The 144,179-nt window shown below is 40.4% G+C and overlaps 7 protein-coding genes and 2 long non-coding RNA genes across 11 annotated transcripts; 4 read left to right on the forward strand and 5 right to left on the reverse strand.

Annotated features, from left to right (window-relative positions):
* The first annotated feature begins 1,179 nt into the window (after positions 1-1,179).
* On the forward strand, positions 1,180-14,720 carry dap (death-associated protein). Its single transcript, XM_018702025.2, has 4 exons — positions 1,180-1,392; positions 2,436-2,532; positions 8,717-8,759; positions 12,669-14,720. The coding sequence occupies exons 1-4, from the start codon at positions 1,338-1,340 to the stop codon at positions 12,786-12,788; spliced, it is 315 nt and encodes a 104-aa protein (XP_018557541.1). The 5' UTR covers positions 1,180-1,337; the 3' UTR covers positions 12,789-14,720.
* A 4,127-nt stretch (positions 14,721-18,847) lies between these two features.
* Positions 18,848-32,678, reverse strand: ankrd33ba (ankyrin repeat domain 33ba). The gene is made up of 6 exons (XM_018701969.2): positions 31,831-32,678; positions 23,398-23,527; positions 22,921-23,061; positions 22,111-22,252; positions 21,215-21,413; positions 18,848-20,405 (listed from the first exon to the last, which is right to left on the reverse strand). Exons 1-6 carry the CDS (start codon positions 32,278-32,280, stop codon positions 19,860-19,862), a joined length of 1,608 nt encoding a protein of 535 aa, XP_018557485.1. The 5' UTR covers positions 32,281-32,678; the 3' UTR covers positions 18,848-19,859.
* Positions 32,679-35,766: 3,088 nt separating this feature from the next.
* Positions 35,767-38,072, forward strand: LOC108900779 (uncharacterized). The gene is made up of 3 exons (XR_001963793.2): positions 35,767-35,840; positions 37,421-37,538; positions 37,714-38,072. It is a non-coding gene; the product is annotated as an uncharacterized LOC108900779 (long non-coding RNA).
* LOC127139231 (uncharacterized) lies at positions 37,863-41,482 on the reverse strand. Its single transcript, XR_007809256.1, has 5 exons — positions 41,312-41,482; positions 39,914-40,220; positions 39,626-39,664; positions 38,081-38,214; positions 37,863-37,972 (listed from the first exon to the last, which is right to left on the reverse strand). It is a non-coding gene; the product is annotated as an uncharacterized LOC127139231 (long non-coding RNA).
* A 1,753-nt stretch (positions 41,483-43,235) lies between these two features.
* ropn1l (rhophilin associated tail protein 1-like) lies at positions 43,236-51,763 on the reverse strand. 2 transcript variants are annotated; one of them, XM_018702004.2, is made up of 6 exons: positions 51,504-51,763; positions 50,538-50,670; positions 49,697-49,820; positions 48,701-48,862; positions 47,883-48,058; positions 43,236-44,340 (listed from the first exon to the last, which is right to left on the reverse strand). In XM_018702004.2, exons 2-6 carry the CDS (start codon positions 50,666-50,668, stop codon positions 44,229-44,231), a joined length of 705 nt encoding a protein of 234 aa, XP_018557520.1. In that variant the 5' UTR covers positions 50,669-50,670; positions 51,504-51,763; the 3' UTR covers positions 43,236-44,228. The 2 variants fall into 2 exon arrangements, with proteins under 2 accessions (XP_018557520.1, XP_018557521.1); XM_018702005.2 differs by lacking the exon at positions 43,236-44,340 and adding an exon at positions 46,907-47,092 and having other exon boundaries at positions 51,504-51,758.
* Positions 51,764-58,680: 6,917 nt separating this feature from the next.
* nup58 (nucleoporin 58) lies at positions 58,681-72,585 on the reverse strand. Of its 2 annotated transcripts, XM_018702000.2 has the most exons (14): positions 72,162-72,585; positions 71,435-71,583; positions 71,309-71,341; positions 70,944-71,222; positions 70,465-70,630; positions 70,223-70,288; positions 69,614-69,788; positions 69,116-69,195; positions 68,721-68,839; positions 68,087-68,169; positions 67,646-67,847; positions 61,775-61,858; positions 60,920-61,018; positions 58,681-60,397 (listed from the first exon to the last, which is right to left on the reverse strand). In XM_018702000.2, exons 1-14 carry the CDS (start codon positions 72,239-72,241, stop codon positions 60,228-60,230), a joined length of 1,785 nt encoding a protein of 594 aa, XP_018557516.1. In that variant the 5' UTR covers positions 72,242-72,585; the 3' UTR covers positions 58,681-60,227. The 2 variants fall into 2 exon arrangements, with proteins under 2 accessions (XP_018557516.1, XP_018557518.1); XM_018702002.2 differs by lacking the exon at positions 60,920-61,018.
* Positions 72,586-73,268: 683 nt separating this feature from the next.
* mtmr6 (myotubularin related protein 6) lies at positions 73,269-87,509 on the forward strand. Its single transcript, XM_018702030.2, has 15 exons — positions 73,269-73,486; positions 76,139-76,270; positions 78,611-78,773; positions 78,984-79,141; positions 80,338-80,466; positions 81,775-81,909; positions 82,075-82,207; positions 82,345-82,454; positions 82,597-82,722; positions 82,886-82,935; positions 83,847-83,940; positions 84,051-84,157; positions 84,547-84,681; positions 84,791-84,917; positions 85,315-87,509. The coding sequence occupies exons 1-15, from the start codon at positions 73,463-73,465 to the stop codon at positions 85,669-85,671; spliced, it is 1,980 nt and encodes a 659-aa protein (XP_018557546.1). The 5' UTR covers positions 73,269-73,462; the 3' UTR covers positions 85,672-87,509.
* Positions 87,510-93,719: 6,210 nt separating this feature from the next.
* amer2 (APC membrane recruitment protein 2) lies at positions 93,720-98,910 on the forward strand. Its single transcript, XM_018702029.2, has one exon. It carries the CDS (start codon positions 93,912-93,914, stop codon positions 95,976-95,978), a length of 2,067 nt encoding a protein of 688 aa, XP_018557545.1. The 5' UTR covers positions 93,720-93,911; the 3' UTR covers positions 95,979-98,910.
* Positions 98,911-102,668: 3,758 nt separating this feature from the next.
* LOC108900792 (beta-1,4-galactosyltransferase 1) lies at positions 102,669-108,121 on the reverse strand. Its single transcript, XM_018702028.2, has 2 exons — positions 106,808-108,121; positions 102,669-105,502 (listed from the first exon to the last, which is right to left on the reverse strand). The coding sequence occupies exons 1-2, from the start codon at positions 107,201-107,203 to the stop codon at positions 104,834-104,836; spliced, it is 1,065 nt and encodes a 354-aa protein (XP_018557544.1). The 5' UTR covers positions 107,204-108,121; the 3' UTR covers positions 102,669-104,833.
* Between the last annotated feature and the right edge of the window lie 36,058 nt (positions 108,122-144,179).

Here is a 144,179-nt window from a genome sequence, read left to right on the forward strand (position 1 = left end):
TCCACCTGTGCTCTCACTTATAACACCTCTAGGCTTTCCCTGAATTTCTCAGCTCTGCCCAAGGACACTGTCATGTCAACCAATTAATGAACCACTGTGGATTTATGGTGCAAAAAGAGAAAGTAGGTGGTCACTGAGGTCACAGTCACACACACAAAGCTAGTGCAGCTTTCTCTTTCTCTCAGTTGGAATGTCTCTTGCCTTTTGTTGCTCATCATGCTTCTGCTGTTGCTGTTGCTATTTTGGCACCACAGTGGTCTTAGAAACAAGCTCCTTCATTAGAAGAGGTCTCGGCTTAATAAATGCTTCAGATTTAGAAGCTGTGTAGGTGGACAGCCACTAGGTACTTAAAAGTGTGTCTCTCAGCTGTTGTAGTCTATGCTCTTAGTAATAATTAAATGGCTTATGAGACTGATAACAACAGTATTTATTCCCACAATTAACATTTACATAATATTTCAGTCAGACGTTAGCGTGAGCCCAATTAGATCTTTAGATTTTTCATTTTCTGTCTTAAAGCACTTAACTTCCCCATACACTGTTGACAGCTCCTTGAGAATAATCACATTTCTTGTGTCACTGTTGTACATGGAAGTGATTTCTTGCCCACGCATGCATTCACGATTTGTTTTCAAGTAATTTCAAGTGGTGATTGTAAGTGTTCATATACTTACGTACTCTACATCAAAAATAAATAAATAAATACATGAATAAAGTACAAGGGATAAACTTGGATAATTCAGATGGATATAAAATCAGACAAGAGATAACTAAATAAACAACACAATAAAGTGACAAACATACTAAAAACACACATAATAATAATAATAATGCATACATAATAGATAATAAAAACACAATTAATAATAATGCATTCGATAATCATATTTTTAATCAACTGCTTACATTATTTTTTATCCATATTATGTATAATATACTGTGTATAAAATATATTATTTTATATAGACTGTAAATTAAATACGGCTGTATTTTGCAACACGCTTTTGTACACAATTGCCTTTTTATTAACAGTATGAATTTTGAAAAAAAAATTAAAAATATTTCAACCATAGCAATTCCCATTTTCAGATTTCAGTCCATGACACAAATATCTTATTCCCTGGCTACGACAGACGTCAGCGCGCTCCTTACGTCCCCCAGCTCCTGACGGGCAGCATGTGACGTCACCACGCACCGTTTCCAAACAATACTCAGGAAAAAGCCACGTTGACGATCCAGACTGAAGTGTTGTCCACAACTGCAGGCAGAATAAAGCAGGAATTTATTTGTCAGACTCTCTGGTTTCCTCCCGCTTCAGACTCCAGATCGGAGCCGAGATGTCATCACCGCCGAAGGAGAAAGTCGAAACCAAAGGAGGACATGCCCCTGCAGGTAAAGCTCCCTTGGCTGGTGTGTTGTTTTTGAAAGCTCTCTATAAACCCGAAGGCCTTTGTTTCTGCAGTGTGTCAAAGCAAAAAAAAAAAAAAAAAAAATCACATGATGGTGATTAATACTTATGCAGTCATTGAACTGGCAGATGCAGCGACTGGCAACGTGTCTTAGCGTTTGAGACTGCGTACAGCGCCATATTTGTCAATTTCGCACATTTCCTTACTTCCTGATTGGCGTGAGATGTTGCAACATGACTAAAACACGATGATATCGTAGTGATTGATAATCATCGATGTCTTAGTGTAAACGTTTTAGTTGCAATGTTGCAGCTAATGTTTGCTGGATGGCGGTGACGTGGAGGTCATAGGTTCCAGTCCTGTGGATGTAGGCTGGAGGGAAAAAAAAAAAAAAAAAAGATAAGGTGTACGTGGACATGAGACGTGTGGAAGGGCATTGGGCCACAGCAGCTGCAGGACTGATAGCACAGTAAGATAACAAATGCCCCTCGCACCCAACCTGTGATTAGTGGGAGGCCCAAAGCACAAACAGGCTGCAGTGTGTCAGTCTTTAACAAATATGCAGGTGTCACTGTAGATATATGAGCACTGGAGACCACTGACATTATGGTTTCTATGGAGACCCCCACCAACACCACTGCGGTGAGGTCAGAGGTCAAGGTCAGCGACCAAGCAGCTGCAGCTGTTAAGAATCCAGCATCTTACTCAAGGACACTTTCAGCAGGATGTCGTTTTAACATTCAACCTTGGTTTCTTCACTTGAGGGACAGACTCACTCTGCCAACCTGCTGTGCCACTTAAAAACATGTTAATCACAAAGTTGTAGTCCCTAAATGTTACATTGGCAGGAGATTATAAAGAGTTATTTTCTATTTTTCTATCTAAACATAATATGGCTGGTGTAATCATTACACTGGTCATTTGTGAGCGTCTTAGTTCATCTAGTAATCAGTGTGTGTATTTCTGTGTGTGTGTGTGTGTGTTGTGTGTGTGTGTGTGTGTGTGTGTCCCGTCTATGTGTTTCAGTGAAAGCAGGGGGTATGAGGATAGTGCAGAAGCACCAGTCAGCTGCTGTCCCAGAACCGCCACAGAAAGATGACAACGAGGAGTATGTCAGCAGCAGGTAACGCACCCACTTGGTCACGCACAGATGACTGAATGGGCCTACTGGACACAGGCCCAGGGCCCCAGAGCCTGTGTTTGAAATGACTGTTAACATTCTTTTTGTTGGAAGGCCATTCAAATGACTACAAAGAGACACAAATAGACACTAAGAGATGCAAAATGACCAGAAACTGACATAAAATGACTACAAACACGGTCAGACACACATATTGACCACAAATGACTCAAAACGACTGCAGATAGATGCAAAATGATTGCAGAGAGAGAAAAAAGATCACAGACAGACTCAGAATGACTATAAAGAGATGTAAATTTACTGCAAATAGACACACAACAACTGCAAAAAGATGCAAAATAACCACAAAGAAAAGTAAAACAACCACCAATGACACGACCACATTATTTGCATCTCTTTGCGCCTCACGCAGAAGAGGTGGCGGGCGTCTCAGGTCTGTGTCCATGGACCCATTGTCTGACAACCTGTGTGTCAAAAGACCCACATACAAGCACCTACATACATTCAGATTAAAATTACACACAGCAGTTAGATTGAGAGACCGTCTGGGCAATGTACGACTCTGTGGTTGTTTGTCAGTTAGTAATCACACCCCACACACAAACCCCGCAAATTGCCAGCTAAGCAACTGAGCAGCTTTCACTTTTCTATAAGGCTATACTGTAGGCAATTTCACCGCAGACGTGTTGTGTACTGTTGCCAGCTAATTCAGTAAACAACATAATTACTGCATAATTACAGCATTAACTTCAACAGCCCATTCAGCAGTCGCTATTGTTTGCTATAAGCAGCCTTGGTTTTGCATGTTTTCATGACGCTGGATATATTTCTGAGCAACACTAACTGTTCTGTTTCCATATTAACACATTTGGCTTTCGCTGCTTCAATGCATTGTTTGTACTGAGGTCAGAGGCTGTTCTTATTTTCTTAGTTTATTTAAACGTGTGTGTGTGTGTGTGTGTGTGTGTGTGTGTGTGCGCATGCTGGTACGCCCACATATGTCTGCTCAATATTCATGAGGACCCATCAGCTATGTGCATATCGGTACAGGTGGCATATTCACACCGCATATCAGTTTGTGTGTGTGTTAATGAGAGGTGATAAATGAGAACTGACAGGCTGTGCAGAGCAGTGAGTGGGGTTCAAGAACATTGCCAACTGTCAAGAAATTTTCTGTGCATGTACTTAATACACACAGCCTCACACACACATTGCGTGTTTATCATCCAAAGTGCTCGTTGCTTGAGTATTTTCGTGTAATGTGAAGAAGGAATAGTATCAAGCCTGTGAGTGGCAATAAGTCATTTCCCTCTCTTCCTATTTTCCTTTGTGCCAAGATGAGTGGCAGCGGTAGACAGAGCATTTAAGTGAGGTCAAGTAGATAACAGAAGTACATAAACAACATGCAAGCTTGCCTTGTACTTTTCAAGGGTAAAGCCCTGCTTTAGAAGGAGAGAACACTCCAGAATGTAAGAAAAACACTTCAGACTGCCGTTCATCTCAGTTCAAGCAGACACTGGTCAGGGTGTGACCGTCATTCCAGCCGGTTGAATATGCACTTCCCCATTTTATCGCATCACAGGATGTGGAGTCATGCTGTTTATTATGAGAATGCCCTTTACAAGTTGCTAGAGTCCAGCGTCTGGTTTTGACCAACAGCCCCGCCAAAAAAACGACTCACATTTAAGAAGCTGGAACCAGAGAATGTCTGGTATTTTTGCTTGAAAAATGATCAAATCAGTAATAAAAGACGCTGCCAATTGATTTTGAAATAAATACTTAATTATTTGCAAAAGCAAAAGCTTCACAAATCTGCATTCAGATTTTGAAGAAACAACTCCTTACTGTTTTTATGATTGTATTATCCTCTTCTTTATTGCTTGCGTTGCTGTCTTACCTAAAGATGTGATGAATGTGTTATGATAGGTTGGTAGAGAAGGGAGGCAAATGTCAGATTTATAAATTTAATATAGAATTTTGTGGGTCGAAAATATCTCTTTTTGCTCATGTGTAAGCTGGCTGCTTGTCTCACCAGAGACGTATAGGGCTTAATAGTTGCAAGAGTTTTTACACTTGCTTTTCAGAGGTTACAGTCTTAGAAGAGGAATCATTACATGGGCTGTGAAAATAAATTAGGCAAATAGAGCACTTTAATCATTGAGGAAACCCGTTTTAAATCAGCCTTTAGCTTGATGAACTCCTCTTGGCCTTGCTGTGTAAATGTGCGTTTAACTTCCTCCTGTGAAATGTTTATCTTTAACTAAAAATTATGTGTCAGTGCATCCAAAAAAAGACACAGTAACTGCACTCCATCAATAAATACAGTCCGTGAAACTTGCTCACTCACACACACTCCGTCTGTCCCTCTCTGTGTCACACTGATGGACATCTAGCAGGTGGCTACTGAGTAAATTTCACATTAGTAGCAGCCAGTGAAGCGTTGTAGTCAGGGGAACACCTGCCGTACCCAATCTAGCTGAGATGGACAGATGGGGCAAAGAGGGAGAGATAGGTGGCCAGGATTATGGCAAGGAGGAGCAGGAAGGATTGTTATGGTGTGGGGTGAGCGAGGGATGCCATGGCAATATGAAGACACGAAAGAGGAGAGGCATTACTCAGCAACAGATGGAGCAATGGATGGGTGAGATACAGGCAAGAAAGGGAAGCATAAGCTGGAGCAAACTGGTGACCCAGCAGAGGCTCCCTGCCCACTAGCTGTCAGGCGAATGTGTTACTGAAATGCATCAGGAGCAAATCTGCTGAACATTCAGGTAAAGTGTCTCTTCTTTTGTGTAAAAGTGTGATGTTGCAGTGAGAGTTAGAGAAGCAGGGGTAGGAAGAAAGAAGAGATAGCAAAGGAACTAAATAGATGAACATACGGTTGTTTCATCACTCACATGTTGCTTCTGATGAAAGTAAATGCATGTTGATGATTTGCTCACACAGCGTCTGAATGAGCATATTAGCTAAAGAATAACATGTGAAAACTACATGCGAGGTGATCATAGGCCTCATGTTGGTTGCACTGTCGCCTCTCCAACGTATTTTGGTGAGAGGTGGATATGTTCCAGAGACTCTGAAAAAGAGCGGGCGGTGCTGTGTGCACACTTGACTAAATCACTGCACACATACGCTGTACAGGAGGAACTGTGGTGAAATGTGCAGTAAGCTGACAGCTCGTGGTGAAAAGTTGAGAGGAGAGCGAGGGGCGGGGTGGGGGAAGAGGAGGAGAAGGAGGAGAAGGAGGAGAAGGAGGAGGAGGAGGAGGGAAGACAGGCAACAGGCATCAGTTTCTATGGCAACCACCACCTCGCCCACGGCAACAAACTTCCTGCTCTGCTGAAGCAGAGAGAGATGGGTGGGGTTGTGGTAGTAGTGGTTTTAAAGCTAAATACAGAGAAGGAAAAACCATACAAATGCATTAATGTACATTTCACTCTTTGAGTTATTAGCTCAGATTTGCATTCTGCACCTCCCTGTCTCTTTTTCTCCCTTTTCCTCTCCTCCTTCTCCTCTCCTTTAACTCTCCTCCTCTCCTGGCACAAAGCAAACTCCTCTCCAGGGTTCCTTACAGCTCTCTACTGCCCCCTGCAGGCTCCCTCTGTCCACATACGCAGCCACCCTCCTCCCAATTACACCAAACTACAGCTCTGTGTCTCCTGTCACTTTTAGTTTGTCTGCATGCATTTTTTGAGGGATCTCGCTCCATTTCACCACAGAGGTAGAAAAGATGGAAAAAAGGTGTCAGTAGCATAATCTCATTGTGAATGCTGGTGTCTTATGTCTAGATTAAGCTATCAGAGCCTGTAGTAGTGCAGTTTAGTTAATCTGTGATTAAAAAGTCTTAAACTGAGTGTCTGTCGTCTATTTATTAAGCATGACTAAAACCTGTTATGTGTCTGTCTGTATGGTATCTATGTATTTAACTGCCAGACAGGTGCAAAGCTTACATTTCTGTCTGACTTTAAAAAAAGGGTTTTTATACTTTTGAAGGAGTCAGATGCTTGTTAGCTGTCTGTCTCTCTGACAGGCTTACACCCCTCACTCACGTCTGTCTGTCTAGACAATTTCTTATCTGTCTGCCCTCTGGTCTCCCTAGCCTTAAAGCCCAGTCCCAATAACAACAGGCAAAAGTCTGATACTAACATGCTTCAAATGCACTAGTGGCTTTTTCCCCCCCCTTTATCTGTGGCTTTGTTTTATTCCTCCCATTCCTTTGCAGTCAATATTCCAGCATTTATCTTCAGATTGCTCAATGGGGCTAGACATTCAACAGAATAGAGACATGTCACAGCTCAGTGTGGGGTGGATACCAGTCCACCTACTGTCTCAGTGTGTGAATACTTATCCAACTGGGTGTACCTATTCACCCAAACCCTGCATCATGCCTCAGTTTAGCTTCAGTTGAAAGTTGAAACTGAATCAGCTGCTGTACATGTTGTGTGTTGTATGTCTCTGCAACATGGTTTAAAAGACAAGTATAGATAAAACAAAGTTTCTACATTTGTAGAAAAACAGCTTGACCGGGCTGTTTTCATTCAACCCGGTAGCAGCTGAACATTAACAAGCTAGTTTACATCTAGAAGAGCCTGTTAGAATAAATGAGGAAATCTGGGATCCTGTAATGCCAGCATTTTTCATTAACTATCATGTAATGAAAGCGGATACCTCTGCTACGCAGCATGGAACTACTCTAGACGAGTGAAAGATGAAAGTTTGTCCAACACGCACATAATGAATCACCTGTTACTATTTTTCACAGTTCTCTTCATCTGCCAGTTGCCATATGCAGATTTATTCTCCATTTGTTCATATGTGGTTGCACTACTTAAAACTCCACCTTCAAGCCAAATGTTAGCTGAAAGCTAGCAAGACCACCACACAGCTAGCAGAGCATTATTTGAATGAGGAACACTTGTGGCGCTAATATGCTATAGTTTAGTTAATTGAATTGCTAATAGAAAACCTCTCAACCCCACATTTTGATAAGTGGCCAGTGAGGGAATAATCAGTGAAATTCAACATATCCAAGCATTAATTTAATAGCAAGGTAAATATTCTCATTGAGATAAGTAGCAGAAGGCTATTTAGTGCCAAGATGTTGATTGCAGAGATGGAGGTTAGTCAGATGTGTAATTGACAGTAATTAAAAAGTTGAGCATGAATCCTAACAATTTGAAAAGTAAGTAGCAGATGTTATGAAATCCAAAGTGCCCAGATTCTGACTGCTGAGGTTGCAGTTTGTCGTCTGGGTGAGAAACTTTTCATCTTTTTAACATATTTAGGTTGCTAATGAGGTAAGCTATAAGTCGGACTTGCTCGCTGCCATAGCTAATGTCTTTGAGTGGAGTTTTGAAGGTGGCTACCACAACTGTACTCTTTTGCCGGGGGGGTCGACGACGCCATAAAATTAGACGGCGCTCGTTCGTCATGTCAAGGTCGATACTTACCTCAGGTTCTGCATTCCTCCGCCTCCACCCCCTTCCTCTATGTCTGAATGCTCCCCTCCCTCTCTCCCCCATCCTTCTCTACTATCCTCTAGCATCCTATTATTACACAGGTATTTTGCGCCCATGTCCTCCCTGCCCTCTCGCCTTCCCTTGCCTTGTCCCCCCTCCTCTGCCTGCCCTGACCTGCCTTTGCCCCTTGTCTCCCTTCTCTCCTCCATGTCTTTTTTTCCTCCTCTCTTCTCCTCCTTCCCAAATCCTCTCTTTGTCATCATCTTCCTCTATTACTCTCTTTTCCAGCTTCCTCCCCCCTCCCCCCGCTCTCCTCATCTCATGCTCTCCACCCAGAAGCTGTGAGCCTCAGTGTTTGGCCAGGATGAATGGGAGCTATTTAAGCTGCTGGCAGGTCCATCCGATGTGTGTGTGTGTGTGTGTGTGTTGCCAGAGAGAGTAAGACTGTGGGTGTTATGTGTTGTGACAACTTAGGATATTCGTGTTTTGGCTTTGTGTTACTTTAGGGGGGTTTGATATAGCCAGATGGGTAAACTTTTGTAAATGTTGCCATACTGTGTGTACTGTATACTGTATATTTATGCACACAATCACCACAAACTAAAGCCCAAGGTTCACACACTGCTTCCTGTCTTCTATATTTTTATGAAATCTACAGATAATTTGTATTTTTATTCTTTCTTTTTATCTCTCTTCCTTCTTTTTAGTCCACCAAAGGCCCCTGTGATTGTGTCTGGAGTGGTTACAAAGGTAAGGTACACACACACACACACACACACACACACACACACACACACATACCACCAGTAGTGTTGAAATAAGCATTATAAGATGGTTTATATCTGGGACTTGAGCTCTACAGGGAGAGGTAAAGCTTCAGTCCTGAGATAAAACAAGAGCTAACAACAAAAAAAAATAGAGGGATTGCCAGTGGAGTGCTTAATGGAGGAAAAAAATAAATTGAAGAAGATTTAGGATCACTAATCAGATGCATGTCATTTAAAATATTGCTGTGAGTTTTGTTTTAAATTAATCATTTTTGTTTAATCTCTGAATCAGTGTTATACACACCAGATATGTAACCATAGACCACATAAGGACTGGTTTGAAACAGAAAAAATAATGAAACTATATATCCCATGTACACTTACAGTTCAGTTTATCCTTATATTTTGATATTTTTAATAATCCCAGCCCAAACTTTAAATAAAGAAGCAAGAACACCTCTTGACTTGACACTTCTTGACTGAAAAATTGTCTTATTATATACAGTAAATGTCCACACTCCAAGAAATGTGTTTGATTGATTGCTATGTTGAATTATGTACAATGTATTGTGGATTTTTTTATTACCTTTTTGACACAGTCTCAACAAAAATTCATCACACGCTTTATTGCAAAATACTGAATTGCATTATATCGAACAGTCATTGCTTTAAACGCGTCACCCACTGTGTTTGTGTGTACTTTACATCAGCCTTGACCGGCTTTGAGCAGTGGGTCAAAGTCTGTGAATAGCCACATTTGTTTAATTCTTTTTGACTGTATAGATTTAGTGTGTGTGTGTGTGTGTGGGTGTGTAGTGAGAAAGTGTCCTTGACTCCCTGGATGGTTCCATTCCCTGCCTTGTGTGTCTATGTGTGTGTCTGTGTGTGTGCGTGTCAGACCAGGCAGATTGTTTGCGGAAGATTGCAGTGATATCAGCAAGGTGGCAGGCATCCCATTTATCCCCCGATCCTCCTCTCGCCTCCCCACTCGCCCCCTATCACTGCCATCAAACCCAGAGGCGAGCACTGCACAAAGCCTCAGAAAAGCCTTTTAGGACCTAAGTCAAACACTTGTGTGTGTATGTCTGTGTGTGAAGTTTGTGGTCCACTCGGATTTCTTAAAATGAAAAAATAAGACATTTCCTGGCAATGCATTTTCTGTTTTCCCATTCTCTTTGAATGGTAGAATGGGATTCTAAAATGCTTTCACCAGATAAACTAAGGTAGCAAAGGTGGGCATCCAAGGCCAGACTTACTGAGCCGAGAAGCTATTATGGAAAAGAATTACTGGTAGGTCAAGTTATAAACGTGTTCTTCCCTCATGTCCGGGGATGCTTTTTTGGTTCAGGCCTCATTCCCTGGGATCAGATGTCAGCAGAAACTCCCATTTGTGCTTCCCAAAAAATCTATGCAATTATCCTCATGTCATAGCAAGACATGATCGCTCAACAAAAAGAGTCCTTGACAGGATATCAAAGGAAAAAAAAAAACTATGTTTTCATGTTTTTTGTATTGTACATGCACTGTTACTCATAAATACATTGCTGAAAAGGCTGGCCTTCAAATTTTCGAAAAGAATTTCAAATAAAAGAGAAAATGTACATATTACAAAATGTGGATTTTCATTCCTCTTCTCTCTTAGACTTCTTCCATTTTAACATTTTTTCATTTCAACATTATAAAAACGACAGATTTTTAAGAAGTAGCAAATATCACACATAGCAAATATCCAGATATTTAAGCTGTGTGCTGAAAAAGTTAAAATGAAGTATAAAGCACTCCTAGCAAATCGATATGACTCTGTTCACAGTGTGCCACAGAAATAGTGTTAATTTGTTGCATTCCCTCCCATACCTCTGCGTTAGTGGGATGGAGATAGAGAGAAGCTTTGAGCTTCAAAAGAGAGAAGAAGGGCAATTGGAGGTCAGATCCATCCACATCCCATGCAGTTAGCTGTGGAATTGGCTTTAAATGAAAGAAACACACACACACACACACACACACACACACACACACACACACAAACTGTAAATGTTTTGTGCCTGCCTACGCACATATACAGGCATGCAGAAAACCTAGTGCACAGCTGCACATACAGAACAAAACCAACACACACATACAGAGAGGATTAGGGTCAAGCAAGAATGAGGTGGGTGAGTAAAGTTCAGCGAAAGGCTCAGACAAACATGCAATGTGGAAATGCATGTTGCTACATAAATGCAAATACACGTGTGTGTGTGTGTGTGTGTGTGTGTGTGTTTGTTTGTTTGTTGAGCATTGATTAAATTGGTTATATAACTTTATCCATGTGGACATCCTGAGAAATCAGAATATGCAGGAACCATGTGTTTGATTATTATATGTATGCTGAAGTAGCAACATTCACATATGGCAACATCTGGACAGATGAGACAGAATCAGAGAAACACCAACTTCAGTAAATACTAAGATCCAGTGTTGTAAATGACAGAATTAAAAGCTTCAATAATCATCCACTTAATCATGCCCGCAGAAAAGTAATGTGTGTTCCATTTGTGCTTTTCATAAATACTGTCTTTAAGCAGGTGGTTTCCTGGCTTTATCTAAGCTCACCACCCACTGTGTTGTATGGAAAACCTACTCTTTATATCCAAAGATATTTGAGTATGCAGTGCTACAGCTATAAATTTCAGTCATCCTCTCGAACTAATGTTCCTCTCATACATGGGGTTGATATGAAGAAAGCAAGAGAGAAACGTGTAGCATGAAAAAACAGGTAAATTGAGGTGAGGACCAAAAAACAGTCTGCCACAAACCAGTGGATGAGAGGTATAAGAAAGGGAAGAAACTGAGACATTAAAGAAGAAAGAAAAGAAAGCTGGCAGGTGGAGATAAAAAAGAAAGACGAGAGGATAAACACGAAAGAAGGAAGGAATTGAGTCATAATTGCAGAAAGTCGCTGATTAAAATTCCACATTGCTCTGTGAATGATCAAATTCCTGCTTTGATCCGATTTAGAAGCGAGGCTGTTTATGGGCATTTTTCTTGGAATAAGAGATTGAGGTTGCAGAGCAGATGAGCAGAGACAGATAAGAGCTCCATACTGTACCCTTCACGTACTTTGGGGATTTCCTCATTGTTATTGTGATTATCAGAGGCAGGAGGAGGATTTAAATATGAGGCATAAAGTGCACAACATTATATCACAAACACTTTCAAACTTAAAATTTCACAGACCAACTTTAGGGTAGTTCTAAAAAAAATGCTGTGTCCAGTTAAATCCTTTGCATTGATGTTTTCCCCCCTAATTGTAAATTCTACTTGCAGTAGTTGCATTACTCTACCAGATGGATATTTACTGTATGTTGTTAAAATGGCAGCAGCAAAGCTTGAGGGTGGTATCGTCTGAAAGTTGAGCTTCAATCATGATTTTCTCAGCTGACAAATATAAGATTGAAGGGATTTAAGACAAATGTCTTCCCTTATAGTTTGAGCACCCAGTTGGGCCACAGTGAACAGAATCTAAAATATTAAACACATCTACCTAGGAGGTTGACCATGCTTCAAATGCAGTTAGGCCTGCAGGAAGACTAGCTGTTCTGTCTGTGCTTTTTGTGATAGTAAAATGCTTATAAAGTCACAAAATGATTTGGTCTTGTGTGACATTTCTGCATTTAACTCTAGCCATCAAGACTAAAGAGCTCCATCAGAACTGTGCAGTTATATGGAAATGTACATATTGTTTCAAGTTCCAAAAATACGAAGTCATTTTGGCAGCAGTTCCATCTTGTTTAGCAGGCACGCTATGCATGAACTCATTTCAAGGCCAGGGCTGTAAGCTTTAGTTTCCACAAACTGAGTGCAGTTCATTCCTGTGTTCTAATGTCCTGTCGACTGACTCTGTTCTGTTCAGGGTGATAAGGACTTCACCCCGGCAGCTGCCCAGGTGGCCCACCAGAAGCCCCAGCCTTGTGTCCCCAAGCTGCCCTCTGCCCATCACATCAACCAGCACATCCACCAGCCTCGCAAGTGAGCCAGGCAGCAGGCTACGACGGCTACGCTAACTCCAACAGCCGGCCTTCCCAAAGGAACACATAGGATGAAGGTGTTTCCCCACTAGACACAGATCTCCTCTAAATAATCAGAGTAATTTCTGTTAGCCTGTTGTGTTACATGTGCAAAGGAATTTGTCAGCAACAGGCACCTAATGTCAGCCATTGTAGAAGTCCCATTCTTTATACCCTTGCTGCACTGGTGCTGCACTATTAGTTCTGCAACTTTGGGTTCTGTCCTCAAAAGGGACTGCTCTGACAGTTGTATAGTCTTAAGATGGTATAAATGGGCAGAGGGTCTTCTAAAATGGCTATCTTTATTGGATTAAATTGATTAGAAATTGATCTTAGATCTGAGTCTGTGGGTGACACTCTCACTCCACCGATGTGCTGACCAGTACCACAACACCGCAACCAGCCAATCGCAGCAATTTGTCACTCGGGCCACCTGACCAACCAATCACCTCACAGTGATGAGCCGAGGCCCAGCCTTCTACCTATGATCTTCACAGACCAAAAGAACCAATCAACAAATCATGAGGCGGACACCAATTTTACATTATCACCACAAACCAAAAAGAAGCATCTACTAAATTTCTAGAATCAGTTTACTTTGAGTGTATCACTGAGACTGCTGCCAAAATGCTTGTGTACAGCATGGGCCAGAGAAAGTAAAACTAGCCATTTATATGAGAGCATTAACTAATTGTGTAATACCAACAAATTCATCAAGGATTCAATATGACCCTTTCTCCCATATCCCCTAGACATGTAGAGATTGATTGGCCTGCAGTTGAAATTTGTAAATATACTCACTCTAGAGAAGTAACTGGACAGGAGAAAATATGATGCAAAACATGACCATTTTCTCTCTAATAATGGCTGTTATTGCCTAAGTAGTTACTTGATGCATGACATTGATGTCATGTTGGATTGACATCAATGTCATGCATCAAGATAGCCACCTACGGTTACAGCAGAAGTTAATATTGCTTTTTGGCCACAGCAAAACCTACTTAGCTTTTGCTACTACTTCCTCCTATGTTACTGTTCCTATCTTTATTTGAAAGCCTTACTCTTCTCTGATGCTGCTCTCCTGGCAATGTTAACTCATTTTAATGAAAACTGAACCTGCGTCATTGTAAAAATTTCCCAGCAGTGTCTCATTACTTAGATTTCAAGATGTTTTGCCTCATTTGACTGACGTGGATTTCCATTTTATTTGCTACACGCCAGAGCCAGCTGGAATGAAAACGTAATGAAATCTAAAGGAAGCTAATTACTGTGACGCAGCTGCAGGACGCTTTGTGTTTACATTAATATTAACCTTAACATCACAGGGGAGTAGTGTGCTTCATTACCAGCTGAACAAATCAGAGGAGCTCAGGATAGTGAGGCTCTGAACTGTAAGATGAAGGTAAAAACATTAACATATTAGGAGAACAGTGATTTCTACATTCCATAGATAAGTGTTTGAACAAATATGTCAACCACGGTTTTATCAGTGTATAGAAAATGTAACACATTTAATTCCTACAAGCCAGGGTAATCTGCAGATATACTGCTCTCGGCATATCAGAGATCTGAAATCCACATCAGCGTTTCCCCAGAAATGATACATATCAGCACACACAAACACACAGCACCCTTTTCCTTAATCACCCGTCCCCTTACACTCAAGTGTCATTTGTTGCAACACTAATGTTCAGGTTTCCAGGAAAGAAAGAAAGAAATTTACCTTGCCAAGAATGAATGATCACCTATGTTAATTTAATAAAGTTTAAAAGAGTTTTATTTTTGTTCTTTTTCATGAGTAAATTGTTCAAACTGTACAAATCTTTAGTCATTGAGTGGACTTAGGTATTAGGTTTGGTTGTCATAGTAAATAAAGGTATAGACTATCTTGAAAAATGCCCCTTTTCAGCTTGTCTTTATTTGAGTGAAATGAGGGATGACTGGCTAAAAATATTTTTGTTTTAAGGCCCAGTTGAAAAATTTGTAACTCACAAAAAAAAAAATATCATGCAAATGATACAGCTGTAATATTTTGTACTCTTTAACGAAAGAAAATGCTTTTAAAAAGTTCTAACTAGTCCTGCTCACCTGGAGTATTTGAGAATCCCATGGTGAATTAGCACCCTGCACTGAGGGATTGGGGCTCAGCTGGTGTTTTGAAATGAAACAGAAGCATCTCTCCAAGAACTGTCTACTGTTTTTCCCTTAAGCACACACACGTACACACACACACACTGTGCACCAGGTGTTAGTGCATGTAATCCATCTTTACACAAGCATCTGCAACCAGGTGTTCTGTCAGCTTATGTTAGCCCAATAAACCAGCCAGTGCTGGCTTAGTTTGTACGAGTCTCTGTCAGCAAGCTGAAACACCCCATTAAGGCAGATGCAATCTCCTTGACTCTCCGTGTTTGTGTAAAGTTCGCTCAGTGTGGCAGACCTCTCATCCCCTGCCATGCCTTATTAGACTGACTGGAGGAACAGAATGAGAGTAGGACACCATATCATACTGCTTTGCTCAGGAATCTCTGGTTGTATGGGTGTGAATTCCACAATGAAGAAATATTTTTAAATATTCTGATTTTTGGCTAGGATTACATTTCATTACTCAGTCTAGCTAGTAAATATTATGGCAGTGTTTAGCACATTATACTGGCACTGCAGAGATTAGTTTACCATGATCACTCATTCAGAAGAAGCTGCCAGACATGGTGCTGCAAAAGTGCTAATGTTAGTACATCATTTATGAAGTCTGTATTTGTTTCAGGTGGTAGATCCACTGATTGACCGGCTCATTGGTTGGTCAGCAGTGGTGCCCAGTAACAAACATCGGACCATGAGCAAGCCTGTATGTGGGTACGTTTAGGAGGGATGCTCAAAAAGGCCAGCTTCTAGTAACCATGCGTCAGCAGGCAAAAGAGGTTATCTGTCTATGTCAGTCTGACTCCAAACATTTTAGCTTGTGTCCCAACACCATAAAAACAGTTAAGGTTATGGCACTTTACCCTCAGCACCAAGTCATTTTCATTTAGAGGCACTTTATTACATTAGCCTTGAGTATACACCACTAGCTGGACCTCAGGTACATTAAAACTGGCTTCGACTAGTTCCACCAATGCCTTGGTTTACTCAGTCAACAGGCGACAGCGGGAGGAAAAGGCAATTCAGTCAGGTCAGGACCAGTCTGGATGGGCTCATGGTCATGTTGATAAGCAGGGCAGCAGGGCTAAAATGACAAAGTTGCAATGACATTTTACCAGTTTTACAAAAACCAAACCACTTTCACCTCCGACTTCTGTTTTTTCCCCATTTTCTTTTTAATTAGTTTAATATTCCACACACACATTGGCAGAATTTTATGTAAAACTGACCTATTTTCTATAATATTGCTGCTGAAAATGTCTACCAGAAGGTATAGTGCAGCACTTTTTGCCAAGTGTGGTGTTATCAAAACTCCTGGGAGAAGGTTTTTTTTTTGTGTGTGCAAGAGAGCTGTTCTCTGCCAAGTTTCCCTCACTTTTTATCAGTGAGGGCACCACCACTTGAGGTTCATTTTTAGTTCGCACGTTGTAGATAATTTTGATGCTAATTTAATGGACATGATCATTTATTCATACTTTTCAGCCTTTCAGAAATGGAATTCATTAAGAGGGACCTACTTTATCCTTGATTGCATCAGAATATCATTTCAAAGAATTCTAAAAAAAGAAATGAAAATTATATAGCTCTCATACCTTGAAGAATGGGACAGAGAAAATATAGGGAAATTCATTGTGACCATAAGGATAATATTTTTGAGCAGGTGCTGTTTATAAATCAGCCACAGCTCTGATTCATTATTATTACATTTAAAAGACAACCACCGAGCCGTGGATCATTTGGTAACAGACCGCACAGAGAGCATAAATAATGTGTAGTATTTCACGCTACTGGAGCCTGCGGGGTGTTTTATTTTGAAAAATGACCGGAATCTCTGCCCGTCACATCCGTCTGTGCCTCCTGATAGCGCTTGACACACACCTGCCTCTGTCATGGCCGGCAAATTAAGCTAGCTAGTTAACAAGCTAACATGAGTAAAAAACAAATATCTGTGGAGAGCTTCGTTGAAAAGGGAAAAAGACCCAGTGATGAAACAACAGAAAAGCCTAAGACTGTCAACAAAAACAAAGCTGCATTTGATGGGAAATACCAGGAGTCCAATTTAAAACACGGTTTTACCGACACAGGTGATTCACGTGCTCCAGGCCTCCTTTATACAATATGTGGCAACAGGCTATAAAATGAGACAATGGAGCCTTAAAAACTGCTTCGATACACAGAGACAAAACACCCTCCATTAAAAGACAAGCCTGAGCTCAAGTTCTTTGAAGAAAGAAGAAGGACAGAAGCAAGTCTTCAGGGCCACCACAGCAACAAATGTAGCTGCGCCGTTGATCACCGTTGTTGAAGAGCTGATGCTTCCTGCTGCTGCGTTATGGTGAGTTGTATTTATTATGCACTTTACGTTTGTTTGTGCCCCCCGTGAAAATATATTGCATGAAACCGGGTGGGGACCGCTGCACTTTAATATGCAGGAATTCTTTAAGTGTTGTACCACAACCAACCAGCGGAGGGCCCCAGCTAAGGATCCCCCCCAAATGAAAGCTTGACAGAGGCATTCATTGCTGATCTAGAATCAGGACATCCTGTCTAAATCCCACGCCGTAGCATCACAGCATGACATAATAGCTGTCATACTATCCGTGGATAGTGCCCGCTATTTGGTCCTTTCTGAATTTCTGTGAGAGGGATTGGGGTCGGGGTTGCGGAGGAGGGTGGGAGGGGAATCGTTGACCAAGTCTGTAGCGCTTCATAATCTCAGGTTACAATCTAAGCCAACAGCTGTGTAAGCTACAACGATGACCTAAATATTATCTGATGCATTCAGGGCTAATAGGTTTTGTCTCACTCTCCATACACACATACACAAACACACACACACACACACACACACACACACACACACACACACACTTATGGAGTTCATTCCTCCACTTTCTCAGTGAACTTGGGATAGATGAACAAACTATTAAATCACAAACACATTGTGCACGACTAACTTGATGCTGATTAGAATTTAATAACCTGTCAGAAATATAAGCATGTGATCTGCCTGAAGGTATTTGAAAATAGTTAAGAAACCTTAAGAAAATGATCTGTACTCACTAACAGAGAAATCCATTGCAAATTAATAGTTTTTATTCATGGTCAGCAAACCTAGGATGTTTAATAACAAGCTGTGATTAGTAGCTGTGATACTGCATTGTCAGCAAAATGCCATTTTCATAAAACATTTTCTTATGTTAGTGTTAAATATGTTAATCCTGCCAGAATTTAAGACTTAAGTGTAGAGTTCAGTAAATACGCAGTTTGCTCATCTTTTGTCGTGTTCAAATGACTTCCTCTGGGGAGCATCTGAGCAGATTGCCACTCTGAAGTCAATGAAGTTTATTTGAAGAAACGATTTGGCTACACAGTGCCCTTGCAACCCCTTAGCAACTCATCACCATGTATATTAGGCGCACAGTCTTGGATGGCACTTAAACTGCAATCACCACGAGGAGTTAGGACCGTGAAATTGTGCTCTCAAAAATCCCGACAATGTCATATCACTGTTCTCCCCGTGGTTCTGTGTGTTTAAACTCGCAGCTATTTTTTGCCCCATTATTTTCACTGTAATGTTAAAACAGGGAGCTGACCTCTTGCGCTATAATGGGTTGGCTGTTTTTATCAGAGGGTCCATATGTTAGGGATTATTGCTTCAGTTCTGCTTGTACTGTGCCATTCGCTGAGGCTCACCCCAGTCTCTCAAAACTTAATTAATATTGCATTAATTTTTTTTGTCATTGTTAGTGGATGGAAATCAAGAGGAAGCATAAAAAATATATATTTTTAATTATTAATTTCACAATCTAAGATGGCGAAGGCATTTGAAACCATATTAACAACAGACCATCAACTGGCTCAATCACAACCACATGCAAAATTACTGTTAACTGAAGTGTTTATTTCAGTCACATCACCCACATCTTGTATACTCGTATAACTCTCCCATCTTAGAGTCTTCACTGCATGATACTTGCTACTGTAACAGGAGTTAATGGGATTTTGCATTGTAAACATTCAGGAAAGAAGTTGACTTTTCTTCCCACCTGGTAAGATTTAACTGTTATATCAGAATAGTGCTCTACATTTCAGTCTTGGTCTCAAACATTAAGACTAGAAAACGCAACTCTTTACACGACAGTGTGAAAAAGTCCATATTGAATAAAAAATTAAATGTTTGTCATCAAAAAGCATTAAAATCTCTAATATAAAATATATATAAGCAAAATACATTCATGGGTTTGTCATCATAAAGCAAAACAAAAAGCATCTAAAAATATTGCTGTCAAATGACATTAGATTCTATACAAACCTTATGTTTAGCTTTTTTAGCCAATATGACACACCCATTAGTATTCTCCACTGAATATTTTAAAGACATTATTTCATAAAGTCTTTAGTTAATTGTTTACATTTTTTAGGCAGGACAATTAACACGTTTCTGCTGTGGTTATAGTGTGAAAGAGTGTGTTTTAATAGGTGTCTTCTGCTCCAATACAGTGTAACACAAAAAAAACATTGCTGTATTGAGCACCCAAAGAGTAACAAAATAAAGAGTTGACCATCCATTAAAAAGCAATAAATATGAAAATAAGTTATCTAAAAACATTTCAAGTATCAAATCCCCTGGGTATCACTTGTTTGACATCATAAAGGACACTGAGCATTGTAAACCTCTAAAGCAATTTTTAAGAGGCCGACCTGCATCTTCTAAGATTGAATGGAATTCAGTTGAGGATGCAAAACAGACAAACACAGCCTTCAGTCCTCTGTCCTCTTTTATGAACACTGCTGGCAATTCTAGGCTCACCCTGAGCTAGATAGATGGTAGAAAAACTTCTCAGTTACTAAGGTTAGGGTTAATATACATCACATCCTTTGAGGCAATGATATTATTTCCTTTTCCCAGCAGATAGGTGTCTCTTGGTTACAGCCTCCAGCCTCCTCCTCTCGGCCTCCTCAGCTTTCCTCCTTTCTTCTTTTAGCTCCTTGTACCGCCACTTTGGTATCTGCAGCAGGTGCCCGCCTCCATCTTTGGCGCTACTCTTCCTCCGGATCTTTTCCGGTTCGTAAGTTGGCGTGGGGGCCTTGGACACCCTCACTTTGGGGATGCTGAAGCCTGGCCTGACGCTGCTCCTCCTCAGCACCGTGTGCATGGGGAGGAGGCTGGTTCTTCGCAGCTCCATGGCTTCGTTATAAGCGACGATGCCGAGGCTGGAGCTCCTGTGCCGAGACCCCAGGCTCTGGGCCTGGAGGCTGGCCCGGCGGTCTGCTGAGTTCTTGGCAACTAGTGTGACCCGGGAGTTCTGGAATAGTTTGAGGTGGCTGTCCACCCTGTCAGGGTCGATGGAGCGAAGCTCTTTAGCGCGCTGCTCGCGGATGATCTCAGGAACAGCATAGCGCCGTTTGCCAACACTTGGGGGACTGTCAGGACACACCTGAAACAAAAACAGTCTGTGAGTGGCTTTACTCATTATGATATCAGCTATATATCAGGAGCACTGTAGAAACAGTCGCGGTGATAATGTTTCATTAATTAAAAGCAGTGCTCTGTCTTTCTTTTGTTTTATTATTCTATTATACTGGTAATTTGGCATAAATAACCTGCTTGTTGGATAAGGCTGGCGTTAATTATATCCTTTAATTATCATGAACTGATCCCTTGAAAAAAACTGAAAAAACAAATTCTTTGATTTAAAAAAAAAGAAGAAGATAGATTTGTGCCTTTTATAACAGCACTATTACCACAATATTAACATTAATTTATTTGCACATCACGTCTATGAAACAGCAGAGACAGAACTACTTTATCCCACTGTTTGATAAACAGAAACAAGTAGTTTGCTCACTAATGCAAACACACACAAATATCACCGGTTCAGTCAAATTTCAAGTCTGTGGAAGGTGATTTACAAGAATGTTTGGCTCCACTGGAAGATAGGTAAATGAGCTGATAACTCCAGCAATGCTGAGTATGTGCAGATACCACCAGGAATAATGCAGAGGACAGCAGCGTTTAAGACTGACTTGACCTTTAAAAGTGCTTCCTTATCACAAAGAGTAGTGATACTCATTGCTTCACCTTATCTCAGCTTATGTTTGAAAAATGCTTGTTGTTGTGAGGGACTTAGTGAAGAACACGTGAGTTGGAGTAGATGTGTTTTTGGATCTCGTGGGATGCTATTTCATGCTGATTAATGAAGAACTGGATAATGACCAGTAAATGATGTAGAGCTTCATTACTCACTGTATGGCATGCCACAGCAATGAAAGGGCTCCTCATGGCCGTCGTAACAGAGACCATGTGGTCAATAACACCTTGATCTTCAGGGTTGGTGACATTCGCGATGTTGAAGATGTTCCGTACAGTATCGGACAGGCGCTTCAGACAGCCGCGGGGCTCCTGGGCTTTGGCCACCAGTGAAGCCAGCGGGGGCCACTCTAGACTAGGAGAGTATTTGACATAAATCCACTGCATAGATGCACTGAATAGATCATAATCATAAAGTAAGATGTATACTCTCACATGCTTCTTTTATGCTATGCTTTTATGCTTTAATGTGTTTGTCTTCAACTCGGTATTTCTCATCTATTTCTTTTCTAATGACACAACGGCCACTTGCATTAACCCTCCGTAATCTGCAGTGAACAACTTTTTGACAGTCAAATTAGTAAGAAACGCTTGTTGTCACATTTAAAATGTAATAGTCTTATTGCTATTACTGTTGTTACTATGATAATTCCCATTATTATTATTAATATTACTTCTCTTCTAGTATCTCTATATGAAATCTGCATTATGCTACGTTGTCTTTCCCCTGCCCCCTTCCCCCTGGGTTGTGGATATCAAGGTAAATTCATAGCAGTGAAAGTGATGACAGCAAATAGTCAGAAAAGCAAAGTGCAATGTATCTACACATGCCCAGAAACACTTATGAGGGTGTGACTAGTACGTAACTTATTCATTTGCTACATAGCCAGCTCAAGAAGCTGGCTTGTGGAGCTGCCCAAAAGAAGAATCAGAGAAAAGGGGCGCTTGGTACTACAATGCAGTGATGAATTAATGATTCTTAAGGGTTATGAGCTATTGCGCGTGGTATACAGACGTACAGAGAAACAATGTGATCCAGGTATTAGTTTTACCTGAACGTATCAGAGTACTGGCGGGGACAGGGCCGTTCCATCAGACGTGTCATCAACCAGGCAGTTTCATAACGGCCCGTAAATAAAGCCCACTCCCTGGCAGTCAAGTGGCGGCCAAAGTCTCTGGCATTCAGGGAGGCTCCTGGTAAACACAAGAAATAAAGTTGAAAATGTCACCAAAAGGGCATAGCAGAAGGTGGATATACAAAGATATAGGTTAAAAGATGAGAAGAAGTTGGAGATACAAAGAGTTAAATGTGCTCAGAAGTGAAGAGGAGGGCAAAGAAATGTTTGAAGATTCCAAAATGTAGGTCTAAAGGCTGCTTTCCGTCTCAGTGATGCCTATACAAATCTCATAGGGCCAGTTAATAGATGCAAAAAATGCTAAAATAAACATGTTGATAAATAAATCAAAACGTGTTACTCCCATCATTAAAATTAAACTAAAATTGTGTCAATTAAACCCCCTGCCTCTTTGATTTGGTATATAATTTCTCCATTAGTTCCGCACTTAGGGCTAAAAAGAGAATACTCATCTAATAACAAATCTGAATCACTGCCAAAACGTATTCAAATTGTCCATCTGCCCACCAAATTTATGAAAATCTGTTCAGAGTTTTCTGAGCTGCTCTGACGGTGGAGTGATGGTAGAATAAACAACACTTTGTGGTAGTAATGAGTAAAATCTGCCCAAAATCCAGGTAATTTGTAAAACCCAGACTCTGGCAGTACTAGCAACAAGTTTCTGTGTTATGAAATCTCAGATATAGAGTTTTGTGTATTCAGTGTAATTACACACATTTGCCTCACCTGCCATCATGAGTGAGCGCACACATTCCACCCGGCCCTGCATGGCGGCTTTCATCAGAGCGGTGAAGCCATGGCAGTTTCTCCTCTCTATGTCCAATCCAGAGTAGTAGTTCAGCAAATAGTTGGTTATTGTTATGTGGCCTTGAAGAACAGAGGAACGGACAGTGTCATTTTGGCTAGAAAAAGTTCTGATAAATGCTCATTCGCACTTCAACCATATTTTAGACAGACAAGATCCATATCAACATGGCTGCTCCTTATCTGCTTTCATACAACACACTCGTCACTTCTGTTTCAGAAAGCCTGGGTACAGCTAGTGCAGACTGCGTTCGTCTCCGCCAGCATGAATGCCATACTGTGTGTGCATGTGTTCAACAGTGCAGTGTACCAGCCTGTAAGTGCCTGTGTGCGTGTGTGTCTAAGCCTGTGTCTTATGTATTACTGTGTCCATTTGGATACGTGTGCGCAGGAAATTACCTGCTTGAGCAGCAGTGATGAGAGCCGTGTTTCCCTCACTGTCCTGCCAGTTGACGTCCAGATACGGACACTGAGACAGCGCTATGACGACGTCCACGTAACCTTGGTAACATGCGACCAACAGCCCCATCTGAGATTGAAAGTGACAGGACAGAAAGAGATGAGGAGTTAAAAGAGAGGCTTAAGTTTAGAATCAGCAAAACTGTTCAGGTGTAAAAAAAAAAAAAAAAAAAGAACTTGTCAAGGAAGATAAAGCCAAACTGCAGAGTAAAGTGCTGACATATAGGAAGTAGTTTGAAGAAAAACATGATTATAGCAATGTCAGTAGGAATCAATAAGACCAGGGGACCTTTGTGCATCTTTCAAAACTAATATCCGTGAATAAATATGACATCTGTTGTGTTTTCACTGAGACCTGAACCGCCTTGAACTCAGTGGAAAAATAAGCTGTCTCACCGTCTGATGTTGTTGTGTACTTTTTGTGTGTACGTGTTTATGGGCCCGCGTGTGTGTTGATGCCAGAATAGGTACCCTTTTATGTGAGCGTGGACGAATGTGTAAATGTGAGTCTGTGAGTGTGAGTCTGCGTGAATTCAGGAGTATGTGAGTACTGGAAAACTTGTGTAAAAGTTGAGTACTTTCCAGACGGTGCATACCTCATCAGCCAAGACAAACAAGTTTACCACCAGAGAGAGAGAGAGAGAGAGAGAGAGATGCAAGTAGAATTTAGGAACACTGAGCAATTGACATATCATATACAGCATATTCATACATTTTTACATTAAGTATTTGTTTAAAAAAAAATGTTTTTCACAAGATGAATACACATTTTCCTGCAGGAAGTCAAAAGGAATAATGTAATAAGAATGGATGTGATTAATGTGATGACATAGATGTGTTATTTTATTGGAACTGACCTAAATCTGACAAGAAAATTTCTTACTTGAAAACTCTAATTCAAAACCTGTAGGAGACAACAGATTGTGTACTGGTCAGTTGATAGTTGATGTTAGCAACCTCTCACATCCATACCTTCAGTTTCTAGATGACCTGGCATAAGGAAATACTGGTACAACCTTCTATTTCTCAGATAAATAATAGTCTGTTTTTGTTTGTCACAGGTGTAAATGACACATTTCAGTGCAAAGGAGCAAGAGACCAGTAGACAGAGTGTTAAATAATGTTGAAGGCTCTGCTAATTTTCAGTCAGTCAAGTCAAGAGTACAAATGTTCAAAAGTAACTCCTGCAAAGCCGGAGCTATCGGAAAACTTGAAGTTGTAACAGCGTCAAACAACGTGTTGTTCGCCTATTAATTGCCAAGCCAGCAGCCCGCACTGGGACTCCTAATTAGCACTGTATTAAAGCCAGGTGTGGTGGAAATGTCAACCAGTAAGACGTACTCCATGTCAAAACACACAGACAGTGCACGCATTTCGTTTTGGCCTTGTATTTTCAATAACAGGATTTCTCACTGTGCTTATATTTTCAAATCTCAAGGTGTTTCCGTTCTGTAAGAATGAATGCTAAAATAGACAACCAACAAGTTAAACTGAACTTGACAACAAACAAGGCAATGTAGTGCCTTAACTCCACGACATCAGGATGTTTCAAACTGTAAAAGACATGGTGCTTGAAACAGACTCAATATGAACTATCACCTCCCCAGCTGCTGCAAAAATCCAATTGACCTGACTGCAGGACCTGTCAATGTATAAAAATACCATGGGGTATGGCACTTTCGTGCAAATTAAACACCATGTGAATATGAGAGTCTTGCCGACTTTAAAAGTTTTTGCTGGCAAGAAGAAAGTATTCAGTAGTATTTAGGTAAGTTATTACAATTTGTTTCACATCTAATATTCCTTGAGCAGACATGATTTGTGAACCTGCTTCTGTAGCATAAAATGAAAAGAGAAAGTTCTGCAACTCTTGATGCGGTGCGTTTTTAGTCTTGGTTGCCAAGCACACTGTGTTACTCCAGTAAATTATTCTTTCAAACCCTGGTATGAATGTGATCAAAAGCTCTGTCTCACTGAAACGAATACATTTAATAAGCACAGAGAGGACCTGTTTGTTCCGACCCCCCCCCCCCCACCACCACCATCACATTTTTTTAAGACAATGAAATATTCCCAAAATCTCTGATGATCTGATAAATCCAAGTATAGAAAAGATAATCTCAGAAGTGAAGACAAGTCAAGAAATGTTTTTTCGCCTGTAAGACAAATTGAACTTAAACGTTTGGCTACAACAAACCGGCTGACAGCCAGCTGAAGATGTAGTCACAGTAGTGTAGACAGCCCTGAGAGTTTTAAGGGGAAAAGGTGCAGAGAGGTCCTGTGGAGTAACCGGTGGATTGTCTGGAAGACGCTCTCACTGGCTCGGCTCCAGATAGCTCTATTTGGTCTGACACACACACACACACACACGTAGACCTTGTCTGTCTCTCTCTCTCGCCGTCTTGCATGCACACGCACACATTCTTGGCAACCCTCCAGCCTTGCTGTGATGTACTTTGCAAGCATGCCCTGCAGCATGTCTGGAGCAATTTCATCAGACAACGTCCTATTTTCTCTGTGAAACTTCCTCTCTCTCCTCCTCTTTCTCTTTCTCTCATGCACAAGCATATAACATCTTTTTTTTTTCACCTTTTTCTCCAAGACTCAAGTTTTCTACTTACATCCCTGTTATTCACACGTGAAAATTTGTTACATCCAGCTTTTGATGCACTTTGACGGGCATCAGTGAAAAGCGCACACAGCAGTCGTAGAAACACACATAAATCAAAAAAAGGCAATCATGCTACATAAAATTACCCACTCAACAGTGAACTCAGGGGCTAAGGGGATAAAAATAACAACACTATCTGGCACTTGAACAACCCTGAAACAATCAAGAGAGGTACTACCAGCAATGGATGAATGTGTGTGCAGAACATGTCGGTGTTTATGAAAAACGATAGAGATACAGTAAAAATGTAGACTTTGAGCATGACATTCAAATCCTTGCCAGTATTTTCGGGGGAGAATATGTATTTTTTATGTAGACCAAATGAAGATCCAGATCAGTCTAAAACGTAACACAGCAATTTATTTTTGTGTGCACTCGTATGGCCTATAAATGTGAAAACGAGGCACGTATTTCTTGTCATATTGCTATGTGACATTAGCCATTTAATCTGCTGTCCATTGCTTTACAACAGTAAAGATTTTCAAGCAGCTATCTCTGTTGGCAAATCTGTATTCAAATCCAAAAGTGGAAGGTAGTTATTAGCTTATCATTTTGTGATTTCAAAACCTGATGAGTGTCACTAGCAAGCTCCAGCGCAATCAGTTGTTTTTGTCCTGCACTGTCGTAATGGTATTAATGGAAACTGTAATGTCTTCGGAACTACCCTGTGCAGTTTTTGACCTCTGGCTGTGCCATAGTTATTTACTGAAGTGTGGGTCTCATTTTGTTTCTCACGTGCATGTGCATGAAGACACACATGCACTGGCAATAGCTAGCTAGCTTGTAAATATTGGATGTGAACAGTGCGTGATTAAAAATACTTTTTAAAAATTGGCTTTGCAAATGTTTTATAAAGACAGGAAATGCATTTGACACATTTCTTAGACTAATGTGTTCTGGTGAGCAACATGGAATGCAAACACAACTTCTGTTTGCACATGAAACTTCAAAGCACCTTGAATATTATTCCCTGATAATAATAGGACCAGTTGCCTCTGATCTTTCTGTAATACTGTTGAAAGTGACATAGTGGATATATTATTATATATTTTTTACAGAAATTAAAGATATTTTGATAACTAAATTACTGTACTAAAGATTTTGACCAGATAAATCCACACGCCCTAATAAACCTGTATGATATGCAGTATACAGATTCCTTATTCAAAAGTAGTTCTAATTTCAAACTAAAACTTAAACTAAAACTTGCATGTGCAATCAAGGTCAGTGGGTAGACACAGACGCATACACGCAAGAATTCTGGTCAACTTATTATTAGCCCATATGGACACATAAACACAGACAAAGACACCAACACACACATATGCACACTTACTAAGTAATCTGGGGAATATCCTGAGCTAGGAATAGAAAGGCTTAGCCTTATCACTGAGAGAGACAACACAGGGGAGGGGGGAGGGGTGGGGGGACATAACTGTGTATTTACAGTTGGTGTGAGAATGTTGTAATAATTGGCTCCAGCAAGAATGACACAACACCTACTGTAACCCTTACAATTCCTTACAGACACACAATAAAGACCAATTTCCCAGCCAATGTTCAACTACATTATCAGCTGTATCTTACTCATATTGTAATACCAAAACAAACTAAAGTACATGTTTGTACTTCTAATTATCGTAACATTTTTAAGTACCATAACACATTCCAAGAAGCACAGATGAATTGATTTACTTTAGCTAGTACTGAAATGAAAGATGATCCATAATAATCAAGTTAACAGATTCTGTAAGTAGTTTATCACCAATAATCAATTTACAGTTTTCTTTCAGTATGGGTTTTTAAAATGAATGGAACTAATCAGATACTAGCTCTTTCCCAGGAAGAGTAGCTCTCTTAGTCCAGTGAACTGCCTGCTTATGTCATGTGATGTTGCTCATTCTTCTACAGCTAGAAAATGGCAATTACCTAACAAATAGTAGTATTAGAAGATGCACCAAAAACAACTGGGATAGCATCCCAAACACAGAGAGACCTATTTAATCTCCCTGTGATGTCTAATGTTGGCCTTTCACCAAGTAACCAAGGGGCCTCCCTTGTGGGTTTCCTAAACCAATGTGACTGCCTCAATAAACCAAATCTAACTTCCTTCTTGTTTCCTAAATAAGGACTTACCCACACCTCATTTTTTATTTCCAAATAAGTACTGGTCTAAGCTAAATCCTGCAAGTCATCCGAGCGACTAACTGTACCTCTGCAGCTTGCATAACCCAAATATAAAACTGCATTTGTTTCGCATTTTACAGTACAGCATTGTGTTCAAGGACATGTACACACACACAGGCAAACACACTCTAGACTGCCCTTAATCACATACACTAGAAGCATCACTGACACAGATATACTAGACCATGTTTCTGTCAATAGCCTCCCTGTTAACTCTGTCTCTGTCTGCAACTGAGCGTTCACATGGCTGTATCAAATCAGATGTGTATGACTGTCGCTTTGATTTTTCCACTTATCTATATTTGCTAGCAGCATCATGCTTGCTACCATCTGTAGTGCCAAATTTCTGTCTCTCCCCGCGTGTTCCTCATTTAGTCTGCTCGCCTGTTAACGTGACGGTCGATCTGTGTGTTGGACAGCTGTCCTTTCTGTTTGTCAGACACTCTGTGGGTGACTTTGTCACATGTTGTCTTGGCGGGCACGGCTGCAGCATACATACTGTATGAGCCGTGGTTTATCACCTAACCTCAATAAGTTTTTTTTTGTTGTTTTTTGCTTTTTTACAGGAGTGTGTGTGTGTGAGAGAGAGAGGGAGAGTCAGTCAGAGAGGTAAGAGTCATGCAGGGTGGCCTCATTTAAGTTGATTGGATTGTGTGTGTGTGTGTGTGTGTGTGTGTGTGTGTGTGTGTGTGTGTGTATGTGTGTGTGTGTGTGTGTGTGTCTGTCTGTGCGCGTATGTATTGAATTTTCATGTGAGCATGACAGCTTATCCACTCTAAGAGGGACACACATTGTCCTAAACAGGGGAAGAGGTGCCAGAGGACACCAGTATTAATTTGACATGAACACACACACACGTCTCCTAACCATTAACAGTCAGAAGTGAAGTGTGTTACTTTTGTCATGAAACTTATGTCTGAACCATATTGATGAGATAAGATTGGGTGTTGACTATAAGCCACAGAACCACAAAGATTTATAATGATACTTTAGTGCAAAAAGCTGCTACCTCTGTGTATTCTGCAGTGCGTGACACCACACAAACAAACATCCCTTAAAACTTAATTGTTTTTCTGTGCAGCAGCTAGCGAATATACCACTCTGACCACCAACAACCCCAGATTCAGGATCAATTAAACTCACTGCTGAAGTGCCCTTAAGCACACAGAATCCCTACAAATTTCTGGGCTGCAGCCTTGTAGCTGAGCCTAACCTTTGACCTCCCTGCTGAAGAAGACAACAGCAAACAGAGCCAACACATTATTGGAATAATATGGATGAACTAAGCAAAAGTACACTAATTTCTGCATCTTTACAGTATCTTTATTTTTCCAATATAGCCTACAAAATATCAATAGTCTACTCTTCTACGTGCTAACATTCAATTTTTTTCTTGATTCCACTTGTTTAAGCTGCATGAACTGCAAAAAGGATATGCAGTTAAACTACTTTCGCACAGCCAGACAGTTGCAACTGTGTTGTATATCACTCCTACTATACAATACCTTCATAGACTGTAAATATAATTTGACAAAACCTCCACAGTTGCTCCTTTGTCTTCTAAGATTAACAACCTCCCTATAAAAACTGCTCATGAGAGAGGGGAAATAGTGTACATGCTGTACTTGGTCAATTCCAAGCCTGAGATATCATCCCCCCTTTGTCTTACACATCACTTTGTCAAGCTTTGTGCTATATTAGGAACTCTCTCAGGATGTTGAACACACATACACACGCATTAATGAGCTTTACAGATTCATATCAGCATGTGTTTCCAATGTGTTGCTTAACATGTATTGTGTCTGAGGTTATGTGCACATCCCAGAGGTCAGAGGGCATGGCGTAAATAGCGAATGCACTAGCACACTTCCTGGTTATCTAGGCAAACACATAACCGTCTTGCTCTGCATCTCTCACTGCTACTTTTTGGGGTGCTTACCAAACAAATACCAGCACCTGTAGGACCCTTGAGCTGTCTCTGTTGGGTTTTATGCAGGATTTGTGTATTTGTGTGTGTCCATCTTTCTCTATTCATGTCATATTCTCACACAGTCTACGCTACAGACAATCTCTACTTATAAACGCTAAAGAACCTTGAGGATTTCAATAGAAGAGGGATAGAAAAGAGATTTCTTGGTATTCCAATGATGCCATTCTGCTCTTCTTCCTATGAGCTCATCTGTGATTACATACATGAAGAGAAATAAGGAGAGATGGTGAGAGATGCATGTACAGAAAAGAGGAGATTAAATGGAATGTGATGTAAGGTTAGCAGTATGAAAACACAAACCTTCAAAAAAAATTAAAGTAACTTTTATATATGTGAAGATATGGAACTTTGTACTTGGTAATGGGTAAACATGCTTTCTCAACTTTCCCCAGAAAAAGGGTAACCAACAATGCATAATAAGAGCAATGTGACTCAGCATAGAGCTCATTGCCAACTAATTCAATTACAATTAGCAAAACATCAAGATGAATAAAAACCAGTCTAGCGTTCCAAAATTATGGATTTATCTCCTTCCCCTGGGCTAGAGTTCTTTGGCAGGCTATACACGACGTGTAAGGGGATATGTACTTTGATTGCACTGCGGATAAAATTTCCAATATTTTGGGGGGAAAGTGGTAATTGCTTTGATAAATTACCGTCAGTGGAAAATATTTAATTTTTGTTATTCAGTCACCGAAACAAAATAACTGAGAGATACAGTGTTTTATCATGAAAATGACAGGATCATCCCCTTTCCTGACAAATACCTGCATCTGATATTGATAAAATTCCTCTTTGCTATGTAGCTTGATATGAGCGTAACTGAAACTCCTACATCCATGCAGTAGAAAGGAATTTCAGAATAAAAGCATGTCCAAATTTTAAAATGTTTTATTTTCAAGTCAACTAGCAACATGGTAGGAGTTTGTCTATTGAACCCAATCTCCTTTTAAGTACATGTCAGATAAATATTTGATTGTTAATTGATTGATTATTACTCTGATTATTATAGTAGACCAATTGAGATTTTGGTGTAATAACTGAAGTTTTCAGTGTCATAACACTATTAAACATATACATTAAAAGCATTAAATAGAGGTCAGACCAGTTACTTTCCCAGGCCTGGAAATAGTTAAGTAAGCCACTGCAGTGAGCTCAGGCTTAATTATTTCAACACCCACTAAATCTGAGACTCCTCATCTGAACTTGTGGCACTGACTGACAGGAAGGTGATGGAGGCCGTCTATAGGTGAAGTTGTGCTTCACTTTGGAAGCAGTACACAAAAAGATTTAGTGAGCAAGAACACTTGCCCCGTAACTTGCCCATCAATTATGAGACCAAAACTGGAGCCAGTTCAGCTACTGAAATAAAAGCGTGCCTTGTTCCCCACACTGTCAGTTCTGACAAGCCAAGGCTTCATGTGGTTAACACTTGTGGTGTGCGTGTGTGGTGTCAAGTAGTGACAACTCAAAGTATTTGACTTGTGTGAAGTTACTCAAAGTGGTCCTATCATGTGCTTCATACCCTGTTGTTTCTGTCCGTCTCCTTGACCTCCTCCTCCCTCACCCCATGCCGTATCATTATCCGGACGATAGCCGCGTTGTTGGTGCAGCACGCCTGGAAAAAAGATAACGGCTCCGGGCTCTCCGGGGACGGGGTGCGCTCCGAGTCCGCGAACACATCATCTGGCGGGTAGAAGGAGTCGTCCGACGCGATGCTCCGACAGTCATCCAAGTCCTCAAAGTCAACTTCTTCGAATTCATCGTCGTCTTCCTCCTCCCTGTCGTCGTCTTCTTCGTCCTCTTCGCACGAACCCAGGTAGTCCTCGTCGTCAGAGTTGGTCAGCAGCTCCTCGGCTATGGTCGGGTGGACTTGGGCGACGTTTCCCCCGACTTTTTGCTGCTGCTGCTGGAGCTGTTTAACCCGGACCGACGAGGCGCCTCCTCCATCCCTGTCGTCCGTAATCAGCACCATCTAACCCCCGAGCCTATGGCACTGTCGTCGGGGTAGAGTGCAGCCTGGCACGCGGCGCGCAGGCATGAGACTGGCTGTCTCTTCAAGACCAGACTCTCGTCCCCCCCCCAAAAAAAGTCAGTTACATCGCTTACAGGAGCCTTAATCACGCAAACCCCTTAATCTGTGGTATCATATATACTAATTCAGCACGTTGCGCGTGCAATTATCAGTCATCTTCGTAGAGTTGTTGACATTATGCCCCCATCCAAGCTGTAAACGTCCCACGAAGTGAGATCCTCGCGCGCCCCTCAAAACGAAACCAAGCTGACTTATCCGGTTAGAGAACACATGACGATTCAGGCTCTTCAAAAGTGGGGCTGCGGCAGAAAGTAAGTGCTGGGCACACGGCCGTCCCATGTAGGGCGGAGAGAGACAGCAGTCTGTTAACATATAGTCGCCTAATCCGATTAGATGGGACTGGGACTTCTCTCTCTCTCTCTCCCTCCCTCTGTCTCTCTCTCTCTCTTTCTCTCTCAACACTGATGAGGGATTAATTCTCCTCTCGCTCCTAGACGCTGGACGCAGCCCTATAGGAAAACATTAATATTCCTAGAGTATTAGTATGGGGATTTAGAGTATGTTTGTGGTTTACTAAGTTTTACGTGTGTACCTATCACTATGTCAACGTGATCCTTTTTTCTGACAAAGGCTCTTCTGCAAATACCAGTGTCTGATATTGGTAAAATTCTATAATTGACAACTACAACTTCCCCGTGTAGCCTGATATTAGCATATCTAATTTAACTGCTGTTGTGGAATTTATAGTTTTCATAAAGTCAGTCTGTCACACATGGATACACACAAAGAGATGGAAGTTTTTTACTACACCATTAGAAATTAAAGCAAATATCATGTATGTACTCTTACTTTACTTTTCATACCTTCCTCCCCATTCCTGTCAGTTAGTCTTTAAGCACCTGCTTTAATACAGCAAATACGGCACAGGGTTTCTTTTGATTACTCAGTACTACAGTAAAATGATTTAAAAGGTGGTTTCATCACTGCTTCTTTGTGCCAAGCGTTTGTGGTTTCCAGCAGTATTGAAAACAAAACAGAAACCATATTGTCTCCCTTTAGAAGAAAAATCTCCTTTGTGTATGAGTTTATGGTACTCTCTATCTGACTCATGAAAACTCACAGGGAATTTCAGAATTTACACCACAACCTATGATGTATCATTTAAATTGAACATCTACAAGGCCTCATTTCACTGAAAACCAATAGGGGCATGCCAAATTTCAGGCTAAAAAGGAAGACTGTGTTCAAATTAAGTGATTTGCATAATTAAAATGACACATGTGGCACATTGGTTATATTTTCCATGATAATTTGTAGTATAATTCTGAGGTCATTTATTCTACACACACCCTCTGTGAATTCTGTTCAGTCACATCTCGCTCTCTCTTCCTCTCTCTCTCAATTTTTCGCCACTGGCCAGTTGAGACATAGGCTGGGCTTCATTTCTTGGCCTAGAGAGTTTTTAGTTTTTAAACTAGCTTTGTCCCATGAAAAATCAATACTAAGACCTTTTTTTATACAGAGGAGAGCAAAACCAGGGGCAAAACCTACGCTAAAAATAATTTTGCCTAAAAGTAGAAACTAAAGGTGTAATCGGTGTGGTGTTGCCTTTGTACTTGAAATGATCATTTCAAAGTGATGTCATGAAAAATAGATCCACTAAGCAGACCATTTGTGTCATTGAGATTTGATATCTTGCTAATACTAATCTCACTGGCAGCATTAGATTATTAAACGGATGTGCTGGGCTGATTCTGTGGCTCATCTGGGCTATTGCAATAGATATTCTACATGTGATAAGTCCTTAAGCTAAGTTTATACTAGCAGGGTACAGATGACCTCTGCTTTGAACTCTTCATCTTATTTGATGTTACCAATAATATCTTTTACATATCTAGTTGTTTTCACTATCCACAGAAAGGTAAAAGCAAACTGAGAAAAGATTTCATAGTTTGCTGTTACTGGATGGTCTATGTATCTATCTTCATAGAGAATGTATGGCTTTGAGTTTTGTGTAAAGCCTGCAGTTCCCAAAATGCTACAATATTATGTTATTTACAGCCGGATTTGCAGAGATGATCTTTCTCTCAGTAATTAATAACATCAGTTTGCTGACATCACCTGCTGTGGAAAAAAATGAGTGCCTAACAACCACAGTGTGTACACATTATTATACCCTCATCTACCCCCAGCTGAGAGCTCTACTCTCCTGTGGCTCTTACATCTCTATGGTATCGTTCTGCTGCTGTGTGTATGACAGTCAGTGTTAGCGATATTCTTATCTGTGAAAACTTTGCCTGTCTGGTCAAGCCACAGACACAATCACCAGAGAAATGGATGATAAATTTGAATTCCTCATCTCCACTATTAGAATTAAGTAAAAGACTGCAAAGTTAGAGGTCAAGTAAAAGCTGTAATCCTTTCTTTTTTGATATAAACACTTCATGGACCTGGCTTCAATTCATCAATTCACTTAAGTAAGCAGTCACTCATGTATATCTATGTAAGGGTGGGACCTAAAAGCTACTTTGTAATACTGTAATTGCAAACAGGATATGTGCTCATGCAGTGAAGTACAAAATATTAAGAGAGATCTCAGGCTCAGAAAAATACAGGGGTCAAACTCGTATTTCTCTAAAATAACGAGAACTTAACAGCCAATGTTAGCTGACGTATGTCGTCATTGGTCACAACGTGTCTCATCATTGGCTATTGCTATTGGAGGTGAACTACTCTTTATTAATGAGGTTATTTGTTGTACTTGTGTTTTCCAGGTTTATTCGCTGAGCTGCTGCAGCCTGGACAGAAACACCGGCTCTCACCTGACAAACCGAAACAGGTATGTGTCCTAAATATTTACTCAGTCTGAAAAAATGTGTTGATGAGCTGAATTACTAATATTAGTAACAGTGTTTTTGTTTATCCTTGGTATTTAATGAGTTTAGAGTTGAATTTAATAACAACTGATTAATCATGTCTATGAATTATCAGAAAATAGTACTAGTTATAATAATTTAAAAAAGCAAAAAAGTCGTCAGATAATTTTCTGCCTGTATACTAATTAAAAATACCACAAATTAAAACCCTGCTTTCAAAAACGCACTTAAGTGAAAGTTTTTATTAGGCAGTTCTAGGGCTGAATAATTTTGGGGAAAAAATCAAATTGTGATTTTTCTGACAGATATTGCAATTGCGATTTGATCTACAATAATCTACAATACAGCAATACAATAATATAAAATAAAAATATATTCTATATAAAAATACTCCATTGGCTACATTAGTCTTGCATAGATCATTTATTTGAACATTTACTGAAATTAAGCTCTTAATGTAGCTCTCAACAACTGTCAGACTTTTTAATTCAGACTGTGTGATGACTGCATGAGCGTCGATTGTTTACATGATCTGTTCTCTGTGAATTTTAGTGCCCACACCACAAAGCAAGATGATCTGTACCTGGCTAATCACCGGGGATTACACCGGACGGAAGACAGGAGGTATGTTTACAACAGTAGGTTTCACTAGTATAGTAGAAGTCTAATATAGTAGTCTGGTTGAGTATTTGCAGTGGTGTGCGTGACCTCAAAATTTACTGCCAGAGGCAAGATTTGATCCCGCATCCACCGTTGGACTTAGAAAATGTATTGCCGTATGTGGCAAGATAGCAACCACAAATGTTTTAGAGCCTTTGAGTGTTTGTTGGGTGTCGGGCGTACCCTGCCTCTCACCCAATGACAGCTGGGACAGGCTTCGGCCCCCCCGCGTCCCTTAACAGATGTAAACATCGAGCTTGGGCCCGCAGTTACCAATTAGGCTTCTTTATTGTCTGCGCCATTTGATCTGATGCTGAACGCTTATTTCCTAGAGCCTTTGGATATTTGTATTGGGTCTTAGACTTCAAAATTCGAGTCCAATTCTTACAAGAGAAAAATAATCTTTTCTCTTGTGTCCTTTTCCAGCCCCATAGTAAGGCACCACATTTGAAAGCATCAATCGTTATTGTCAGATCCTGTTGTAATTTATTGTTAGAAATAATCCTTTATTATGTATTTACCTCTCACCCCTTGTTCAGGTAGACTGAAAGAAACCCATTGAGTCATTTAAGGAACTGAATGTCAATTTTATTTTTCAGCAAAAGGATAAAAACATAATTTGCACAATTCTGCCTTTTCAAAATAAATAATACATATCGGTTGTACAGATCTAATCAGCTGGACATTTTACAATTTAGTTTTTGAGTCTTTCAGGGTTTGCATCTGGTATTGGACTTAGAAAATGCATTATCATACATGAGAATTGAACTGCTGATCTTTTATTTACTGAGCTGACGGCCATCGGCTTGAGCTAAACAATGACTGGGGAGGCTGTGCTTTTTCTAGCCTTTGAGTGTTTGTACTTGGTGTTCGAATTTGTTATCTTTGGTCCACCAAGCCACCGCCTACCAATTTTGAGCTAATCAACTAACTATGGCGGTGCTTTTTTAACCTTTGAGTATTAGCATTTGGTGTTGGACTCCCGAGGTAAAATTCAACTTACACTCCTCGATTTACTAAGCCAATCACCATCTATTTGAGCTAATTGGCTGACTGGAGAAAATCTTTTTCCAGCATTTGAGTGTTGGCACTTTGTGCTGGACTCCATAACTTACTGTTTAAGGTAAGACTCAAACTACCGGGCTTCGATGTACTAAGCCGATGTCCGTCAGCTTTAAGCTAATTAACCAGATAACTAAGCCTCAACTTTTTCCCAGTCTTTGACTGTTTGCATTTGGTGTTGGACTAAAAAAATCAGTGTGCTAGGTAAGTATCAAATCTGTGACCTCTCAATTACCAAGTAGGACTTAAACATTCTGAAAAATTCTCACTTTAATGAAACTGAATCCAGTTTATAGCCACAGGCTGTGCATTTAAGTAAATAAAACACAAATACATTTATTGTATTACTTAACCTTCATAATAAATATCAAATTACTACTAAATAACTACTAAATTTACTACTAAATATGACACATTCAAGTTAGCGGTTTTCATCTGCAAAATATGTCTTTTACTGTCTTGTATATGCATATCTCTGCTAGTGTTTCCAGATGCTTTACACAGCTTACCATGCTTTCCTGAGGTTCATTACCAACTGTAAAGCTCTGACTCACCATTGTGCACTATACTGCTGGATAGGATGGCCTGCTCTGCACACCTGTAAGCTCTATAGCTGGTACACCTTTATATATAAGCCACACTACCTTATCACACAGAAAAGTACTTGCCAATACTGTATTCTCATAATTCTGATTCTCATAATGCTTTCTTCTTTTACTTGCATTTTCTGTCTGCAACTTTGTGTTTTACTTGTGCTACTGCCTGTCTTGGCTAGGTCTCCCTTGAAAAAGAAATTCCTATTCCAATGAAACTTACTCCTGGTTAAATGAAGGTGAAATAAATAAATAAATATGGCTGAATCTACTGCTACTACTGGATCTACTTTACACCTCAAAGTTGCAACACTGGCCTGGAAGTGGAAATATAAACATGGCTCCTGTCCGGTGGAACATCATCTCCGTCGTTGATAAGGCAGAATCTCCTCTCCAGCACACAGGCGCAGATGAACCTCATCTTGCTTTGCAGTGGAGGCACTGAAATTCACAGAAAGAGATGCTGACATCAGACTAAAGATGATAATTTTGTCTGATTTTCTACTTAATTAACCATTCTTATATAAATAAAATAAAGGTGTTTTTTACCTGACGTCTTTGACTGCCAAGTCTTCATCAGAGAAAACTGTATCAAACTGTATGTTGATATGAAGCTTGTTGTTTTATTCCATTCACTTCAGGTGCAGAAGAGTCACCTGCACCTGCTGCTGCCCCTCCTCCTCCTGCAGAGACAGAATCACTTCTGTTATTAAATCAATTAGTCATTAATTAATAAAAATATATGGGTTTTGCTAATGGTCCTGAAACAACTGGTTTATGAAAATCTGTTAGATTTTACAGAGATGAACAAAACCTGTGCTGTGCCAGTGCTGTGGTATATTTGCTTATCAATTTAATAAAAAACTAATTCCGACTTTATATGTAAAACACTTAAATACACAATTTCATTGCACAGTAATTATAAAGGTAAATGAAAATGAATGGAGTAAGAGTAAAAGCATCAACACAGTCAAGAATTCTGCCAGGATTAAAGAATCTCTGTTCAAATAAAATGAAGCTAAAATAGTTATATATTTTCTGGGATAAACATTAATTTAACATGCAGCCACCAATTACCACCAGCTCATTAAGTAATTCGGAATGCGCTAATGTGCCTACTTGCTATTTAAACATGAGGTAGACACACACAGAACAACATTAGGATTCACTTGGAATTGTGTTTCTAGTTACCCGAGTGACTTAAGTGCAACATATTTGGGGCTTTAGCTCACAGGTGTTCACCACTAATACAGTATCTTTGACAAATACACTAAAGGTGGTTACACAACAGTCTAACCAAGACTCCACCTACTGAAATGAACACTATAAAGCCACTGCATGTAACAGGAAGCTGACCCATGGTCAAGATGAGAGGGCTTACACTACTCTGTTTGGGGGAATTAATTCTCACGGTATCAACTGATAATACGGTAAGACTGGCAATTTTCCTCAGATTTACTGTTCTCAGGACAATGAAAAACGTCTAACTACTAAGATTAATTCTATAGTTCACTCTACTTTGCAATAACTTGCAGCATCAGATTTATTTCAGTTTGATACAGCTAAAGAAGAGCAAGAAATACATTTTATTTACAAGAACTGATTAACATGCTATTTCTAAGACAGCGGATAATTTATTGGTTATGTAACTGGTGTGTTTGAAATCCAATGTCAGTGTCGTTACTATCCAAACACTATTATTAACACTATCACTTGGATTACTCTTATTAATTCCCATTTCAGCGGGGAGGAAAAGCCGCACATTGCAGCAAAAACAACCAAAACCTACAGTGTGTAAACTTATGGGGGATATCTGATCTAATTCCAAAATTTGGGTTCCGTCATGCTGCAGTCGTATCAAAACCACATAGGTGTGAAGTAAAAATATCACAAACTATACTATGACATTTTTGACAGTTTTTGACACTTTCACATGTTTTTTGTTTAGCTGTGTGACATCTGAGAGACAGTTCAAGTGTCTCTTTCTTTCCTTCCTAATTATATTTTAATAACTGAACAAATTGTATGTTGATATGAAGTTTCAGAAATATTTTACTGTTCTGTATCTTTATAGAAATAAAAATATTTTCTTACCTTCACCTTTGGCAGATCCTGTTGTTTCTTTGAATTCAGCTGAAACACACAAATAATTTGTTAAAAACCAGGTTTTTCCAAACACAACATTAATCAAAAAAATAAAAATAAATAAATAAATACTACTAACACGGCTTAACTGGTCATGATCTTTCCAGTACTACTTCACAGTAACAGTCATTTTATCCTTAAATTCTTCCTTTTCTTTGAACTGAACTGTATTTTTTCTGATTTAATAGGCATGATTAATCGGTTCTTATTATATTCAGTACTAAATTCATTAAATACCATGGTTTGGATGATGTCTCTCTGAACGTGGATGATGACTCTCTGCGATCATGGACGATGTCTCTGTGATCATCCACAATGTCTCTCTAAACACGGGCGCTGCCGTCGAGTCGGGGACCCCAGTCATCTGCGATTCTTGCACATTTCTCTGCGAATCATGGACAGTGTCTCTGATCACGGACAACGTCTTGCTCATCTTTGACAAGGTCTAGGATCGTGAACAATGTCTCCCTCATCCTCAACAATGCCTCTCCAACCATGGACCACGTGTCTGCGATCGTGGACGATGTCGTGGACAAAGTGACACCTGGAGGAAATCAAAGAGAAACATACAAAGGAAAATGATCAATACACTACTACCTTTAACCATGAAAACACAGATAAATATTCAACATTACAGCTAAGCCAGAACATTTCACAAAATGTTTTTATGCCTTAGTATACCATGGCATTTTTGACCACATACTATACTATGACATTTTTTATGTCTTACTATAGCGTGACATTTTCCCTACTACTACTTCTGCGTTACTTTTATATTATACCTTACTTTTACTGTTTACTCTAATATTAGATTACCTTTAACATTACCTATAACTTTTCTTATTAGGGCCCGAGCACGAAAGAGTCCCTATTGGACCTGCGCCGACTCTCACTGCTATCATACCGAAATGAATAGCCTTTTTGAGGGACTACAATTGCTCAAAATTCACAAAACTTTGCACATTCGTCAACCCTGGTGAGAATGTATGTATCTTAGAGAGGGTATGGGCGGTGCAAAATGTTTCTATAGCGCCCCCGGAAACATTCAAATATATATATATATATATATGCCCAGATACACAAAATGTTTTCGATGCCATTTCGCCATTAGGGGACATTGTACTTGAACAAACTCCTACAAATTTTATCTAGTAGACTTCAATCTCAGTATACTGTTAACGCCTTAGAGATTAAAAGTTTGACAAAAGCCTGAGTTTTCGTCAAAGGCTGCTGTTGCTAACGTTGGCATCCAGGTGTAAAGCAGCCAGGTGAAGACGCAATATAACACAAAATGACCACAAATAGGCACAAAACGATTACAACGACTTGGTAGACCGCTGAACACGTAGTTAAAATGATCAGGATGGAACACAAAGCTACAAAGAGGTGCAAACTGTCGGTAAAGTGACTGGAAACAATTACAACAGGGATTTAACCTTATGCTTTCACCCGTCCACGTTGAGGGTCCACAACTCATGTCAGGGACGCCTCAGTCACAGACACACAAACACACTCTTACTCACGCGACATAAACGACTGAAGATGGCATTAAACGATATCATTGCAAGGTAATGCTAGCGCTAACGCTCTCCGATAATGCTAATGCTAACGCTAGCCGCTAAATATTTCCCTTACTTTCGCGCCGCAGGTGTGTTCAACGCTCCTGTTCGACAGAAAGGCTGACTTCAGAACTTGTTTTTAGCATCAAGGCTTCTTCAGTAACTAAGTTTTCTCACAGAACTGACAAACCGAAGAAACGGTTTACACGTTGGTTTTAACCTGTTTTCCGACTTCCTTTCTCCGCCTCTCTGCACTCCTCCAGGGTCATGACCGATGACGACACACGCAAGCCAAGAAGGGAGAAACAACTGATGGGAAATTTGTAGTTTATTCAAGCACTCTCAGGAGGATAGATGCATAGATTGTATAGATGCCTGCTGACGTGAAGACTTTTGTTTTATGTTCTAAGTAAAATATCCTACACTGTACATACTGCTGTCACAAAATACGGTCTTGTGTATCGGACTACTGCAGTATGGCCACTTGAAAAACTAATTTATTAATTCACTTTGATGTGGATGCATTTATATTCTCTGATGTGCACATGTAGTTATGTGTGAGACACACTGTAAATAGCACAACATGAGAAACACCATGTCTTGCAGAACCAATTGCATTAACTCAACCTGGGCTCAAAAGAAAAATCTAAATCTCCCGGCCTGGACAGATAATCATAGTGAGCTGACTGGAGCCCTTCTGTGAACATGTGTCATGTAAATGGGGAGACTTATGCTGCGTCCCAGATCCATTACATATTCAAGGCTCTTTCAAACAACTATACTTAGCAAGAGTGTGGCACTCCAAAGCTGTTAGATATTAAATGTTTGTAACCCAAAACCTAAGAGCAGTTTTGTGGCAGATTCAATAGGAAAGCAAAATCGGTGTAATTTGTATGATTGCTGTTGTTTTGCCTGTGTCTTTGTTACATGCCATCTAGTTTTCATTTTGGAAGATGCCATTTTCTAGAACAATTGCTAAAAAATCATCACAGGCTGGATAACATGAAAAATAGTTTAAAGTTTGAAAAGACCATCAAAGCTGCAGTTGCACCTTATCATGAAGGAAAAAGTTGTCTTTGTCACAACAGTCTCATAGCTGCAGTCTGCTCTAACAACTTCAGTACACATACTTCAAAAGGGAGGGTCCAGCTATTGCTCACTTTCTCTGCATCTGTGCAGTGTTCAACCTTAACCCTGTATGCTACACAGGCAGTCAATGCTGCATCAGGTAAGCATATCTTAAACTTAAATCTATGTTTGTAGCCTATATAAGCAGTCATAAGAGTTGGCAAGCAAAGGCAGCAGAAACGCTCGTTGGACAAAAATAATGACCATACACTAACAACCATGTTAAGTAGACCTCAGGGTCTACTATTGAGAAGCTCTCTAGCACACTTTATTCATACATTTTAAATAGGTTTTTGACCATAAGCACTGTGAAGTTCTTTTAAATTGCCAGATTGTGGAGGTCCCTTCATTTAAAAGGCCATTTCTCTAATATGAGCTTTCTCAGTAGATCTCATATATGCCTGCATGTACATCATGAACACAACATGACCTTGCTGCTGGTAGGTTTAGACAGGCTCCTGTATGCCTTCCCTCATTCAGTCATTCATTTATTCCCCCCGAAAACCACAAACATCCATAACACTCCAACACACCATGGTTTCTTCTATGGCATACCTGGAGCAGGACTGCTGTACAAAGATCGCCTATGAGTCTCCTCTTGACACAAGCACTGGACTGTTAGGTTTGTGTATGTGTGTGCTGATAAACTGAATGCGTGACTAAAATCAAGTGTTTACGCCTGAATTTTAAGGGATCTGCTTGTTTCTAAGACGGTTTGCCTTGAAATGTTTTTCCTCTTCATAGCGAAGGCCCAATGTACTGATTATTAATAGCTTGATTGGAAAGTCTCCACATATTTGCTTAATCAGTTAATGAGGCCCAGACAGACAATACTGTCCATTCAGAAGCTAAGAACAACACTTAAATCCAGGGACAGAGAAAGCTTTTATTGACAGTTGAATATGAGAAATTCAATGGTCCACAAGTGTTAATTAACTAATTTTAATCAGCCTGCAATGGCCATTAATTAAGTTCTTTTTGTGATGCGTGTTCAAGTGTGTAAAGGCAACACCTAGACAAATCAACTCCATTTACTGTTAGCATATTCTGCAAATGCTTTTAGACCACAGACAAAATCAGAATTAACTAGAGACACAAAAACCATTACATAGAATTAAATTATCTACACTTTTAAGCAAATGAGGTCCCTTTCCTGAGAATGAGGCAAAACAATTAGGTGTGACAGCACAGAGTAGCACTACATGATTAAAGTCCAAGTCATCTTGCAGATGAACTGTAGCTTGTCCTCTTACACACAAGCACACAAGTAATCTCACTGTAATGGTGAGGCTGAGTGGTAAAGCCACTTTGTGGAGGTGTCTTAAAATGTTGTTCCTCTAATGGTTGCAGAGCACTGTCTCCAAGGAAAAACCTCAGTGTGTTGAAATCAGTGGAAAATTCCACCAGCTTCTCTTGGAATGCAAAGTAATTCTATATTTTTTTTTTCACAAGGAGTTCAGGTCTCAATAATTAATTTCACGTCTGCTCATGTGTGTCACAGTGGGGATTATGAGATCATTGGTCCATTAAGAAGATAATGAGGCTTAAGAGAAAAATGCTTTGGAGGCATTTGCTTGATTGACAAGTGCCTGTCATAGGCAGCAAAGGTGGTCTTTGCTTGCTCATCCCACTTCATCTTTAAGATGGTGGTGAGTGTTAAACATGAATCATTGGTTTAAAATGTCTCTTAAGTATGGGTGGTGTCAGTGACATTACATCCATGTTGCTAGCACATGTGTTACATCAGATACAGTGTAGTGGTAGGTATTTTCCTCTTTCCTAGATACACATGCTGCACCAGCAGATCTTTCAGAACTTGGCTCAAGACACAGCTTCAGTTCTGAAATGTCTGTTTTTTATAGTTCTTATTCAGCTCTTGATGTTGTTCTGGTAAAGTTTGATGAATGAGTAGGTTTTGAGTCCATATCATCCCGATAAATGAAGTCCAGAGGTTTTATCATCCCATGTTGGAGCTCCCTGGAACGTATAGTACATTGTTAGACATCTAGGATGTTTGCACAGTAAATCTGTAAGCCATACATATAGAACTGAGCAACTAAAGCAAAGTCTCATGCATTATATATCACTGTTAACCTTCAAAATTAGGGAAAAAAATGCTAATAAGGTCACTATTAAGACAACTAATTGATCACTAATATAAACAGTCAAGTCTAACAATGAATTCTATACCAGTAAAAAACAATGTTTAAACAATTTCATAACAAATGCTGTCAACAAAATAGGGTACAGCTGTAGAGGATAGAGTAACTGACTGTTAAAATCCATGTTCTGTAACTTCACAATACAGCATGAATCATGTTTTCCCTTATCCTTACCCTGAAATCTGTTACACAACAGCTAGAGATCGCTAAAAGGGAGCCTTTGTGTCCACTCTCTCTTCTCCTGTCTCTTTCACACTGCTCTGCTACATTCATCGTGTCCCTAGAGATGTGATGTTATGAGCAAAGCTTGAAGAAACAGTAAAGGTTGTGCAACAAGGTCCACCCTGGAGCTGAGATTCAAAACTACTAACATCTTTGTAATGACATCATATTTCTTCCAAGTCCCAACATCATACAACAATGGAGCATACAGCTGTACAGTATGACCATTGTACTGAAAGATAACACCTAAAAATAAGTGTTAGTTACATAGAAATTTGAGGATAGGCCTACAAACGTTTTGTGAATAATGTTGCTGTTCCTCACTGTACAGTGAAAAGTGGAAACAGTACGAAACAGCTCGGTACATGTGGGACTAGTTCTCTGTTTCAACCTCATCTTCTTGTCTTTAACAGCAGGTGTATTGATCAATACAGGATAACAAGGTCCATAATTCTCTTGGCAAAATATACATGAATAAAAAGTAGAATTGTCAACCACAGCAGATGTGACACGACAGGATGATAACAGAAAGTGTTGTTCTTTGTAGATATTGTGAGACTGTGAATTTTAAATCTATGCTCAAAGAAAGACATGCAGAGGTGGAAAGGGATATTAAAGGCACAAGTGAGCATCTACAGTATTTTTTCTCTGTTAATACATAGACTTTTTTTGCCTCTCTTTCCCACTGTCTATGACTCAGGCAACAACAAAACATAATTCAAAACAGAACTAAAACGTAATAAAATCCCCACCAAAACTCTTAATATCAATAATAGCAACAATCAGTGTCTGCTTAGAGTTTGAATGAATACTATATACAAACTGTTACAGTCTTCAGACTTGTATTCCACAAGTCAGAAAAGGAGAGGGACCTTTTGGCTACAAGAAACTATAACCCTAGAGCCAAAGCTGAAAGTTCCTGATTTCCTAAGAAAAAAAACTGTCAGACTTTCTGGAAAAAGGACAGAAAAGTTTCAGTCTAAATCAACTTATGGTTGTGTAGTGTCAAATTAACAATGCAATTAGTAAATTATGTAATGCACACAAGTCTTGATGGCTATGATGCCAAATCTTTGATACAGAATATCTTAGTTTCAGATGCCACCTCAATACAAACTGTTGTAATCAAAATATTCAGAGTAGAAAAATAGTCTGAACAGATTTAAATGAATGCTGAGTTATTTTTAACATACAATTAAATTCTACTGTTCTACTGTGGGGTTCCCAGAAAGATCTGTTTAAGCCCTGACAAATTTATTCTTTGCTGTGTCATATGGGTGGAGAGCCTGAAGTCATCAGGTTATCAGGGATTCTATCTGTCCTCCAGTCCCCTTTCACTCGGCCACAGCTGCAGTGCTGCGAGGGGTAAGCTTCAACGTGTGTGTGTGTGTGTGTGTGTGTGTGTGTGTGTGTGTGTGTGTATCTGTGTGTGTGTGTGTGTGTGTGTGTGTGTGTCCTCCACCCCTAAAACCTACTGCCAAATGTAAATTCCCACTGATCCTGTTTCCTGTCCTGCCAGATGAAATACTCAAAAAAATGACACAACTACAAGCCTGTGTGTGTGTGTGTGTGTGTGTTAGAGAAAAACATGGTCTACAGAAAATATGAACATCATATTGTGCCTCATAAAAATGTGTGCAGATCAAGATAAGATGAGTAGCTGTGTGTGTGTGTGTCTCTGAGATTTCTTGGCCCTGCATGTGATTTTGTGCATTCTGACTATTGTAATAATCCTGTCTCAGTGTGCATATGTACTTTACAATAATGCATGGGGGAGTGAACAAAATACTGGAGGTTTTGGGCCTTTTCACATGAGCCAAAAATCATGCTCTTGTGCCCCAAGAGCTTATCTCTTTACCTCTCCTCTTTCTCGTCTGGTGGGTGAAATGAATACACCAGCAGAGAGGCCAAATGCGGTGAGGCTGCAAGCTGATAGGTTGTGTGTATGATAAATGAACTTTGGCTAACCCAGACATAAGGGAACAGGCAATAAAAAGCATACACACACTCTACCTGACAGTCTGTGTAAGGCAGCTTTGTGCCTCTCCTGCTGCTCATTAAAAGATTCTAACCTGACTCAAAATAGCAGCCTCGTTCAGCTGGGCAGTGATGAATAATAACCCACTGTGCCTGATGCTAACAATTAATAGAACCAATTTCTAGGTAATGAAACAACAGCTGTGCTTGAAGGAGCATTAGTGGGCCAATTTATTAATTGAACTCTGTCACATTTTTACTTCTTTTTCCTTCCTTCCTTCCTGTCTTCCATTGCTTTCCATCTCTCCTTCCCTCACTTCCTGCTGATGTAGAAGTTGGAAACCTGAATCATGCCGTTCTGCTTGTTGCTGTCAGGCAGAGACACCAGTGCATTAGTGCAACAGCTCTACTCAGCAGCGTAAGGATTTTCACTACAGTAAATATCACTATCTCACAACATCATCTAGTCCAGAGGACCTGGCTTAACTCTTAAAACTGTCTGTGCTTTTTAGCTACTACTACTACTGACATTGACTGGCAGCAATGTTGGGCCAAACAGAGCTAAAGCGGTGTTCATCGCAGAAAACATTTTGGCAGCATACCTTCGGCTTGAAGTAGCTCGAAATGTACTCCCTTATTATTATACTTATTTATGAGATGTATCCCTTGCCAAATACAAGGCGTAGTTTTGAAATGTTGTAATGCTGTAATGTCTAATGTTCAGCATTACAATCTATGCTGGATATAGTCTAATGTGCTCAAATGTTGACCTAATCAAACCCTAGGTTATATGTTTGCTACCTCAAATGACAGGAAAATTTAAGAAATTAAAGGATAAAATAGTACTAAAATAAACAACAGTATACTTTAAAAAAAATGAGATCATATGAGTCCAAACAACTCAAGTTGTCTGAGTTAATGCTTGTAGATATCATATGACCTTGATGACTGACAATCTTGATAGACAAAAGAGGAAAATAAGGACCTATTATGAGATTTGACAGCAGCTTAATCCAAGGGCAACTGAATCAAATGAGAAAAATAATTAGGCTATTTGAAACAAGAGAACTGGGAGGCACAACTATTGGTGATGCAAATTAAATATATTGATTTGCCACCGCCTACATTCACACACACGCACACACAAATGAGACCTACACTTGCGGCTGCAGGCTGCTGAGGAAGTTGTCAATGTGGTCCTGTGGCATGTCCCCATCCAGGAGAGCCAGGTAAGTGTAAAGTTTGACAAAGGTGCCGAATGGGATCCTCGCAGCACCGCCCTCCTCATCCTCTGTCAGGATCTCACAGGCATACTTCAGAGATCTCATGAGGGTCTGTGTGTTTACAGAGACACAGAGAATCAACAGTGGGACTTCTAAAACAAACATTTAAAAACAAAGGTTGATCACATCCCATTCGGGCATCTCAAGCACACACTGCAAATACACATGCATGCACACACACTAGCTCACAGATGGCTAAATAAAAAAAAAATCTAATCAATATAGAACATGACTGCCCTCATGTGGTTAAAGTGTTCAAAGACCCCATTCACAGCAGCATAATTTCCAAACTACTGACACTGAGCGCATAATGTTGTTAATGCTGAGCTGCATTTGCTTTTGCAGAGTCTAAGTCATCATCCTCAAAGTTCTCCATGCTTAAAGATATTCTCTTTGATATGTCTTTGCTGCTCAAAATCCTTGGCTTAATAGTGCTGCAAAGGTTCACAGTAGTCAGAAAAGGATTTACATATCCAGTCATTCTTAATGGAGTCTGGGGACCCTGATGGAGAAGTCTGGATCATAGACGTCTGGACCTAGTCTAAACACTAGAAGACAAGATCGTGAGATGAACAAGAATTGATCTGCTTGTGAATCTCCAGCTGTGCTTGGCCTCACATTAGGTTTTAAAGCTCAAAGGAAGCGGTATAAAGTGGTATTAGCATTTATATCTGGCATTACATAACATCTCACCCCTCCAAGAGCACTGCAGGCCAGGGCGAAAAACTCCATCCAGTCAATTTCTGAGCTGAAGCTGCCCAGTGACAGCAGGGTCTCTAGCTGATCCACTGGGAGACACAGACCCTTCCATTTCTTCTGCAGTTCCTCCTGGCTGCATGTTTGCCTGAGGGACAGCTACGATTGGGTGTGGTAAGTAGGGGGTTAAGAGAGTTAAGGGGAAAAAAATCAGCTTATCTAGTTTACCAGATGACAGTAAAAAAATTCTTGAGTAATTGTTCAGTATTATTGGTTCTTGGGAATCTGGCAGCTGTGCATACTTATGATCTGTTTATCAGCAAGATTTGCTTAACTTATGGTAGACTTTTACATATGGGATTCTATGTAATTAAGACACACCAAAGATAGATAAACTCCAAACTGGTAGATCTAATGTTGAGAGTGTCAATGTCTCAAATTATATTATATTATTATTATATTAGCGGTGGATTTGTTATCTATTGAGTTAGCAGACTTCTCTTTATTTGTTCTTTTCTTTAATTTTCTTAGGTAAACACAGTTTAAAATGTTACAAAGTGGTTAACTCTGTAATATTAACATTGCTGGCATGAAGACAGAGAGAGAGCTGCATCCTCATAAAGTTAATACTGTTTCTTAAGTGTTGGCCTTTAAGTAAATATTAATTATTCAGTTCTTTTAATGGATCCACCACACCAAGATGCCAGCAGACGCCCCAGGTGAGATAAAATAGGTTTACAATAATATGAAATTTTAATGATCCACATGGGGAAACAGCATTATTGCAATATGCAGATACAGAAAAAAATAATATAGATGTAAACAAATGTGGATACTAAATGTAATGCTAATATATAGAAACATATATGGTAATTAATTACAAACTGTAGAAATTCAAAGCAGTAAAACACACAATATACAATACATGAAACAAACTACCTTTCTTCTTCATCATGTGATCGGTTCTAAGAGGTGTGGTCCTGCTGTAAATACCTGTTTGTGGAGAGTCTTAAGTAAACCTGGAGAAAGCCCGGTGTCTGTCTTCTGGGTGGCAACATTCATCTCCAACCTGTCCTTGACAGGTAAACACTCTCCTTTAGACAGTGCACTGAAGTATCTGGGAGAAGATATGCACACATTATTAACACACATGTATTATTAAACACTAACCTTAGCTTCACCCTGTTTGTCAGTCATCCTGCCTGCTTCCTAAGGATGCCAATCAGATGTAATCATTGTGTGTTGTAGTATTCTTTGTCTGAAGTTTGCCAGTATTCTCTAAAATACAAAAGAGCATATTGTGGCTTATAATACTTCACAGTGTAAATAATGTTTTAAGTCAATTTAGAGGCAGCATGATATTCAGTATTTCTGAGCAGCAACAGAGACTGCTGTTACTTTAATAGCATAAACATCTTGTAGCCCTAGAGACATATGAATTGTTTTTGTTTTACCATATGGCTCTCTTTATTGTCTTTTGCTGTAAACTCTTCCAAGCTACGATGGCCAATAACATAGCAGAGAATATGACATTCCTTAGGGGTACAAAAAATAAATTCTTGATATATTAAAATTTCATTCACTATTTCCAAAGTGCTTTTTTTCTTTGTTGGAAAAAGTCAGACAGTTTAACTGCTGCAGTAACATGGAAGCCCATGGGATCCAATTACAGCCAGTCAATGCAAAGATGAGAGATGCACAGGTGAAAAGGGCCTGCCATTTTGCAAAGGGATGCTGCCTAGAGACACTGTTTATGGTATATTTTGAGAGATCAAGATTGGACTAAAACATGTCTCTTCTATCCGAACCACAGTTGACAGATATTAAGACTTACGCTGCAGACCACAGCAGCAAATCCTTGGGCTGTGTTCGGATGGCTGCCTTAGTGAAGTTTTTGAGGATGTCGGGCAGCTCAGGAGGGATGTTGATTTGCTGAGCACAGTACATTGTGTCCGGAAGAGGCATGGCTGCAATATAAAACATTGCAATGTAGTCCATTTAGAACTAGATCCAGGTGAGATCTAGCTGAGATCAGGTCTAAGAGAGAAATTTAAAAAAACTGGTAGCTCCCTCTTCACGCTGACAATAACACACCATTAACATAAAAATTCAATTATGGTTCTTTAGACTTAGCTACCAGTGTTGCTGTTGTATTGGGGAAGTTTGAGAAGAATACTGAGGTAAACACCATGAAAGCATGTTTCAAAGAGATACAAGCTCAAAAAGTTACAGATATATATACTCCCTGGTAGTGAGCTGTCTCTGCAAGATAAAAGCAGTCATGCTAGAAAAGATCTCATTTATAAGGCAAAGGGATACAGTTATTATCATCAATTTTACATATTTCCTTGAATGAGAAATACAGCAAGAAAGGAAAACAATATTATAATGTCTCTGACTGGCATTAACCACCCAAAAGGTGGTGTGTTTGTTGCAATAATTGCAAATTTTGCTCTATAAAAAGAGAATAAACTCAGTGACACCATGTTAGATGAAAGTAGCTAGCTTAGTTCCCTAGCTAAGTTGAAGAATAGAGATGTTGTAAAGCGAATCGCCTCAAGAATGTAATTCTGTGCTGACATTATATTTCTATTTGTAACTTCCCTACCATTCTGGTGAAGAGCACAATAGCCAGTTTTACCAGAATTTCTGCTTTCATAACCTTAACGTTCCTTAACGTTAGCTGAACTGTTTGTGGTCATTCTACCAGCCTTGAACTAAATTGGCATGGAGCCAAAAGGCATTTTTTCTGACTAACAAACTGTTAGTATACCCTGCGCATTAAACACTGTAACGTTACCTGCACTGTTGAATAAGGAATGTGGCCGAGAAATCGCTGAAAGGTGGGCTGAAATGCGGTGGCTAGCTCAAATACAGAAAACTCATGCCTAGCACTTGATCTGTGTAGTCCAGCGTCGTCGCATAGCAACAGCGTTCTTCTTCTGTTGTGTTTAAGGGGGTGTCTGGGACACTGAGTAAAGTGCATTGCCGCCCCCCTCGAATTAGGAAATTGGCATTGGCATTGATAAATGGCATTTAACTTACTAATAACAACACAAATTGAAATAAATCAATTCATTTTCAATTCACTTTACTCATCTGATTTCAGATACAAAATACTCCGTATCAAATGCTATAATATAATCATCGAGTGTGCGAGTTTCTTTAACCCACACACTGCGAGTACTGACAAGGGTTCGAGTAGTACAGAGAAGCAAACTGGCGGCCGCTAGAGACCAATCAGAAGACAGAGCCATCGAGGCGAAACTGCTCACTTCAAATCACGATTGAGTGCTTTTATAGTACTGATGTCAGACGCCGGGCCAATCAGGAGCAGAGGTGGTCCAGCGGGTGGCGAAGCAGACGGACGGACTAACAAAGGGTCTCACCAATCCTGGGCAAGAGCTCACATAGCATAATTTGCATAAAGTAGAAATAAAGACGATTAGCCCCAGATGGAGAAAGTACAGCGATAACAAGGGCCGCAATCTCAAGACGCGAGATGTTAATTTTGGAATAGTTAATGTAATCAAGTCACACACTAAATTTGGTCACCCAATGTCATATTTACATTCTGGACAGTATTTGAGTTGGTGCTTTCGGGATTCTGCTTAATGGTCCTAACTCATCCTTACAGCAACTATCAATTTGCTCCAGTAAAGGCTTGGCTACAGACCTCTCCAAACTAAATGTTGCCATATGCCTGCAGTCTATCAATCATTAAACAGCTAATAATTTTGAAGATCCCGGCCGAGCCATCCATTATGTTAAAACCCCGGCTAGCTGGGGGTTTTAACATAATGGAACCAGGTGGTCAATGGTTTGTAGAAATCATAAACTTTTTAATGAACCAAGGGAGACTGCCCACACAAACCAAAATGCAACACTAAACGACAAAAGACAACAAATGCCCAACGGATGCACCTTAACTCAAAGAAATAAATGAAACGTGTGTACGCAAAGACGCCGGGCCAATCCGGGGCAGAGGCGGTCCAGCGGGCTCATCAGAGGGAGGGGTCGAAAAAGGATTTCACCAATCCTAGGCAAGAGCTCAAAAAGCACAATTTGCATAAAATAGAAATATAACCACTTAGCCAAAGAGAGATAAGAATTGGACTTAGCAGACACTTTCTTATGACAAGCACTTTAAAATGATGTAAACGCAAAATTATTTTTAAAAAATGATTAAAAACGGATATAAATTATATATAATATTTATTGAAAATATAATAATTATTATTATTTATATTAAAAGGAAAAATCAACAAATCGTCACTTATGAAAAGTTGCAACCATAATTGAAAAAAAAAAATCAACTAATTGATTGGGAGTTTGACTCATAAAGTCAAAATGTGGTGGAGCAGAGGTATAAAGGAAATGAAATAAAGTACAAGTCCCACAGATTTGTGCTTGAGTAAATGTACTTGGAGAAAGTAAAGTTCTGATGGGTTAATGCAGCATAACATGACTGCTTATCATGTAAAGAAACATACAGCAGGAGGTCCAGGACAAGTTCTAGAGCAGGGGTGTCAAACTTATTTTCAGTGAGGGCCACAGCAGTATAATGGTTGCCCTCAAAGGGCCAGATGTAACTGTAAGACAGAATAAATGTAACTAAATGTAACCAAATATAATGTAAAATAAAGGTAACTACAAGTTACAAATATTATGCATTATAGATGTTAAAAAAAAAAAAAAAAGTGTTTGCTTGTTGCTCTGTTACTATAACATAAATCCTTTTAATTTGTCAGGTTAAGAAACCCACATTACTCCATTGATCAACGACCAAACTATTCAAGTAAATAAAGAAAAATATTATTAAAACACAAGTTATGCTTTGTTCAAAATTGTTTTGTCACAGTCGAGGGGGTCAGAATAACGTACAATCAACAATAGTGAGCCACTAAGAACACGTGTGACAGATTTGACAAAAACAAATGGCTGCACACAGCCTTAAGGGAGTAAACATTTGTATGCTTCAACACATAAACCTGTAAACAACAAATACATTGCTATACAATTCGCCTTCCCATCTTTCTTGAAACTGCCTTCCATCTGCATCAACCTTTCTCTTCCTGGACATTTTGGGATCATTTGAGGATAGTTCAATCTTAATTTCACTCCTGCATGATGCATATGATACACTGCCATCTAGTGGCGGGATGCCGTCACTTCGCGGGTAACACAATCGCCATGCATTGTGGGAAATGTAGTTTATGGTCAACGCACGCCTTAAAGCAGCATAGACCTATTTTAACACAGATTTTTAACACCAATTAAACACTCGCGGGCCACATAAAATGACGTGGCGGGCCACATCTGGCCCGCGGGCCTTGAGTTTGACACATGCGTTCTAGAGTGAAACCCTGTTCCAAATGGAATGGAATCTCAGCTGTGTCATAAAGGCTGAATGTTAGGATCAAAGAGAATTAGTTAACTACTGTTAACACAGAACAGAGACCAGTTACACAGACCAGTTTCAGAGACCAGTAATACAGTTTCAGTAACCAGTTTTAGAAACGTTCAGTTTCAATGTTTGAATTTATTAGTTTAGAGTTTCTCCCTCCAAGTGAGGAGAAGAAACAAACAGACCTGGATCAGACTTCAGAGGATGAGTCCTCTGAGGATCTGACTTTTGAAGATCAGACCTCTGAGGATCAGATCACCACCCAGCATGGGACCTCTGACGGTCAGACCTCCATACAGGATCAGACCACAGACCTGCTGACCCAGCAGGCAGCACTGATGCTGTTCCTGAAGGAGAAGCTGCTGACTGACCAGAAGGAGGAGGACGACGACCTGAACCCCTGCTGTGCTCTCGGCCTTCATTGGCAGCCTGGAGGACAGAGAGTGGCAGAGCGTCCAGGACCGGATGGTAGAGCTGGTGAGTAACTCTAACCCAGAATCTCAGACTCACCTGGCTCACATGTCTGAGAGGATCATCAGAGTCGTGTCCCAGCTGGTCCTCCAGCTGCTCGCCCCGGCTCTGAAGGTCCAGATCCAGCCTGAAGACCATCCCAGAGCGCCGCCCTCTGAGATTAAGGAGGAAGAGCATCTCTCTAGACCATCTACTATTCTGAGGCCAGTGCCCAGAGAGCTCCAGAAGTATATGGAAATCAATGAGGAGACCCTGGTTCGATCACTGGGCAGCTCTGCCTCCCAGCTGTCAGTCAGCATGCTGGGAGATGTAGTGAAGCAGCTCAACCAGGGTCTGTGTGTGCTGGCTGCTCAGAACCAGGACAATACAAAGACAGAGGGATCAGAGGTCACATCTGCTGCTATGAAGTTGCTAGCAGTGGCAGGTGAGATCTCTGGCTGCTCTGAAAGACGAGGCAGTGAACCAGGATCAGGACGTAGATGCCCTCTCAGAAAAGGCAACAGAGGAGGTGATGTTTGCCATCGCTGACACCATGAACAGCTGTCAGGACGAAGGGAGGAAGTCTACGAGGATCCTGCGAGACCTTGCCACTAAAATAAGCGAGCAGCGCTCAGCGTCCAGCCACCAGCAGCTCAGCTCATTCACCATCAGCCTGAAGAGCAACAGTGATGATCAGCCTGAGCAACCTGAGCAACCTGGGGTTCACATGAAACCATACCCATTCCATGTGTCCCCTGAAAAAATTGACAGCGACCTGTCAGAGTTTCACAGCTCCTGTTGTCAGGTGTTAAAGGGCCTTCTGGCCAAGTTTTTGGCCTTGTCCTCACCGCAGAGTTTCAGTGTGATGACCAGTCTACACAGATCATCCCTGCCCACCTTGGACTCTGCTGCCACTGACATTCTGGACATCGTAGTCCACAGTATGAAGAAACTCTGCCAGAGAAAGAGGTCAATGTTTCATCTGAAACAGCACAGGACAAAAGTCAAAGAAAAGCGGGTTAAACTCCACAGCGACTGAGCTGAAAGTCGCTCTGCAGGAGAAGCTGGGAGAGTTTCTCACCTGCCACAAAGACGCTGTGGAGGAGCAGAGGAACAGCAAAATGGAGAAAGCCAAGACAATTGTGTCCACACTTCTGTCCAACATGAGAGAGAGGACAGCAGAGTGTGAGGACACGCAGCAGGAACAAACATCCAGGATCCAGGTTATAACTGGTACTGTCAGGACTCTGCTGCAGCAGGTCGACACCTGCAGAGACGACAGGGACGGATCCACTTTGACCAAACTGGAGGATTTGATCAGTGAGGACAAACTATCCATCTTGTCCCCACTGCTGACGAGTTCTCTGAGTCCTCTGTGGTCCAGTCCCGTGAGTCCAGCTGAGCAGGTTCGTCTGTTCTGCGATGTAGCTGTAAAACATCTGCTCAGGCTGTTCGTCCTCCCCCCCCTCTCCTGGGGGATGGGCAGAGTCATCCAAGTCCAGAGCAGCAAATCATCCACCTCCAGGTTGGCAGAGTCGACTCAGCTGTACGACGACATCATCAGCCAGTACGCTCAGCTGATGTCTGACCAGGTGATTAGCGGCCTCAGCAGGTTGTCCACCGCCTTCTGGCTGCAACTGGAGGTGGATGCTCTCCAGGACGTACTACAAACTGATGACGACACACCTAAACAGAAACAGAAGAAGAGAAAGAGCGTCATACACTTCTTCCAGAAGCTGCCACGGAAGCTCAGAAACAATTGGAGGACAATAAGAGACACGACAGTGAACATCGTCGATGGAGACTCTGATAATGAGGAGGAAAGACCGGACCCCTCTGAGCTGAGGTGGAGGAGGATCGTCCACTTCCTCCAGGACTACATCATGGAGACTTTCGTGTTGTACCAGCCGATGCAGTGGCAGAGGATGGCGCTCTACAGAATGTGACACTCTCTGTAAGGACATCATAAGAGTGTTTAATGTGAGGAGTCTGAACATGTGAACAGACTTCCTGTGTTCATTGATTGTAAAAGACAGATGACAGTTTGTCTTAAAATGTAATATCTATGTATGTAAATTGATGTGATTTGAAGTGAAAAATCCAGTGTGAAGCCACCTAGACCCATTTCAAACGAGAGGTGGAACGTCTTTGAGAATCTCAAGAACATCTGCCTTCATATAGAAATGAGAACTGAGAACTGAGAACGTCACACTCAGTTAACATCTCTGCTTCACTTTCAAAAATCACAGAATTTGCTCAGTGGGAGCTAAAACATCTGCACCCACCTGTTTGAAACTTTCAAAAGTGATTGTTAAATAAATCTTTGTCAACATAAGTCCTGAGAACTTAGATTAATTTAAAGGGAAGAAAGTTTGGTTTAGAACTGCACCTATGAGTCAATTTATTAATTAAACAGATTGAGGCAGTGGTGTTCCAGCAGCTTCTGTGTTCTGCTTGGTAAAATTATTGCTTACTCTTTAATAAAAAAGGTTTACCTCTGTAGGAATCTTATCCGTAATTCCAGGTTCACCATTCTTGCTCAATGCTGCACCGATTCCAAGGGTTTTTGTCCTTATCTTTAATTTACATCCAAAAACATAAGAAAATGAAATTCAAAAACACCAGAGTTATCCTTTAATACTTGTAACAAACATGTGTATCTCAGGGTTCTTTCTCAGCTGCCTGGCTCTGATGAAAACAACATACTGACACGGGCAACAGTTTGATTGCGATGATGATATTTACTGACTAATGTGTGTGAAGAAATGAAAATTGAAGAAATGAAATATAATTAATCACCTCCTTCCCACAAGTGGCACAGATGTACTATCCGGTGCAGTAGCCTTAGAATCAACTGTAATGCCTGCCTTAATGATTTATAGCTAGACTGCTTCTGTTCTATACATCACTCTGAGCTAATTTCAACAGTTTCTTCATTCAAACCATCAATTTGTCATTCCAAACTTGGCTATTCAAGGTTTCCCCTTTATGAATACTTATTAGATCTGATCTATCTTTATTTATCTTTTCATGTACTGCAGGCTTTTAACATGCCATTTTGGACTGAGATATGTCCTTTGCCAAGTCTCTAGATATAGATTTTTCCCTATATTGTAAAAAATAAATAAATAAAATATGCCAAAATATGATATATGCCAAATATAAATATGCCCATACATTTATTACCTCTATATGGGACTACTGTAATTCCTTATTATCAAGATATCCCAATAACTCTGTGAAAAGCCTGCAGTTGTTCCAAAAGGATGAGTACTGGTAAAAGCAAGATGTAGCATTGGTCCATGTAAAATTCAAAACAGAATTCAAAATCCTTCTCTTAATGTACAAAGCCCTTAAGGACCAAGCTTCAATCCCAGCTTAAGACCTCATAGCAGGCCTATTAACCTAACAGAACACTTTCCTCTCAAAATGCAGTGCATACTTGCAGTTCCTGGAGTTTCCAAGAGTAGAATGGGAGGCAGAGCCTTCAGTATTGGGCTCCTCTCCTGTGGGAACCAGCTCCCAGTTTAGGTTTGGGAGGCAGACACCCTTTCCACATTTAAGATTAGGTTTTAAACTTTCCTCTTTCATGAGCTTATAGTTTGGGCTGGCTCAGGTAAGCCGTGAACCATCATTTAGTTATGCTGCCATTGGTCAAAGCTGCTGTTGGGAGCTCCCATGACACACTGAGCACTTCTCCCTGCACTTTCCTATAGTTATGCTTTTCCTCTTTCCCTGTCCTCATTCTGCAGGTATCTCTGACTCCAGAGCTGCAGGAGCCAGACTGCTACCCAACACTCATCATTATTATTAAGCTGTCATTATTAATTTCAACAAGTCTTGACAGTGCTTGAACACAACACCATAGAGCTGTTCCTGGTCTCTCTCTTCCTCCTATCTCCCTCTTTTCCCTCACAACCCAACCAGTCAATGCAGGCGGGAGTTCCTGAGGTTAGAACTGAATTTCTGCAATTTTACATACAGTAAACTATACAGTAATTTTTTAAAACTTACTCCACACAAGTTTTTGAAAAGGTTATCTCTTCATGGTCAAATTTAAGTTAGAACTTTTGTAAACCAGGCGACGCACATTCAGGCAAATGTATAATGACAAACATCATTGTGTCAACATACACATTTATTGAAGTAATGCCATAAACAGGCAAAACATCATATTGAAGATTTTATTATTAAACAGCTTCTTGAAAATACAGGTTTACACAGACTGTGATTAGAAAATAATAGTACAACTACCAGTATTTGGTATTGGAACTGACATGGACAATTTAAAAAAAGCAGAATACCCTCCCCCTCCCACTGCCCTCCCCCCGAACCACAAAAGAAGTCGAGCAACTATGATAGACCAAAGAGACAAATTCATACTTGTGCAATAGGCACACATGCACATTCACACAATCACTGTCAGGTCACATACACTGGCAAGTGCAAATTTGTTCTAGCACATGTATAAATCGAGCTGCGTAGGTAGAATCTGCTTTGTGAAATTCGATTCAGATTCAGCTAACTTGACATCTAATGGGAGCCATGTAATACAAACAGCACAGCGTTTCCTCTCCCAAGTTCTTAGAGTGGTACACAGGGCAAACAAAATGTGTCTAAAAAGTATTTAACAATGATAAGGATGGAGTCTAGCGAAAACAACACAGGTTATGTGGACTAGATTATGAACTGCTAGTCCCCTTTTACCCCTCCCGAATGTCTCTTTCTCCACTTGATACAAAAATAAAACTGTGCATCCCCAAAAACCCACCCTGGACACTCTCCTGTGCCTATAAAACTATCAGATAATACTCCCCACTGACACCTTTGGACACAGACTCTGCTGCTCCTAACCAACTATTACCCCATAAGCCTCTTTTCCCTTTGCCTTATCTTACCCTTCCCTGGACGGGACTTGGGCCAAGTCATCATTTAAGAGGCTTTTAAGTGCAGTTTTACAATTGACAAGAGTTTGTGTAACACAATGGAACCAACTGCACTGTCCACCTCAAAGCACAAAAACATATCTATCGTGTAAAATATTCAGACTAAAGCAATTCCTCATAGATAAGTGATATGATGTGAATTGACCCAGCTCTGCCCATGGCTGGAAAACCCAAAAGCATTGGTAATGCTACAGATCATAGTGTGCAAGGCAACTTTTTGAGGCAACGCAATGACAAACTCATGTTAAAAAATTCTGCAAACACCATTTTTAACCTTTCCACACACACCACTGATTATTTCAGAGTTACTACTGAGTATTAAGTAATGTAATGATATTGTTTGAATGAGTCTAAGAAGAACATGTGAATGTGGGCAGCTTTTTATTTTTTTTATTTTTTACTGATACTAGCAAAGGACTCAGAAATCTGGAATCAAACTAAAATAAATCAACCACCGGACCAATGTATGAGAAAGGTAATACAGCTGGTCAATGGGATTTTATTTTTCTCATTGTTTATTGAACATATACCTCCAAATGATTTTAAATGGGTGATCCCGTGTTCATCTCCCTGGTGACTTCCTCAAATTTCCATTTTCTTTGCTCTGTAGTTGGATAATGATTATTGTAGCGCTTATATGCTTTTGGGAGACCAGGCCTTACCCGCTACAAACCCCAAGGTGGTCAGCTGGTCAGTCACAGGGTTCTGTCTTTTCCTGGTTCTATCTCTTGCCCCTCTTATTACCAGCAGGGGGCTTCTTGAGCTGGAGAAGAGGCCCTCCTGTGCCAAAGCCTGCAGCGGGTGGATTAGACACCCCAAAGGTCAGACCGGCCGAGGGGTTGATGCCAGGATTACTGAAGTTGAAGCCTGTGCTGCTGCTGCTACCGAAACCTAGGAAAGCAAAAGAACATGCATGGATTACAAAGGAGAAAAATATCAGAAAGGTGAAAGAAAATAAAAGTAATGGAGCAAATAAATGACAATAAGCGATGTAGAGATTCTAGCATTTGCTAAATTGTGAACAGATTTCGTCCACCTGGTTAAAAAAAAAAAAAAAAACCTGTATTCAAAAATGTGTTGTGACTAAACTGCCAGCACACTTGTATAAAATGCCTAAAAAACTATAAAAGGATGGTGTTGTGTACAGCAGAGGAAACCAGAAAAACTATATATACATATTCTAGTAGTAGTATAGTGTTTGCACATTATTTTAAAGCTCAGTAAAAGCTTTATCTAACAGGAAGCTTGTCCAACTGCTTCTGGTGACATACTGAGTGCTCAGAGAAATATCACAACTCAGGAGGTATGCTTGCAAACACAAGTCTATTCCAACTCTGGTTGTACTGCAACTTCTAAAGCTGCTGTAATTTTCGGTGCTGGCTGTGGAAGGGGGTATATACGTTATGTATGTACCTGCACTCAGACTGCCTCCTGTGGGCTTACTGGTGGAGGAGAAGGCAAAAGAAGACCCCCCAGTCCCCACCCCACCAAATCCTGGCCCACCACCAAAACCTGTGGGAGAGAGTGACATGGAAATAAGTTTGGGCTAAGCACACAGCCTACGATAGGAGCGAACACAAGCAGCAGTGCCTCAGAAGTACACGTAGGCAGGCATTAGCAAACATATATGGAAGACAAATGCCATAACCTAATCAATACAGCATTATGCACAGCCAAATGTCTGATGGGAGACTGCAGAACTAATACGACCCACACTACGCTGCATGGCAAAGCAAAGGTCAAAGGGAGAAAACCATGAGGAGGATGTTTTTCACACCCGCAACAAGAGAACACACCAACTTGGTGTGCGTTCAGACCACTTGTTCCCACTGTCAATTGGATTTGCCAGTTGATATGTGAAGGTATTTTGGCAACAAGAAGTATTTCAGGCTAACAAACTGGTGAATTTTTCCAGCCAGATTTATCTTCACCAAAGCCAAAAATCATCCATCTTGTCACATGTAAAGGTAAACACAGTGACCTGTGGCAAGGGTTTGCTCAGTTTTCTTGTGGTGTGAACGCATTTGACCTCTTGTATGAGGAAGGACACAATCACACGCACACAAAAAGTGCCAAGCTTTAACTGCACCACTCTCTCAAACATACACACTGCCAATCTATACTTTCACTCAAAGGAACACAAAGGCCTCAAACAAAAAGGCTGCATGGCATTGGATGGTAAAGTGTGTAAGGGAAGGGCAAAACAGGAGAGAATATTCATTTTTCAAAAAAACAAAACAAACAAAAAAAAAAAGGCAGAGGTAATACCTCCAAGGGTAGAGGAGCCCAAGCTAGTGCCCACTGCCGAGGCAAAGGGGTTTCCAAACCCTGCCCCCAAGGGTGCCTGGGTCCCTAAGGTATGGAGAGAGAGCATAGTCTTTACTCCTCTGATTGTGCTTTGTGCATGTGAGGTAAATTATGTTCCTCATCTCCTTTAACAGAAAACATTCAAAATGACAATGAAACATTGTGTATTTTGGGACCTGCAGTACTGTCACATAAAATTCAATTCTTTTCCACTTTGACAGAAAACATGCTTTTATATCAAAAAGTTAAACAAACATCCCAAATATGAAGGTTTTCAATACCCTCTTTTTCAAGCTTTGAATGCATCTGTAAGAAGCAGAATGTCTGCAGTAGATGGTTTAAGAGTAATCTACCACATGGTGGTTGTGTTTGTAGTTGCATCAAAAGATTGCAGTAGCTAAGGAACTACTTTACAATAACTCACATAATGCTTTTGAAATATATTACTACAGTATAACTGCAGAATCAGGCAATGCACCATGCTTTTACAAATTCAGTGCACAAACATATTTGCTTTATAAATACTGTTTTAAATTATAACATTCCAGCTAGTCAGCAGTACAGTTATTGTTGCTGAAAAACTGGGGAAAAAAGAAGCTGCTAGTTCTTTCACTCAGAAACTTGTCTTTTTATCTTTATGCATTTTTTTACTTTTATATAATCAAATTTGCAAGGCTTCCAATTAGTCTGCATTGCTAAAACAACTTCAGTCAAAAAGAAACAAGGACAAACGTTTCTTTGTTTAAAAATTGATTTATTTTCAATTCAATATGCAATTCCACTTACATAAAACACAAACAAACAGTTTAGAACAGAATTGATTGTTAATTGCTAACTGCTACTGCATTTGACAAGTTTCCAAATTTTCAAGATTTCTGAGAGTGAATGAACTAGCATACGCCAAAAAAAATGCATCACACAATTGTTGAATATAGCATAAAAGGCACACCATATTATATATTAAATATACTGTATCAACAGGCATTGGTTATATAAGTTTAAACACACTCATCTACAAGTAAAAGCACTCCCAATTTAGATAAGAAATGTGAATTTGGCATCTATGGCTGCCTCTCAGTGTAAAATGGTCAAAATAAATGAAACTTGGTGATATGTTACAGTTTGCCTGTGGAAGTCAGTGTGGTCAAGTTTTGGGTCATCCCTCCAACAGGAATAGATTGACCTTTGTGGTTTGTGTTTGTTTGAACACTTTTCACCAGTGTATTCTTAGACATTATCACAGCCAAATCCGATGTGGTTACTGGTCTTTTTTTTCCCTTTTCTTTTCTTTTTTTTTTAACACCAATACTGCACCTTGGATAAATCTTCAGGATTAGAGGCTACAAATACTTTACTTTCTTCATTCAAGTCTGACTTAGGTGAGATGACATATTTTGAGAGATCAGTATAGTTTACCAGATAAAATTAGCAAAGGTGTATCTTATTGGAGATCACAAACGACCCCATACCCCGAAAATGAAACAACCTGCAATAGTAGTATTTCCTGGAAGCCACATATAGAAAAACCACTACAAAAAAGGCATAATGCAAGAATACGATAAAGAGTCAAAAGCAAATGATTAAGAGAGAGTAAGAAATATTCAAAACAGCCAACAATTCAAAAGACCAGACTCTCTGATTTTCTGGAATTTTGACTCATCAGGCCCGTTCTGGTGAAATGCTTTGCTGAAGCTCAACATCACACAGAGAAAGAAAGATACCATAGAAACAATTCAGAATTAGTTTCAGAATGACTCAAGTTGAATTGAGCACTGTAGGCAAATTGTGGTGCTAGTGCTGTGCCATCTATCAAGAAAACCAAAATTAAATTAAATTAAAACAATAAAAATAAAATCACATTTTAATTCCTTCACTTGTCTTTAAAAAAAAAAAAAAGAGGTAAATGGGATAACTCCTGCTGTTGTAATGGCATTCAAGAAAATACAGCAGTCAGCATTTGCATACGTATTACTGACAGATACTGAGAGGATACCTAACATACAGGAATAAGGTGGCTAATTATCCACTGTCACCTTCAAGGTCCAAACAGCTTTGACAGACCAATAATTATCACATAATTATTATTATCATTACTGTGCCGAGTATGACTGTAGAGTTTCGGAAGACAATATGTTTAAGCTAAACTACACAAAATTCAAAATTCTGGACAACTTGAGAATCCAGCTAACAAACACCCAGCTCGGTCCAAAACTGCATCTTAATTCCTACTAAATTTTAGAGTTGTTTAACAGAGGACTGGAATGTCCAAAGCAGCAGTTTATCAATTAACACGTAGCGGCTTCATGAAGGAAGAATCAATTAAGGTTTACTAAGCACCACTGTAACTAGCAGCAATATACAGATAAGTGCTGGAGAGTGAACTGAGCAACAATTTTATGTCACAACACTTTAAACTACATTATTCTGTCTTCACTTGTCTGAGCACCAAAAATGCTGAGCTCTCATCAGAAACTACATCAAGCAACACTGTATCCTTTCATTATAAAACAATGGGAAATAAATCCCTGCACAATAAAGAGATGAGGACTTACAATCTGACCACACTCGCCTGTCTGTTTCATTTGGCACCGATAGATCTTACTGGCACTGAAGGACCAGTGTGAGCAGCAAAAATCGTTCTTCTCCTCTGAACTACCAAACAGATTGGGCTCGACAAGAAAGATTTTCTACACAATCAAGAAAGTTATCTTGGCAAAAGTCCATACAAAGTACCACCACCTTGGATAAAATACCTGAAATTACAACTTGTGAACAGCACTTTTGACTCTAACCCTAAACTGAATATGAAATGATCCAGCCCTGTTACACTGACAGTAGCCCTTGGGTGAATTAGCTTAAATCAAGTAACAGTGGTATGGCCTCATACAACCAAACCAGCGAAATGCATTTTAGTATTGAACAGTGAGATTATATGACTATTCATACTGTACATGACCCTTCAATATAAACAACCAACTTCAGCTCTTTGTTCGCAACACTTGATTGTATACACACACACTGAGAACACCAGTTCATTTAGTCCAGCAATAAATGACAAAAGAACTGGGCTATTTTACAAGGTTGTTAGCCTCACTTCCACTTTGTGTAGTTATGGAAAAAACTATTTCTTTGTTTGAATTAATTAAAGTAATTAAATAGTTTCTATTTTCAGTCCTGAGTCTTTTGGCACCTTTCACCTTGCGTCCACTGAGGCACAAATCTGAACAAGCTTTTGGCCCGCACAATCGCCCACCGCACCAACGAGTATCAAACAACAATCTGCCTTAAGTAAGATCCACGCAGCTGCATGGTTAGTGTTTTATGTGCTGCGATACTGGCCACTTGCCATTATGCCATTCCAATTATGGACAAGGCTACAAACATTTACAAAAATATAAACTAGAAATAAATAGGTAAATAAATACTGAAGAGACCAAGACATCCTCTTGTGATCAGGCTTTGTTTATGAAATGACAGAGTCAAATATTAGAGGATAACCACTATTTGGCAACTGGGATGGGAATTTGCTAAATATTATTAATGACATTAAAAACAGCAATCATGTAACCTAGTGCCCAACTTTGACAGTGCCCAGGGTTGACAGACTTGCAAAGCTATTAGTTATAAATAAGTTGCAGTGTTTTCAAACAGTGCAATGCAGCTTTTTGTTTTTTAGATAGCTAGCATACCCAGAGCACACAGGGTTACAATAAACAAATAATCAGAAAACAATTTGGCTTTACTTGTAATAAAAAATGAAAAGCAATACAAAAAAATGTACCAAGGTAGTGTGCACTTTTACCACACAAGTGGATCTTACCTACAGTGACAACAGATCTCGTTAGTGAAGTGCTTGTTTCTGCAATCGGTGATTAAGCAATGAATTTATAGGATATTCCCATCCCTACTTGGCACATACTTAAATAAGCTAGATGTTTATTCAGAATAGCTTCAGCATGCCCTGCTACACGGTCAAATGCATGCAAATGTTGAAATATTTCTACTGTGAAAAAATAAGTCACATCCATTGCCTGGGTAACAATTTGTGGTTCTAAGATGTGGTAAGTCTGAGCACATTTGATGATTTTTTTGTGAGAAGGAAGCAGGAGAAATTTGCTAATGAAACCTGACAGAGGCACAAGTTTCTATAATCTGTCGTGGGAATTTTTAAACCATGCTGCCTTTGTAACTCCATCCAATTAAAATATTGCTTTAAAACTTCTGAATTAAGTCTTCACTACATTTTATTTAACTTTACACGAAAAAGACATTAATAACATACTAATATACATAGTAGCTTAGTTTGTTAACCAAAAGTGGGTGCCCTGATATGCCAGTAAAATGGCCTACAAATCAAAGCCTACAAAAAAGGCTGAAAATTTGTTTAACACCTCTGAGATGTGGCAACAACCATAATGGAAACTACTCTTAACCAAGTTTTTTTTAGTTGTAAAATGTTCAATAAAAGTTTATTTTTGTGCCATTGAGTGCTGAAGTAGCTGAAACAACATGGTCTGCTCAACTATAACAATGATGCGTAGGGCTTATTCAAATATTTGGGATTTACCCATCACCAAGTCCTAAAAATATCAATTAGCCAATGCACCTCTGACTCCGAGCAAGCAGTATGTGTAACCATACTGCTCAGTCCTCACCTGTCTGCTTATGCTGGATATTAATACTGTGCAGAATAATCTATATTAATACAGTTTTGAGTTTGCTTGTATGAGGAGTGGAGGGGTAAGGGAACTGTTATTATTTGGCCCAAAATGGGCCAAGACCCACATGGTGAGACCCTGAACAAGAGAAGCTGCATGCTTCTATGAACAACGGCAACACAATCTTTGTATAAATTCTGTTCTAAAAAATGTTGAGGAGTCCTGTATTTTCAGTGAAATGAGCTGATGCCATTTGGCACCTGATTGATTAGAGGGTCCCAACATGGAAGAGACCTCTTGACAGTTGGATTGTAGAGAGTAGGAGCTACATTATGATAAATTTGTACCTTATACACCGACTGATCACCCAGACACATTCTTTTCAGAGCAATTGTCTAATGCTCCTAACCCCACTACATAACAACCTTCACTGAGTAGGCTCATTTCAAGTATCCACTGAATAAAACAGTCCTAACTCAAATGAAATACAGAAGGTCTAATTATAACTTCAAGATTCAAGTGAATAAAATTGAGACAGCTGGACTTTCTGTCCTATTATGTAATTTCTCCAACAATGTCAGCCTCATGTACCTTCTCTTACACCCCATTAGAGAGGGCACAAAGAGAAAGAGAGAAATTAAGTGAAGGAATTTGTTATATCCTTGGTATTACTGAAAGTGTATGTATGACATTCAGTGTTTGTATGTACAGGCTTGGCACCAAGACTGCCAGAATTTGATGTTAAATTCACACTGCAGCCATCAATAAAATGTCACTCTGGTATTGTAAGGCGCATTTCATAAACCTAACTCTTGAACAGAGTCAGCGACAAAATAGAAAGGCAGCACAAAGGTTTCCTGTCAGAGTTTAGCAACAGATTTATCTTTTCTTCCCCTTTCTCCCTCTTTTTTAGTCTCTTGTCTTTCACTAGAGAAAGTACAAACACAATAGTTGTGCACCACCTACAGCTTTTTTTTTTTTTTTTTTAATTTTTTAAAACCATCGTCTCTGTCCCCTTTTGGCCTTTCTGCTCCCAAAATATCTTAATTATTAGAGCTTACTCATCCTGTTCTCCTCAAAAATTATTTTTTACAATGTTTTTCCTCTCCCTCCTTTATACCCTTTAACAAGGTGAAGAGGAGGAAAGCTTTCTAGAACTTGTAGGCAGTCAGACCTGGAGTTGGCTGCTGTTGCTGGGTCAACGTGGCTGCCATGGCAACAGCTGCAGCGTTGGGCACACTGGAGAATGGGGCAGGCCCTGTTGTGACTCTCGGGGTACTCTGCCACTTCCTGTTGGATGCCCGTTTGGACTCAAAGACATCCGTGGAATCTTCTAGGAATGCCCGACGATAGGAAAGGTACTGATGCTTTAAGATCTGCAATACAAGTCATGACAGAAGACAGAAAAATAATTAACTGATTAAGTAATTAACATGTTGCCCCCATATGCAAGACAAAAACTTCATCATCAGTTTTACTACACTTGAAGCTGTGAATATGAATAATGAATACCTGTGCCCTAAGCCCTAAACATGATTAAACACATTTTCAAACAATGCCATATTCATAAGATTATTTAATAATTTTCAGACAAAGCTGCAGCAGAAAAACTGACCTTGACGTTTTCATGAACTGACTGGAGCTGGGCAGCCTGTGCAACAAATGTCTGGTACAACTTCTGCATGGCCAAAGTCAAGTCTGGAAACAAAACATACCCAACAATATCACCTGTGTGCACATTCGTGATGAGATACTAAAACGCGAAGGATGGGGTGTGTGTGTGTGTGTGTGGTGTGTGTGTGTGTGTGTGTGGGGTGGGGGGTAGGACGTAACAATCAGAAAGAATCAAAATCAGACAAATCAACAGAGTCACTGACAAAACCAGTTGAATTTTCTTTTTTTTTTTTTTTTTTAATTAAATTCATTCTTTTCAAAGACTTTCCTGGCCCAACTCCCTAAAATTGATGGACCTACTGTAGTGTGGTTTGAGTAATGCATCAAGGTTAATTACTGTTACAACACTGAGAATTGCAGACAGTAGCACAGTCTATTTATTAACATCATAATAATAATAATAATCAAGTAACCTCAATCTCTATTTTTGCACAGAATATATTAATTCAAGCACTTTCCGTGACCCATATCTGTCCATTTTTTTCATTTTTATTTCAACTCGCAGACCCTGTAGAAAAGAGACATTTCACCTACTTACGAGAGCTGTGTTAAAAATAAGACAAATGGCCTCTTACCCTGAGGAGTGATGTGGGAACCAGTGCTCTGCGTTGTCAGGTGGTTCTCCAGCTCTTCTATCTGCTGTCGGTACTGCTGTAACTGCACCTCAAACTGCTCCACCAGGCTGCGAAAATAACTAAACACAGGGAAAAAGGACACATATTGTCAATTTTGTCCAATCTGTGAAGTGATAAAAGCTGACATGTAAATAGTAACGGAGAGACTGGTGAGGAGAAAAGATATTGGCTTTACAGGCAAAGTCCTGGGACTCAAACACAACAGAGAAACATTCAACAAAAGATTTAGTTTAAAACAGAATCAAATATAAAAAGACTGAGATAAATTAATCTGATCGCAATGATGCATAACCCCTTTGATTTGATTTGGGGCTTCTATCTGGTAGCTTACTTACTCAGATGGAGCAGTGTTCTCGTGTTGAAGTCCAGGGGGAGTCTTTTGTGTACGCAGTGCTATGTCTGCATTTTTCAGCTCCTTAAAGAAAGGACACATGAATGTCAAATTCCTGTAAAGACAAACTTATTATATATGCTCAGAATTCCATCTCACTCTAGGGGATCACCTTTCAACAACCTAGACAATTAAGGTCCTCTTATTTCAAGTCCTATTTGAAAGACCTAGATTTGTCTATACCTTTACCTTTGGGAAATACCACTCTCACATAAACCCTGGTTTAGAACTGGAGCATTTACAGCAAGGTCTGTACTTTGAGATTTAATATATTCAACAGTATGGACATACGTGTCCATGTGTGACCCAATGCCGTGCAAGTTTGCAATGTGATGTATACTGTTGGCTTAAAAAAAAAAAAAAAAAAGACTAGGGAGATAATATATAAGAGAGTTCATAGATTATATCTTACACTTAGGCTTATTTGTGTAGATGTTTTTACCTGCGCTGTCTCCAGCTTTAGTTTGTCTATAGCCAAAGCTTGGCGCTGCAGACCACTGGCACTGACAGAGAGAAGCTGTTTGAGGCTCTTGATGTCATCTTGGACTTTAGAAATGGCCTTAGATGACATCCTGCTGATATCCTCTTGAACTTGTTTCTGCTCCTTCACAAATTTTCTATAAAAGGAAAACAAAAGACCATTACAAATTATGTAGACAACAGAAAGTGTTTTCTAGTAATGCATTAATGGGGCACTAGTACCAAGTATTTATATTTTAATCAAAGGTGAATGATGAATTTTATCAGGCAATTTGCCAGCATTTGGGAAAAATATGTCTGGATACATAGTTTTATTTCAGTTGATGTACACTGGCCAGACTCCACCTAGTAAGTATAAGTCATAGCTTTATGATTCTGTGAGCTAGCTGTGTTTACAACATTCAGACCACATCAGCCATGTCACCTTTGAAACAACAGCACTACTGATAAAAAACATTTGCATCTTTAAACAAATGACTTCTACCATGCCAAGCAATGAGCACAGGCTGGTGACCCAACAAGCAGTGAATCAAATCATGTGACAATACATAAACATACACCAAACACTTACTGGAAATTCTCGACATCCTGACAAATGACTGGGGGCAGATTCTCATCTTTTAAGGCTTTACTGTCCCTGAGGGAGAGAGAGTGTGTTTTCATGATTACAACAAACTGAACAGTTTTACTGAATACCTCTCAGTGATCAATGGTTTACTCTTCTTTTTAATTATTGTATGGACAGCTCTAGATCGTTGTTCAAGCATTTCCATTTAATAATTAGAAGTGTGTTTGCTGGTCAGCAAGACTCACTGTGCATTGGCTCCAGACGATGTGTCGCTCTTATTCTCAGAGGAAGTGCTGAAGTCGACTCCTCCCAGGCCAATACTGGGTGCAGGGGCCACCGATGCTGTTGTGGGAGCAGCTAACAGAGAACCTAGGGTTAACCCACCTCCTCCGAGAGTGGTCTGACCCAAACCTACAACACCAAATAAACACATAGGTTACAGCAATGCAATATTGTTGTCAAATTGAGAACTACTTCTAAACTAGACCTCAGTAAAGAAAGCTCAGTCAAAATTAAAACCACTGCAGTTGTAACGATTTAAAACATTAATGTCATTGTAAATCAGATGTCAGGCAAAATTTCTTATTGGCTTTATCTTTGCATTACTTCCTATATATAAATGATATAATAACATTTTACCATTGTGTTAAGTTCTCTTCAATTTGTCTGTGGACAACCCTTATCATGTGAAAACACACTGAGGCTATCTGTTTTTGCATCTTACCTGTAGACACAGTGCTGGAGAAGAGACCCCCACCCAGAGAGGGGACTGTTGAGGCTGCTGTGGTTGTTGTAGTGGCACCAAGGCCGAGGGTAAAAGAGGTGGCTGCAGGCTGCTGTGGTGCTGTGGACGTCAGGACAGAGCCAAATGTTAAACCCGCCCCAGCAGGGGCTGACGAGGAGGTGGTAGCTGTGGTGGTGAGGGAGAACGGTGTCGCTGAGGCAGTGGGCTTGTTGAAAGCCAAGCTAAAGCCCGTTGAGGCAGCTGTAGTGGCTGGGGCACCTGAGGGAAAGTATGAATACAGATTAAGATTAAAACCTGTTTCCATGATGATTTCAAGATCTTACTTCTCAGAGACAGAATAATACCTAATGTAAGGCCTGTAGTGGGTGCAGCAGCGCCTGAAAGGGAGCAACATCACAACATGTTAATTACACGGGCTTAATGTAGCCACTTGCCAGCAGGTTTGTTTTGTATCTGTGTGGCATTATTACTTGAAGAGAATCCTCCAGTAGGTTTCTGACCAAAGAGACTGCCTCCCAGGCCAAGAGATGGAGTGGTGCTGGTGGTGGAGGCAGGAGTGGCCGCTACTGTACCCAGAGCAGTCCCGAAAGAGAAGCCACCGGTACTGGCGGCAGGTGCGCTAAAAAACAAAACAAAACAAAAAAAAAAATCACAATCACAGAATCAACTAGAAAACTACAGAAGATAAATATAGGCACAGTAATACAAACTTTTTTAATCACTAGAAAATTCTACTGCAACTTCAGCTTCTTCATAGAGTATATTCATAAACTGTGTGTTCAAAAGGGAGTTGAGAATTACAGTTAAATAAAAAGACATTAGCATTTCCCTCATGAGGACATGGCCCTCATACTTTTTACCACATCTTAATTGTATATATTATATATATATATATATATATATAATATAGATATATAGATATAGATATATAGATATTACAACGATTATCAGGACAACTTGCAGTCTGCAAGTGATACATTTGGTCCCTTCTCCCTCTCCCTTCGTAATTTGCTACAGGAGAAAATAAAAAGTCATGCAAGTTTTATTAGTTTGTTGGCTGGCTGGGGGTTAAGCTCAGGCGAATAGAAGAAGAACCACATATCGACGGAGAGAGTTCGACACAACATCGCCTAACGTCGGGTTGACTCAGGCTATGCTAATGCTAGCTAAGGCGGCTATTTGCAAACATGAATTTACCTGGTTGATGCCCCAAACGCGAATCCCCCACCCGTGCTGGTGGAACCAAGAGTTCCTGATCCAAAGTTAAAGCCAGACATTTTGTTTTAAGAGTCACACATTTATGACCAACTAGCTATTTGGACTTCACCCACTCAAGAGGCTCAGCGAGCAAACCTGCATCACTGCTAACACGCTAGTTAGCTTTGAAAGATGCCCGCGTGAGGGCCAAATCCGCGGTTTTATCTTTACTCAAAACATACTTCGACAAATATGTCGCCCTTCCCAAATAAACCCGAACTTATTCAGCTGCAGTGTGCTATATTTCGCCTCTATCCTTTTGTTTTTTTAGATACTTAGAGCTGCCAAATAGCGTAGTATGAATTCTCGCATGGTGGTACTTTTCCTATTCCCCGCCTGGTATTTCCCGAATGCAATTGCATTTCGGGTAATATATCTCTCAACTACGTTTCCCATCGTCCCTGTCGCTGCATTTATATCTCGTGATCCTTCACACATGCGCACGTACCAACGGGTACTTGCGGACGTCTCCAAAAAATCGCCCATTAACGACAAAACCACACAAAGTGATTCCGGTATACCCTTCAAAATAAAATAGAATTTTGGACTGGGATCAGCCAATTTTCAATATTGTTTTTTCACTTACAGACTATTTTTTATTGTCAGCTTTTTATGTTTTGTCGTTTACATCGTTTTATTGTGGATGATTTATAATTTTTCTATCATCATTGCCATTTCTGTTTTGTTTTACATTGCAAAACATTTGCATTGCAAACATTTTACATTATTATGTGAATACCTTTACAATAAGACACAAAACATCATGTTTATCACTTAATTTTACTTACTTTGCAATGTTTTTTCCACTTTCTTGTGACTCTTTTCTCTGCAGTTTCTTAGAAAATAGTGACTGGAATTACTGTTTTTTTTTTCTTTTTATTACTTCAATATATATCGTGCATATGTGGTGGAAGAAAAAATAAAGTTATTACTAATTACTATTACATACACAACTTACAGTGAGTGACTTATATTGGGACTCCATTTTATGCTATCTAAAGAGTACGTACAGAAACTTTTATTTTTTAAAACCCCTCACCGCAAGTGTTGACGTGATTGCAGGGATCTTTACGCGGATGGAGGTGTAGAACAATTGACAATAAACACATATCGTATGCCTCCGACAAAGTAAAAGCGTTTTGTGCAGCGGTTTCAGTTACCAGAATATCAATGATACGGTTTTCTCCAGAAGGCGTCGTTTGAAGCTTTGAAATCGCTGACAGCTGTTTTGACCCGGAGAAATGGAGCACATCCGAACGCCAAAGGTAGCTAACGTTTCTAGCTAATCGCAAATGGATCAGTCAGCAGCTCGGCCTTGTCTTTGGGCGATTTTTGTGGTGCTTTAGTGTGGTTACGTTTGCTGTATATCATTGTGTAGACTAAATATGTGTGGATCAGTCTAATGGCATTAGAGCTAACAGGTGTCGCCAGCAGCCTGGGGTGGCAGACGTGACGAGCATCAGTGAGCTGTTTGTTTTTCCCGTGCGGCAGATAGCTGGATTTTTTTTTTTTACATGTCACTGCACGCCCTATTAATGATTGAGTTAACGTTACACTATCAAGCCAGTCAGTGCATCCACTTAGACTGAACACATCAAGGAGGAACCAAGTTACATTGAAGCGTAATGGCACACTGATGGACCTTTCAGAAATGCAGTACTGTCTGTACACCTGATAGTGTTATAAGCTGTTCACACCCTTGTTGATCATTGTAGAACTGATCTCCTTATGTATCTAGACATTTATCCTAAACATAGAACCAAAACAACCAAAGACTGGGATTTTTCACACAGTCTGAATGCCTTTGGCTGGCCAAGCCAATCAGCTGACGTCCAAATCACTTACTGACCAAACTGAAGCCTAAAATCCCCTTAACAAGCAAGAATTGAATATTGCTGCAGTAAAGGCTTGGCATCACCAGAAAAGACACCAAACAGCTGGTGGTGCCTATGAATTGTAGGCTTCAGACAGTGATTGATTTCAAATCATTTGCAGCCAGATGTTAAGTATCATGACTTCATTTTTTTTGTTCAATGGCTCAGTTACATTTCATTCCATGAAGTTAAGCAACAAACTCATATACTGGTCACCCAATATGGAGCTACATACCATCAGGTTACAGCTGGTAGTCAAATCCAACATGCACAGGTAGAACAGTAACATTTAAACATCTTCTATACTTCTCTGTAGCTCACAAGCTGGGGACGCAAGCAAGGCCTACATTTTCTTGTATGTGTGTTTGTGAGGGTGTCTCCATTGAAAGCTGCGCTTTCTTTTATCATGTTAAAAAGCAGCGTGACCTAATTTTCGAGACTCCCAGATAATCGTAGTTTCCGACAAAGTACACACAGTTCTTAGGTAACATAATTGCCAATACTGGGATCAGGTGGGTGTGATTGCAGAATGGGTGTGGCCCCACTGTTGAAATCCTACCATTTGTTTGTTTAAATAAAACAGAACAGGAGGGCTTTGTTGCTATCCAGAAATAGCAGTGTTCACTTTGTGTAAAAAAGACTGCTGCTATTTATCTTTGTGAGAATATTTTCCTGGATGTTTTTGTTCTTAATTAGAATTAACCATGGAACCAGTCTCCATCAGAAATGAGTTGATGCTGGTGGGTGAATGCTGTATTTAAAGTATTTCTTAGACTGCATCATTGTTTAATATAAACATTCATATCAACTTTCAGAAGAGATGGAATAAGATGTTCCATCCCTCTTTCCCTCACTCACTAACTCACTCATTCACTAATACACACCCCTGACTTCCCTTACGTGCTTAGAAACCTGCCTATGACAGAGCTGTGTCCTGTTGGTTGCCAGGAGACAGAGATAGGTTAAACCATTTCATCATATCTGAGAGCAACAGGAAACCGGAAACAAAGGAGGGGATGTCTGAGTCAACAAGAGACCGCAACTGTGATGAATCATGCTTCTGGACAGTTAGCAGTGACAGCAGCAAACAGTCCAAATCAAACAGGCCAATAACCTTTTTGGCCTCAGAGTGGAGGTGGCTAATAACAGTTAGCATAGTGCACATGTATTTAATGTCCATCAGCAGTATTCTCCAACAGTTTCACAGAATATACGCCGGTCATGTTGTAACTGATCTTCTGTAATAGATAATAATATGCTAATGAAGTACCTTTACCTTAGACTGGAGGTTTTCTACCAAACCTTGTATAATGTTATGAATAACTGTTCTGACCACCAGGCGTTGTACAACCTGTTGTTTACTACAGCTACTGGACCACAACTTCTTGCTGTGTGAAAACTTGTGACTTAAGTTAATGTTCTACTGTGAGTATCTACTGTATGCGTGTTTATGTGTTAAGTTGGGGATGGAGGTATTGCAAAAACGTGACATGGCTACAACTCAGCAGTATAACGTTTTGAGTAAGCATGAGTTGTGTTTGGCTTGAGTTGGCAAGATCTGGTTAAATTAAGGTACAGATGGTTTATTTGCATAGTAGAGGGAGTTAGGAAAGATGTCCTGTATTCCTGTCATACAGCAAAGGGCCCAGGCTGGAATTGAAGCCAGGCTGCTGCAGTAAGGACTCGGCCTTGCTATCTGGTTCATGCTTTACCGAATTGGTTACCAGGTTCTACCAGGGACACCCCCATCATTTGTTTCTGTCCTATCCGGAAATCATTTGCATCGCACATTATAATGGAACTGGCAGCTGATAGAGAAAGCCAGGTGGTCAGGATTAGGTGGTTTGCCAGCTGTGACAGGTGCCAAGTACCACTTGGAGTCATTTTGCAACAGGTGCCATTCCTGTTGGCACAGTCCGTTTTCCTTCTTTTCAGTATTTAACTTGCCTAACCTCACAACCAGCTCAAGAAGTTAACCTTATTACTAACTACTATCTAACTGCTGACTAATGTTGTCATTACTTGTTTGTGTTTTGTTGGTAGGTGGAGCAGGTGCGGCTTTTGGATCGTTTCAGCAACAAATCCACAAATGGTACACTGTACCTCACAGCCACACATCTCATCTTTGTGGAGAACAGCTCTAACAACTCAACCTCCGCAGGGCAGGAGATCTGGGTGAGTAGTTCTGGTGGTGACTGCATTCTGCCAGTGTGACGGGTATCACTCACACACTCTCCTTTTCACCATGCACATCACATACTGATGCAGCCACCATGAATTTACTCTTGGTATTTTATTGGTGAAATGTGTAAAAGAAAAAACAGAAAACAGTTGGGCTCAATTCACAGTGCAAATCATTGTATACCACACTATAATGGGCGGACTTCCACAACTACATGACCACTTCTTCAGATGTCTTAGATATTTCACCAGGTTTGCCAAAGGTCAGAAGTGAAATGGTACAATTACAAGCATGCTACAATGCTACTGAGGATGCTGATTTGACAACACAGGCCTGTTTTTAGCCCTCTAATTAACATTTGTCAGTCTGCAATACATTATTTATGCACTCCCACGCTGGAAGGACTTATGCAGTGTAATGTTGCCAGTAGCAAAATCATTGCTGTTGCTGTCAGGAATTCACATCTGTTTTTTTTTTTTTCTGCAGCCAGTTTGATCTGTTTTTGTGCCCCTGAAGCACATTTTGAATGATGCTGAGATACTTGATGCTGAGATGAATGACAGATGTTTCAGTTGCAAATGAGTGCTGTAATTGAGCACCATAACAAAACTTCAGCTTCTGTGTGATGTTGCCTCTCTGCAGGCACACAGTGTGACCACCACAAGGAAGTCTGTAACTTGATTGAGAATGTGTGCATGTGTTTGTGGTGTGTTGGGCAAAAGGAGAGAATATGCAAGCCTGTCTGTAGTAACAGGGTTTGTGTAGAGGCCCATTATATAGTAACAAGGTGTTGACTCATGCCTCTGTGTTAGCATGTGAAGTGTATGTGTTTGTTTTCTGTCTCCACTTGAAAGAGGATTACTGTTCTAGCACGGGGGTCTGGCAGCAACAGTCATATATGGCATCCTGGTTTGCCGGGGATCCTCCTATTTTAATGTGAGAGAAACATGGAAGAAATAGACTAACTTTATTTAGAAGATGTGCAGTACTGGGCCTAGAGCAGTCATCTGAGACATAGGATTATTGGGAATTTATCCTTGGGAAATGATGTGGAAGAGTTTTGGTTTCATGTGATGAAATTTGAACACTGATATGCATGTTTTTTCACATGTTTCTGTCAATCTCAGAATCATGATATCACGTGGGATATGTGTGGTGATTTCATACATATGACTGAGCTCTACTTAATGACTTCTGCAGTTCTGCACATTTTAGTTAAACATTATATTTTGCTGTCTGTATGTAGATAGTAGCGCTGTACCTTCTGTATCCTGTTATATGTAATAATAAAACTAGTACTCTAGTATTTACATAGCGAGATTAGCTGGTCTGCATTTTGGAAATGTCTGTGTGGTATAAAATGCTTTGTGCAGCAGATCCTGGGCCATGACCACCTCCCCACCATCCTTCCTGCTGTATGTGCTGAGAAAAGGGAACTGTCTCTTTTACTTTTTTTTTGTTTGCTTGTTCTGGGCTTATCCTGGTGTAGCTTTCAGTTTTGTCTCCTACTGTTGTCCATTGTATGTTTTTTTATATAGCTGGTCCTGTTTGTGTTTGTAGGTGCTTTATGCATGTGCTATGGTTAGTATACTGCATGTATTTGCATTTGTGGAGGCAATTTACAACCAGAATTCCATCAGAATTTTGTCAGTGTTATTGTACTTCATAAAATATTAAAGAGCAGCTGAGTAAGTGTCAGTTTCAACAGCTGATGAGATCAGCATTTACGTGGTGTCTGCGGTTCACTAGTCATTACGCATGCTGGTGAATGTATATCTTTATAATATACCATGTGTGGAATCCCTGTTAAATTCAAAATGCACTCATTGAAGATGTTGATGAATGATACTCTATAATATTAAAACTGTGATTACATGGTAATATGGAGCACACTGCCAAGTTTTAAAAACTTTCCTCTGTTCAAAATACCTGTTCCTGTTATATTCTGAATTGTATCCATCCTTCATTCTTAGCTTAGGAGCTTTAGGAGCTTAGGAGCTTCAGATGCTGCAGTTGGCATAATGTTTTTGTAGGCATAAAGATTTTAAACATGCTGTCAGATTCTCTTCATTAGTTCTGATGACAGATGTAGGCGTGCAGCAGGTGAACCACTGCCAGGCTATGTAACTGTGCTTTTTAAAAGCCTCTCTTAGTGCATTAAGCTTACCTGAGGTGCAGAATATAATGAGAATCACAAAAATTTATTTTTTTTCTTTCAGTATAATTCAGTCAAGTAAATAGAAACAAATCAACAAATCAGCACCCAATTTAAACCAGCAATCCACTTAATATAATCAACTCTATCTATCTTTCTCTTTGGTCTGTCCCTGCAGATTCTGCATCACCACATAGCGTCTCTCGAGAAGCTCTCCCTGACCACCACAGGCTGTCCTCTGGTCATCCAGTGTCGTAACTTCAGAGTGGTTCACTTCGTGGTTCCGAGAGAAAGAGACTGCCACGACATCTACAGCTCACTCCTGCGTCTTCTACGGCCTGGTAGGTTTCAGTGTGTCTGTGTATGTTAAAATCTGTGTCTCTGCTCGTCCATTCTTAGGGATCTGTGTCCTATATTAACTTTCCATCCATTTGTTGCTTTCTTGCCCGCTCCTGTTCAACCCTTTTTACATATGTAATAGATATATTAACATACATATTTATTTGTAATTTATTGAGGCATCTCTTCTGCTTTTCTTCTCCTATGCCCAGTTTCCTATGAGGAGCTCTACGCTTTCTCCTACAACCCCAAACAGAACGACCAACAGAGAGAAGAAGGATGGCAGCTCATCGACCTGGGGGCAGAGTTTGAGAGGATGGGCGTCCCCTGCGACCAATGGCAGCTCACTGACGTCAACAGAGACTACAAGGTAGGCAGTTGGCTATATCTTGTAAACTGTACATCAGGACAAACACCTATTATGTCATGTTTGGTAACTGGAAGGACATATTGTCTATGCAAAGGAAGTGGCAAAATAAAACTTAAATGTGACATCAGCAAAACTGCTCACAAATGGAATAAAGCAAGCCCAGTAAAAATTATATTTGCTGACAGTTGTTGAACCTTGGCACCTTCTCTGTGTGCTATAAACCTCACCTGCCACAAAGAGTAGACACTTTGTTGATGTCACATTATTACTGAGCCATAAAGTGGAGCTGCCAGTATGCAAGCTGCACATTTTCTGCACAGTGCATTCAGGAAGTATTCGGACCCCTTCACTTTTTCTCACATTTTGTAATGAATTCTAAATCAATTCAGTTACAATTTCCCCTCAAAAACTGAAATATCATATTATATAAGTATTCATTTGCAATACTAATACCAATATCATGTCAACAATGAAGCATGGTAGTGGCAGCAACAGTCCAAACAGTCTAAAACATTTCCATCAGGAGAAAGATTCAGAAACAATGACAGTTAAAAAAAAACACAACATGAAAATACAAAACATATACATTAACAGAAAGCATGCTGCAAATACAGAAACAATGCACAAACAAATTCAACAGGTTCTGCAGGGAAGAGTGGCAGAAAATCCCCAAATCTAGGTGTAGGTGCAGAGCTTGGTGCTTCATTATCCAAGAAGACAAGTACCTGTGCTACAAGTAAGTGCTTTGTGCAAACACTGTCCAGGCTTGCCAGCTCAAACGTGAAGCAGGGCATTACTGTGTTGTAATAAGCTGGATATGAGTAAGGGTGTGGTGGTATTTTGGAAAATCTGTTATTATGCTGCACTGGGCATACCAGTTGGACATTGCCACACATGAATGCAGGTCCAGAAGAGGGCACTAGAGCTTCACCGTTAGCCCTTGTGCTAAATATTAGCTGCAACTCTAGTGAGACAGACAAACAAAACTAATCCAAAGTCAGATATTAAGGATCTAAAGAAAATTGGTATCTACTTTAAAGAAGTGATTGGTCTCAGGAAAGTCTATCATATTATGTGTCCTAAGTCCTAAGCATAGTTTTGCCCAATTACTGTTAACATTTTGATTTAGCACACGTGTGTTTTCCTGTGTGTGATTGTATATGTGACGTTTGTATGTTTTGTGTCTGGTTTTCAAGGTGTGTGAGACATATCCACGGGACCTGTACGTTCCCATCACAGCCAGTAAGCCTATCATCGTGGGGAGTTCAAAGTTCAGAAGCAAAGGACGTTTTCCTGTACTCACATACTTCTACCAGGAGAAAAAGGTACTAAATAAACTGCAATAACATTCACACAATTAGAGTACAAACTGTTTTACAGAGCAAAAAAAGTATTCTTTTTAGACATTTATTTTATTCATTTTGATTTGTTTTTCTGTTTTTTATAGTAGTTTATAGAGGAACATGAAAGGGGAAAAGTTATGATGAAAAGTAACAAGAGTGCTATTAGAGATATAGTAGCATTTAAGTTTGAGAAACATAATCCGTCACATATCTAAAAGCATGGAATCCATTTTCACTGGGCATTATTTTAAAAAAAGAAGCCAAACAAATGCCTTTTTTTGCAGCCCATAAGAGCAGCATTGTACTCTACATTACACCCACAGAACATAATTGTTTAAGGGGACAAACAACATATTTATACTTTTTAAAGTCGTACTAGTAAAAGAGCTAAAACATAGATTTTTCTTCAAGTTGGCACTAGAGGAGAGGCCACATGATTACTGTGACTGAAAGGGTGTATTCCCTAGGTTATAGGTATGTGCTAATCAAATTTCATTGGAATGTACACATGGGAATATGTCATAACGTGTGCAAAGTTGAGATTTTGTTCTACCACAATTATTAGGTATCACTGTTAGAGGCCAGTGAAATTTCAGGGAAATCTAGACAGTAGTTGTCAAGATATTAGAGGAACTAATGAACAGATGGGACTATTATTGGGCCCCGCAGAACAAAAACTATGTTAACAACATTTACAGTACTTTATCTGCATTAAAAAATGTATAAGCAACATGATCTATGCATACATTGCTAACATAAATGCATGAATACACTACTTTGTCCAGCATAAACACAGACACACACACACTCATATTTTGATTTCTAATTATCCAGTAAAATAGCTATTCTGCTTTCTATCCAACATTATGTGGGACTTGCTTTTCTGTGTCAGCTTGTCAAGACTCTAAACAGTGGCCTGGCCAAATGAACTGTCTGCACTCTGTATTGAATCAAATCAATTTTTGGCCCATGGACCTGGCTTTTTTTTAACAGAATGGGGACAAGCACAGCCTATATAGTTTACCACAAAATAGCTTAGTCATTATCAGTTATCCATTAAGGATAGGAGAGCTGAAACACGAATACTGGCTAATAAATTGCTATTGACATTTGACCTCCTGTCAGTTTGATCAGACACCAACAATTATTTTGTAGTTGCAGGAGGTGAGAAATGGAAGGAGATAATGAACTTGGTCAAGTGCTGCAGTTTTAGTTGATTTTATAGCAGCAGTACTTTGTATTTTTGTAACTGTTGTCATTCTGATCATTCTGCTCTAATCACCCTCACAGGCAGCAGTGTGTCGATGCAGTCAGCCTCTGTCTGGATTCAGCGCACGATGCTTAGAGGATGAGAGCATGCTGCAGGCCATCAGCAAAGCCAATCACAACAGCCGATTTGTCTATGTCATGGATACTAGGCCAAAGGTAGGGTGGTGATAGCCAAACCAATCCCTCCAAATTACATTAAGTTAAGTTAAAGTTAGAAATCAAACATTCTGTATTTATGTCTGGATTCAACACTGCATAAACTATTTGAAAAGATAGCAGGAGATTTAAAATGATTCATTTTTATTTGTTTCTGTCCTGCAGTTGAATGCACTAGCTAACCGAGCAGCAGGTAAAGGCTATGAAAACGAAGACAACTACTCCAACATCCGCTTCCAGTTTGTCGGCATCGAAAACATCCATGTAATGAGGACCAGCCTTCAGAAACTGCTAGAAGGTTAAACACATGCTACTTCACACATCAGCACACATATAAATCTATTTTAGCACCTATGAGTGGTACTTAATTAAACTGAACTATAATCTGCAAGTAGTCAGCAAATAGTTAATCTGGAATTACTCTGTCTGTTTCAGTGATTGGGACTCGGTCTCTTTCCATGAGTGACTATTTGGTTGGCCTGGAGAGTTGTGGCTGGCTGCGGCATATCAAGGCTATTGTAGATGCAGCTATATTTCTCACCAAGGTAAATTTCTCCCCTTTCCTTCCTCTGATTTTTGTTTCTGTAAAAGTGCATGCAGTAATTACCGTGGATGATACAAGCATCTCTGCCCTCTTTAAATCTGAACTACCCCCCTCAAACCTGCTCATCATTGGCATTATCTCAGGCGGTGACAGTGGAGGGAGCCAGCGTGTTGGTTCATTGTTCAGATGGATGGGACAGAACGGCCCAGGTCTGCTCCCTGGGGGCATTGCTCATGGACCCTTATTACCGTACCATCAAGGGCTTCATGGTAACACACACACACACACACACACACACACACATACACACACATACACACAATTTGGCACTAGCTTTAAAAGGGACTAAAGAGTTGATATGAATATAAATATCTTCTTGAGTGTTTGTGTCTCTTGTGTCATACTTGCTTTTCCCTTAAATTTATCCTTTAGGTACTGATTGAGAAAGACTGGATCTCCTTTGGTCACAAGTTTGCTGACAGGTGAGGTTTCATTCATACTTGGATCACAGTCATAACTATTGTCCATTAACTAGTATATATAATATATATATATATATATATATATATATATATACACACTATTGCCGACTCAGGAAGTGGCATGGGCTATCACTCCTCAAAGCCAGGAATACTGTAAATCAGGATGGAGTGCATTATATGTGACAGTCTCAAATGGAGTACACTCATGGGTGCATTTCATGGAGGAAAATGTGATAGTTCCTGTCAGGGTCAGTGCCTGTGGACTGGTGGACTGAGGTGGTGGTTCCTATATTTAAAAAGAGGGATGGGAGGCGCCAAAAGCACCTTCAATGCACATGAGCATCAGAACTGGACCACAGGGTGGCCTGTTAACTGTATAAATATCGTTTTCTTATGGATGGCCAGGTGCGTGTGTGTCGCTTACCTGGTGAAGACAAGCTGGCAGATGCTTTAGTGATGCAATGTTCTGCTGAGAAACTTTGGGTCCTGGAATTCATGTGGCTGTTGATGACCAAACACACCCCTTCATGGAAATAATATTCTGTTTTGAGGAACACAACAAGAAGTTCGAGGTATTGACTTGGCGTCCAAATTCTTCGGATCTCAATCCAGTCAAGCGTCAGCATGTGCTGGAAAAACAAGTCTGATCCATGGAGGCCCCACCTTGCAGCTTACAGGGGTTAAAGGATGTGCTACTGACAACTAGGTGCCAGATACCACAGCATACCTACAGGCATCTAGTGGAGTCTATGCCTCGAGGGGTCAGGGCTGTTTTGGCGGCAAAAGGGGGACCTGTTCTTCTAGTATTAGGCGGGTGGTCATAATGTTATGGCCGATTGGTGTATATACTCTTTATACTACTTAATTATTTCTTTAATAGCTGATGTGTGACTGTTATTGTGTACCTGCAGGTGTGACCAGCTGGATGGGGACTCAAAGGAGGTGTCTCCTATTTTCACTCAGTTCCTGGAGTGTGTCTGGCAGCTGACGGAGCAGTTCCCACAGGTGTGTGGGAGCATGAGAGCTATATTTTATTTACACAGATGTGCAGTATGTTCCTTACACGCAGTGCAGTGTATTTTATTGTATTTATTTAATGATAACCTTCTCTTTAGGCGTTTGAGTTCAGTGAGTGGTTCCTGCTGCAGATCCATGAACATGTCCACTCCTGTCAATATGGAAACTTCCTCGGCAACAATCAGAGACAGAGAGAGGAGTTGCAGTGAGTCCAACACACACATATTTGTGTAGAGCAGCAAGTCTTACACGCTGGCTATGGTTATGACAACTCAACATAGATTAAAAAAGATTAATGAAGCAACCTAAGTAAAGACAGACGTGTCTTTTTATTCAATCACTTATATTGACTGTGTTTCTGTTACCTATATCTGCACTGGAAACATGAATATGTGCAGAGGTCAGTATAACATAATGAAGCTTGGAGCCTCTCTTTCTGATAGAAAACATAAATACATTTCTGATTTTATGGTGAGCTTATTGTATGTGAAAGCATAATTCATTTAGGTTTTTGAAGACCTGAGCGGTCGCCTAATTGGACTATGTTTAAGCTTATGTGTTGCATATCTCTCTAACTACTGTTTTGTGTTCAAGGCTCAGAGAGCGGACACACTCACTGTGGGCATATCTAATGAGCGAAAAAGACAACTACTTGAATCCATTCTACAGCCCCGCATACTCTGAATCACACCCTGTATTGGAGCCCTCCACCCTGCCTTACCATTTCAAGTCAGTACAGCCTGCTGTTGTTAGATATTCATAGTGTTGTACTTTAATTCTCAGTTTTCATTCCATAAGAAATCTTACCTTTGTGTTAATGTGGACCTGTGTTTCTCAGGTTCTGGAGGAACATGTACCACCAGTTTGATCGGTCCATGCACCCACGTCAGTCTATCCTCAAAACCATTCTGACTCTGAGAGAGAACAGCCGCAAGGCAGAGAGCACATTGCAAGCACTTGAGAGTGTGAGTTTACACATAGATTTTATCCATGAAGCATCTATTTTAAAGTAGACATTCTTCTTTCCTTGATTTTTTAAAAATAAAATGCCATACTCACCCAAAAAAAGAGCGGCCTTGGTTCCATTTTCTTTCCAACTTCATTATCCCAAGTTCATGAGTTAATTATCTTGTGTGGACAACAAAGCTTTGTCTTGTGATAGAGAATAAGACCAACATTATTTTGAGACAAGATAATTATTTTATTATTGTTGTCTTGAGATAGAATAATTGCAACCAGCTGATCACAGTTGATAACATACATTACGTTTACTTTCCAAAAACATTTTTAGTTCATTCATATAAAAATGCTTAATGCTTAATTCACATTTCTGTGTTGTTCTCTTCCTTCGTCTCGGTCCAGAAGCTCCAACAGCTCGGTGTGACCCCCATCGCAACATCCGATCCCCCTGCACCTCCTCCCACCAGAGACCAGCGCTCCAACTCGAACGCGCTCCCGCCACGTCCCGACTCCCTCATCCTGGGGGCGCCCATCAACCACAAAGAAGTGCAGCGGCAGGTGGAGGACGACGAGCAGGAGGAGGTGGGCGAGGAGGCCACGGAGAGCACCGACACGGAGCGGACAGTAGAGGGCAGCAGCGGCACTGAGAGCAGGAAGCAGAGCTACGGGGAGCTGGAAGGGACATACAACACTGAGCTAGCTAAAGAAGAGCCGGCTGTTGTCAGTCTGGAGTTCGGAGTGGCACGCATGACCTGCTGAGTCCAAACAGGGGTATTGTGGGATACTGAGGGACAGGCGTGACTGAAAGAGAAGACTGAAAGCGTGTGCATGTCAGAGGAAAGCTGGTGTTCTGTATGTGGTCAAGTGCTCATTACAAAGTGGTCCTGAATGGGCCGAGTGGATGAAGTTGTATGTCTGTATAGTTTAAATCTCTATGGCAAGCCTCATTATTATGTCATATATTGCACATATAGAAAAAAGGCTCGTTTTTTTATGAATGTTGAAAAGCACTATAGGGAGGTAATGAATAGAAAAAGAGAATAAACTCATCCAAAAAAATTGTGAGTCTTCTAGTTTGTCCAGTTTATAATCCATATTGAAAATGTGTTCCCTTAATATTGCTAACAAATGGCCACATTTTCAATATGAAAACACACACAAATCACATTTTTTGGCACCAGAAATATTTAATTTCATCCAAAGGCTTGAGTCCAATCTAATCTGAATGTTGCTTGTGACCTGAGCTGATTTTACTCCAGCAGATTGCGAAAGGAAAAAAAAAAAAACACATCACATTCTACATCATTAAAGATAATCTAGCACTGGAAATTATGTTGAGCCAAAATTTGGCTGCACCACTAACTGCGTCTAACTAAATGCAGTAGTGAGAGGCCGTCACTTTAACCACTAATGTGACAACAGATCAGGTGCAGCTGTCAACTGCCACCCTCATTGATCATATAATCCTATTTTACCTCTCCCATTGATCAGATAATCTGACATCCTAATGTGCATTGATCCCAAAATCCTATTGGTCTCCTCTGTCTGCCATGTCCAGTGACTTATGATTTATGACAGCTGACTGGGATCAGGGGTCACTGTCACACATACACTGAGGACAGACAAGGTCAACAAGTCTGCTCGTGTCTGCAAGTCTTGTCGGTTGTAAGACCTGACTGCTGGACTTTTTCAATAAAGAGAATTTTAAAGAAAAATGTTTTTAAAAATTGCCACAAATGATCCATGCTTTTTCTTTAAGTCTCCTTTAGATTCTGTTCACATCAGGTCAATCAGACTGTATATGCCAAAGCTGGATGTTGAAATACTTTGCAAAAAGTATTTAGATTAATATTGCTGTCATCACACACCCATATTTTAACTGGGTTAGGTTTACTGCCCTGGGGATGTAGCGTAGGAATTTAGGCCAGAGGTTCACATTTATTTTTGAGCCAGACTGTGTGTTTTGGCTCAGCTTATCTGTTGAAACCATAATAATTCTGTGTTAATACCAGACTAAGGTTGTAAATTTGCTTCATATCAAAGCTCAGATTTGGATTTGATTTACTGTAAAAGCATGTATTTCCCTCACTGAGTTTGGTGCAGACAGGCAAGATGTTAAACCTGCGTATTTGTCTGCAATGCAAAATCACCACCATTTGCATAGATTTTGTTTACAGTGTGTTTTCCATGCTCTCAGGCCCACAATTATACCACCCTAAACTGTTCATTCTGCTGTGTTATATCCAGCCTGTGTGCTATTTAATACTTTGTGGAATTTGTGCTTACAGTTTTTGCAGTGAACTTGCTCCATCAACTCCACTCTCTTCACCAGTTCCGCATACTGTAGGGATAAATGGGGTTTTGTACTTTGCACACACACACACACACACCACACACACACAAGCACATTCACACAGCCATCAGACAAACTGACCACTGGCCCCAGACAAATCAGTGCCTGTGAGTAAATAAACATATCATTATTCAGCTATAACAGCTGCAGTAGAGATTGCCTGGCACTGCAATGTGATGTATATACCCCCTTTTCCTAGTCTTTAAATGAAGAGAAAAAAGACTGGTTATAACTGGTGCCAAGAGAACCTAACCAAGGAGAATATATATATATATATATATATATATATAAAGTTTTCACTTTTATATTTTACCTCTCTCTTGCTCTTCTCCATGGTTGTTTATGCAACTTTACCTACCTTGTGTAAAAGTGTATTATGCCTTATTTAAATTCCAAATTCCTATCTTACAGTGTACAAGTAATTTCATTAAAATGCTTGAATATGCATAATATTAAGGAAGTCATTCAAAGTAAAGTTGTCAATTACCATAGGGTATTCTGGTGTATGTGACACATTTGTTGACAAAGTAGTCAGGTTAATGCACCGCTAACACTATGTCACTGCTCTCTGTGTTAAGGCAGTCTTCCTGTAGCCTACTTGTGCATGTTATCTCACATTAAACATTAAGAAGTCTCTCCTAGAGACGAGCTGCTGAGGGCTCTCCCAGGGTTCTGAATCATTCAGATGTGCGCTGCACGCCATGCTGTTAGAACACCCCTGAGGACAAGGAGGGAATACTGTACTTATGCTCAACATAAACACATCCCGTACTCCTGTGCAGAATACACAGAGACATCCCACATAAATACTCATTCTGTATATGCAAACACACACACAGATGGTGCATTTATAGGTTGTAGGTTTTTGGAGCTGTGCTATCAAACTGGTTTGTGTGCCTCTCTTTCCCTATGACATCTGCCTGAAACGCCCGACCTGCTAATATTCATCATTTTCAGTGTAACTGTAGATGATTATATTGATTTTAAAGTGCAGTTACATCATCGATTACTGCAAAATAAAGTTAAGTTTCTGTGTATCAGATAATAGGATATTACAGGAGTGCAATGTTTTGGGCATACAGATCACAAGTGGATAGTTCTAAGTACAGGTGTGAATGCACCCAAAGCATATTGACCCAGACGCATGTCTGAAACTGTGACTACTTCCTGTCAAAGTTTGTGTTGTAAAGAATGTTTAAGATATGGCAGAAATGAAATAGAAGATTACATTTTCCCTATTAGATAAATACTTTGTTCCCCATTTTGGTAAATAATGTCATAAATAAATTCATTTTATTTATCTAATACTAATTCAGTTCATTTTACTAATCAAATTCATTCTCTCACATGCATTCAATTTGTGCAAAAACACCATGATGTACCTAAACTGCCTTAATTAAGGTAACCTATGACAAACAGCTGATGCTTGATCACCTTCTTCACCCCTTCTGTGGCCCCTTTGACCTGTGGGTGTTCCACAAGGCTCCATCCTTGGCCCCTTGTTATTCCTTATTTTCCTGATCCCACTAAGACATATTATCTGCAAGCATAATATTCATATGATTGTTATGCTGTTGACGCTCAGATCTATGTCTCATTAAAAAGTAGCTAGGACAACCTTGACTTCTAAAAATTACTTTTCTACACATTTTAACATAACTGCAGCTGGAGCAAGTTTTCTATTAATTAAATGAAGATATGTTGTCAGTTTACATATTTGCTAAGTTGCAAAATATGTTGACACTGAACAAATCAGTACAGTGTTCACAGACAACATATTTATTTCCCGCCAAAGTAGCCAATCTTGTCATACACTTGTCGTGAGATATAGCCTCATTAATTTTTTTTGTTTAAGCAGTCATTTAACCAAAACCACATCTCTCCCTAACCAAAGCGCTTTTTATTGCCCTAAACCTAATCACAGACGGGACTCTGTGATCGCCGGTTTCTAATGTGACAGCCATGTGCTTTCTACAGCTGCAACTCACTATGACTACTTCCTGGTGTCTCTGGATAGCAATTAAGTTTCCTACAAAACATATGTGCGGGTACGTCTAAAATGGAATAGAGCCATTAATATTATTTATATTGTACATATTACACATTCATTCATACAGTCATTCTGTAACAACTCAACTTGTATGGGTAGTGAAAATTTAGATTGATATTTATTCATGCATATGGGAAAAGTTTGAAAAATACTCACAGGGACATTGTTTACAGTTTTGGGATTGTAAAAGTGTTTGGGGAGCCAGTGCTTAGACGGCTTAACAGCAGTTAGTACCACTCCCTGTTGATTACTAAAGTAACAAAAGAGCACAGAGGGTAATCCCGGGGGGTTTAGTGCTGTACACATACATACACAAACATGACCATGTGTTCTGACACACACACACGATAGCTTAGCTTAATCTGTAGCCGGCAAATGATGATGAAAAATGTGTGCGAGAGAGTTAGCGAACAGTTCCTGTGCAACAGTGCCAGGAGTGTCCAACTGACCATTGATGGATGGATCATCATGATGTTTCAGAGTCCAATTAATGCACATCATGTTGCAGGCAGAAATGACAGTGAAATGATGCTGGATATATTATTGATTTGATTGTTCTTTCCTTCGAAAGGATTCATAAATTTATGCACACACACACAATATTGATTTGATTTAAGAGTAACTCAACACTGTCTATAGGTTGAAACTTCAAGCATGTTGCACGTCTGGCTACACCCCTGCTACCAGGTTCATAGCAGATTAGTAAGGTTGGCACCGGTCTGTTTAACAGACTGAAGTGGACTGAACAAAAAAAAAGATTGTGATTGTTGAGACACCATTGTGTTTACCATTGGCACCGCTGGCTATCTCATGACAGTCAGATAATTAAATCTGGATAATAAGGGCACATGTTTTAATAAATCAATTACATCATGATCTGGAGCCAGTGAGATAATTGCAGAATGCTTTACAGGAGGAGCAGCTACTGTATGGCCACACCCAGCTGCAGTGAGAAAAAACAGACAAATGCAATTCCTTTAGTTAGAAATTATTAGCATTTCTGGAAGATTTTGCACAGGATGGACAGCACACTTTTATTTTAATTGCTAATAATGACATATGCACAGAAACAGGCAAGTTACAAAGGGTTTTCTCCCACAAGCTCCACGATCTTAAACAACCTTATACGTTGTTTGTCCCTAACGTCTGATAGGACCCATAGGAGCATTTCCTGAGTTAGCACCCTTATGGTGGCAGGTGTACTGTCAACAGAGTTAATTTAATGACTATGTGAGTTAAAGATATGGACTGGTCATGGTCAGGTTAGGTTTAGGCAAAAAAAGAATGTGGTTGCCTTGTGTGAAACATAATGATTTGGCTTTCTTAAGGTCAGACAACCATCATTGTCATCGTTACAACACAGAATTAAGGTTGAAAAACAAAACAATGTTGACTGTTGGTTTCACACATAAAATGAGCAGCAGTCTCTTGTTTAAATGTATGTCAACCCATCCACCCACCCCAGCCTTCTCCTAATGTGGCCTTTATCACTATAGGCTCCTTTTTTCAGTTTGTTTCAGGAACTTCCCTCTATCACCATAAGGAAGCTCTTTGATATTCAAATTCTGTACATTCAGTATCGTCAATATCGTCTTATCACATAACATATTCATACATCCGTCTATCCTTCCTTCCATGCATTCCCTCTGCCACACACACACACACACACACTCATGTGCTTTTAAAATAACATCAATATTTGCATCCTGAGGCTGTTTGCAGGCAGAGCATTGAGAGTTTAAAAGCACATTCAGCAGCTACATGCAGTCGTGCATCGTTTGCATAGATGGAAAAACAGATGTAAACAAAAAGATGCACACACCATGTATTCATGCACTCTCAGATAAGTCATGTTATTGGACAACACAGTGAGAGGAAGAGAGACAAAAAATGTCCTTTAACTGTCCCACTTAGTGCCGGGCTTCACTCAAGGGGCTGAAATGGGAACCCTATTTAGACAGATGGGGGGAGCGAAGGTGTGTGTGTGTGTGTGCATGTGTGTGTGTGAGGATAATAGGGTGTGTGCTTCTTTTGCATGTGTATATTGCCTGTCTTCTCTTTCACAGTAGAAGACATAGAAATTAATAATTAGGGTTGTGAAGAAAGCATGTTGTATTTTATAAACACAAAACTGAACACAACCTCAATCTTGTTACAAAGGGAGGGGCCATCCTATTTTTTTTAATAATTTAGCCTAATAGTAAAATGTAAAGTTCAAAGTCAAAGAAAGCTGTCTTTTTTGTAGCAGTAGTAGTATCTTGATATCATCCTCTAAAGCCTGTTGCTTTCCCACTAAATCCAACCAATCCATGCTGCCAGATTTATGATAATGGTCTGTGGAGTATACAAATATTGCACGCTGGTAATGATGCTTTACTTCTGTGGGAATGCTTTAAACAGCATAACCATGTGCATTTCCTCCCTAGGAACTCAGCAAAATCCTTTGTCTCATCATGTGATAACTGAACCCACTCGTCAGTCTCCACTCATCAATCCACCAGCCATCTGCTGCTCAGTGTCAGCTTCAGGCCCATCCAATAGCCAGCTGACCCGCTAGCATAGCTGAAGGGCAATCTGCCTGAGTATCTGATGTACCTGAAAACCTGTGCGCATGGTTACTGACTGTCTGGTAAGCAGGCTGGCTTGGTGACTGACCTGTGGGCTGGGCAGACAGATTATCTTTCTTTATTGGGGGGAGAGCATAAGGAAGATATGCTTCAGTGCCTCACTCTGGGGAAGCCCTCGAAATGTGTTTGTGTGGGTGTGAGCATGTCTGTGGATCCGTGGGTGTATGTGTGTGTTGCCTTGGGCGGATGAATGCAGACATTGTTTGATAGCAGTGGGCTGGAAGAGGAGAGCCTGTGCCCACAGCGACCAAAGAGGAGGAGGAGGAGGAGGAGGAGAGAAAAGGAGCAGGGGAGGAAAGGAAAGAGGGGAGAGGAGGTTTGTAAGTGGGTCGGGGTATCAGGGAGATTCATGGGGGGTTGGGAGAATAGAATAGGCAGTAAAAAGAGCACCCACAGTAGCATGGAAGAAGTTGGGGTGAATCCACTGTAGGTGAGGATGATACCTCTAAAAACAGTGGCTCACAAGGAAAGATGGTGCATGCCCATTTAAAATCTCCTCTCTTTTACAAGAATTCCTAAAATACATTGCACATTTTCAGAATCATTTGTTCCACCAACATGCACTGCTTTTGACTCCAGTTACTGAACAGTTAATTGTCCTACATGCCCACAGAAACTCTGCCAGTTGCCAAGGCAGGAGCTAACAATATAGCTAACGTGAAAAGAAAGATTGCATTCTCTGCTGCACGAGTGGTTGCAAACACACGGACACATGGACATACACACTTAACTTGCTAAGATGACAGTTAGATGTGTTGTCATAGCTCTCAGACACCTGGCCCCGTGGGTCCATATGGAGGAGGGCTCAAGGCCATATGGCCTATATGTCTGGCCCAAACTGTGCTGGAGGCATGTCTGAGCTATGGGGTGTGTGTGTGTCTGCACAACAGCACTGATTTTTTTATTTTTTTTTTAAATCCATATCCCAGCTTAAGCCTACTCATACTGTTGATCAGCAGGTCTTGTATTTTAGTCCTCTAATTCAGGCTCCTGCAATGCTTATTTTTGTTTACTTTGAGCTTTTGCATCCTCTCTCTCTGTCTCTCTCTCTCTCTCTCTCTCTCTCTCTCTCTCTCTCACAGACACACACACAAGGCTAAGTGAAGTAAGTAATACTGATAAATTTGTAGCTACTGTTTGCATAAAAAGTTGACTTACCTCTTGGGATGATACGGTAAGACAGATCCATACAGAATATTCACATATGTAAAACTTAAACTATTCAGTAGTCTGCTTTCATGATCTTCCAACTTTCATGGCTCATAAAAAACATAAACACACACAATAAACATGTATAAACAAAATCAAATCCGAACAAATATGCACACATTCTTTGTAATTAGCCATTCCACTCTGTCTCGTGACCCAGTGAGAAAGCTTGCATAAACATATTGAACTCATGTCTAATCCATCATAATGCATCAGTGGGTAGGTATTGCCACTTAATTGCCAAACACACTGAAACATGAACAGCACAAACATGCGCAGACACACACAGGGATGGAAGCAAAGGATTGTGGGCTTGTACGCCAATGAACAGTTGAGCAAACAGTGCATTGGTGACAAGGAAGGTGGATGAAGAGAGGAGGAAGAGGATGGGGGAGGGAGTAGAGGAGAGACACTGGCGCCCCGCCAACGTTGACGAAAGCTGCTTAGCCCACCCAGTTGCCATGGATACAGTGAGGAGCAGCACCCAGCATGTGTGTGTATGTGTGCCTGTGTGTGTGTGAGAGAGAGAGAGAGGGAGAGAGAGAGAAAGAGAGGGAGGGAGGCAGAGAGAGAAAACCAGCAGGCATACATTAGAGCAAGTCAGAGTGGGAGTGAAAGAGCACCAGACAGCAGGGTGGAGAGAGAGGGTGAGTGTATGTGTGGCCAGAGAGAGAGAGAGAGAGAGAGAGAGAGAGAGGACAGCAAGGCAGATAGAGAGCTCGAGGGAGACGATAGGGTGGGAGTGATAGAGTGCTAGATAATGGAGGTGCAGTCGGAGTGCGTGGAGCCTCCTGTGGCCCCTCAGTGTGACCCCCAGCCCACAGGGAAGATCAACAAAGCTGCCTTCAAACTCTTCGGAAAGCGACGCACCGGCTCGGGAATGGCCAGCTTCTTCTCCTTCAGGAACAAAGGGGCCACAAACAGGGGAAACAACAGGAATTCTGACAATGGGAATTCTTTGAATGGAAATGGATCGACAGCATCGGTGGAGCTCGTTAGGAGCAAAACCCACGATGGACTAACGAGCGACACTGATGGACAGAGAGGGGAGGGGCTCGCCAGCCTGGAGGCCGGACCGGTGAGGTCTCTCAGCAAATCGCTGAGCTTCTTCTCTCTACTCCGACGTGGGAGTTTCAGGTCGAGTGAAAATGGGGGGGCGGGGCTCGTCAGAAGAGGGAGGGGCCTAAAGGGCTTTTTTAGCAGCATGCGATGGAGACGCAAGGAAAAAACAAACGAGGGAGAGGGGGAAGAGGTGGAAGGCAATAAGGAGAAGGATGGGGATGGTGCCACCTCTGAAAAGCTAAAGGATATTACTCTCACCCTTGAACCTCCTCCGCATCATCACCAAGAGGATTGTGGGAATGAGGAGGCAGAACCTAACCGTCAAGCAACAGAGACTCCTATTGCTAGTGTTACCATGACACCCCCACACTGTGTTGCCATGCCAGGGCCATCTGTTGAGCCAGACTCCCCCTTTCCTTACACACCCACTGACTCGCCACTGCGCCCTCCCATCCAAAAAGCCAAAGCCTCAATTTCCAGCCTCACCCCCTCCCTCGCTACGCCCCCTTTGGATCGTTGCAGCACGGGTGACCCGCCCTCAGAGCCTTCGGTGGATAGACTCTGCTCTCTCCTCTTCACTGACGTCACGTCCCTCAAGAGCTTTGATTCACTGACAGGCTGCGGTGACATAATTGCTGATGCAGACGACGAGGGGCCGGCGGGTAATGGGGGCAGTGGCACGAGCAGCAGCAGCAGCGGGGGAGGAGGGGGGAGTGTGGGAGCAGGTGTCGGGAGAACTGTTGGGATCTCCAGCGCCACGTCCCGTTGCTCCCCATCCAAACCCCCCCTGCCCACCCAGCTGACCCAGCCCATGTTCTCTGTTTCCTCAAGCTCAGTGCCTGCCTCCCTCCCGGCCCGGGCTCGGGCGCCGCCTCCACCGCAGCAGCACCCAGCTGGCAGCGGCGTGGTAGCTTACATGGGTGGAGGGGAAGAAATGGCGAGTCCAGAGGGAGTGGACGACGCAGACATGCAAGGGCTCTGGCACATGCTGCCTTCCACGGGGGACAACTCTCCTGCTTTGCCCCGATCACACCAACCTCCATCCACCACCCCGACTTCCACTTATCCCCCTCGCACCAACCCTTCTGGCAGCCACCTTCCCTTAGCCTCCAGGAGTTCAGACCGAAAGGTACCCCAGGTGAAAGCACTGGGGCTCAGTAAGATTCCAGTAGTTGGTGCGGCAGGAAGTCGGGCAGCTAAACCCCCACTCCCTCATGCTCATGGTCGTCATCCTACATCACCTGGTGAGAAAGAGCTTCTCAGTGATGAGGGATACTGGGACACACCCTCAGCAACACCCACAGCGACACCTGATGAGAGTGGGCTGCAGCGTAACCAGAAAATGGCTCTGTCACGCGACAGCTGCTCTGGGGACCACCTGTATGACCTTTACAACGACCCTGAAGAGGAAGGAGATGATGAAGAGCAGGAAGGAGATGAAGACCTAAACAGTACCCCCTCTCCATCTACTGAATACAAACTGAGCCCCACAACTCCTCCCTCCTCCTCCTCCTCTTCCTCCTTCCGATCAATGAAAGGCAGCACCAGCCTTCCTCGGGAGTCCAAGATCCCAGTGAGCACCAGACCAACCCCGCCTCCCCACTCTGTAAGCCAGTCAGCCCTGTCGTCTGTCTTAGAGGCCGAATCCCCTCCACCAAAGACCCAAGCGCCTCCCCCGGCTCGCACCAGAATCCCTGTATCCAAGGTGCCGGTCCGTCGTTCTGGAAACAAAGCTGGCAGCAGAGGAACTGCCCACAAGAAGTAGTGTCTGTCAAACCGGTGGTTCTCTCCAACTAACGTATGGACTTGAGTGCACATCTCTACAGACGCAGAGCCAAAAGTTTTCCCAGACCGAGAAATATGTTGAGCTGTAGAGTTAACAGCCCATAAATTCCTCTCTCACTCTTAAAAGCACTCATTCCTTAAGTGTTTTGGCTTACGACGAATAGAATAAGTGGTTTTGTTCACTTGAGAAAGTCACACGGAGACTCCAGAAAGCTGGGTTAACGCTTCACTGGCCCTCACACAGGAACTTTAGAGGCAGACTCTTGACAATCCACATATTCGCAATAGACATATTCGCCTTGTAACTTCCTGGAAAAACTCCTGACGTGCTGAGAGTTTGACGGCCACTTTGATTCAACTCATGACTGCACACTGCAAAAAAAGCAAAAAAACAAAAAAAAAAGCAAAGCACCTTTTTATCTCTTACATTTTTCTTATGGAATTCCACATGACATAACTCAATTTGGACCTAAGGACCTAATCTAATCTAAAGCTTTTTTTTCCTCTCCTGAGTTTGTCATCTTGTCTAATCTGTAACAAATTACCTCCTAATCCTCTGATCTTAGAGCCAAAGTTTATAAAAAAGAAACATTCTTCATTTCACAGCCTCTAATAGTCTGGAACAGACTCAACAATATCCACAGCCTGGGATAACCCACTTTTTTTTGTTTGTTTTGCTGTTGTATGTGTATTTAGTTTTTTTTTTTCCGAAGATGGTCTTCTTCTGACCGCACACTGATAATGAAACTGTCAGTGCATATATGAAAATGAATACTGAGATCTGAACTGGTTTTATTACTTACCTACTTTGCAGCTATAAATGTGGCAAAGCTTCCCTGCAAAAGGCCACACGATATCTCATGTTTTTTGATGGGGGAGACCTCCGCTTTTTTCAACTGGTTAATTTTTTATTGTGGAAGTTTGGCTTCAGCCTGTTACATTTGGACCTCACCTATACCCCACTGCGTCACTGGAAGTACATCCGTAGGATGTCAATCTCTGGGATTTACAACCATTGAATTGCCAATGGAAACCTGAAAAGCTATCGCAATACTCTACATGGAGGGATCCCTCGCACTGATGCTTCAACACACACACACACACATACAAACTCATACATGTGCACAAACATTTTTCTCTCCCTCTCTGCATGCAGTGCCACACATACAAGGCACAAAGGTCAGGAACATCATCATCAACACTGAAGGATCTGAGATTCACACACTGTTCAACCTTTGGCACTGTCTTTGTAGCTACACTGGATGATTTTCTTCTCTAAGGACACATGCACAAACAACCAATTTTTTTCTAGTTAGTACTTTCTTCTTCACTGGATTTCATACTGTTTTTATAGGCTCCTCCTTGCTAAGTCATATTGCACGGATCTTCAACTGTGATTGCACCAGCTTCTTAATAATCTGCTTTCTGTTATAGTTAAATTTTCAAAGAAGTTAAATGGGGGACTGATGCTAAAACAGTCTAGGGTCCTCCACCCTTCTTTTCCTGGCTGTTGTACTTTGCTGTACAACCTCATTCTAGGGACCACCATAGCTGTGTGTGAGTCTGAATGTAGCTTGATCTTTGTAGGTCGATGGTCAGCATATATTTTCCTGTGTTGGTCTGTTTTCCTCTTTGTCCCTCTTTTGTGGGGGCAAGACAAATGGTGGAGTTTACTGCCCCCCCCCCCCCCCCCCCCCCATGTTCTGAAAAATGAAGACAAACTACTGCACAGTGTGTGCAGCTTTGCAAAGCACCACTTGTATTAAGAACGAGTGGGGTGTATTGCAGTCCTAAAAGGCCTTTGTCAGTGATTCAGTGAGAGAAGTTACAGGGAGCTGAGTGTTCCCTAACCTTTAGTGAAAGAGAGGGTTTTTCACAGGAAAAGACTTTAAAGATTATGTAAGTTTTCTCCTAATCCCCCAACAAGCAGGGTACCAATGACACTTGAGGGTCATTCTAGTTCATTATACCTTTCCACTTCATTTAGAATGCGATGATTGATCCATGACATTGCTCCTGGTTCAGATATCTTTTCAACCTCCTGATGGTGTAGGCATGGAACAGGTCACGGAGTAACCTGATCTCAGGTCTGCAGTGAGGGTATTTCTAACCACATAAAAAGGGCAGGCTTAAGGTCAATTGGAGAGCAGAGGATGATCATGTCTGTTCATGTTCTCTCTGCCTACACTGTGCTCTTTGCTCTTTTGATTTAGTATGCAATTATTCTCATTTTCCCTTCCTCTGTGTTGCGGACGGGATGGACAAAGGAGGAATCAAATGGAAGGATGATGACAGTAATGATGAAGGTAACTGGGATGGACAACAATTTAAATCTTCACAGTATTCCTGGTAAAAATTAAAAAAGGCAGTGCTGATGCTTGTGGCCTACTGACCAAAACAGTTGGCCAAGGAGTACACAAATCATAACTCCACAAATGGGAAACCACTCTTTAACCAATCAAATTATATTAATGATCAGATTAAGAGAGAGTGGAGAACAATGAACTAGACAAGAATCGATCATTACGCAACAGGTTTTGTTCAAATACAGTGTCCTCCATGGTTGATGCCATTCTGTTCCATGTGCTGCAGTTTGGTGAGTCAGTAGAACTTATTTCTCCACTTCTTCCAAATATGACATTATGAAAGAGTACCATGAACCGGTCACACTGGCACTACACAGTAATGACATCAACCACTGCGTCCAGCATACAGCCATCTCAGCTGCTTGTATTTAAAAAAAAAATCCAGATTGATACTTCTCTTCTTTCTTTCTGATTACAAATCTGAGCCTTCATGTGATCATTGCATCGAAAAGCACATTATGTTTCTCTTCTTTTTGTTACCGTCTGTTCACAGTGTGAAATCTTTCCACTTTTCATATTTAATGAATAAAACTGTGTTTGCGCTGATAGATGAGCTCCTGACTCTTTGTAACCACATTTACACAGGGTTCCATACATGTTAACGTCAGGGGTTTCATGTACTTGTACAATTAGAGAAAAACAAGGGAGTCCTTCTCTCCTCAGTTCCCCTCCTCCATCCTTCCACCCCCACGTCCTGCTGGCTTAAATCCCCAAGGGGCAGGTTGGATGGGAGAGAGGGTGAGAAACAGAGATGCTTTTGTTGATGTGCAGTCTGTTGCATTTTGTTTTGGCGTTGCACTTGCAAAGAGGTCTGCTTGGCTTGGGAGTAATAGGTTATCAATATATTTTATTGATTGCTGAGATGAAAGCCTGATGGAGGTGTCATTGTCTGCTGTTGGTCTCTAGTGGGAAAAGACACGTAGAGACGGGGACAGGCAGCCAGCATGATAACAAAGAAAGCCAACTGACGCACAGCTGATTCATGTGAATGTGGAACCTGTGTGTGTGCAGAATATAGATGAAAGGGAGGGTCTCATTGTTTCGAGGAAGACACATGTTGCTAGAAAAAGCTCATATGTTGTTGTGTTGTGGGTGTGCATGCATGTGTAGTGAGAGGAGGATTTGGTGCAGTGCGAATCCCCTTTGTAATGGTGCAGCAATCCCCCCCCCCATTCAGCTCCCTCTCTCTGTTTCTGCACGCTGAGGTCTGTGTAAAAGCCTTACGTAAGACCATAACACTCACTTTTACCAGCCTACCAGATCAAAGCTAGTGATGCTGTGACAGTGAGAGTGGTGTGTGCTGGTGCGCATGTGTGTGTCGGCTGATCTCATCATTAATCTGCTGCTGCTGCTGTAACGCTGGATGTGGACACTCATTCTCATTGTTAGCCATGTTTGTGACTGTGTGTGTGTTTGTTTTGGTGCATAAATCTGGTTATAAGTGCATGACAGGGAGGATTTAGTTTGTACTGAACAACAGAGTTCTTGTATAGACCACTGAAGAAGAGAACAAGGGAAGGAGTGAAATGCAAAGAAAAACGTGGGAGAATAAGGTTTATTGAGATGTGAGGAAGGGTTTGTCTGGCTTTAGTGCTCTTGAATGAAGCTTTTAGCTAGCCTATGCAATTTTTAATGAGCAGCAGCCAATGTAGCAATAATGAGGAAATGGTATACTAAAACATAGTGTAGCAGCAAATTAACTTGCTGATGTCAGTTATCTATTTAAAGTTTTTGAATATTAGTTACGAGCTAACGGAGTAGGAGCAAAATCCATGGGTGTATTGTATTGCTTATAAGTTAAACATTTCATTTTTAAGACTACGACTTTTTTTTTTTTGTTCACATTCTAAACTAAATTGGTGTCCACTGCTGTTTAAGTTAGTAAAAGTATTGTTATTTTAACAAAGTTAATATTGTGTTAGTATTCAACTGCAGCTTGACAACCAGTGACTTAAACTAAAAGACATCACCTTTATACCATACTGAAATGATGGGGTATTTATACTTTTACTATAGGTCTATGGCACAGTGACACAGCAGTTAAGTTGTCTTATAAAAGATGATGTAGAATATAAGCTACACATTTTACCAATTAAAGAAACCTTCCACAAAACAACCCATTACATTTCAGATGCAGGTGGAGCAAAATGCTAGCAAGGACAGAGAACAATGAAGGTCATACTCATATTTCTAAAAATGATAATAATAATAATATTGATGGTAGGTAGGGTTTCATGTGCATGTGTGTGTGTGTGTGTGTGTGTGTGTATGATGGAGCCTTAAGCACCATTCAAAAGCTGTACCCCACATTCTGCATGGCAGCCTCTCTACAGTCGTTCCCATAGTAACTCCACTAGGTCAACCAATGAAAAGAGGGGGCTGGGCAGGAAGGAGGATGGGAGAGTGTTGGGTCTGTAAGCTAACAGAGACGTGATTGGAACTGAACTGGTGCAATGAAACATTTATATAGACACACGCACATACACATGTTGATATGCACTTGCAAAAAGAACTGTAATCACAGAAAAAATAAATGTTTTGCCTAGAGTGCCCAGAGTGTAAACATACCTAAACCATCAATAGAAGCATAAGGAGCAACACTATAAATGAGGTTTAATTCTCTAAACAGTGCTCTGACCTTTAGCACACATCCTCTAAACACATCAGTTCCTCAATTAAGGTTCTGCACTGTACCACCAGAAACCTCATGAACAGCCACCACCTCTACCACCATTTTTCCACTGTGTGCACTCTCCTCTCCCTGTTGGTATTGTTTTTGTTTTCCATCCTCTATCCTCCCTCGCTTATCACTCTCTCTTCCCCTCTCTCTCTCTCTCTCTCTCCAGTATGATGCGACAGTTGCTCTCAGGGCTATGTTGTGTAATTGCACTTGTCAATAATTCATCAACAGACAAGCTTTTGACTCTATGACTGGGTGTACACTGTAAAGAGCAATACAGTGAGATGCACAGTGACGAGTGAGTCCAGCAGAGAGCCAAACAGGTAAATCTGGTAGAAACTAGTGCACCAGGATGCCTTCAGTGGATCACTAACAATGTCTCAGGTCACATGGCTTTTCAAGCAATGAGTTAGCCCTAAAATATAACAAGCATGTGTGTCTCTATAATGACAAATTCTGTCTTTGAAATGATCAGGACACAAGATATTAAATTAGGTTCCAAATTGAATCGGAGCTTGTGAGCAGCAAAATAGAGTATGAATTCAATTATGAATCACAAGATGAATGATGAGTTGAATTTCCTTTTACAATTGAGGTCAGAGCTTAAAGGTCTAATGGTGAGAACAATGGCTTGAAATTTGTATTCAATAGTAAATTCACTTTTTAACTTCACAGAATTTGTGCTGAAACATTTGTTAGTTTAAAATAAGTTCCTCTATTTAATACTGACTGTAATAACCAGTTATCATCATGAACTCAACATCAGCATTAAAAAGAGTTGGTTCCCCCTAAAAAGTGTGTTCTGTTGCCTCTCATTTACTGTGGCAACAATGCTGAAAAAAATATTAAGAGGCTGTATCCTTATACATTACTTATATATGATTGTGTTTGTATGTGGTGCATATTCTGGGCAGAGAGCTATAGAGCAAGCACCTTCTGCATGTACAGATTAAAAAGGTAATATTTCTCTGAAACCCGCAGGCTTCCAGCTGTATCTGTTACCATGGAAGTATCATGCAAGGGGTGAGAAACTAACCCAGCAAAACAATGTGGAAATTTTTAAAAAACGTTTTGGAAAAATGTATTCTAACAGGTCACTCCAGTTCATCATGGTAAAGATGGGCAGGATTTTAGTCCCTCACTGAGGTCTCTGTTGAGAGTGACTTTAATGTATTCCTTTCCCACTAGGATTGGAATTGACAAGAGCAAATGTTTGCTCTCCTTTATTATAAAGTAAAGAGGAATACTCTGAGCTTTGCGGGATCTCTGAAGCGTGCTTGTTATATTACTGTTAGACTGTTGGTAAACTGTAAGAACAGAGTTTGTTCTCAAATCTGACACTGATCTCTTCTTCGGAGGCCACTCCTGCTTTTGTTTTTAGGTTGCTAAGACAAGTTATCTGATCCAAGACAATTATAACAGGAGCCTTTTGTGAACTTGATACACCACAGAGAAGATTAAAGTTGTAACTGACACCCAGGAAATTTTCCATTGTTGCAAGGATGGTTAAACACTGTATTTTGTACAGATGACAACTAGATCTGCTGAATATAGAGAGGCAAAGTTGGTAAACAGTGTTTGCTGGTGATATTCCAGCTTGCATGCACAAATTCAGTGGAGGAAATGCACAAATTAAAGTAGTTTATTACTCATTCAGAGAGTGATTATCATAATTTTAATTTATTTTTTAATGTTCACTGGTAAGTTCTGTCAAAACATAGGTACAGTCATCAGTTTGGACTGTGCAGAACACTACATCATTGCAAAAGCCCATAAATAAGTCAAAACTGAAAAAACAACAACAAATCAAAAACAAACAAAAAAATACAATAAAACTTAATGAAACATTACATGACCCAGAGCTTCACTGCCACTATCACATTACCATCCAATTTTTATCATTCTGAACCCAGAATGGTCAAAAGTCTAAGAAGTCGTGTCACAAAGTAGTAATGTTAACAGACAGCAACTTAAAAGAAGTGTATTTGCAGGTTTTCACTCTCATTGTGCACCTTTACGGTACAAAATGTCCCATGTTCACAGTGAGCAGTGAGAACCTACAGTAACAGCAATGTCAAATACAAAAAAAAAAAAACGTTATTGCATGTACAGAATTGCATGGTACAGTAAAGACAAATGTATCAACATAATGAAATCATGCAAATGAAGAACTGTATATTGTATAAATGTCAAACCCTTCACCATCTCACTGCCCATCCCAACACTCCTGGGGGAGGTTTCACAAAAATAGACTTTCAATCTAAACTAGGCTTCACTAGATAGAAGTCTAAATTCATCAGTTAGGCCTAGTTATTGACTTTTTTTTTAAGTAAGCCTAATTTTAATATTTTTTTCAAACTAAAATAAATGGTTGACTGCGCCACACCACGCCTGCATTCATCTCTGTTGATTCTGGCAGAAAATGTTTGCCTTCTATAAGAATTGAACAGCTACAGGACATTTAACTGGGAAAATCCAGCCTGTAACAATACAAAAACCTTGCAGTATTGTAAAATAAACTTTCAACGCAAGGCAAACCTGTAGCAAAGCTTAGATGCTGTGGCTTTTTTATATGGCAGGGCTCAATACTTCTGCTAACTTGTCGGTCAGGCTCCTTCCTTTAACAAATGCAAATTACAGACAAGGTCCCCGCTGCTGTATACTAAAAGATTCTGCAGTCTGCTTGTCATTTGTTGTTCCACAACATTGTTAACAGACCGCTAACTGTGAACCATGTCTTCCTACCACTGTTCAACAGCTGTCACTGATTGTCATCATGAAAACACGGCTCGTATTTCTGAGTTGGGTGTAGGGGTGGTAACTTTTTAGACTTAAAATAAGTCAGTCTTTATATTTGTAAAACTGCCTAATTTACATTCAACTGATTTAAGAGCAAAATTAATCTAAATATAAAACCAGCTCCTGTCTGGCCTCAGTGTGTCATCCATTTCAGGGGTGATATTTGCCCTTGCAATACACAAAAACTCTTCTGGCATTGTGCAACCTTCCCAAAAATGTCTTGTGTTAACCAATACAAACCACAATCTTTCCAAATCCTTCAGTCCCCATGAACAGACTTTTTCAGTGAAAGAATGACAAATGTAAGAAAATTACAAATACACTGACAGTCAGTGAACACACATGACCTTATTATAATTAAGCCTGGGCATTTTGTGATGTATATTGCATTCAGTTGTTGCCATTAAGTCTAGGCCCAATAGTCTGAATACTCAAACCAGTGGATCTCATTTGATTTTGTGTTCATCAAAAGTCAAAATCATGCCATTGTTCATCAAGAAGACATATGGTTAAATATCTTCAAATCTTAAAGGCGACGCGTTATTATTGACTATCAGTGTAAATGCATTATTTCACATTCTATAGCATGGCATAGCAAGTAATGAACTAAAACTGAAAAGAATCCCTGAACTTCATAAAGTTTACATTCACTCTATACTCTCAGACGCACGCACACACACACACACACACACTTATGCATTTATCATTGATAGGACATTACACTGACTTCTATTCATTCTTCTATTCAACCCTAACCTTAACCTAACTTCGTTTCACACCCACAGGTTTGCACACAAAACCCCGCACCTACAAGACATACATCTGCTATAGGTTAATTAAGACCCATTTCAGGGACTGGGTTTTAACAGCATAAACCGACTCCACACAGAATACGCTGAGTACCACCCACTTTTAGTCTGAATCCTGTGTCTGAAATGCCAGTGATTCAAAAGTCAACACCAGTCCAGGATCCACAGGTTCCATCTTCATTCAATTTTCTGGAGCTTGAATATCCACAGTGATCCAAGTGTACAGTATATCCCTCACAATCTCCTTGACTGTGTATTGGAGGGAATTAATCCCATCTTTATCCATGGTCCACTGGGTTTTGCCCAGTTTGTCAGGATTCTTTGGATTAGCCTCATTGTGCAAGTCTCTTTTATGTTTGATCATTTTGTACCTTCCCAACACCAAGTTGGGCCGAGAAATGGACATTCCACGGAAGATAATTCGCTTATAGATATCATCGTCCTCACCGCCCCAGCCCCAGTAAGCATTCGGGAAGCCATTAATCTTTAAGTACTGGTCCTTGGACAATGAGGAAACCCCACCAAAATAGGTGTTATAGGGTAACTGGAAGTTAAATTTGTCCATAGCCACAGCCAGGTGTCTGGGATTGTCAAAACATCTATAAAGGTTACGGTCATCTATGGGAACCAGGTCGATGTCAGAGAAGACAAAGCATTCATAATTATAGTCCTTCAGTGCCTCAGCATAGCCTACATTCATTAGTTTAGCCCGGTTGAACACTCCCTCTCCATCCTGGTTGATGACATATACACCGTAGTCCAACTGCTGTCGCATCAATATAGGATGGAGGTAGTACATCCAGTATTTCAGGTGCTCGTGCCGATTTCGGAATGGGATGATGATTGCCACCTTAAAAAAAAAAAAAAAAAAAAAAAGGAGATAAGTAAGTATTTCATGTAAGCATTTGGGAAATCACATTTTATTATCCATAAAGTATTTTTCAACTCTAAAATGTCCTTCTTATCATGTGTCTTGGTCACAGCTCCTCTGATATACAGTATTGTCATCAAAATGTTTTAACTCCTAAATATTGCCATCAGTATTGGCTTAAAAAATCCTTTATCGTAGGATGCATATAGCTTCGATATCAAATAATACTGATACTGTAAAACGTAGAGACATACCTATCTTTAATGGTGTGTAAAATATAAGTTAAGTTTTCTGCAGACATGAACAAGTCAGTAAACCAGCTGTAGGTAAGCTGTAAAATGAGAGGATCATTACATGAAGACATATAGTAATGCTGTTGAAGGATTGAACGTCTAGACAACAGGGTTGTAAAGACAGTGACATGCTGTATTGTAGTGGGCAAAGCAGTTAGGGTGTTAGCGCAGAACATATGCAGATGGTCAGCTGGAGATTGCATCTATCTATTGCATACATCTTTATATTTGGAAATTCTGTTCTGTTGACTCCAATTCCATTGGTGAATTAGGCTCTGTCTAGCACTCCTAGGCCATGCCATGTACACATAGATGAGGAGAGCACCAGCCCAAGAATGTCACTCAACTGGCTGTCAGAGATGTCATCATCCAAGTCATGCTCCCAGGAGTCACTGAGCGAGGCAGTGGGGGAGGGCAGGTTTAAGAATATGATTTTGCCAGGATGGTAGATTCTCACTGCTTCTGATCAGAGCCATGGGTAAGATTAGCAGTAATCAGTCTGTCTGAGGTGAATCATATAATGAGGTGGAAGTTATATTGCTCAAGATGTTGAGCACAAATATTGGACTTTTGAGTCCATGTAGTGGTTACTAATCTGAAAAATGTAAGTGTGCTTTCTGTTTTAACTTGATTTCATTCAGATATCTAAATTATGTTTTTTGTTATTGATACTTGTCAAAATATACCTGATATGTTTTTACTATAAACATGTAGAATTCATTATGCATAAGACTGAAGGACAAATACACACAAAAAACATCCACTTAAATTAACACAGCTTATTTCCAGACTGGGACTGCCCAGTAATGATCAACACTATCCTGTGTTTGTAATAAAATATGGAATATGTTCACCTGAGTTTTAACACCTCTTTTTAAAACGGATTCTAAGTCTTTACAAAATCATGGTAAACTTTCAGTTGCTGTTTTATCTATCTCTCATTGTTATTCTGTTTGTTTTTTATTCTGTGTCTTTGCATTCATTCACCCACCTTTTGTTTGGCGATACAGTCTGGTGGCTTATACCGTCCTCCATCCTGAAGGGAAGAACTGACATCTGTTCTCACCCTATCCAAATTCAGTGTATAATTAAAGTCCACAGCGAGAGGCCCAATAAGATTTGGCGGGTTGTCAGGGCAGGGATCCAGAGGTTTTCTTGTAGTGGTGGTCGTAGTCGTCTGTGTCTTCTCTTGGCTGACATTTGTGGCTTCAGTCTCAATTTCATATTTTTCTATCTTCCAAAAAGCGGCGTTATTTCCATTTGCCACATGATACGGCTTAATAATGTAAGTTATAGTGCTGTTTTTGTTGTATAACAAAAATACAACATAACATGCCAGGCTGAGGAAAGCAAAAAGTGCCAGGGCATTGAAGAGTTTTTTCAGCATTTTTGCTACCCCTTCCCTAAAAGTGATTACTGTGTACTGAACAGCTCTGGTAAAGCTCTGCTACCTGCATTTCTCTTTGCAAGTCAAAGGTTGTCCACACACAAGACCAACCAGACAAGTTTTTTATTTTCTTTGAGCAGCTTCCTTGTTCAAGTCAGCTGATCAGGTTGAGCCTCACACCTGTAGTTAATCATTTCTAATTTTCCCACTTAAGTTAGCCAATATCTAATGACTGGTTCAAGTGTAATAATGTGTGTTTCAGTATGTCTACAATACTGTTATATTAATTTGTATATTATCTCCAAGTATTTTTAGACTGATGCTAATTTATGTGAAACAAAAAAACCCAACAAACACAATATAATGTACTATGAGGAAAACTACTTATTTGTTATAGGGTCTCTAGAATAAACAGTATTACTATTGTGAACAGAGCAATAATGATACTCCCTGTATGTTGTTGAACTGTGCCCTCTACTGGCGTGTAATTGACAGTGTCGAATTTCCTGATTAGAATCCTGTAAAACTTGACAGACCAGGAGGTTACCCACAGCCGTTCAAAAAGTCCTCAAAGAACAGCAGAGGCTGTCAGTCTTGAAAGTCATCTACAGCCAGATCCTTAGGAGTAATTCCTATACATCTCAGGTTCTGAAACTTGTCCACATGTGCCTCTAGGAAATGTGTAGACATCCATGTGATTCTGCCTGTTGCCACTATTGTAAAAATAGTGTGTCCTGGGAGACACACTAAAACACTACAACTGGCAAGACAGGGTTGTCCCTCGCTGTAAGTGGAACAAATTTCCGCCTCCGGTAAATTTCTCCTCTGGAATGTCACAGATAAGTGTCCTACACTGCAGTTGACTTCCTATCTATGTGCAGACGAACCAATCACAGGAAGCAGCAAGGGGAGTGCCATCAAAAATGAGGAAACTGGCCCTACGTGAATGCAGGCAAGTGGGAAGGTTATTAGTTACACTGATCACACCCAACTGTTCAAAGCAGGAACCTTGCATTTAAAGAGGACCTGCTTTTCCAGTTTAGCAAAGAGTAAAACTAACAGTGGGTATACACCGATCAGCCACAACGTTAAAACCTGATACAGAGGAGCTGAGGGGTGTGGTGTCACATAGAGGATCTATTTCAAAAGAACCACAAACAGATTTGAATAGAATTTAAGAGGAAAATATTTTATTTGTTTAGTCATTTATTATTATTTTTATTATTATTATTATTTTATTTTTTATTATTATTATTTATTTTATCGCACCATAAAAAGACATTTCTTATATTCTTGTGTATCCTTACATTCTGTGAAACCAAGAAATTAATGTGCCATTATGAAGATGTTCAAATTTCATTATATTTCATTAAGGTAAAAATGCAACTAAGTAATAAGGAATAATCTTAATGTCTCAGTTTTAGTCATAAACTAATTAGAGATGTGTGGTGTTCATGTGACATCAGTGCACAGACTTCCCACTGAAAACAAAGCAGCCAGTGTTTCAGTCATGTGACAAACCCTTAACATGTCCATATCAAAATATTCCATCATGAGAGTAAAAACTCTGATAATCAAACATAAACAAATGAACATGACAAATGAACTTGTTAGATGAGTGTTTCAAGAACAGAGTCGAACCAAGAAAAATGTAGAACATATGAGTGACAGGAAGTGGCCTGTGTGGTTCCAGAAATAGCTGACTGAAAAAGCATGCAGTGGCAACTTGTACACTAGTGCTGTAAACTTCATAGCATTTGAAGCACAGAAATATGATAATAAAATATGATCATGACATCTCATCAGGAAAAGTGCAAACAGGGATCAGATAATTTCTGGCTACACATATTTAAGTGACTGGCTTTTATGCTTTATGCTTTAATACATTTTGACTGTAGTGGCCATCAACCAGTAACTATATATCAAAATGGATTAATTCATTTTAAAGCTGTAACTTCTCTTAGTACATTATAACTTTTCACACTGTGCTGCACTAAGAGGCAGCAGACAGTACACAGTGTGCTGCATTGACATTGTTAGTCAGGACAGGAGCAAGCTGTTAAGTATCCAAAGCTATTGGCAAAGTGCTTTGCTTTGTCAAAGCCTTCACACCCAGATAATCTGGATGCAACCATGTTACCTGAAGATCCACCCAGGAGCACACATTATACTCACTGCCTCATTTTAAACCACATGTGCAACAGGTTGTCATTAAACCTTACAAACAGTGACCTCTAGTGGTACTTTTATCTTTTTCAAGCAAGATGTGGCAACCTGGTTTCCAGTCACAGTGGAAAGCATGGCTTTTGAGAATAGAGTAATAAGGTTTTATAGGCCATTCAGTTTGTCACAGGAAATTCAAAATGTGCCTTAAACACTAAAATACGTCACTGATAATAACATAACAGAGCAAAGGCCTTTACTTGTTGGAAATATTGTAAGCCCTGGAGGCCATGCTGCTCCATACAGGCAAGGTGGTTTAAAGGGTGAATGGGATTTTTTAAAACACCTTATCATTTGATGCAAGTATTGTCGTAGATGACATGAAATTGGGTAGGCTTTAAAAAAGAGTTCTGTTTTCAGTTTTTTCAGGGTTGCTTGTGTGGTGGAAAGATGGCTGAAACTATGGCAGTCTGGTGTCATCTGCACAAACTTACCTCCACTTCGCCCACTGACTGTGCTGTGATTTCTGAGACTTTGTATTTTTTATTACTTATTATTATTTTTTATTAACTTTCAACTTCAGTTTGTATGCCTTTCAGTCAGACCATACACTACCACCACAAAGACAAAACTGATTTGCCCACATGCATCATTCCATTACTGTTCTTATCAGTTTTAATTGTATCCTTTCCCAGATTTGCTGAGGCTGAGTGAGGCCTACACAGTATTCCCATGCTACAGATTCTATCTGCTGATTATATTTACATAAGACATAGCATTGTGTAATGAGCAGTGTTACTGACACTGCTGTGGGAGACAGGTTTAAAAAAAAAAAAAGAAAAATGTTCCCACATCACCCACCATTTTCCCAGGACTTTGATGGAGATGTGCTTCTGTCCCCTACTTGCTTATTTAAAGCATTTACTACGGACCATCATGTCCACCATGGGGATTCTTTTTTGTTTTCATTACTGCTTCAGTTATGTGATATACATGGTTAATATGTTGATGTTGGCACTCAGCTGAACTTGAGTTCTCAGGGCTGCAATAGCCTCAAGTGCCCGACTAAGATGTTACAGTTTGCTTAAATCATAATTCTGTGTTCTGTGCATGCTCTGAGAACAACCATAAAAGCTGAATTTATAACCCCTAAGACACTAGAATTAAATTACAGTAATATATGTTTGTTTTTCCAGCCACTGAGATTTTAATCAGTAGTTTGTGGCAGCTTGACAGTTTGACAGACAGGGTGTTACGGCTGTGTGTTTGTGGTGCTCTGTCCTTTTCCTGTCTTAACACTAGCTCCACCCAGGTGATACCTGATGAGCCATCAACGAGCTGCACCTGGCATTAGAGAAGTGCTTAAAAGCTCCTTTACCAGTGGCAGAAGGCAGAGGCTTCTAGTGTGGGATTGCTGGACATGTTGCCTCTCAGCTTGTTTCTTTTTGTGTTGCTGTTGTGTTTCGATTTTTGTCTTTTATAGTCTTGGTTTCATCTTCATTGTTTGATATGTTTGCTTTTATGTTAAATGCCATGAATCTGGCTGTTTGTGAGATGTTTTCTGTGGCTGATTTGGGTCATACATGGTACAAGGTACATAATCAGTGCTGTCTCGTATATCACCACTAGAGGGTACTCATGTATCACCAATAAACAATGAACAAGCAAGCGAGGAAAGTCCTTTTGATATTACAGTGACTTGGCATGCCTGTGTGTAGGTTGCTGTACACCCTCCAGTACACTCATACATATCGTATACACACACAAACACAAAAACGCATATTACATGCACACTCATCTGTACTTATGTGAGTGTTTATGCATGTTACTGCTCGTGTGTATCTCTTCCTCTTCTGCTTTCTGTTTTTAACCACACAGTTTTGGAGAAATGGGCTGCAGTTTGAAGAGAAACCTGATCCCAAGGCCTCTATAGATGGAATCCAGCTTTGGCTTGGACATTTTAATAGCATTCTTTTTTTTTCTTTTTCTTTTTTTTTTTACACCTCCTCCCACTTTCTTTTTTGCTTATTTTTGCTGCTCCCACCGACTTGAGTTTGAGAACAAGAATGATACCCACCGAGGCACATTTGTATCCAGACAAAGAAGCTTGTTGGATGGATATCCAACCCAGACTGAGCTAGCAAGACTGGTATACCCCCGCTGATTTAGCCACACAAGTCTTTTCTGGCACTGTGGAATCCCTTTGCAGGTGGGCGGGTCTGCTTTTTTTGGACGAACATTTTACTTGACATGCATGCTTGTGGTGTCAGTGATATTTATGCCTGTATAATTTCTTAATTAAATAGATTAGCTGAACTTTAAAACAAGCACTTCCCTTTGCTCTTTGGTGAGGAGTTTGTACCACTGATCTAAGATTTTTTGTTTGAATTCTGTTGTGGTGACAAAGACTTGTTTTCACAGTTTTAATCAGGCTATGTTGAACAGTATCATATGAGAGGGATTTAATGAATAAGTACTAATAATTTGGTAATTATCCTAATCTTTTAACAGTACAGCACATGCATGCAGATACTGTTCACTTCTGCAAATACCAGGACTTTCTCACACTCACATGTGCTTATTTTCACATGGGTCACACTCAGTCTCTTTGATACTGAAGCAGCTGTAAATAGCTCTGGAATATTCAATCAGACATGACCACAGTGGTGCCAAGATTAGAATAACAATAAAAGGGCTGTGGTTGAGAAGACACAAGGCATTACTTAACAAAATATATATGTATATATAACATGGTTTTTTTCAGATTTTTTTGCAGCTTAATATGTCAAAAAATGTCAGTGCATTTTTAGCCTAGGGCAGACTGTCAGAGAATACACAAAGCTCGCAGGACAACACATATATTCCCCCACTGCATACAGCACATTCTCTGCAGTTATATAGACAGACGTGAAAACAGACACACACACACACACACAGACACACAAACATGCACATTTATATTCAACCACAGCTCCTAAAACAGCCCTAGTTACAGCCTAGAGAACTCAGCAGTTTAGTGAAACATGATGCCCAGACCATAAAAGAGTGTGTGTGTGTGTGTGTGTGTGTGTGCGTGTGCTTGGTTTTGAGTGGTCTCAGCTGTGTGGGACACACTGCAATGACAGCCAATCAGAGCTAATTCAGAATCAGAGTGGTTTTGATGGCTCCATGGTCTATCCAGGGGAACAAAGCAGTTTGTGCGTGTTTCTGTATGAGGGTGTGTGTGCGTGTGTGTCTGTGTGTGAGTGTGTATGTGTGCACACCTCTCAGCCTTACTTTGCACTCCACCTGCTTCTCATTGCCCAAATAGTCTGACAAAATCTGCTTTTTGATATATGCAGCATTTGTATTCCACAGCTTTTATTTCATTTGTAACAAATAACAGAAATAAAGTTATTTGAATTTGCATGGCAAAATCAATTAATCAAAAAGCTCTCCATCTCATTTTGAGAGGACTAGATGCTCATAATTTTCTTTTACATGTTTACAATACACACCATAGTCCTCAGATCTCAGTTTAAACTTGAAATTTCCCCTTCGAATTATATTGATCACGATCAGCTGAGTTTGATACTGTTTAAATCAACCCAGACTCCTAGCAACATGCAGGCTAACTTTTGCCTGAATAAAAAGAGATGAGACCTTTCCATCAACTCATTTCCTGTTTCATTCATCCTTTTCCATCCATTTCCTTTCTGAAACAAATAAAGTTTGTGCCACACTATGCAGTTTTATTCAAAGACCACCTTGCTTTTGAAATTTACTTTTGCACCTTAATGTATGTGAGCATACACGTCTAAATTTGTTACAAATTATGTATAATATGTGTATCTTTTGTTGTTTTTGAATGTCATATGCACACTGCTTTGTAGAACAAGTCTAACTTGAGCATGTTGTGTCACTGGGTCAAAACACTGGATCAAAATATCCTTATTTTAGTCTATGTAAAAACAGTAACATAAAAAGTAAAACCAGGTCAAAACAACATCTTGGTACTGGGTAAGCTCCAGTGTCTTTAAACACTGTTGGTTCTGGCTACAGAACTTACTAAATGAACCAAGTGTTATATGAGCATAAACTTATATCGACTGAGAGGACTGTTTTGAAGACATGTCATCCTGCATTGTTAGTGCTGCATGGACAAAAGAGGGAAAATCAAAATAAAGTCTATTTTGGTGACCTTAAACGAGTCATGCTGCATTACTGGGCTCAGAGGCTGTATTTATCTTCAGTGGTGGTCTGACCAGCACAGACCTAACAAAGAAATATTTGGACGTGAACATTAGACCTCATCCTTCATAGTAACAAAAATGACCACTTGAAATAGAAGGAGGAGAAGATATAAACCACAACTGAGGAAATGACTCCTGTTATTAGAGGGTGAATTGGGTAAATATGTCAAGTTTATGTTTTGAATTCATACAGGTGTTGCACATTCATATAAATCAGCCCAAAATAATAAGCACTTTTTGGAGTTGGAAGAAACAATTTTTGATTTATCCCTTAGTTACGCAGGGTACACATTTAACCTCACATATCCAGTCTATATTTGCCACTACCAGTTCTTTTAAAACTTCAGGTTAAGTGCCTTGCTCAAGAGCAGTATTCCTCCACCCTCATATCCCACCTTCCCCAGTCTGTCCAGGTACTTGATCAAACAGTTTTGTGGTCACAAGTCTGCCACTCTAGCCTTCAGGCTACGACTATTTGCACTATTTAAGAGAAAGCTGAACTGGCAACTTCCTTTCTTCAAGAGCTGGAGCATCAGCCCTGAGTCACAGGGTTGGGTTCGAGAACCCAGAGAGGGAAAAACGACACGCACCGTCCTCTGCTCCCCTTATCATCCATTGCTCTCGTTTTCGATGTGACATGAAGCCGCAGTTCTCCCAATAGGCCCTGGGGCAATGTGTCAGTAGCAAGTGGAGACTGAAGGAAAAACGCGCAATTAGGGGCCATTGACGTATGGTCTTTAAGCCTAACTATCTTATTCTCCCACCCCTGATAGGTAGCTCTGTACAGGCTTACACTCTCTCACTTGTTCGCTCAGTCACACACTTGCTGCCTCGAACACCCACGCACTAGCTGTCTCACTCACTAACGTACTCGTTCACTCATTTCCCTCTTCATTAACGCAGGTCCTTTCTATCTCAGGTAGATAGACTTCTGTGCTCATTTATTTGCCTGCCACTGTTCTATAATGTGGTCCTGCCTATTCTTCACTGCTGAGTGAGAATATCCATCCAGCAACACTGTCATTCATTGTGAATTTGATGTAATAGTTGCTGTTGACGTTACGACAATATGCACAAATAACACTGCTTAGACGTCTCTCATTACAGGTTAGATGAAAAGATTCATGCATAGACAGAGCTTAAAGACAGTCCTAGAATTGCAATAATTAATTGCCTCTGAATGAAAATACTAAATGTGCTTAGGTGAGTTTGTTTTCTAAAATCTCATTTCAGGTATTGCTACAATGACACTATGCAAAAAAAAAAACAACAAACAAACAAAAAAAAACCTGCATAGGAAGTCACATCAGCTCTGGATTAACACTGCTTCACAGCAAGAAGTCTCTTATTTTGAAGCCTGCTGTATGACGATAGTTCTGTGTGAAGCTCAAGTGGTCTGTTTTGTGTGTGTGAGCTTCCTTTGGTTTTCTCTCACCCTGAAAAGACATGTACAATATTTCAGAAAGCAGAAATACTCCTAGTACTCCCCTTAAGGCCCTAGCCTCAGGGCTGGAGGAGTTCCCCTGGCAGTGGTTGCCCATTGCTAATTTATAGTTAGAGGAAACGCTTAACGTTTTGGGAAATATGCGTATTTGCTTTATTGCAGAGAGTTATATGAGAAAATGAATACCACTTATATGTCTGCCATTTACATTTTGGATTTTAGATTTGGTGGATTTTGTTACCTTTGTGTAACCACTGTACAACACTCCCACTGTAGTTCTGTGTTGTGTTGTGGTGAGGCAAATGGAGGATCAGGAGGCAATTCTATGTCTATGGTCCTCTTACTGGCACTCTGGCAAAGAGCACAATAATCACCAGCTGTGTTTGTGTGTATGTATGTGTGTGTGTGTGTATGTGTGTGTGTGTGGCATCAGCTCCATTAACAGCCAAATACATAAAATGGAGAGACAAATTTTAGATACAGCTGACAGGGCTTACCTTCTTTACAAGCCAGAAAAGGCTCTGCTCTGCACTTGCACTCTTGCAACACACACACACACACACAGAGTCAAATTATTATATTTTCCCTTTTGCTATCAACAAAATAGAACTTGAACTTTCCTTATTATATTTGCAAATGTTTTAATCAACTAGCCCCAAGCTAGTTAATCAAAATGTATGAGTAAAAATTCATCAGTTCAATGCAAATTACTCAACACTGTAGGCCCTGTAACTGCTCTGCTGAAATTAGCTTCAATTTGACAAGATTTACATCCGCCCTGATTGCCCGTTTTTTTTTTTAAAGCAGGCATGTTTGACTCCAGAGAAAAAGCACAGGTGAAACGTTTTTTAATTAACGCTTCTTCATTAGCCAATTAAATAAATAAAATACGTTTGCCGTGAGGCCAAAGGTCATGAAGTGGTCAGAGTTGGGCCACCCCTCGACATTGCTAGCTACTATCGCCATGGAGGATTACAGGACGTGTTTTAACGTTAGAGGAGCGAAAAAAAGGAGACAGCCGAACGGACGGGAATAAAAAATCAGAGACACTCGCGCGAAAATGTGTAAAATATAAGATTTGTTATGGCTCAGCTGTTGCCATACAAGAGGACCGACAAAAAGACATCCTTTTTAGTCTGCCATGTGATTTCTCAGAGAGTGGAGTTACCGACTGCAGCTGCCGCACAGCACATCCGGAATAGCAAAACTTCTACAAGGTAAGAAACTGATAATTTTTAGGGTTTCATTGGTTATCTAGTTAGTTTCATCCATTAACTAGAAATCCCGAGGTGGTGGACAGTGCAGGCAGCGTGTTGTGGCTTGTATTAAATTGTCAAGCTTGTTGCTGTTCTCTTGGCTTGTCTCACTTATTCTGCCTTTTCTGTTTCTTGCCATATAAACATACTTTGTGTTCAGCTGGCTCAGTTAGTCTCTGGCGATCTCTCGCTCTTTGAAAATGGTTGGTCAGAGGGCCAGACTGCCTGTCATCATATTGTTTCTGACATACTGTGTAGTCTACTCTTTGCTGAAGGACCATTTGATCACATTTGCATTCGTGTGTTGTGCTGTGATGGTGTTACATACTGTTAGTCTTTCTCATCTCAGATGCTTTCTCTGTGTTTTGGTGACCTTGCCTACCTTTTCTCTGTCTCTTAACTATAGCTCACAGCTTTTTGATGTTTTTCTTGGAATGACATTTCTCCTTATATCGTTTGATGTGGGAATAATGGGACGTTTTTTCTTTCTAAGTTTGATTAGAGTCATTTGATAATAAGTATCTTCTTATAAATCTGATAATTATATGGGGCCTATTTAAGTACACTTATGTTATGATAATCAAGGCCAATATAGTGTGGATATGACAGCTGCTCAACTTTGTGGTTAAAATACAGTCTGCATCATGGTTTTTTGTGCAACATCTATAAAGAGGAGAATGTCAGTGTGAACTAGGGATGGGCATTTCAAGGAAAAAATGTTTTTTGACTATGATTCAACTACTATAATTTTGACATGTCTAACTACTGAACACACCTGAGTGACAGCAATGCTGACGTGAAAATTCATTTTCAACACGTCCGTCTATAGCCTGTTTTCATATTTTTTGTTAGAAAACGAGCACGTCCACATGGTTGGGCTGAAGATAGGAGTGCAGTCAGTTAACAATAAGTCCTGTCGAGGAAAATTCCCTCTCACAGGTGTTGCGGGTGCACACAAATATGCCCTTGGCGAATTTTGGCTTGTATCTTCTTTCATTTTGTGAGATTTGGAGGCTTTAAAAAACAGGGGTTGTGGCCCTAGTAAACAAGCGTTGCTAAAGAATTGCAAAGTTGCATAAGTTGTTACTTTGCATTATTATTCACATTATTAAATGTTTTTAACTTCTAAAATACTTGTCTACAGCTGCATATTTTCCAAGTTATGGCTTGCTGAAAATTGTATTAAAAATATTTTTGTACTTTGGAGCACACTGTATCATCATGTTGAACCTCATATAGAATATAATTCTCAAGCACTTTCTTAGCCACTAGATGTGTGTCAGACAAAGTCTACCACAAAACAATCATTCCACTGGAAAGAGCATGTTTTAATTAGAGAATGCAAAAAATGATAAAGCTGGTACCTTGAACCAAACTATATCTAGAGTAAACTGTGTACTGCCTGCCATTTGTGCAAGTGAGGCGTCAGTGATCTCCACCATTAGTGATGCACAAGAAGAACGCAAAAGATAATCTCTCTCCTGGGTTGACTGTAAGTCTTAGAGGTACCATGAGGATGCATAAATGTTACTTCTACATCTTGTTCCTGCTCCGATGTTGCACAAATATTGCCAACCCACCACGTTTGGTCATACATGTGCATAGCATATTTTTTAGGAACTGTATCTGCAGGACAGATACAGTGATGGGACAAACTGCTGTGACATCAGGAGTCTGTCTTGCAGATACAATGGAACTATTATCAGTCATTTCGAGGCTTTGTGCATTAGTCTCTGTCTGACAAAACTGCAGATATTGCCCATTTTGTTCAGTCATTGTAACGTCATGAATACAATTCCGCCCTGTTTGACAGTATTGTTCTCATTTGCGCTCAGGAAAGTTATTGCTTTGGCTTCAACGCTTGTGTTGTGGTTGTAGTGTGATAGAAAGAGAAACCAGACAAATAGCAGGTACAACCACACGGTTAATGTTAATGTTCAAATCAGTCATTTGTAGCAAGTGGGAGTGCAAAACAAGGCTGAGTCCCATTCATGGCTTTCTGTGTTGGCTAGCACCATGTTGCTAGGATTGTCATGTACGCTGTTTATTGGACACATACCTCTGGCAAAATAGAACGTGATTACATTGATTATCTCAGTCTGTCTTTGGGAACTGGGTGGATTTGGTGATATGCTGTAAAATGTCACTGTTATGGATGAGGTGATGCTGGACAAGGATGAGGATTCAGTGACCTTCATGCATTCATCCTGCAGTTTGTGGTGCATTTTTCAGGTGGTTGAACAAGTTAGTTGGGTTGCTTTGCAGTGCAGACACAAGTCTCATACAGGCTTTTCTCGTGATTTTTAATTTTTTCTTTTTTTTTTCTCTTTTTACTTCTTAACATCACTTGGCCTAAATCTGGGCCAATGGAGGATGATCTGCTTTGAGAGACTAACTCTTAATTGTGCAGCCCTAGTCTCCACAACACAGCCAGTATGCATTCAGCAACCTATGCACAAGCACAGTGTAATACAACTGCTTTGCTTCATGATGGCTTTTTTTGTCATCACAGTAGGGCTGTTTCACCTGAGACACATGTAGAGACAGTTTTATCAGACTACATTAAGACCCAAAATGAAGTGAACTGCATCTGACATCATCCATCACTGCTAATGTAGAGACAGGCTATAGAGTGCTGCAGCATCACCTTGGTTCCTTCAACAAAAAGCCAGTGGAATTTCTTCATTGTCTTTTGGATTATTGCAGAAAATAAGCTCTGTGACCAACAGATGTTTACGACTCTTAAATGTTTTGTTCAGCAAGATAATCCTCTCAAGTGAACACCACTTTTATGATTTTTGAAGCCTAAATACAGTTGCCAGAAGTAAAAAGCTACCATTAGGCTATAAATGAACTGCACCATGGTCACATGACTTCAACGTCACCACCATTAACCACTAACAAAAGCCTTTCTCCTTAGAAAGTTATTGATCATTTCTAAGAGTGTGAGTATAAACCCCCCCAAGATAATTAATTTTGGATCTGTCCTTTATGACATACAGTTCATGTCACTAAATTTGGGGCCTGGTTCATCCTTTGCTGCCTGTTATGTGTTGCAGTAACTCTACACACCCTACGAGCACACTTGTAATGCATCTCCAAGGACCTGGGTATCTGTCTTCTTTTTGTACTTTACCGTGCTGAATTAATTCCTAATAATTAATGGGAACTGTTCTGCACAGTTAGAATCTCTGACAATCTTTGAATCATCTCGGAGCAGCAGAAAAAACACCTCTATTACTGCTCCTCTTCTTCCCCCCTTGTTCTTCTTCTCCCTTTCTCCCTCCTTTCTCTTGACATGTGTCACATTTTGGGCTCCTGCTCTCGAGGGATAAATGCCAGATTACATGGTGTAGTATTTTTATCCGTAGTATATTAACTGGCGGAGCTTACAGCATCAAAGCTTGGAGGAGATCAGCACACACACACACACACACACATATGCAGTCGCATACTCATATCAGAACTGAAACAGAGTGTAAGGTGCCTGCTTTGATCTCTCCCTCCCTCCTATTCCTAATTACCCCAGTGACACACATACACATGCACACAATGCACAGATGCCCTAGCATGCGCTCACACATGAACTCAAAGAAATGAACACATCCTGGGAAACCATGAAATCGAAATCATTGAAAAAATGGTGAATTAGATATCAAATGCTCATGTGCCAAAACCTGAACTAAAGCGCCTCGCAGGGTGCGTGATTACACATTACTCATTCTGAAATGATAGCAATATTACTACTACCTTACTAAATATACAGAAAATTATGAGTTGAAAGATAACTTAGCCTCCAGCCTCTTGAATCAGCATCTCTGAAGTCACATACAACTCCTTGTATCAGCTACAAACTACGTAGTTCTTTCCTTCCTGTAATGTTATACACCATTAATGCTTGTACACAATCTTTGCCATCAGATATGTCTTCCCCAGTTTGTCAAAATGCATGCAATATTAATAAAAACAAATCAGTAAAACAGCAAAGGCAAAATTCATGCTGACAGCAGTTTAGCAAACAAACTAGACATGAGATAAACGAAATGGAAATAAGAAAAAAAAAAAAACACTCTCTCCAGTGCTTGAAATTACTCATCAGGTATTAGCTCATCTCACTCAAGTCCTGAGAGTTTCTCGCTAGCTCATCGGTTGCCAACAGGACTAGATGTGAGCCATTCAGCCTGCTGAGAGAGCTGCCTTGTTGACCTTTGGGTGCCGTCAACTGATCAATGAGGGGGTATTTTGCTCAGTTTCCACCACTGTTTGCTAGATGTGTTAAGAGCCTCACCCTACTTCATGAGGTTATTTGGAGCTTGGAGTGGTGGGGAGAGGGTTTGTGCTGGGTGCACATGCATGTGGTGCACTGAAGATTGGAACTGTGAGTGTGTGTGTGTGTGTTCATGCTAGGGGTTAGTTGCTTGCAGAGGAGATGTAGCATCAGTCAGTTGTTGAGAGGTTGGATTGGCCCTACAGTACATGCTGTTTAGGTGAAATCAATAAGGATCTATTCATTGAGTGCCTCACTTCAGGCCTGTGTGCCATATCCAGTAACAGGTGGAGAAAGGTGTTATTGTGTATGTGTGTGTGTGTGTGTGTGTGTGTGTGTGTGTGTATAACTGTATGTACGAGTGTATTTCTCTTTACAGGTGGTGAAGTGAGTGTCTGATCAGCTTAGAAATCCCTGGAACAAAATTTTGATCTTCTAGTTTGACTTCTCACCCTTTTAGGTTAACTCCTGCATTACTTCAGGCCTCAGTTGTATGTTCCTGTAAATCATGAGATCTTGTGAATGCTAAAAAGATTCATCATTCTGTCATCATTTCTGGGTTTTGAAAATAATTGTTAGTTGCAACTGTACAGTTTTGTTTAATGACCTATTTTGCATCACATGTTTTGATAGGATACACCTACCATTGTCTATTTTCTTTATATTTTTCTGCACTGTGGTTAAATTAGAGTCATTTGAGGTTGAGTGGAGTGTTAATGTCTGTCTCTGTTTCTCTGTGTGGGGTACATACTCCCACCAGGGGTGGCTGACAAGAGATGACTGTGGCTTACCACACACTGAGAGTGCTGCTCTTCTTTAATCTCCCTCCCTCTCTTTCTCTCTGTGTTTCTCTCTCCCCCATCTTAATTTCTCTCAACTCTGACATGTAAAAGCCTTCCCTCCCATCTTAACCACTGAGCTAATCCTTCAGCAGGTTTTTGGGGGGTATCGTGCTGTTTTGGGGCCCTTCTACTGACACAACGGTTTAGTTTCATAATGGCTTGCAAACACCTGTCCAATTAGGCTGATTGTGATGCACCTCAAACTACTAGACAGATCCTGTGGTGTGGCACAGAGATTTAGCAAAACACACTAAGTACTTCTGCTCTAGAGGGATGTTTTTGCAGTTTTGTGACAAATGTCTTTCTGTAAATCCAGGTTTAGTGAGGAGTAATTGAGGGGACTTCAAGAGTCAGTTGTCAGAAAAGGACAAAAGTCTTTCCACTAAATTTAAGTTCCAATGTCAGTTTGATCTGTGTCACAAAAGTGGAGAAAATTATTGGTTGTCCAAGATTTATGGGAGGGTTTTTAAAAAACCTTTTTTTACACAGTTGAATCCAAACACGTCTAAACTTAAAAGTAGAGCACTGGCTTAAGGGTTCTTGTGTTTTTATTAAAACGTCGCTAAAGAAGAGTTGACAAGATAAGAGGAGACGTTTTAGAAAGAGTTTATTTTGGTAACAGATGATCACTCAATTTAAGAGTTCATACATTAGGCTTTTGACAACTCAGTCACAACATTTTATATCCATATTGGCATATTGTGCACTGCTGTGGTGCATTGCCAAAATTACCTTATTCATATTTAACTGATATTTAACTACAGTCTGTGCGCATTCAGAAGCTCTTAATTGTCTCTCTCTCTGTGTGTGTTTATGTGTGTGTAATAAATGGTGTGACTGCAGTAAGTGTGAAGGTGGTGGTGGCAGCCCTGCAAGGCTCTGTTGCTGGTTTAAGAAGACATCACACTCCAGGCCAGGCAGATAATGAAACACAGTGTACAGAGAGACAGATAAGACGACAGACTTATGAACATCCCCCCCTCCTCCTCTCTCTCTCATTTGCTCACTTGGTCACTCTGTCTCTCAACTCTCATCACAGGCGCACATACAGTAAATGCAGCGTGTTTCTCCCTTCCAGCCAAATGCTCTCTTGTTTTCTTCCTGAGCATGATTAGAAGAAAATAGTTGGCAGAGAGAGAGAGAGCGAGAGCGAGGGAAAGAGCTAGAGAGAGAGAGAGAGAGAGAGAGAGAGAGAGAGAGAGAGAGAGAGAGATGAATGGAGACATGAAGGGACATGTCATACCATTCACAGAGCACTAGGTCTGACAGGAACCCTCAGGACATGGCACTCGTTTCAAGTGGGGTCCAAATGGAGGTGGCACCAGGCTGTCATTGCTCTCTAGTTAATTAGAAGACATTGCCGTTCTGGCTCAGAGAGGGCAGTTGGAAATCACAGTCAATTACATCCAGGTTATAACATGAGTTTGGCACCGCGAGTCAGCTTGTCACAGCTTGTCACAGCTTGTCACAGCTTATCTGATGCTGACCATAATGGCTTCATACTATACATTTACAGTCAATGATGGCATGTCTACATGGATTTTAGAGTCGGCTGCATAGTAATGCAATGATGATAGAGTTGTGGATATCATTGTGGACACATTGGACTTAATAATTATATTTTCTTTCTCACACTTATAAGTTAAAACTAAAGAAGCAGTAAAAAATCCAAATCAAAATAACTTAGCTTTATAAGATCTGCAATATTTTGAGATTTTTAGAAGAACCCACATTGTCCTACCCTGATAGAAATGTACTTTGTGATTTTCCAATTTTATCTTTATTTTTTTTATGAGAAAAGACTTGAGAAACATCCTAAAATCACGAACAGTCATCTTTCAGTCCCACCTGACACACCTTTTATATGTATCCTGCGGTTCAATATAAAGAAGAATGCACCCCACAAACAAACAGAAATAAAAACTGCACTAGAGAGAATAAGAGTATATCTGTTGCTTTTATTACATTTGTTTGTCCAGATGTGAAACTGTGCATAAAGTCTCACATTTGGCCTTTTCAAACAAATTCAGGGAAAATGTTTCTACTCTGTATGCAGAATCTTTCAACAACACCATCACCAGCAAACCACTCAGTGCCTGATCCCCATCTCTAAACACAAAGGAAAATGCCTGTCAAATCTTGAAAGAAATTGTGTACCTGCATTTGAAAATCCATTAGGCAAGGCGAAGATGCTGGAGTAACCGAGAGCAGTGGAAGCAGATGAAAGGGTGACTCATTCCGTGGTGCTGCTGTGTGTTTTGAAAATGGAACTCAAACTTGGCCGCATGGGTGAAAACAGAAAAGTTTATGGACGCTCGGCCGTGCTTCTGTGTGAGGATGCACGGGCGTAAATGTGTGCATATGACCTTGGTTGTAGATATGGACGTGCGCTTACACAGAGGCATGCACATTGCCCTCTGTTGCTCAAACCCCTGGTGTTGAAACCAAAAAGCTGCAGGAATGCACAGAAATCACTGCTCACAGGAAGAGCAGTGGAGGAGGGCAGGAGGGGTAATCAAATGAGAGAGCACTTGAGGAGAAAACCGTAGGCTGTTGTTCTAGCACTGCTGTCCCCATCTTCTGTAAAATGAAGGCCTGTTTTTTTCTCTCCATCATCTTTTTTTTTTTGTATTCTTCAATCTCCCCATCTTTTAGGCAAAACCAGTTACCAGAAACAGCTCTTACACTGCCTCAGATTGAAAGGAAAGTGCTTATTGTTTTCATGTACCGCATTTGCTGCTCTCCCCATCGCTGCCTCTTTTTTCTTTCTTTCTTTGTGTAATAACAGAAATGTAGGCCTCAGCTTTGTACCTTTTGCTGTGGCCGAGGAGAGCCTCGCTTGTTTGATATCAGTACACTTAATATTCATAAGAAGGACTGGAAATACTGAGATGTTTGGTTTTTAAGTTGGCCTCATCTGGTGTTATTCTCCTCTCAAAACCACTCAAAGCCAAATGAAATCACTCAGGGAAAGATAAGTGAGGCTTGCAAATGACCAGAGAAAAGGGAAAGATCATAGACCTTGCATCCACTTGATTTCGAGACACAGGAATGAATAGGATGAATCAATTAGGATCAACAACTTGCAATTCAGCGCTCCCCCCTTTTCATTTAAAGTTTGATCTATTTTTATGTGTTTTCCACATTTTGCCATACACAACCAGTGCACCGCGCACTGCATCTGTTTAGATAACTGTTGGTTCTGGAAGTCTGTAGATAGCCATGTGTTAACTGTGTGCGGTGGTTGTTGATGGTACTGATACTGGGAGCTAAGTGTGTTTTCACACCTGTAGTTAGTTTGCTCTGGTCTGAATCAAACTTTTTGTTTTGCCCTTGATTCGGTTTCTTTTCACACAGAGAAAAACCCAGCAAACCAAAATGCATCATACAAACCTAGTGAGAACGTTTAGCTGTTCAGCTGTTCAGCCATGATCTACAGGAGTCGTTAAGTTCAAACTTGTGAAGTGCACCTCATAGTTGGGTCGGATTGAGGTAAGATCGCGTTCTTACCACAAATGAACCGTTTCAGAGTTCTGTTGAAACTGGACCTCCTCTCAAGGGCCTCGGTGCAGTTGTTTTGGTCTGCACTCATTTGTGATTAATACGTTCACACCTGCTTAAACAAATCGCACCGAGGGGGAAAACGAACCAGAGTCTGATTAAAACCGACTAAAATGCACAGGTGTGAAAACACCCTAAACCACAGGTCTCCATGGCATTGACTTGGGGAACTTTACTCCTGCTCCACCTGTGTTCCCCACTGAAGCAGTATGATGGGTCTCTTTTTTTTGTCATTTTTCACTGGTTCATTTCAGACATCTTTTCTCCTAAAAATAATGTTTCATACTATACTAACTATACTGCAACAACAAATTTGTTTTGTATGAAATGTAAGTGCACCTGGATTAAATTTTCTATTAACATAATGAGGATATTTAGTTAATTTACGTATTTCACCAGTCACAAATATGTTGTCAGTATGTAGTAAAATGTTCACAGAGAACATATTTGTTTGTGGCCAAAATATCTAATCTTGTGGTGCAATATCCATGCATAGTGACTACAGCATTATTAAACTTAGAAACCTATTTTTTAAGAGACAGAATTGTTTCAGATCTAAGTAAAGACCTCTACCTAGAAATGTATTGGAAACCTTGTAGTATGAATTCACTTTAACTGTGCATGATAATAATAATGATTTGTACTGTATTGTATTGATAAAATGCTTGATTTTTTTCTGGTCAGCTGGGGTTTGATGTTTTGTCCCAAAGACCACCCAGTGGTTTAGATACCTGCTGACATGAGGCAAGTTATTCTACTCATGGGCAGCTCTCGCACACCACCCTATTACTGCATTCGTGAATCACTAAGATTTGTTCATTCCCTTTTGCAGTCCATGAAAGATGCTGAAAACACAGTGGTGATAATCTTCCTCTAATTTCACTGTATCATTTGGAACTTTCCTCTTTAGTGGTTGAATGGTCTGCAGGATGGTCTGCTGACAAAGTAAACACACAAACGTAAATCACATTGGCCTGACTGTCTGTCTTGTCCTCATCTCAAACATTCAACAGCATTTACATTTTTCCCCAACCACATCCCCCACAGACTTAAAACATCAATTATTTCAGCCATGTTTTGACTTATGTTCTGATTGCAGATGTCATGTGACTAGTTGTAAGTAATCTATACATCAGTGTAATTGAGCAAGACCTAAGAGACTAAGAACACCATGAGGAGAAATAGTAAACATGAAATATTTACAGTATAAAAGATGCATGATAAGGCTTAAAATAACATTAAAAAAATAATATTTATGGACATATTTAGGCCACATGAACTGCAGATGCAGCACTCTCCAATGTAAATGCACATTAGCATATATTATGACTTGGTGAGCTATGCAAATAAGCTGCCTTAATTAGGGATAAAAAGTAATCTTTCCCTCTCAAGGAAGTTTTCTCCAGGCAAGTGGGGCACTTGGCTGTCAACAGGGAATTAACTAAACAAAAGCTCTGTGGAAAAGCGCAACTTTTCCTCATCTGACTAATTCCCAGTGTTTTCTTAGTTAATGGTGTCATGATTAGTGCCTCACTCAGTGGTCTCAAAGCTCCTCTGTGGTGGACTCGGGCTTTGAGTGGCTTCAAACCCCAGCTGAAACAGTAAATGTGATTGGACATTTCTAGGTTGGCTAGATGGCATGTTGGATTAGTTGCTATATTAATTATGCTCTTAGACAATCAACAGCTAAGACTAAGGCTCTGGTTTGATACTGAGCTTCTGCATTGCAGAAGTAAAGTCCAGCTTGGATATTCGCTGAACCAGAAAGTGTCTTTAAATATAGTACATCTTTTGCATACCAAAGGCACACATAGAACTTGTCAAATTACTAAGATTGGCTTATATGACTTATTTCGGTTTATTTTTCTCAAAGCACTTCCCTTCACACACAGTTTCTACATCAACTCTAAGTAATGGTTTGTTATTTAGGTCACAGTTGGTTGGGCAGTCAAGAGGACTTAATGTGTGACTCTATATAGTTTAACCTTTTGGGATGTACTTCAAACTAACAGATTATATATATAATAACCTATTTGTAAAATATACGCTTAAATAATGATAGCATCTGTTTAAAAGTACAACTTTTCTGAAAGCTTGCTTTGAAAATTGAAGTGTAGTTTCGATGTCCAGAGTATATTAAAATGCCCTGAAAATGACTTTTCACCTTGTTGCAGCGATGTACAGGTGTACTCCAGGGCCTTGTGACATCACTGTTGGGTGTGGTTACAGATGCAACAAAGCACACTCCTGACCACACCCAACGACGTAGGTAATCAAATTTCAACTTATGCTAGTGAGCCAGTTTGGTATATGTGGTTGTAGATTGTCAGTCATTGGTTGTACATCATTCCAGTCCTTTCTGTCAGATTGCTGAGTAATGATTGTCACCCATTCCTCACAGGACTGGGGGTGACACATAAAGGTAGCTCACTTCAGACTACAATTGATAGAAATCAATTACTGACAGATTCTGACAGCAAGCTTCAATATACAGGATTGGAAGGATGGTTCTTATATATTTACTGAATAAACACCACAGCCACCTAGTCAGCATAAAATAAATAAAAAAATTAAGAGAATTCCCCACAGTGTTGCTGTCTCCCAGATCTCCAAACAGATTTATCTCAAATTTGTAACTAAGAGCCATAAACCCCCACACGTTTGATTTACAAATTTTGAATTCAAATGTCCTCAATATACACATGATCAGTCTCCGGCTACGTCCAGATTAACATGTTTTAGTTTTAAAATGAAAACAATCTTTGTTCATATGAGCGATGAAGAGTGTCAAGTTGGTCACAAGATGCTGGTATAAAGAAATCTCAGCTTGTTCTTAAGTCCTCAGAAAAATCCTAAATTCTCTATATTTATCTCACAGTAACTGCAAATATAACAATGAGCAGTAACATAAATAATGAGAACTTTTGACAAAGTAATTTAACTGAACTGAATAAAGCAAGTAGTAGTAGTACGAACTCCTACACAATGACTCTTCCTATTCCACGACAGCAGACTCCATCGCAGTCATATGTTTCAATGAGGTTTCTCTGTGTATTTGCTCTCCTACTTGGCCTTTGGTCCAAGCATTTCTTGCTTTGGTGACGTGGTCATTATTGATTTTTTTTTTTTTTTTTTTTTTAATGCCACTGGCTACTGTGCATCACCTGGGAATAAGGAGTTGTGTGTTTGATTTCATGGAGTTATTATAGGGACACAGGGGGCTTGGGGTAGTTTGAGGAGCCTATAGCATGTGCGCAAACACAAACATACACGCACACACATACATACACACCTCTGCTTGGTAGGGGCCGATTGTTTCAGATGATGGATGTCACACTCTCACCCGTCAACACAGTGCCCCTGCTGCTTTTAATTGCCCAATCAGAAAGCTGGAACATTTGTTATTGTGGGGCAGTTAGGGCCAGATGGCAAACCATACACAACACACGCACACACACACACACACACACACACACACACACGCGCGCTCATCATCTACCTCTCTTTAATCATTGTTACTCTTTGACTGGGCATGAACAGTGCCTACAAGAATACAAGGTGTCTGTACTTTCCGTATGCACAATGTTGATGATGGTGCCTTGCTGTTGTCACAACACATTAAAACGCTATGACACCTGTAAGTACATGCTCTCTTTATAACAGTCCACTTTAATCTCAAGAACAACAAACGCAATTTAGCAATGAAATGTAACAGCAGGGTTGTTGTGCTGACATGAATTCATGACAAAACGCCACATTTTTAGACAGATGAAAAGGAACGAAGAAGAGAGAAGAATAAAATCTGATCAATTTTGCTTTAGCTTCACACATTTTCCCTCAGTGATGACTCTGTCTTTGCCGTTGAGCTCTCTGCCAAGATCTTTCCCTTGGGAAGTCAATAAACTCAGCCAAATCTAGTTTACACTGTCAAACTATGAACTCAAATCAAAGTTATACATGTCGTCTTGATGCGGCGTGCCTGTGTAGTTTTTTGTGAATGTTGTTCTTCCAGAGATGCGGGACAGACGGTCTCATCAGACGCACAGGCACAGCTGAGTGACAGCAAATGCCATTCTGTGCACGAACAGAAGGGGGCAGTATAACACCAGAGAAAAATAGATTCAATACAATCCATTGCTTCATATTTCTCTCTGTCTGTCTCTCATTTTATCCTTTCCTTCAGTCCTGTGTTGTTGATATCACTTTTTTCCCTCCACATTTCTGTTCCATCTCTTTCTTTTTGTATGTCTGGTCTTTCCCTGACTCCTTTGTTTGCACACACATACATGCGTGCACACATACATTACAATAATGCACATACACACACACACACACACACACACACACACACACATATACATATACATATACACACACAGAGAGCCACACACGCACAAGTGTGAAGTAATCTCAAGTCTGATACACCCCGCTCAATTATGAGCTACAATGCGTGTAATTAGAAAAGAATAAAATGCATTTCAGTTTTCATTAATGAATTTCATTGATTGGCTCTGTCTCTTTGTTCCTTGTTTTGATGAAGTTAACTTTGAAGGGAACAGACACAACACTTCCAGCGCAATCACACCAACTTGCAGACGTGCGTGTGCGCTCGTGTGTGCACTGTCGGCCTGTGTGTGTGTGTGTGTGTGTGTACGTGTACGTGTGTGTTGTCTTTGGCCGATTTCAGTGGTGTGTCTTTTTAATCTGTCCAAAAGGAGAAAATAGAAATAGGCCCTACCACAAAGCATACAGTCGTAGCAGAGAGAAGGAGAATTAAAATCAGAAGAAAGAAGTAATAAATCATGGGACGAGATGAGGGGGAAAAAAAAGAGCAAAAGAGCGTTAAAAAAAGGAACGAGTGGTAGAGAGCAGGCTAGAATAGATGAGGTGAGGGGAAAAGACATAATTGGTACTGTGTTTGGGGACATCTTGCTGAAACACAGTAAAATAAACCACAGCTGGAATAAGAGAGATGAAACCCGAATTGAGAGCACTCATGTATATTTCGGACTATACAGAGCAGTGTGTGTGTGTGTGTGTGTGTGTGACTTACAAGTGTGTGTGTTGGCAGGAGTGCATGCCAACTCTCTGCATATGTATGTGTGTTTTTATGCCGGTGACCGTGCCTGGATGGATGGGTGCACTTAATGCCCACACCTTTTGTTTCCTGGCATTTTGTGTGTATGTTTGCCACAAGCTTGTGTGTGTGTGTGTGTGTGTGTGTGTGTCTGCCTCCCAAGCTCTCCCTAGTGTGTGTGCATGTGTATGTGCGCAGAGGAACAGAGGCTCTGTGTCAGCAGTGGTGTGCCCTCAGTGAGCCTGTCTCTAATTACAGTCTAGGGTTTCAGCGTTTCAGCCCGTCCATCTCCCTGTTTAAACCCGGCTAAGGCAGCCAGGCCCCACTGAGCCAAGGTAAACCATACAGCTAATTAGACAGACCAGCTTCCATCTCTGTACCAACGAGGGAGGTGGGTGGGAGATGGTGGTGGATGGAGCCAGAGGAGGGAGGGGCATGAATGGAGAGAGGGAGACATGCATGGAGGGAGGGAGTGAGAAAGAGAAGGCTGAAAGAAATAAAGAAAGGAAAGGGAGAGGGACAGAGGACTAGAGAAGTGGAGAGGGAAGGAACGAATCAGGAGTGGATGTGGAGAGACAGAGAGAAAGATCTTAGGAAGGAAAGATATGAGAGCAAAGCAGAAAAAGTCAAAATTACAGGTGTCTTTTATACATTTTGGAGTGTAAACTCAGTGTCAGAGGTTAAGAGTAAAACCTAAGTCCTTATTCCTCAAAACACCCCACAAGACTTCATCAAGTAACATCTCCTGCTAAGTTGTTTCTGTTTCATTTGCACATATTCCCTCACATGTGTGAGTGTGGGGGAGTTAGCAGGGGGTGAGGCGGTTTTGGTGCCATTACAATGTTAGTCTAAAGGTGTTTTGACACCCACTGGCGCGTTTTTGAACTCAGAGGTAATTTGCATATTGTAAACAAATGTAAACGGGGGGGAGAAGGTCATTGGTCAACCTGGGGCAAGCCAATCTGCATAATTGGCTCCGGTGGTTCAAATTATAGCCTGCTGCTGCTCTGCTGAGAGAGGGAAACAGAGGGGGAGAAAAAGGGAGGGGTGCAATTATGGTCATATGCAGCCAATGAAAAAAAAAAAAAAGTCGTTTTCTTTTTTTTTTTTTTTTTCCCTCTACCGGCCTTTGCCTCTCCTCCCTGGCTTCTTCTGACCAATGAGAGAGCTCTGTGCTGCCCGACAGCAATCAGAAATTCATCTCGCTCCACGACAGCTAAACCCCACCCCCCTCACAGAGAGAGACGGAGAGAGAGGGAAAGTGAGGGAGACGGGAAACGAATGAATGAGAGAGAAAAAGAGAAAAGAGGAAGGAAAGAGTGAAACAGAGACAGAAGGAGAGAGAGAAAGAGAGAGTGAAAGCGGGGGAGATGGCATCTAGACTCGCCAGTCTGGGCGGTACAAAATGTGAGAGTGGAAGGCGCAGGGAGGGCGAGGATGGGAGAACAAGGGTGAGAGGCAGACATTGGCTCTGGAAAAGGAGCTAAAATGAGAAGAGGACAGAGAGCAGAGAAATGGAGGGGAAAATAAGATGCTACTGCAGTGTGAGATAGGGTGACAGATCTGTTCTCCTCGCCCCAAACACCATTTTCTCCTGCCTGTCCTGTCCCAAGTGAAAAAGCTACATTTGCAGATTCCACCTTATCACTGAAATACTAGAAATCATGTGTTTGTCCGTGTGTGTGTGTGTGTGTGTGTGTGCAGGGAGAGGTTGGATAAGGGCACAGTAAATAAATCATGGGGGGCTCATTGGAAGAAGGTCACCGGCTGGACCCTGCCTGCACATACACACACACACACACACACATACACATACACACACCCGCACACACATCCACATCCACGCGTGCTGACAGGCCCCTGCCCCTCATTTCGGGGTGCTCTGGGTGATTCTCCCAGCGTAATGGCTTCTACCCCATTTCCAGTCTCCTGTCTGAAAGAAATCAGACACAGACCCTCCAACAGTAGCTCACACACACTGACATACACACACCTGGCCAGTTGGGCATTGGGGAAGGGGAACGGACGGAAACAGTCGGGTAAATACATTCTTTTGTAGATATTTGGTGTTTGTCTGCGGTGGCATGCTGTGTGTACCATGTAGCCTTATCTCTTATTATTTTTTCACACTACATTGTCCACAGCGTTGTATATTTCCAGTCTTAGCTGTGTGGTTTTGTTAGTTTCTGATTGTAAACACGCTCTTATTCTTATGTGTGTTTAAAGAGGCCACCGCTTGAGTTTGGCCTTCCTCTTGAGTACGGGTCTTTTTTCTTCATAGCGTGCTGCTTTGTCAGGGAAAGAGCCCAGTAAGTGCACGCACAGGTACGGTAGAGCTGCAGTCAGATTTATTGCACTGAACACTGAGGTGAGTTTTGCTGTCAATCGGGATGTTGCAGAACCAGTTAGATGGATTTTTCAGCAGTTACTTGTCACACGTTAAGGCTCGAGGTGGAGGAAAGTTGACACCTTGAGGGATTTAAAATGGCTACAGTGACTTATTGAAAACTCTCATGGTCCATTGAGTTGATTTATTCATGTATACTGCTCATGTCCTGTAGTCTACAGAGTTGCCGTTCAACTTCTCAGAAAGCTAGTTGTCAAAATATCTTTGTTCTTTCTGACATTTTCTGTCATAAATTAGGACAGGAAAAAATATTATAATAACATACAAATTATAGCAAAGATTGCACATGTATATTAGTTTTTGCAGCAAGTTAAGGCCTACTATGCATGAGATCTAAACTGAGGCTGATAATGCATGAGTTGTAATGCTAGCTAGTTCTCCTGGCTCACACTGCAGAATTAAAGCACTATTAATGGTTTAGAACTTGTTGACAATTGCCACATTTTTATGTATAAAACTGTGTGACTGACTGGATTAGCAAATAAGAGCGGGACGTGAGAGAGACGGAGAGAAATGCGAGGAAGGAGCGAGAGAGATGCATATGTCTGGATTTCTATCTGTCTGTGGAGGGCGGTGAGTGGGAGGGTCTATCAATCATTCCCAATCATTTATATTCAGCGGCTCATATCACTTCGCCACGATTGGGAGTGGGAGAGAGTCAGCTCATTTGCATAGGGAAGAGTAACTGTTGAAAAGCTGTCAGAGTAAACAAAATATATGGCCGTATTGATGTATACATTTGGTGTTTTTGTTCAGTGTGAAGAGCTGAGGATAAATGTGCGTGTGCCGTTGGCGTGTGTGGTGACAGATGCAATCTCACTGCCGTGCATGGAAAAAAAGGCCTTTTTGACAAGTTCTGCGTCGCTTTTGTTGCATTTCTTAGTTGCTTCACAACTGCATTCCCGTGCCACAGTAAAGTATGAACAGTTTCATAACAGATGTCCAAAATGAAAAATTTGAATAAGAAATTGCTCCAGATCTATTTAGACTATCATGGGAGTACTTTTTTTTTTTTTAAAGTCCACAAACTAATGTGAAAATTAAACAAAAGCAGAAAATTATTGTGTGGAATGAATATGGATGTTTTTATTCTACAATACTATTATGAAATCCCTTACGCTCTTGCAACTTGAGCATTTTGGAAAAAAAAATTTGAAGGGAAAAAAAACCATTTGTCCTTATTTTCTTGATTTAAACCAAAAGCTGTTCCACAAGGATGGACAATATGGATAAAGTCTCATATATTACTGTATTTACAATTTCATATAATGATATTGATATATATGGTGATTTAGTATATTTTATATTTTGTGGAAATTAGATTGAGAAATGATGAAACAGGTAGACGTGTGTGTCTGTTGTCTAGTCCAGTGAGTTATATGCATAAAAAATCAGGGTTCTTCATTACCCTGAAACAAACATCATGTAAACCTAAACAAAATTCATGACAGTTTTCAATTTTTCATCATCTTAACAGTAAATACTGTCATATTGCACAATCCTGCAATTTAAGTTTAGAGTTGGAATTGATGATTATTTTGTTTATTGATTAATCTGGTGATTAAAAAAATACTATATATTTAGGAATAATTTAGTTAATGAAATGTCAAAAAATTGTGAAAAAATGTGTATAGCACTTTCCACATCTCAAGGTTATGTGTTCAGATGTGTGTTTATTCAACCAAATGTCCAAAATACAAAGATATTCGGTTTTTCCAATAATATGTGATGGGAAAATGGAGCCCTAGTAAAATTTCAGATATTTTTCTTCACCTAAAGTCTTACTTCTTCTCAGGGGTACCTCCTTTATCTGGAAGTTTAGGGTGTGCTGTTATGAATCCTCCACTTATAAGATGACAAGTTCCTCATTTTGTGATCACTGTTCATCTTTGGCACATTATAACTGACACAGGCTGCACACAGGTTATCCATTATCTAGTTTGTAAAGTGTTTTTTACCCAGTCTCAAGAATGTCTTTCAAGAAAGTGTAACATAAATGTGGTCATGCTACACCTTCCCTGCGTCTTCATTTCTTCGTCCCTCACTCTGTCCTCCATTTCTACCCATTTCTGACTCTCCCAGTGTGTGACCTTGTGTTCCTTCTGTGTTAGTGTGTGGAAATTGGGCACACCTAACTATAGGGGCTTAAGTGTAATCATGTATTTAACTGCAGAAATGTACTGACGCACTGTTCCTCCCTGGAAAAAGAGAACTCCCAACATTAATTGAGGGATATTACTGTTGAGATCAATTTCCATGTTTCTGACAGTGATATTCATTCCCTCAGACTTGAACAAATATTTATGTCTGGGTGCAAAAAAGACAAAATGACAGAACAAAAAAAAAAAGAAATCAATATGAAAACTATTCCATCAGTTTAGACAGATTTAAAATTTCCTTTAAATCAAATAATGTACAATTATTAATATTTATACTGTAAAATCAGGAATTTAAGTATAATTTTCATGCCATTTGTCTGGCATTTGTTATTTTCTTTTTCCTTTTATTATAATAAAATATTAAAAAATTCAACACATGATCAAAATAACATCATAAGGAATGGAAGTACATTTCAAAACAACTCCTATTTGAAAAATAACAATAAGAAAATAAAAGACTAAACACATTTCTAGAAATGCAATTCTGCCATTTACATGAATCACTTTATATTTGTCCAAGTGGTAAGACTGCCAATAGGGGCCAGTGTGTAACCAAGTATAGGGCCTCAGTGAGGCCGGCATTCATTGGTGGAGGAGAGAGAGACAGGCTGGGGGGAGCAGGTGGGGGAGGACAGAGAGGAGGGCTATTGTTGGAGAGGTTATTGTGAAATAGGAAACGGCAAACAAGGCGGTCTTTAACTCTGCTTATAGAATATGTTAAAGTGATGTCTGTGATGCGCTGTGTGAATTATTTGCCTTATCATAAAGTGCATTTATGACGTGCGGTCATAAATATGCATCAGTACGAGTGTTTTCAAATTTGAACCTCTCCCCTCTCTTCTTCCCCTCCCTCCCCCCTTTTCTCTTCCACCCTCCCTCTTTCTTTTCGCTTCGTGCTAACAACACAAAAACAACATTTTTAAAATGCAACCCACCAGTGGATGTTTTGGAAACATTTCCTGTTCCCTCCCCTCTCCTGTCTTGTAGTTGCTCTGTCTCTCTCTGTCTCTCCTCCTCTCTTCCGGTAAATCTGCTTATTGTATTATGATGTGGGATGATTTGAAAAATATTTTGAAGTCACAAAGTAATTAGAAAATTCCAGGAACTGGTACGATTGTACTTATAATGGTGGCACTACAAGTACACACTTTAACTGCTCTCTTCCTCTCACTCACCCTCCCTCTCTCTCCCTGTCTCATCTTCATCATCAAAATCCTGTTTCTAATTTCTATGGATTTCCTGCCAAGAGCAGCCACGGCGCTGACCCCCTTAACTCGGACATATAATGTTCTTAATATCCAGATTAAAATTTTTTCTTTAAGCTCTTTTCTACAACATGTGAAATTATTTCTGCAATCAACCACAAAGCCAACCCCACCCACACCCTCTGTTCTTCCCTTTCCCCTCGATTGTGGCCTGGCCTGCACAAACATAACTTCTTATGCAGATGCTCTGAAAGCACCCGCCACCCACCCAGCCTCTCTCTCTCTCTCACACTCACCTCCCCCCTGCTCTTGTTTCTTAGCAATTACAAAAGTGAAAGACTGCAATAAAGGTGGCGCTGTACGAGGAGGGCAGTTAATGAAAGAAAGGATTATGGGTAAAGGCAGCATCAAGGGGAGATTAGGAAAGGACAAACAGGCTCACTGAGACAAAAGATCTTACTGACAAGAGCTGCTTAAAGCATACAACTCAAAACACACACATACACAAATGCACACAATCTACACACTCCTACAAAAGTATGTTCATATGTATGCATCCACACAGCCATGTTTACAGGTACATGCATGAAAGTGCACTCTTATGTATAGACTCACACCGGAAAACTGTCAACTGTTTCACGCCAGCCCAGATGTGCAGTTGGTGACTGCATCTCTGTATGAATTTTGGGATTGCGCTGTTATGGAAAACTACAATTCCAGTGACACATAGCAACGTACAGATCCTACAGTAAAGGATTTAGCCAAGATGTTGTCACATAATCCTTGTGAGCTCAGAATTAGAGGATTCCCCCCCCACCGAGTTCAGAAGAGTCTTGAGATACTAAGCATTAAAGTTTTCAAATCCAGAGAGCAATAGTTGTAGGTGGGGCACTTATATCGATAAGAAAGTTTAATCCACAAATCCAAAATCTCCTGACAAGACAAATGAGACAAAAGCAAAAGAGGACAGAATTATTTTACTTTCAAAGTATTTTAGGTCCAGTTTAGCCAATTTGGATAGCAGCTAATAATGTATAATGTTGATATTATTTGGATACAAAAATGATGTGTGTGTTTTCCAAGCTTTCTAGTACACTGAATGAAACCCTTGGCTGTCCACCAGTACAACCCACCATGAGACAGGCATACGGTCTCTTTAAGTAGAGTGATAAGCACTTCGGCCTCGATGCTGAACAGGGAGCAAATTGAAAGTGAAGATTGCCTTCCCATAGACTTTATCTTTTCCCACTAAAACAGGGAGCGGGCGGCTACGACTACACCTATTGATTTTGCAATTTCAGCAAATTAAGAAGGAGACAGCCGGGCCTATTAGAGAGCTGTCTGTGGCTAGGACTAGCTTGGCCACTGTGGTCTGTGATGGTATGGATACTGAAAGAGATAGAGTGAGAGAGAAAGAAAGAATGCGTATTCAACTGTTGTCTAATTATGTTTTTAACCCTACTTAGAAGTATATAAATAAGTATATGCCACTCATCTCTTTATTTCATGGTTTATAATGTCGCCAGCAGCTGCCACAGCAGGTTGGCTGAGGCACACAGCAGTGATGTATAAATATAACACAAGGCAATCAGAATGAATGAATTACCTACGCATGTGGCCAACGCCAGGATTTCAGTAATAAAAGAAGCTAAAGGCCAATCTGTACCACTCTAATATCCACTGTAATATCCACTGCAATATGAAGAATAATGAGAGGAATCAAAATTTCTATAAGGGCAAGAAAAAAAGGTGCAGTTCAGTTATATACATCAGCTAATGCAAGGTTCTATTAAAGTACTGTTGGTCTGCACGCACACATATGTATATTGGAGCTTGGTGGTGCATTGCGAGTGTTTTAGTTGTACTGTTACTGCTCGACTTGGCTTGAATGCAACAAGAGAGAGCACAAGGTTTGTTCACCTTCCAAGAGGTCAACAGATGCTGTTTTTTTTTCCCCGAGGAAGTAACCATCCAAGTGCACTAATCCGTGATATACATTTATCGGCAGGAGGTGAATTTTTCTCAATTTTCAATCTGATTGTGTTATCAGCCTATATGACTTCCATATTGGAGTTTTAATATGGGAAATTCAATAGGAGCAGTGATGGATGATTTCTCTGGTAAAGGCTGCACATTTTTCATACTGATAGCTTTTTGGGTCCTCTAAAAATGATGAAATATGAGTTTTTTTTTATTGATCATTAGTCTCAGGACTGCACCTGCTTCACCAATTTGTTTCCAATCAAAATTGGCATTAAGATTCATATTTGGCATCACAGCAGCAAAATTTTCTCATTATTCATTTGATAACTACCGGGAATTACAAAGACAAAGAGCAATACACGACACCCAATTTGTTCAATTTCCTCTATTGTGATTATTTTTTAACATTTCTTTCCTCAGCCTATTTTACATTGAATTTTAAACTGCTGCCCTAAGGCATTAGGTGCGTGTATTGAGAAGGAGAAATGAAATTCTTGACCACTTTGCTTACTGGAGGTGCAAAACGGTTTTACAATCCACCTTGGGATATAAAATAAGCTAATTGGGCGAAGTGTGAATTAATTCCTATTTTCTGTGATATGTTAACTTCTTATTCTGTATGTATTAGCCATGTACAGTGTGTATGCGCGTGTGTGCAGAAAAAGTGTCAAAGAATAAGTGGGAGAAGTGAGGAGAGCGCGAATGGGAGGATACGGCTGGCAACTCAACATGGGAATCACAAGCTAATTCATTGATTGCCCCTTGGAAGAGACGGCTGCTAATTGTTAGGTAATTAACATGGCAAGTTGTAATTATGTTCGCCTAAGGACCCGATTAGTGTTTCTGCATGTCTTATGGGCACTGAGGGGCTGTATCTGTGTGTGCGTGTGTCTAAGCCTATCTGTTGGCTCGAGGACAGATGGCACATTGTCAAAAGCTGACATGTTTTGTTTTCCCTGATGTGTGTGTGGAGAGGGAAAGAGAGAGAGAGAGAGAAGAGAGAGAGAGCGAGCAACGTATTAAGAGATGAGAGGGGAGACGAGCTGCGCCCAGGGACTTGTCCTTTTGTTTCAGCATCGTTAATTAAGTGCTAATTGAGTGTAATTATTTACATCATCACACACAGCGAATGGAGATGTCAAGTGGCAGAGGCACAAAGGCAGTTGGTGGGAGGCTGGCAGCTGAGAGCCTACAATCTGCATGGTTACAACCCACTGGCAGCTGAAAAGGAACAATTAGCAACAAGCTGAAATCTCATCACAAAACTGTGCCCAAAAAATATGTTTACACATTTACAGTATGCACTTGAGATGCCCCTTTTGGGTGATTTGAGCCACTCACAAGATTTATTTAGAATTTTATGAATTCAAAAAAAAGGAAGAAGGAAATGGAAATGGAAAGAATCGCTTAATACATGAAATGCAAACTGGAGAGACAAAAACAGAGTGGGGGGAGTGATAAATAGAGATAGGAAGCGAGACAGAGAGTGACATTTATCAGTCAGGAAAGGAATGAGATGAGGCAGTATCTAGTGTGTTAACACCTAGAGTTAATCAACATGACAGAGTTTAGACTTGCCCTAGAAATAACACATATACATAACACACATGGGGGGAACAGGCAATCATGTTCTCACACAGTCATGAGCTCACAACTTGACAGAAATTACCATCACACTTATTTTAGAGTCATGCTTCTATACAATGTGCAGTATAATAACTCCATCTGCAGCTTCCTCCAGGTAAATATACATAGACCTGTGTATATAAAGTAAGTTTGAATCTTAAAAATCACTGTAAACCACTCACATCCTCTATATCTTCATAAGAAAATCACTGAACCCTGAATCAGATTTGGCAGCAGCTGGACGTCTCTCCTCTGGTTTTGTGAAGACAAATGAACAGCAATGAATCTTGATCATTTGCTACCTCTGTCCGCACATAAGCACCTTAAAGGCCGCAGAAGGCAGAGCCGCTGTTGGTTCAATGATTGTGTGAAGCATGAAGAACAAGGAAATTTGAATAGTTGCACCCCTCTGTAATAAAGACAAAGTGCGCCTCTTGACAGGAGAACGAATGTCACTTAAATATAAGTTAACAAAAGGTCACTTAACAACAAACCAGAATAAAACAAAACCCAAGGGTCTTAACAGTCACACATCATACGGTGTTTTTAGAACTTAGGGTTTATTTTGAAGAATCACAGTCAAGTAGCTGTGACATATTGCTGTTTTTAGAGTTTAAATGTATTAAGCGGGAGCCAGCCTATATCGATGTTGTAAATCAATATTGCAGGAGAGGGGAGCTAATGCTGTGGTGTCAAGTGTTCCATTCAAAACTTACACATTTTAACAGGCTGAGCAGCAGCAGCATACCTCCTCACAGAAAATTCTGTGTTGATGCTTTTTATATGGTAGAATATATTGTATTCGAATGTGTGCGTTTTGGAACACTTTCCATTCTGACGAGGTTGTCACTGTAACAATGACATGAAGACAAATGAAGGCCTGTGATGGCAAACTACTTCTTTTGGTGACTCATCTTGGTTTGTCTTAAAATGTACATGCAATTTGTAACTTTTTGGAGAATCAGTTACTGCGCATAATAAAAGTTCAGTGTTTAGATTAGAGAGCCAGATAAGAGGGAGAAAATGCTTTGCTTAAACGCACAGCTTAGTTTGGCCAAACGCTGCAGCCTGGTGTCTGCTGACAGGCTTGTGATCAAGACTGAATAGTGAGCAGCGAGAGCAAATAAGGACTACTCCATATTCAGTGTGTGTGCTCATGTGCATGCATGCATCAGTCTGCATGTGTGTGTGTGTGTAAGTGCTTAAGTGCATGTGTGTGCGTGTGTGTTTGTGCACGTAAGAGCTTAAGTGTGCGTTTGTGAGAGAGAGTGTGTGTGTGTGTGTTTTTTGGGTGGGGTGGGGGAGTGTTAAGCAGTGGGGTATTCTCGCCTCTGGTCAGAGGTGGAATTAATTTTAGCTGGCAGTCCCACGCTGCGGTCATTTGGTTTAAAGGGAGGTGTTATTATCCTGATTTGGCCGTAACGGCTGGGGATTGGATACCCAACTGGCAGTTAGACACTCTCCTTTAAAGACAAAGGGACTGGAGACTGTGTGTTCTTTTATGAGAAATAAATAAAAGAGTGGAAAACCAGCTAGTCAGGAGAGTATCAGCCAGGATCAGACAGATACTAATAAAGTGGCCAAATTTTAGCACCTCACAGAAATCTTAACACATGTTAGTTTAATGCTCATAACCATTTGGTTTTATAAATTGAAGGGTATAAATATGAAAATAAATTTTTTGTGGTCTACCAGACGACCATTTGAAAGATATAACTGCTGTGCTGCAGTTTGCAGTTCTTTTATACAATCTGTTTTACAGTAAATTGCAGATGACACTGCAGAAGTAATTTAGGATTAATGGATAGCAGAGTACATCAATAATTACAATCAGATACAGAGCAATTAGCGATTAAACGTGTATGTGGATCACCAAGTGTTGACTAAAATGCAGCAGGAATGAAGTGTTCAAGAACACTACAGCCACATGTGCACGTACACACACACACATACAGTCACAGACACACGCACACAGAGGGAGGGAGAGAGAGGGAGAGCGAGACAATACTTACTATAATCAGAGATGGTTGTTATAAAGTAATTCTATTGTATATTCTTCAGAATGAGCCTAAGCCGCTATTTCATTAAATCAAAGATCTATCTCATGACAGAAATACCCAAATGACCACATACCCTATTTTAAATACCAGCCATCTGCCAAGGAGGGCCTTTTCAGCGGCCCAATCATTTGCATAACCAAAAGATGATTATTTTTTCCCTATGAAAGTTGAAATGACTGAATAATTATAATGTAGTGGATTAGAAAGAGGAAAAAACATGCCTTGATGTCAGAGAAGATTGCTGAGTAGTCACTATAATCGCCGCTTAGGTTTTTAATCAGAGTGAAATATGGGCCATAAATTATTGCCTTTCATGCAGACTTGTGTTTATGCACCGGCGCATCACAAATCTAATTTTTCAGCATTTTTAAGAGGCTTAAAAGATAGTTATTTTTGTTCAGGAACTCTGAATTAAAAATCGTTCGGGTATACTTTCACTCATGGGAATTATGGTCCAATACTGTACATTCTTTTCTCAGAATGACATTATAAACTCAAAATAACCTGCCCCTCACTGCAGCACAACTGCCTGTGTTTCATACATGCCAGCCAACTGGAATACAAACATAAAGTACATGACATGGACCTTTAACTTCCAGCTCACATTGTGTAATACCTGGAAACCTTCGTCTTAATATCCTAAAGGAGTGTGCTCTGCTACACCGAACGGATTGCATCATTCTGGAATCTACAGCTCATAAAAGTACGTGCTGTTAAATCTTACAGCTGATGTGCTGTACTGTACAGCAGTGTAGTGTGGAAAGAAGAACACATACATTTATTTAAAATACCTTTCAGCCAGAAAGTGAAAGATAGTTTTAATATTACAAAACACCTTGGGATTCACTCGCTAAGATAAGATGCTCTGAGGCTGGAAGAGAAAAACGGCAAACATGCGTACAATAGGTTTATCTATGAGCTCCCTTCTTGCTGCTCACACGCTAAACACAGCAAAGTCTATGATGCCTGTGCACCCCTTATCCTTAACAAAGCAGCAAAGCCAATCCATTGTGCCGGATCCATCTGTAACAAATTCATACATCCATATCGACACACCGGGAAACAAGACACCCAAGGAGAGAGGGATAGAGGGATGAACAGAGAGATGGAGGGATATATTTCTCCTTCTCTTTTTGTTTTTTGTTGGGGGTATTAGTAATCAGAGCCTCCCCCTCAGTCTTTACAGTTGTAAATTGCTTTGCCACCTCTTCCCCCAGCAGTCTGTCCTGCCAAATCTGCCCATGATGTATCATTATCACAACTTTGGGTGGAAATCCATAGAATCAATAGGTTTGTCAGGGAAACTCACGCCTGGGATTGCTTACACGCTGTGAGGCTTGTTCATCCACTAGTCAGGCCTATTCTGCCACAGGCAACGGCAAAACAATACGCACATGGGCATGCCGAGGATGTACGTGAATGCTCATGCACACATTTGCACATAAACGCACAGGCCTGCATGCACATATGCAAACAAACACTTAAATACACTTTGGCAGTACCACAAGGTTACAGAAACAACCTATGTATCTATCTATCTATCCCATTATCTATTTGTCTATATATCTGTCTATCTGTCTCTGTCTCTGTCTCGTCCTCCTGTCTGCCCTTATCTTTGCCTATCTGTCTGTGTTTTAGTTCATTAGTCGAGCTGGTCAGCAGGAGCTGGTCAGACGTCTCTTCCCATGTAATTACTGTCCGGTAAACAGGTCAGAAGGGTAGAGTCCAGCCACAGCTGCTGCAGCTTTCAGCAACTCACACACATATACACACGTGTGCGCGCACACATGCATGCACAACCGCACACACTGGCTGTGGGTCCTGAGCTTTCAGAGTGGTATTGATTGGTTGGGCTGTGACATCTCCTAAGCCATGTCACCCCTGTGAAAGAAGCCTCCAAATTGACCAATAATAAAGTGGTGGAAGTTGTAGTGGCACTCTCCTGGGAGCTGTCCGTGTGGACTGTGTCACCATGTGTGTGTGTGTGTGTGTGTGTGTGTGTGTGTGTGAGAGAGAGAGAGAGAGAGAGAGAGAGAGAGGGAGAGTGGGTGGGTGAGGACTGTGTCTATGTATGTATATGATTGTGTGTGTAGTGTATATATGTGTGTGCCCTCTTTCTTTGTTGTCCCCATCAACACCACAGTGACCATACCTATTGCAACACATTTACACATTTTAGATCTTTTGCAGCTGCTGTTATCCTGAGGAACCAACAGTAACGACAATAGTAAGACTGGGGAATCACTAACATTGTTGGGGGTAGGGGTCATGGAACACATTCAAAATTCACAGTCCATGGAGCACATCGGACATGACTAAAACTGTCATCTCAAACAGCGCATTAGGTAGTTGTTTATCGTCTATATGTGTATTGTTACAATGGGGAGAAGTGGAATAAAGGTGGAAAGTTCTATGTACAATCACGGAAAGCAAGCAGGCTTAGAAACTGAATTAAGTGACGCGTTCTGTCTGTCTGTCTATTGATCTCCTCTGCTCCATTTAAGTACTAACATTAGCTCACGTGACAAAACTCCACACGCCTCAGGTGACCTGAGTGACTGACGTCTCTCCTCCTCCTTTTTTAATTGGTTTTAAAATGCAGACGAGCAATTTATGAGAAAGTTCATGGGAAATAAAAGAATGACAGAGCACATGAGATTACATATAACAAAAAGTATATTTACAGGTTTTGAC

This window comes from Lates calcarifer, linkage group LG24, assembly GCF_001640805.2.
Source record: "Lates calcarifer isolate ASB-BC8 linkage group LG24, TLL_Latcal_v3, whole genome shotgun sequence".
Taxonomy (NCBI): Eukaryota; Metazoa; Chordata; class Actinopteri; family Centropomidae; genus Lates; species Lates calcarifer.

Bases quoted from the DNA above. Each gene is read 5' to 3' on its own strand.
- amer2 (XM_018702029.2), top strand. From the start codon at position 93,912: ATGGAGGTGCAGTCGGAGTGCGTGGAGCCTCCTGTGGCCCCTCAGTGT.
- ropn1l (XM_018702004.2), bottom strand. From the start codon at position 50,668: ATGCCTCTTCCGGACACAATGTACTGTGCTCAGCAAATCAACATCCCT. The intron at 48,863-49,696 runs GTATTTACAGCA...ACCCAATCGTAG, and splicing joins TTAAGACTCTCCACAAACAG to CTGTCCCTCAGGCAAACATG. The intron at 48,059-48,700 runs GTGAGATGTTAT...GTAAACACACAG, and splicing joins CCTGCAGTGCTCTTGGAGGG to ACCCTCATGAGATCTCTGAA.
- mtmr6 (XM_018702030.2), top strand. From the start codon at position 73,463: ATGGAGCACATCCGAACGCCAAAG. The intron at 78,774-78,983 runs GTAGGTTTCAGT...TCCTATGCCCAG, and splicing joins CCTGCGTCTTCTACGGCCTG to TTTCCTATGAGGAGCTCTAC. The intron at 79,142-80,337 runs GTAGGCAGTTGG...CTGGTTTTCAAG, and splicing joins ACGTCAACAGAGACTACAAG to GTGTGTGAGACATATCCACG.
- LOC108900792 (XM_018702028.2), bottom strand. From the start codon at position 107,203: ATGCTGAAAAAACTCTTCAATGCCCTGGCACTTTTTGCTTTCCTCAGC. The intron at 105,503-106,807 runs GTGGGTGAATGA...TTTTTTTTTAAG, and splicing joins ACTGTATCGCCAAACAAAAG to GTGGCAATCATCATCCCATT.
- dap (XM_018702025.2), top strand. From the start codon at position 1,338: ATGTCATCACCGCCGAAGGAGAAAGTCGAAACCAAAGGAGGACATGCC. The intron at 1,393-2,435 runs GTAAAGCTCCCT...TATGTGTTTCAG, and splicing joins AGGAGGACATGCCCCTGCAG to TGAAAGCAGGGGGTATGAGG. The intron at 8,760-12,668 runs GTAAGGTACACA...TGTTCTGTTCAG, and splicing joins TGTCTGGAGTGGTTACAAAG to GGTGATAAGGACTTCACCCC.
- nup58 (XM_018702000.2), bottom strand. From the start codon at position 72,241: ATGTCTGGCTTTAACTTTGGATCAGGAACTCTTGGTTCCACCAGCACG. The intron at 70,289-70,464 runs GTGAGTCTTGCT...TCTCTCCCTCAG, and splicing joins TCGTCTGGAGCCAATGCACA to GGACAGTAAAGCCTTAAAAG. The intron at 61,019-61,774 runs GTATTACCTCTG...TCTCTCCCACAG, and splicing joins GGGCTCCTCTACCCTTGGAG to GTTTTGGTGGTGGGCCAGGA.
- ankrd33ba (XM_018701969.2), bottom strand. From the start codon at position 32,280: ATGGTGCTGATTACGGACGACAGGGATGGAGGAGGCGCCTCGTCGGTC. The intron at 23,528-31,830 runs GTATGAAGCACA...TTTCAATCTCAG, and splicing joins AGACGGACAGAAACAACAGG to ATGGGGCTGTTGGTCGCATG. The intron at 20,406-21,214 runs GTGAGTAATGAA...TTTTTGTTTCAG, and splicing joins TTGCTGTGGCATGCCATACA to GTGTGTCCTGACAGTCCCCC.